The 144,179-nt window shown below is 44.7% G+C and overlaps 1 protein-coding gene across 11 annotated transcripts; it reads left to right on the top strand.

Annotated features, from left to right (window-relative positions):
• The first annotated feature begins 71,921 nt into the window (after positions 1 to 71,921).
• On the top strand, positions 71,922 to 124,091 carry Vdr (vitamin D receptor). 11 transcript variants are annotated; one of them, XM_063254634.1, is made up of 12 exons: positions 71,922 to 71,996; positions 77,161 to 77,264; positions 88,441 to 88,479; positions 89,345 to 89,380; positions 94,576 to 94,723; positions 103,721 to 103,851; positions 110,490 to 110,674; positions 110,850 to 110,952; positions 113,150 to 113,330; positions 118,932 to 119,083; positions 119,258 to 119,374; positions 120,826 to 124,091. In XM_063254634.1, exons 5-12 carry the CDS (start codon positions 94,578 to 94,580, stop codon positions 121,083 to 121,085), a joined length of 1,275 nt encoding a protein of 424 aa, XP_063110704.1. In that variant the 5' UTR covers positions 71,922 to 71,996; positions 77,161 to 77,264; positions 88,441 to 88,479; positions 89,345 to 89,380; positions 94,576 to 94,577; the 3' UTR covers positions 121,086 to 124,091. The 11 variants fall into 11 exon arrangements, with proteins under 11 accessions (XP_063110704.1, XP_063110705.1, XP_013014959.1 ...); XM_063254633.1 differs by having other exon boundaries at positions 71,943 to 72,050; XM_063254635.1 differs by lacking the exon at positions 88,441 to 88,479.
• The last annotated feature ends 20,088 nt before the right edge of the window (positions 124,092 to 144,179 follow it).

Here is a 144,179-nt window from a genome sequence, read left to right as displayed (position 1 = left end):
GTCTCATCATCCCGGTTATGAGCAGTGAGGTTACTGCAGACATGAGCTCACCGGGGCTCCCCAGGTGGGCCAGGGCAGAGTGGGGCCAAGTGGGCATCCCAGCACTCCATGGGCATTGTGTGCCCCGGCTGTGTGGACTGAAAATGGTGGTGGCCCTGAAGAGTGGCTAGTGCTGAAAGGCCCCGAGGAGCCAGATGAGGCTGGGAGGAGCTCTGCTCAGCACTGCATCCCTTCCCCACTCACACACAGGGACAGACCACGCTGGAGGGTGGTTAGGATGGCCTTAGCTCCCTGTGTACTGCCGGAAACTGAGAATTTGCACTTGGAAGTACTCTTCATGGTTTTCATTCTGCTCCCTTTGTTTATTCCATGATGAGAAACTTGCCTGTGGCAAAATGACAGCCAGTATGAGAAAACACCAGAACCACAACCAAGCCTGCTGTCTCCTTTTTTGCTGTCCTATGCATACAGATCGACAGCTTGGTGGCACCCAGAGCGCCTGGCCTTAGCCTCTCTGAGTCAGCTTCTGTGGAACGCAGGTAGATTTAAGGGGTGCATAAAGCTTTTTATTTAACAGAGCCTGCTTATTCTCATGTCCGTTGGAGGTATCAGAGCCAAAGTTCTGGCCTATGTGTTTCTAAATTAGAACAAAACTCCCCTCTCTGGAGGTCCAGGTACTTTTCCCTAAGGGAAAGCAGGTCCAGGAAAAAGGGGGAAAGGGAGTCCCTTGCACTTCAGAACACACACGCACAGTGCATCCTAGCGCTTACCTGGCATTGCTTTGTGGAAGATGCTATTGCATCTTTTTTGCTGTGGGGGAACAAAGAAGCCGATTTTTTCCCAGTTCTGATGATAGGGGCAAAACTGGACTGTGAATTTTCTGCCTTCAACTTCTGGTTCTTTTTTTCCTGATTTCACTGATTCCTATGGGAACAACCACAGGCTGGGGGTTCACAGGCCTTTTCTAGGAAAGGGATAGAGATAGTGTTTACAGATGGGAGCCACCCCTGAACAGAGAGGACGCTGCGTAGAGAGGCTGAACATGGTGGGGACCAGCGGGCTTATGCTTCAAGAAACTGACAGTCACACTCCTCATAAGCAAGGGGGTGCGTGATTGTGAATACAGCCTGAATGTCACAGTCAACCTATGCAGTCTGCAGAGCCAGTTTCTGCTCAGCTCCTTCTGGGTAAACTGCCTGTCGGGCTAGAAAGCGATCTCCCCTTCACTGTATTCACAGTGACCTGGCTTGGGGCTCACCTGTACAGTCCTCAGAGTGTCCAGTCAGCAGGAGGTGAGTCTTCCTTTGCACCTCCATGTAGACAAAAAGGGTCTTTGTTGTTGTTGTTGTTTAATTTTAAACCAACTTAAATCCAACTTGGAGCCCCTTCCTGAATGGCTGGCCGTGAATTTAATGTCCTCATATATCAAGGTCATTCTCTGTCCCCACGATCATGCAGGAGTCCTGAGTACTTGCTCCCTAGAGGCCAGAAGGCAGGGTAAGGAAGGACCACTCAAGTTTAGTCCATGTTTAGCCCCTCCTTGTCTAGCGCCCAAAGACCTCTGCTTCTGTGGGGCCCAGGAATCTCTCTGCCCAGATGGGCTGAGCTGGGGACAGGGCCTGGAGTGTCCTTTCAGGGCACAGTGTAGCCACTCCTCTAGGATGTCCAGTTCCTTCCCCAGTGGACACCAAGGCAGAGGTCCGCAACCTTCACAGCCCCCACTAGCAGACCTGCCACTGGCCTGAGACCCCTTCTCTGCTGGGGTGTACCCCACTTCTCCTGCTCTCTCTCAGTGATCCTTCTAATTCTCAACATGTCAGGAAACCATCTCTTCAGTAAGCTCAGGCATACAAGGAAGACTTGGCAAGGGGCTATGTTCATGCAGTTAAAAAGAAGTTTCTCCCCTGCCCTCACAAAAATCTAAGAAATACACAGAGTTAGCTCCTTAGAAGAGGGAACAGAAATGCAGGCAACCCCAGACGCACAGCACATCTGAACCAGACTTCGTGGTGAGGGCATCTGGAGACTAAGGATATGAATGTCTCCCCCCACAACAGTTTTCTCCTGTATGGCGAAGGCACCAAGAGGGCATCGACACCGTGTGGTGGCTTGGAGGCCCTGTCCTTTAATTATTGCCATCAGTCCCACCACTGCTGGTGACCGGAGGAGCACACATGCTCAGGAAGCCTGGCACGCAAGCTGTCTGTGTGTGTCTTAAGCTGCTAGCTCCTTCACTCCCACTTGGAGTTCTGGACCCCACCTCAACAGGAACTGTTAAGAGCTGGCAGCCCGGGGTGAGTGTGGGAGGAAGGCTGCCCGGGCTGGGGGTTTGGAGAGCTGTGCCTGAGGGGTGGCCCAAGGGAGGCTTGCAGGATTCTAACTTGCTCAGGAATGAGTGATGAATTGTGGGCGCTGGGCAGCCAGTCTTCAAGGGCCACCTCCCCACACTTCCTTCCATACTGCCTTTGCAGCTTCACAGCTAACCCTAGGAGCTGAACACACGTGAGTGTCTTCCAAAGCCTCCATCAATTCGTGTGGGCTGGAGCATTGGATGTGGAACAAGGAGCTTGGCCAGCATGGCCTTTACCCTGGCCCCCGGCAGCCTCTGCTTGAGGTGTGCCAGTCCAACTGCAGCAGGACAAGGTCAGAGCAAGTGGGTGTGCAATCACCGGGAGGCTGATGAGGAAGGAGGCAGTCAGGGCCATGCCAAGGACAGGAGGCAGAGCTGAGCTTCCAAGAGGTTTGTGGAAAGGCAGATCCCTACGCAGCTCCCTCCCGAGTCACACGGAATGGCTCACAGTGTCACCCGCCCTTTTCCTTCTAGTCAGTGGTTGCACATCTTTTTTGAGGTGATTGTAGTAGCCTTGTTGGTCAGCTCTCTAACATGAAATTGCAGTGTACTGAGCACTGTGTGGTACCCAGGAGATGCTTTCTACAGACTATCTCGCTTTATCTTTCCAACTCTAGGCTTTGTGTCATCACTCCTGCCTGACAGATGAGCATCCACTCAGAGAACTGACAAGGCCTATTCAGTGCTGCACACCTGGAATACCAGCCCACAGCATCTCCGGCCACTTGTCCTCCCAGTCCTCCCTCATGCTCCATGGGTCTAGCAGTCTACTCTAGTGGTCCTCTCCAAATGCAAGTGTGCTCATCTCTTTCTGTTTGTTACAGTCTTCTGTGGCTCCTCAGAGCTCTGGGGTACACCCCAGCCTTTTACACGGCTACAAGGCCCTTTCTTTATTCCAGTTGCCCTCTTCCTATGAACCCAACACCCTGGCCACAGAGGGCTATTTGTAGCTTGCTAAACATGCCCCTGCTGTCTGTGCCTGGTCTTTCATCCTCTACAGGCAGGACATTTTCTTCCTACTCACTCCATTCCACATCCCATTTCCTACACCCAGACTAACCTTACACAGCCGTCTAAGCTCAGTCCAGCCCAGAGGTTGCCCATCTCCCAATCAACCCACATATACACGTGCATTTGTATACACAGATACATGCAGAGACACACAGTGTTCACACAGCCCAAATACCTGTGCACACAGACACACACAAACCCACAGATTCACACAGAGACACATATGCACACACAGACGTGACATACATGCACACATGCAGATGCACACCACCTTCCCTGAGCTACCACAGCGTACTGCTCAGTTGAGGGTCAGCCTCTTCGGGTGGACCCTGTCTCACTAGCACCTCTGTCTACCCCATGGAATCATGGCTGTTTGTTGACAGGCTGTGTGTCCTGCTAGACGCTCTGGGTCCTTAAGAAGAGCCTAGCAGTGTAGGACCTCCATAAACATTTGTCAAATAAATGAGTCAGGGAATTGAATGAATGAATGAATAATTAAGGACAGTACTTTGTAACAGAGAAAGTGTCATGGTCACTTCCGTGTCCCCAATGCGGAGCAGGAATACAACCAAGGGTGAATTGTTAAAGATGAAAGAAAGATGGAGGACAGAATAGGGGGAAAAGGGAAGGCCTCAAGGAGAAACTCAGGACTGCTCTGCAGGCCAAGACACCATCTGTTCCTTCCGCCAGGGGGCGCAGAAGGACGGCAGCCGGAGTGTTTCGGCTCAGGGAGAGCCTTTTTCCTTTTTCCTTTTTCTTTTTCCTTATAACTTTTTCCTTAGAACTCACCAGAAGTCTGGAGCGCTTCCTCTCCTTAGAAGGGTTCAGGAGGCAGCTGGGATCGGAGGGAAGGAGCCCCCATCAAAGCTGGCTTACCTGCAGCAGCAGGCCCTGGTGGCACAGAAAAGGACTGGATGCCCTCAGGGCGAGGCCTATCTTGGAACAGGTAGATGCTTGTAGGCAGAGGCTATGGCTGGAGTACAGCTGGGTCCTGAGCTGGGAAAGGGCTCACATTCCTCCACTCCCTGCATCATGAGCATTAGAGGAGGTCACTGCACAGTTTCTTAGACATTAGCAACTCCAGAATGCACACTCTCCTCTCCTCACCCCTTGCCAGTCAAGGCCAACCCAATCTGCCAAGGAATTAGGAGGCTTGTGCTTCACTCCCAGTGCCGCCTGTGCCAGGCCTAAGACAGTGATGGGCGAGACGTGGTCCCTGCCCTCCAGGCAGTTCACTTTGATGGAAAGAGTGGGAACCCTGTTAGTGGCTACAACTGCAGGCTCTTGAGCCCAGAGGCTTGGATGTAGGTCCTGCCTCAGTCCCCCACTGGCTGTGTGACCTAGCACAGTCCTGTGCCTCAGTGTCCACATTGCTAGAGTTGTTAAAACCATTAGATAAATTAACCCACAAAGGCCTTTTAGAGTAGTGCCTGTAAGTAAACATTCAATACTATGGTATTCATCGGCTGTGGTCACCACATTGATTCTCTCATGGCAGGCTCTTACCAGCTTGCGTTGGGAAGTGGACATGAGACCAGCCACACCCGTGACCTAGCACTCTGCAGCCATTTTTGGGTTAGTCTCTGGCATCAGTCTGGCAGGTTACATGTGGGGCAAGTCTTCAGGGGCGAAGAAGAGTAGTGAACACCCTTAACTCATGAGGCTTTCAAGAGTGAAAGGGAGTGAAACAAACAGATTCAGAGAGAACAAAGCTCTGGGGTGCAAATGCCCAGGAAAGGTCATAGAGCCCAAGAGGTACAGGCAAGAAGAGAAAGATCCCAGTTTCCCACCCCACGACCCTATCTCCCAGGGGGCCCAGGACTGTGTAGCCTCCCTCCTGGGCCTAAGAGTCCCAAACAAGACAGCTAGGGGACTGTCTAAATTAGATGCCACCAAATATCTGTCCTTCCCTGGGAGTAGGTGTGCAAAGGGCCTGGGATCAACAGTGAGAGTGAGAGAACTGAGTGGGTTGCGGGCAGCGGGAGGTGGGAAGCATGCCCAGGCGACAGAGAGAGAGTGCAAGAGCGTGAGGTTCTGTTCCACTGTGGCCGGGCCTCCTTCTGGGGCCGGGGTCCCCTGGGCTGCTGTGAGGACAGCTTTTTGAGTGGTGGGCACTGTCACTGGAAGCAGGCCTCTTGGCACCTGAATCTTTCTATGCCATCTTAGGCTTAGGCTTAGGGGCTCAAAGCCTCACTGTCTGTTTGGATGCAGCTGCACATGGCTTTCTCTCTGGAGATGCTGGAAGAAGATGCTGAGCTCCACCAGGGGCCACCTCTCTGGACCCTCATGTTGCAAATATAGTCAGTCGGCCCTTGGTAATCACAAGGGCTTGGTCTACAGGTACCAACACCTGTGGATGCCAGGTCACCTAAGTGAAATGGCACCAAAATTATACTAGCTGCATATAACCTACACACATCCTCATGTATACATTTAAATCATTTCTAGATTACTCATAATGCTTAGTATAAGTACTACAAAAATAGTTGTTATACCGCATTGTTAAGGAAATAATGACAAGGAAAAAAGACTGCTCATAGTCAATACAGATGCATCTTTTTCAAATAAGGCAGTTAAAAAAATATGTTGGCCCTCTGTGTCTACAGGCTCTGTGTTCATGGATTCAGTCAACCACAGAGCAATTTTTTAAAAAAAATTTCACCTGAACTGAATTTGGACAGACGTTTTCCATCTCAATATTCCTTAAATAATACAGAATAACAACTGTTTCTACCATGTTTAGCCTATATTCACTATGCTAAGTAATAACAGAGAGAATTGGGGAGATATATGTAGATTATGTGCAGATTACATGGAGGTTAGGTGAGGTCACCGTATAAAGTGACTTGACCATCCTCTCAGTGGGGACCCTGATACATTACTAGGTCCTGCTTAGGGCAGATAAAGGGGCCAGGCCAAGACCTTGGCAGTAAACTTCTAGTAATGGGTACAGTTGTCCTGGGAGCGTTTCTGCCTGGCTCTCACCTCATTAAGCCCAAAACTCTTTTATTAAGCCAGTTTGTGCCTTGGGTAGGGCCTGGTGTCCAGTGTCCTCACTGACCGAGTGAGGAGGGATCATGTCCCCTCCTCTGGTCTGTGTGTCCCCTGCAAGCCCCAGCAGAGTGGCCTGTGTCTCTGTGGCCGAGAACCTCCCACCCACAGCCCTGCCTGAGTCCGGCAATTTTCTCTGGCAGCTCCCACGTCCCGGACTAACTTTAGGGTTGGTTTTCAGCTGTGGTTGGATTTTTCTGTTTGAAAATATTTTAAGCAGCTAGTGGGGAAGGGGTGGAGAGGTGGGGAAAGAATAATAAATAAGCTTGTGAAAGGAAGATTGTCCACATGGCTTGGAGTACTGCTGCCCGCAGCTTAGTCTCTGGGCCATGCCAAGAGCTGGGGCTCTATCAGGTGGCTGGGGGCAAGCAAGGGACGCTCTGGGGCTTCACAGGCCAAGGGAAGGATTCTGTGCCCGGTTTCACACATTGTGTTCTGCTCAAATTCTGACAGTGCCAGAAATAAATATATGGGACAGAGCTAGGTTTATAGCAGACAGATTGAGGTTAGACACTGGAAACAGCTTCCTAATATCAACACCTATTCAGTCAGCCACCTCAACATCACCCAAGACCTTCCTGGTCTTTCTCCAGAACTCAACTTCCTTCTCTGCTCTGATTATGTAAGGCCTCAGGCAGCCCCGCCCTGCCCAGGGGCGCTGCATTCACCTAACAAGTCTCACTTCCCCTCAGCCTCTTCCACTACTCCCTCCTCCTGCACCCCAGCTTTCGTCCATTTCCTCTTTCCCCTCAGCCCTGCTCTGCCTTGAGGCCCTCAGGCTGTGGGGCACTGAGGAAGTCTTCTCGTCAGCCACCTTCCTGGGTGAGACCTCCTGAGCAGGTCCCTTTGGTCACCCCACACGGAGAAGGAAGGTTTATGCTGCCCCCGGCTGGCTGGGAAGATTGTGGACACAGAGACTCACAGGAAATTCAGGACAGCAGAGAAGCTAAATCTCAGAGTCAAAACAGAAGCCGAGTCAGAGAGAGACAGGGAGCAAGTTAGATGTAGGAGGAGGGAGTGGACGGTCACCGGGCAGTGCCTGGGCTGGACTGACATGGACATTCCTGTGGCCTCTGATGGCAGGGCTGCCTGGTGCCAGTGGGGGAGCTCAGCATGGGGTCCCAGGCCTGGGGGGCAGAGAGGACCTGCCCTCATCATTCTGCTTTCTCCGGGGTGCTCCCTCCACTTTGCTGTGGGAAAACTACAGCCACAGTGGAAAACAGGGTGAGGTCACTGTGCAGACCTAACTCGGGAGTCTGGAAGATGGCAGGCAACAGAAAGTTCCTCGGAGTTTAGGGGAGCCCCAGCAGGTGATGAAAGGCAGAATGTGGGAGCAGAGGAAGCCTGGTCTTTACCCAGAGTCCCCTGTCAAGCAAAAGAATGTGTGAGCCTGAGGACCACAGGCTATGCTTCAGGAGAATATGGGATTGTGGAGGGTGTAGCAGGGGGCTGCTTGGGGTGCAGGTAGTTTGGTGAGTACGAGGGTGACTCCAGCCAGGAAGTCGGGGTGAAAAGATGGCCTGTTGTCCTCAGCAGTCCGAAGTGGCAAGGGCCTGAGAAGGTGGAGCTCTTTTGAGTGTATGGACAGCCCTCTTTAATAATGTCTCCAAGTGAGCCACACCCCACAGGCACCTCTGTCCTGCAAGGCACCCCCCCTCCCCAGCAAGGAAGACAACACTGGTCTGAGTTATAACTGAAATCTGTACCTAGTGGATTTTTGCCACCCGGCTAGTTCAGGCCTATTGTTCTCCACCCCCTTTCATTTGATACTAGGCAAAATTGAATATCCCGGAGGTACAGAAATGAGATTCTGTACTTCCTGATACTATTTTACATCTAAACCTAGCATGAAGTTTTCCAGGGTATGAGCCTCTTTTTCTCAAGCAGAACACACATGCATTAAATACATATACAGACAGTTTAATAAATACTTACAAATCAAATACTTATGTTTCCACCGCCCAAGTCAGCACCCCCAAAATCCTTAAGTACTCCCCTGATCCCAACCCCATCTCCCCATCTAGAGGAAGCAAGTATCCTGATTTTCATGATCTCATTCCTTATTTACCTTGCAAAACATGTGGAGTCTCTTCGATATTATCTCCCTTGAGTTTCACAATAGACTTATTATTCCCATCTCACAGATGAGATGACTGAGGCTTAGAAAGGTTAAAATAACCAGTTCAAGCCCAGGCAACAAATAAATGCCAGAACAGCATCATAGTTTGGGTTGGCTGATGTCCTAGGGTGGTTCCTTGGTTAAACCAGAGTTCACAGGAAATCCTGGGACAACCTCGGCCCTGGAGATAGGAACTGTAGTGCCCCGAAAAGGAAAGACCATCTTCATGGTTAGCCAGTGCTTCCCACCAGGAATTTTTGGCTCTCCTGACACTCATGGCCCTGTTTTGTAAGTACCTGGCAGAGAGGGCGGAGTCCCAGGGAAGAGAAGTTGGAAGTTGGGAAGTGAAGCTGGGCTCCTCCCCAGTGGACAAATGCCTGAGAGAGCTCAGAGCCCAAAGTTACACAAGCCAAGGAAGCGAGCCTGAGCCGAGGATTTCCCACGTTTTGTCAGCTTTAGCAGGTGTGCCTCCTCGAGGGACAGGACATGCATGGTGTGCGCATGCGTGTCCTCCACTGTGTCCACAGACCTGTTCTGAACCATTTCCCCGCCCTCATCTCTTGTTCTTGTTAACTATAAAACTATATAGTCTTGTAATAAAAAGTCATAGGGTAAATCTCAAGTTCAGGCCCAGTTTGGGCAACTTAGTGATTTAGGGAGACCCTGTCTCAAAATAAAGAATAACATGGGGGGTGGGTGTAGCTCATTGTGAAGGCTGGATGTTCAATCCCTTTCTTCGCCAATTTCCATCAATAGTTTGGTGTTTATCCTTCTATACCTCTTTCTGAGCATATTCAAATGCTACTGACATTATTTAGGCACACAAATTTGAATGTAGTAGTGTGTTTATTTTTAACAAAATGATATTGGAATCTACACACTACTCTTTAACTTGGTTTTTTTCTCCTCTTAATGTACCATGGTCTTCTTCCCCATCAGTACAGTGGATTAGTGGATTTATTTCACAGTGTGTGTGTGTGTGTGTGTGTGTGTGTGTGTGTGTGCGCATGCATATGTACACGTGCATGTGTGCATGTATGTGCCTCTGTATAGAAACCAGGACATGCGTGCTAGGCAAGTGCTCTACTGACTAACGTACCTAGCCTGATTTATTTCACTTTAAACAGCTGAAGAGCACTCTGTTACATGTGCACCAGCACTTGTAACATTACCTCCCTTAGTCTCCCAGAAGTACGGATAAGGGACGGGCAGGGAGGAGGATAAGGAGCCTGGCTCCAGAATGTCAGCCCTACCCTCCAAGCCACCTCGTCCAGCTATCCTTTGACCTCCTGCAAAAGAATTTCAGATCTCTGCTCCTCTCACCACCCCAAACAGCTCCACCCACCCAAAGTCCACATCTTATTCAGCTGTTCTACATCTTCTGTCCCTTTGTCACTCCTGGTTCTCGGATCGTGAACAGTACTGCAGCGTTCCTTCAAGTGCTTCTTGTCCTGCAGCTCCCGGCCTCTTTGGCTGCCTGATGTCAAAGCCAGGAGGAACTGGGGCTCAGAGGGCTTTGAGTTCAGGAGCTCTGCCCAGGCGACCCAGAGGGGCTGTGAGCAAATCTCCTGCCTGGTGGCCCAGGGGAGGCACCATGCTAATGGTGAGGCTGGCACTGCCCAGGCCTAGTGGCAAGTTTCCTGCTTCCCAGAGGGCACTGGCGATGGGGACTGTGCCAGATAGGGATGGTGCCCCCGCCCCTGCACCAGTGTCATGGAAAATCTGAAGCCTTGATCTTTGTTCTTGATTGTTGCTCCTCGATTTTTATAACTGGAAACTTTCGGTGTCTTTGTTCCCATCAACTCCAGCAGGAGGTGTTGTGGGTGGGGGCGGGGAGGAGCCTGAGTCAGCCGCTGGGGTAAGAATTCCTGTACTTCTTTGGATTTGCATGACCCCTTCTGCACATGGAGGCCTGGGCGAGGGATGGGGGCAACCTTGGCTGTCCTTCCTGGATGAGCTGTCTCCTCTTGCTCCAGGCTGACCCCCTGCTTGTCTGGGCACGTATCCTCTTACTATAGACACATCAGACTCCCTGAGTGTTCAGGGCGGTGAGCACCTCCCAGCCCCTGTCCTTCCTCAGGGTTGCCCTCCCACCTCACATCTGAGAAACTAGAAGTTTAGGTAGGAAAACCTCTTGGTGAGGTTTCCCCCTCTTCTTGCATGGCTATCCTCCAGTGCCCGCTCCCCTCCTTTCTTCCTCGTGGCCAGAGTTCATGGAAACTTCTCAGGTCAGTGGCTCTCACCTTCGTTTCCGGCTCAGGAGAGGCAGCCCAGCCCCCTTCCCTGCCCTGCCCCTCATAGCCCTGCTGTTCTTGGTGCAGGGGAGGAGGGCAGGCCAAGGGCTGAACCCACAGCAGGCCTGGCTGCCTGGCACCAAGCACTGCAGAGAGATTTGTGCTGCTGTTTGCAAACTTACAGACCTGAGAGCAGGAAGGGAAGTCAGAGCGGGTTACAGGAGCCGAGCCCCAAGTGTGGGAGGGTGGTGTCCCTGAAGCAAACAAGGAGAAGGGTTGATCTTCATGCTGCAGTTTTTACATCAAAAACCAACCAATCATTCAGTTGACTCAGAAGCACATTTATTGCTTGATTGACCACAGTAGCAGGGATTGAGCCCAGGGACTTCACACTGTGCTTCACCCCAGCCCCCAATTTTTTCTTTAATTTTAATTTTTAGACAGGGTCTTGCTAAGTTGCTGAACTGTGCAGGCTTGGCTCAAATTTGAGATCCTTCTGCCTCAGGATTCCAGAGTATTAGAATGACAAGCATATGCCACCATGCCCAAGTCTCATAGCATTTCCAGTGCAGAACTTGTGATCTGGTGTGTGTGTGTTGTGTGTGTGTGTGTGATGCCAGTGTGGCTTCTAGCCTTCAGTCCTCAGCAGAGGGAGACCTGGGAGACTGGCGTGGTTGAAGCCTGCTTCCTGGGATGGAGATGAGCTGAGGCTGGCAGGCAGGCGCAGGCAGAGAAGAGGGAGGGGACTGAGGAGTAGGGACACTACCCCTGGATTCCTGCGCACAGGCCTTCTCTGCATGGCTGGGCCTCAGAGCAACCCACTGTGTCCATGTGTCTTTCCGAGTGGTGGGTTTGGCTCTAATGTGGAGTGGACAGTGGCTGTGGGGCAGAGGCAGTGGAACTCGCCAGCGCAGTCTGGGCTGGTGACTTTTCCTCGGGGATGCTCTTCCCACAGGAACCATCCCTTCCAGTCTGTGGAAGCTGGGACTGAAAAGAGCCAGGCTGGGCCCTGCAGGCCAGGCTTCCACACCCCCACGTCCGATCCACCTCACTGCCCAAGCAAGACGGGGTACTTTTGTTCCCCCAGATACCGCTGATGCCTTTACCCCACTCTCCAGGAGTTACTCAGTGACCAGGGTTGGTTTTCTATTTCCAGAGCAAAAGCAGATCCTCCCTCCCTTTGCCCTTCCTCCACCCAAGAACTTGGTGCTTCCCTCCATTCTGCCCAGTGCAGGGTCCATCCAAGGCAGAGGTGAAGGGGGTCTAGGAGAGAAGGCTATACCCAGCTTCTCTGCACCTCCCCCTTCCTGCATTCCCCCACCCCCTTCCCATAAACGCCCGCCCAGCACCAGCACGCTTTACCTCTCAGCTTCCCGGGATCTCTCCCTGAGACCTACACCGTCTGCCTCCTCTGCTCCCTGCCCCAGCGCTTTCCTCTGCCCACCTGGCCTGGCTTCTGCTCCCACCTCCTGCACTGAAGCTGTCAGTACTGAATTCATCAAAACCTAGGACTGCTTCCGGGCCTCCTTGGTACCCTTCCATCCCAACGCCCTCTCCTCACTAGGCTCTGCGTGGTGCTCACTTGCTCGGCTCTTCTGGCCTTGCTGTATGCTCCCTTGGCTTCTGGCCAGGTGTTTCCTTCAAGTGATGCTATTGCTGTTGTTTCTCAGACTCAGTCCCGGGCCTTCTCTCTCTGAGTTCCCTGGCTTTAGACAATATTTGCGTGGTGCAAGCCCATGCTCCTGACTGCAGCCCCTCCCTCCCTGAGCAGCTCTGGCCCATAGAAGCAGCTTCAGTGGGATATTTCTGCTGTCAGTCTCCCTGAGGACCATCAATTCCCACCTGTTATACCTGTTTCAGTTCTATGACTTTCACCTTCCTCGTGCTAAAGACTATGGCCCTTCTTTCCTTCTTACCTGCATATGAAATACATCATCCAGTCCACAAATGCTATCACCGAATGTACTTGTATCCCCACCATTTCTCAGTTGTCACTGCCACTTTGATTTTAAACTACCCTCTTCTTTTACCTTTCAGAACCTTCAAAACTGATCTGCTTCCTTCCACCTCGAGGCTTTTCCATTTCAAGTTCCATGTAGCATTAAGAACAATTTTTAAGTGCCAGTCAAGTTGTGACACTGTTTCTCCCGAGCCTTTCAATGTGCCTGTGTGTTTGTTCAGAACATCGGCATAGTCTGAGGCCCTAGCTTTATCTGGACCCTCCCCACTTTCCCCGCTCCCTCTTATGCCCTTCCCACTGGCCAGGTGAATGGGTCTTTCATGTCCTGCCAGTTCAGTTCTCCTAGAACTGGACTCCAGCCTCCCCCGCCCCCCCAGCCCCATTCTCACCCTTCATTCTCATTGGGCTGAAGTTTCTTCACTCCTGTCCAAGCCAGCCACCTCCATTTCCACTTCATCCCTCTGTGTATTTTCATATTACCACTGATTACAACTCATCATAATTTTATCTTACTTCTCTTTTGCCATTCTCTCTGAATGTGAGCTTTATGCGGACAGAGACAACATTTGATGTTTGCACTGTTACACCGCAGATGTTGGCAGAGGGCTCCGCACTTGGCTGACTGAGAGTAAAAGTCTGTGCAGAGCCGCTAGAGACAGGCAGAGCAGAGCATGCTAAAGCTGTGCTCTGGTGTGCACCTCTGCGATGAGCCTGGCCCCAGAGGTAAGGCAAAGAGCAAGCTTTGAGTGACACAGGTCTGCAGGTGGGGAGGGGAACGGGTCCCTGCCCTTCTAAGGTCACACACAACCTGTCAGCTGCTTCCTCCTCTGTGAACTACTGACTTGTGCAGTGTAGCGCATTTCACTGATAGTTGAGCACCCCAAGACACACACGAGTGGGACATTGCCTTGTCCTGAAGTGCTCGGGACTTGAGCACAGGACCACATGATTCCATCCTGGCAGCAAACCCTCACCAGCACCCACTGTCTCCAGACACAAAGCTGAGTGCTTGTGGGATTTATCTCACTAAACTCCCAATGACAGCACCACAAGGTAGGAATTACCAATATCCTGATGATCCCGCAACTTAATAATCAGTCACACAGGAGGTGAGCGGTGGAGCTGGGATGAAGTCCCTCTCAGGACTGAAGCTGAAGCTGACCCAGCCAGGTCAGAGTGTGTTGGGGCTGGAGGAGGCATGTGTGGGAGGACCCTCCAGATACCCCAGGGCCACCCTGAATAAACTTCTTAACAGCCTCTTCACACCCAACCCGGCTGACCTGCCTAGACACATGACAAGACAAGCCATTAGCACGCATCTTGTCTGTGTCTCCTGGTGACAACAAATACATGCTCTAGGGACCTTAGTGCTGTGGAGGTTTGTAAGCCCTGGGGAATAGTATGAGAAAGGAGGCAGTGAAATGCCAGCCTCACCTTGCCATCCCTCCCACCCTAAGGGCCCTGTCCCATCTAACTCTGGCACCGTGACTGAGCTCACTCTGTTGCTTAGAAATCTCTCAAGTAAGGTTGAACTTCCAGAAGTTATCCTCACCCTTCTCCTCCCTCTGGGAAGGTCAGACCTTTCTCTTCCATTGACAGGTGAGCTATCCTGGGCCTCAGCAGTCTCTGGGGAAAGAAGGGCTGCACAATCCTTCTGTTCACTCTCCTCAGTTTTCCATTCCTAAGAAGAGAAACTCCTATCCAGCTCTGTCCTTCCTAGTGGCATTTGTGACAAGTAGCTGTTGCCTGAGTTTCTAAGAATGAAGGTGACTTTAGAAATTGCTGTTTGATTAATTTTTTTTCTGTCTTCTCAATTCCCCCTGGCGCTATCTCTTTGTTTTCCTTCCTGTGTCCATGTTGTCTCCCAACTAATCTCCAAGTAGATGCAGTTTGGGTATGGAGAATTCCTCCCATGGGCCACCATGAGATTGGCATGTGAAGAGCTCCACTTTGGATCCAACACTTAGTGAATTTAAACATATATTTTAGACTCATTTATACATTTTCCTAATCTCAAGAAATCCAGTTCTCAGAGCTACATGTGCATGCATGCACAGCATCACACAGTTACACAGTCACACACAAATACAACCCACTTATACATATATATGTTGTCTCCCGGACTAACACACACATCCACACACATAGAGCAGTACAAGGATCTGTTATTCACAGAAGCAGTAACTTGCATCCAGAATGACAGGGAGACACATAAGCCAAATTCCAGTCTCCCCCAAAACATTCCCAAGGACATTTTCAGGAATCTTGGATTTTCTACAATTTGGGAGCTGATGTGTGAGTCCACATTGTCTCATCTTAACAAAACTGAATCACAGGTACATACACATATTAAAGGGTGTGTTCATACTTACACAAGCATTTTTTCCCTTCATAGAACATGAATGAAACAGTGATTGGCAAGTATTAGGTTAACTTTATAAACAAAGATAGCCAAACCAGAATATTTAGATAAGAAAATCTGCCACTGGTCTGAGTCATCTGGTTTGGCCATCTATACTTAGCCAATTAACTAGCAAATTGTCAAGGTCATGCATGTGTGCTGGGCAGGCACACTTTCAGGGTGGCCACCCTTGCAGATATATAGATATTTTCCCACACCTCATTGTAAGTATATCTCCCTGTATATTATTATATGTAATGTATGTTTATGACCAACCAATTTGTAAGTGACCCAGCTTATCCAGGATTAATCTTCCATACTAGGCTGATTTTCTACAGTTATCTATCACCTGACTGAGCCTTGGGTATAGCAGCCTGAACAGGAAAGCATGCTTTCAAGGACATTCTGCATCTGTTCTTGTTGTTTTCAATCTTGATGAATGTGTGCTCAAATGATCTGATGATATTTATTATTAGCTTACATTGTACATAATTGGTGAAGAAACCCTGCTTTTAAATACTATCCCAAGCAGAAACCACCAAATAAACGGAACGACCTAAAGAAATAGCAAGAGAGCATGTGTAATTGAAGATTTTTGATTGAATTAAAAAAGAGATTTTTTTTCTCAGTTTTACTAGGGATTTGTCAGAATATTGTCCCTATCACTCATTGTGCTGTGACAGAGGACGTTTTGCACTTTCCAGAAGTTCCCTCTAGCTCTGAAATATTAGAACTTCCCACGAGCTTTACTGAACTAGATCAACAGGTGCTGAAGTGGCCTGATATAGTAGAAACAGGACTTCTCAACCTCAGTGTGCATGCGAAGTGTGAATCGTCTAAAACCTTGTTAAGGTTCAGATTCCAGCTCACTAGATCTGTGTTTCTAACAAGCTCTCAGAGGAAGCTGATATTGCTGATCCGTGGACCACACTTTGAGGAGCAAAAGAAGGCTGAAACAGGAGGACTGCAAGTTCAAGCGCAGGCTGCTAACTCAGCAAGAACCTCTCTCTAATGCAAAAAGAAAAGGCAAAGGAAAAAGGGCTCGGGACGTAGCCCAGTGTAAAGGCCCTGTGTTCAATCCTCAGTACTACCTTCAGCTGTGCACACACACGCACAAATCTTACTGGGCCTAGGGTTACAAATTCAGGTCGGTCCATAGTTTATCTTTGCTGAGCCTCAGTTTCCTCTTTTGCAAAATAAAAAGTTTTAAGTACTTACTCCTCAGAGGATGCTGTGAGACTCTTAGGAGATGACATATTTAAAAGTTCTCTCTACACTGCATTATTCCTCTCAAACATGTTTGTTAAGATTGCTTGGTTTTGCCTTCAAAGCCTCCAAGGCAGGCCTGCTGACCTGGCAGATGGGGCTGATGGAGCGATAGCAGCTTGCATCCTTGCATTTCTTCCATGGCTCACTTACTGCAGCAGTTTCCCTGGAAGCTGCTATTTGCAGAGCCAGATACTGCGTGTTTCTCCCTCTCTCCCTCCCTCTGATTGCTAGTCTGTGTGTGCCCTGGCCTTGACCCAGAAGGCCACAAGGCTCCCAGTTGTGCTGGGGCATCCAGGACGCATCCCTCCCTCTTTGAACTCATGTCCTCTGCCTTTAGCTCACCACACGCTCAGGGCTAACTTGGGCAGAACTCTGCACTGGGCAGTCTGCCCTTTCTGTTCTCCTCAGACAGCAAGTTCCCTCATACCCCCATCCTTCATGTGCCATGTGTTCAGCCGACTCAACTGCTCCCATCAAGTCCTACATCAAAACACTACATCAATACATGCTGAGTTAGCTGTGACTGATAAGCCTGGCCTCTCTTACGAAACAAAGTTAAGATGAGAATCAGAACCACAAAGGGCTGGTTCAGGTCGAGGAGTCTTGAGAGAGCTTGAAAAGCCTAGAACTTTAGGCTTCAGTGCCCCAGAGATTCAAACCTTGTCATGTTCCTGATCTTGCTTCTGATCATCTTAAATGTGTTTGTGAAAGCTAAATCAACTCCTTTGATTGTGTTAGACTGTTGTACAAATCTGTCAGGTCCAGCTTATTGGTTGTGCAGAAGCCTGAACACAGCCATCATTATATAAACCAGGGATTATCTTGTTCCTGCAACAGCTGAGGCAAGTGAGGCTCACATGCCGGTCAGTGTGGGGCATTTAGTATGTACTGGGCAAAGACTGCCCCACAGCACCCCACTGCAACTGTAGAAGGGGTGACTGAACTAATGCTTAAATTTACAAACATATGGCAGTAAAAGACACCCTCCCATTATTTTTCCTCAAAATAGTCCCCATGACTTCAAACCCATCTATCATATCGTTCTTGCCAATTTCTGTGTAAGTCCCTTGTGCTAATTAGCTGCAGCACTGGAACCCTTCGTGCCACTTTCTGAAGCGGTTCTGAGTGTTCTCTTTCATAAGTGTATTTAGGAGGTGCGATAACAAATACAGTGAATGCTGTGGCTGAGTGCCACCCTACAGAGAGGCAGAGAGGCAGGCTCACTGTAACATTAGATTCCTCACCACTTTATTCTTCAGATTTGGCACTGTGCAACCTCTGGCGTCCCTAAAGTCAAACTTGACTATGAAAGGGAAACATCTCAGGACACTGAGACAGTCATGAGGAGTCAACTGAAGACATGAAAGAAGACACCCAGGATGGCTTCAGGAAGTGGCAAGAACAACGGACTGTATCCTTTTGAAGCAAGCAGAAGTGTTTTGAGCGAAGCTGATGGCAACATGTCTTATTATTATAATAATTTTTTTTTTAAATTAAGTATCACTGTATTTTTTATCCCATCTTATAACTCTGCCATTTTCTCTTTTGCTCAGGGAATCTCATCCAAGAAAATAAAAAAGAAAGTTATGATCTTGATTTACTAAGATTATTATTTTTTAACTGTTCCTACGCTTCAGTCCTTTACTTACCATCAGTAACAAGTAGTGTCGTGTAATACACTGCTGAGAAACTTTCCAGATGCTGAGGTCAGGCCTAGATGACTTATATTTTTATTTCTAAAAAGAATGTATGGAAATATACCAATCAGTTGTTCATTGATTTCTCTTCATAAACCTGTTGGTTTTTTGTTGCACCTGTATTGAGTATATTGCTGAATGGATGCAATCTTCCTGGTATATGCATATCTTCCTGGCATGATATCTTTAAGTAATGACTATTTTTATCTCCATAATGCATGTGAGTTTTTTCTTGGGAAGGGATGTTGTTTTGTTTTAGTTTTTGTTTTTGCTTTAAATTCCTTTGGCCTTTCATTAGTATTCTTTTATTAGTATTGTTAATAATATCAACTTTTTAAATATTTTCTCTATCTATCTATCTATATCTGCTATCTTTTTTTTTTTTTTGTCTTTTTTCCTTTTTACTGGTGCTGAGGATCAAACTCATGACTGCCTGCTTGCAAGGCAGGTGCTTATGCCGCTGAGCTAAATCCCTAGCCCCCTATATCTGCTATCTTAAGGATGGATCCCAGGGCTTTTGCTCTGAGTTGTAGTCCTAGCCTGCCCCCCATTTTTAAAATTTTGAGATACAGTCTTGCTAGTTGCTGAGGCTAGTCTCAGACTTGAAATCCTCTTTCCTCAGCCTCTCAGAGCACTGAGATTACAGGTGTGCATGACCATAGCTGACTCACATTATTGCATTTCCAACACTGTTCTACTGCTCTGAATTGTGAATAGAATTAGATAGAATTTTGAAAAGTTTAATCTGAGAATCTCTGTCCTTTAGTAGATGTGCTGTGTCCGTCAACCATATATACATTAACTGATTTTGGTATTTCTGAGTTTTAAGCAGGCCACATCCAGAGAAGCTGAGGAGGTCATTGCCATTCCCACCATCCCTATAAAAATGCTCATAAATTATTCTCTCACAGGGCTCCTGAGTCTTGGCCTTACTTTCCATTTAAAATACAATCCTCTACTTGCTACTTGCATCTATCATCCCTGAATCTATTCCATTTACTTACATCTCCCACTTCTGGGATCATACAATCCACATAAGGGTACTACTTGCATATGCGTTTCCTTTAGCAAGTGAGAGGAATGCGTAAGGAATCAACTCAGTTCAGTCATCAACACAGTGAGCCCCACTGACATCTCCAAACCTGAATGAAACTCTGCTCTCTGAGGATTTGCCCACCTGAGTCTTTCTCTGACCTATGACCCTGTGATTTTTGTACTTCCTCCTGTCTCAAGGTTCCTTTACAAAACCTCCTCTTTGCATGCACAGGCAGACATATGTATATGTACACACATGTAACTGCATCCACACGTTGTTAGGCTGGCTCCAGGATAAACTGGCTATGGGGGAATTTGCTCTGAAGAGTCCTATTGGCAGGAATGTCTCTGCTTTTTCCTTAAAGTTTTGGAGTAAGAGTGGGAAAAGGGGAGGTATAGATAGATGCACCGACCAGGTGACCAGATAATGTTCCTGGGGAGAAGTGAAGAAGTACCTTCTGTAGTAACTCTGTTGTGAGTCCTATGTTTTCTGCCCACAACAAGGTTAACCTCGGAATCTCCACAAGGGTTATCTGGGCTTGACGGGGCAGGCAGAATCATTTCTGAAATGCCTAGCCTCATAGTTATAGGTTGGGCACCGTGGAGGCCTTCTAAGTGATCTGAGGAAGGCTGAGACATAAAGCTCTAGAGTGCAGGAGACAAAGGCTCAGCAATGCACATGCTATCAGGAGTCTGCAGGAGATAAAATGTGGGTACACTCTCAGAGAGGTCCCATGAGCCCAAGAGAGTGAAAGCACACTACCTGTTCTTAATGCTGATTTATCTTCCAGCCCTGCAAGAAGGAATAGTTTTAGGGATCACATAGGTCCCCAGTGAAGTACAAGGACCTGGGAAGAGGTAGGAGTGATCTAAGAGGTGAGATTAAAGCGACACTTTTCACTAGGGCCATCACCATTCCAACTTTCACTAAACTGGCAGCCACTACAGCTCACCAGAGACTGTCTTCAGGAGCAAGGTGGCTCATGTTTCTTGAAAACCTTCTGATTGATGGAAAATGACAGAAGTTACCAAGTTTTCACGGTAACAAAAGGGTTCCCAGAAATCATATTCTTTGTTCTAACTACCCCATTAAAAATGTATGTCCACATACTCCAATAAATTGGAGAAGTCAGAAGAAATGAGCAGATTCCAAGATACATATAAAATGCAAAACTAAACCAAAAAGTTCTAATACATGGGCTGCTGAAGTGACCACTAAACCAAAAAGATTTAAAAATCCTGAATAATCAAATAATAGGCAATGAAATTGAAGTAAAAATAAAAAATATATCAAGTAAGTCCAGGTCCCAGTGGATTTACTGCTAAATTCCACAAAAATTTCAGGGGAAAAGTCAGATATGATGGCACATATCTATAATCCCAACACTTGGCAGGTTGAGGCAAGAGAATTACCATGAGTTCAAGGCCAGCCTGGGCTATTATTAATGAGTTCAAAGCTGGCCTGAACTATGTAGCAAGACCCTGTGTCAAAAAAATTTTTTTCAAGGAAGATTTAGTGCTAATACTTGTCAAACTCTTTAATGAAGTTGAAAGGGAAGGGATACTTCCAAAGTCATTCCTGAAAGTTAGCATTACTTTGATTTTAAAACTAGGCAAAGATCCAACCAAGTAAGAGAACTTAAGGCCAATCACTTTAATGAACATAGATACAAAAATCCTCATCAAGACACAGACAAACAGAATAAAACAAATTATCAAAAAGATCATATATTATGACCAAATTGTCCTCATCCCAGGGATGCAAGATGGTTCAATATTTACAAATCAGTAAATAGAATACATTAGTAAATATAATACATAAACAGAAGCAAGGACAAACTCACAAATCATTTCTTTCTTTTTAAATTTTATTTTGAAGGTAGTAAAAATACAACAGAACAAGACAGAACAAAGCCAGTCAAGACAATGCAGTGAAATCAATACAGAACTTCACAGCAGGATACTGGGATGGTAGTAATAGGTACCATAGTATATCTTGTTATCTTCACAATAGTTGTCCAGTCAGTTAGGTATAGCAAAATCAAACCAAAAACAGAACATTATAAAGCCAATTGAGAGTACTGAATGGAGAAAAAACAAAAACAAAAACAAAAACAAAACAAAGCAGCAAAAACAAACTTTGCCTTCAAACAGAAGATAGAAGGAAATCCCCCATATTTTCTGTATTGCATATGGTCATCCTCCCAAGAGATGCTAAGTAGATATGAGGGAGGGGAGTGGAGGGTGTTTGAGTCTCAGCCTGCAAGCTGGTAGGCACATGGGAGCCGCTGGTTCTCCTCCTGGCCCACTCCGGGTGAGCACTTACCAAGAGGGCAGGTGAATAAGCTCCACACAATCATTTTAATAGATGGCACAAAAAAGTCTTTGATAAAATCTAACATCCATTCATAATAAAAACTCTGCTGTCGATGTTATATTAGGGAAAAACTGAAAGCTGAGGAACAAGACAAGGCTGTCCACTCTCAATCTCCTGTTCAACATAGGACTTGACAGGTTAGCTAGGGCAGTCAGGCAAGAGCAATAAATAAAAAGAATACGAATAGAAAAGGAAAAAGTCAAATTATTTTTTGTAGATGATATGATCCTCCACATTGGAAACCCAAAAAATTCGTCAAGACTTCTAAAATTAATAAATAAATTCAGCAATGTAGCAGGATACAAAATCAACACATAAAAATCAATAGCATTTCTGTATACTAATAATGAATCCACTGAGAAAAATTAGGAAAAAAGTACCAATCAAAAAAGCATCAAGAAAAATAAAAAACTTAGGAATTAACATAATCAAGTGTATGAAAGACCTATACAACAAAAACCATACTACTGTGAAAAGGAGATTAAAGAAAACTTTAGAAATGGAAAGAAATTACCTTTTTTTAGATAGAAAAGAACCAATGTAGTCAAAATGCCATACTTGCCAAGATGGTATGCAAACTGACACACAAAACAATCCTAAAAATCATATGGAACCAGAAGAGACCCCAAACAGCAAAAGCAATCCTGGGTAGCAGGAGCAAAGCAGGAGGTATCACAATCCCAGATTTCAAATTGTATTACAAAGCTACAGTGATGTTAAAAAAAAGGAAGAAGAAAACAACTGTGTAAGTACTCCATAAAACCAGACACATGAATCTATGAAACAGAGTAGAGGATGCAGAAATAAGCCTAGGTATTGAGCTGTCTGTTTCTTGACAAGAAGGCCAAAAATTTACACTGGAGGAAAGATAGCTTTTTTAATAAATGGTGCTGAGAAAGCTGGCTATCCACTTGCAGGGGATTGAATGTTGATCCATATATGTTTCCATGCACTAAAGTCAAAATGAATCAAATATCTAAATATTAAAACAGAAACACTCAATTTTTGGAAGATAATGTAGGTAAAACTTTTGAAGACAAAAGACAAGGACTTTCTGAACAGAGCCCCAGTGGTACAAGAAATAACATCAAGAATCTACAAATGGGATTATATCAAATTGCACAGCTCTGTACAGCAAAGGAAACTACTAACACAGTGAAGAGACAATTTACAGAATGGGAAGAAAGTTTTGCCATCCAATAGAGGACTAATAAGTAGCATATATAAAGAATTCAAAAAATTAAGCCCCCAAATAAACGACTCAATCAAAAATGGGCAATTGATATGAATAGACATTTCTAAGAAGTACAAATGGTCAATAAATACATGAAAAAAATACAGAAAATCTCTGACCATTAGAGAAATGCAAATAAAAACAACCCTGGGATTCTGTCTCATTCCAAAGTAGTCCCAAAGATCAACTACTGTCAAGAAATAAAATAATAAAATAAGTGCTGGAAAGGCTTTGTCGGGGGGAGGAATGCTTCTTCATTTGTTGTTGGAACTGTAAACTAGCACAATCATTATGGATTAGTATAGAGAGTCCTCAGAAAACTAAAACTAGAAATCTCATTTGTCGCAGATAGCCCCCCCTTCCAGGTATCTTCCTGAAAAAGTTAAAAGATATCATATTGTGGTAATATATGCATACTCATGTTTGCAGCAGCACAATTAGTAATAGCTAAATCTTGGAAATTTCCTATATGTCCAACAACAATTGAATGGATAAAGAAAATGTGGTATTTATACACAGCGGAATACTACCCTGTTGCAAAGAATAATAAACTTGAGTTGCATGTAGAAAAATGAATGCACCTTGAGACCATAATGCTACATGAAATAAATCACACAAGCTTAAATATTGCATGGTTCCTCTTCTATGAGAAACTCAAAACATAAATGAAGAGTAACATAAAAGACAGATAAAAAGAAATAGATCTTTTGCAAATGGGAAAGGGACCAAGAGATAGGAGGGAAGAGAAAGAGAAAAAAGAATTAAGATGTGTTGTGTACATGCATCAACTTTGCACAATTAATATAATCATTATGTACTAATAAAAAATCAAAATGGGGGAAAAATTTAAAATAAAAATGTATAAATCAGTGACCAAAATTGACACACTGAAACAATTTCTATACAGTGTCTTATAGATGTCTGCCACTGCTGACCCTGTGAGAACCACTTGTGCTAACACCCTGAGCATGGACCCTTTAGCCTTCTCATCTGAAAAGGAGTGAGAATCAGCTTGGTAACTTCCCCCCTTTACTTCTGCTCAACCCTGAGCATTCCCCGGACATTACCAAGCCAGGCGGGGTTAGTAGGTCATGACTGGCCTAGACAAAGGGAACTTGCTTAGCCCTGGAAACAAGGCAATAAGAATACTGGGCTGGGACAGCAGGTCACAGCACAGGACAGCATGTGTCCGAATTCCAGGGTGCTTTTACCCACTTAGATCTCAGGTTTTCTCCAAGCAGCTCAGAACACAAACCATATCTTTTGGCAGCTCTGCGTCATGTCACCCAGGTGCCCATGGTTTTCTGTAGCGCAGTGGAGAGTCAGAGGGTGCTCTCTCCCTCAGGTAGGGACAGAGGAGAAGTTATTGGGAGCACAGGGTGCAAGAGGTCTCTGAGGGTATCTAGGCAGCAGCACTGTAGAAGGCAGGCAAACAGTGCTGCGAGAAAGTCAGCAGTGATGTGTGGGTGGGTCCCTTCCTCCTAGCACCCGGCAGTTAAGAGTAATTGTCCCAGTACTGATTAACACCATGGCAGGTAGGATGTGTAATTGCACTAGGGTGGGGTGGGGGGCAGACCTGAACCTAACAAAGCAAGTTTAGGAAACAGGAAGTTTTCCTGCACTTGGTGTTTCCTGGAGAAAGAACCTGCTCTCCCTGGGGCATAAGGCAGCACCTAGGAGCCTAGCATTGGGATTTAGGTAAGAGCAAAGATATTGCCTTGGGCAGAGATCCTTGACTTTGGGTCATTTGCTTACGGTGGGTTTCTCTTGCTGACATTATCACTAATAAACCCTAAGTCATGCCTGCTCCCTGATTTGTCTGTGCTTATCAAACCTAAGAGAGTCTGATGATGGCGACCTGTCCCCACCATGTCCCATTCCCCACTTACCTCTCCTGTCTGCATGAATGGATGCAAAGGTCATGCTGAGGGCCTCAACCCAGGCTTGTCGGTTCCCACAGTCCTTGGGAAGCCATGGTAGAACTGGAGGGCTTAGTCTGTGACACTTCTGTGTATAGCAGGCTTCAAGGGCTGCAAGGCGTCATGGCCTTGAGTTCAGTTTTCCCCACTCACTGGCCACGTTGACCTGTGCTTCCTACACTGTCTTGGCCTGGTCTCCCTGTGTCTGGGGACACAGTGGGCCTGATTGTGCAATTCTGGGGTAAGACTTCTGTTGCATGGGTCTCTGAGTTCACAAGGGAGTTTAGGCCACAGGGTAGAGAAAACAAGCTGAGTCTCTTGGAAGAACATCCCTGGCCAGGGCTTGAGGTTGAAAGAGAGCCCACATCTGGGCCAGGTCACACAATGTCCTCTGGACGGAGGGAGACTACTTCAGGCAATAGATGTATCTGGGGGTTCAGTCTATCTTAGTTTTCTCCTAGTTGCTGAGCTGATCATTAATGTCCCATAAGGCTGGAAAAGTGTCGCCCCAATAAACCTGGAGCTGTGAAGTTAAATCAGAGATGTGAAGTAATATTTAACTTTTTTGAGCTGAAGTACTGAGAAGAGGCAGAGGGTTACCTATGCTGAGTGAGGAAGCCTGTGGAGCTTGTGGGAAGATCTGAATCACTCCAGGGCTCCAGTTGTCCGAACAGTGCTAATTGTAGCTCTTGCCCCAAATTCACTTGTGTTTCGTTGTTCTGAAGATGTTCTAGGATCCTTCTAAGACTAAGGAGAATATTTTGGGAAAGGAATGTTCTTATTTAAAGCTGAGAAACCTAGTGTGATTCTTGCTGTTCTAGTAAACGTATCAGTCCCCTATAATTTGCTTGACCCAAAAGATAACAAGCTCTGCTCTTAGAGAAGGGCTCAACCACATCCTTCCCCTATGTGATATCTTTGCTACCCCCCTCCCACCAAATGTAGCCTCAGAGCCCTGGCAGAATGGTCAGTCAGCCCACAATTCCAGACATGGTTTCCCACTCCTCTGAGTATGTAGACCCTAAAGTTCAGGCTTCACAGCATTCATAGAGGGTTTCTGAAAAAAAAAGAAAGAAAAGAAAGATTTGTTTAAAAAAAACTATATGAAGGGCTGAGGACATAAACTCAATGGTAGAGTGCTTTCCTAGCTTGTTCAAGGCCTGAAGTTCAATCACTGGGAATAGAGAGAGACAGAGGCAAAGAGAGAGAGAGAGAGAGAGAGAGAGAGAGAGAGAGAGAGAGAGAGAGAAAGAGAAAGAGACAGACAGACAGATAGACAGAAACAGAGAGAGACAGAGACAGAGAGATAGAGAACTGGAGAGAGAGAGAAGCAGGGGGTAAATAACAAAAAACAAAGAACTATATAGATATCCCAGACATTAGTCAAATAAAAGAAATATTCTCGCTGTTCTGGGCAGGAGGATGTAGCTGCTAGGGAAAAAGAGGACCAGAGAACATGGCACTAAAAAGTAAAGGCCTTGAGCTGGGCGTGGTGGTGCATGTCTGTAATTCCAGCTTCTATGGAGCATGAGGCAAGAGGATACCAAATCTGAGCAGCCAGCCTGGACAACTTAGTGAGGCTCTGTCTCGAAAATAAAATAGGGCTACAAACATAGTTTGGTGTTCTCTAAGTTAAATTCTCAAAATTAGAGAGAGAGAGAAAGAGAGAGAGAGATGTAGTCAGACAGATAGATAGAGAGGCAGGTAAAACAAAGGCCAAAGTTTTGGCATACATGAAAATCAGTGACTCTCCCAATCTGGTTCCAACTCAGCTTTGTAGACTTCCTGCTCATTTACCGTGAAATCCCTGCTTCCTGCTGTTGTCCCCCAAGTACCCATGTCGTTTTGCTCAAGCTTTTTCATTTGCATAGAAACCCCTTCTCCCTTGGTTTGTCATATCCATGTAGTAAATGCCACACATTAAGTGGCCTAGAACAATGCCCAGCTGTTATTTCATGGCTCTATAGGTCAGAAGTCCAGGCAGGTAAAATGCTTTGCTTAGAAAGGACGCACGTGATTAGATTAATATAAAGCCTTGAAGAAGAGGGGTAACTCCAGAAGCTGGAGGTTATGGAGGCCATAGTCAAATCCCACTCACCATCCCTTCTTGGCTCTTTGGGGATAAGAACTGTGTCCTACTCATCTTTGTATCTTTCACTCCATCAATGTCTTTGACTTAGTAGGTACCCAATAAATACTTGTTAAAAGACAGGAAGGAAGAAAAGAAGGAGGGAAGGAAAGAAAAGAAAAAAAAGGGGGAAAAAGGAGAGAGAAAAGGAAGAAGAAAGGAAAAGGAAGAAAAATAGACAGGAAATAATGACAAGAAAAAGTCATCTGGTTAGAAGGATGCTATTTCTATAAAATACTGAGGGTACTAGGGACACTTAATTTTTTAATTTCTCCTCCTTTTCTTCTCTTTCTTTCTCCTCGTTGTTCATCAAACTATATTTGGAAAAATTTTCAGATTCAGCACTTGTTTACTATCTCTGGAAGTCAAAAGGTAATGTTTTATGCCTTTGTTTCTGAGCAAAGCTTGTGACCTATGCGTCAGAAGGTCAGACCAGCCCGGGAGGTCTGCCCTCAGTAGCCTAAGCCCAATGCTCGTTCTTTCCTGCAGAAAGAACAGACCAGAGAAGACATATTTTGTAAGGCATAGGAATGTTTCAAGTTTTAGACAGAGCCAAACCCAGCAAGGTTTTGAAGGGCATGAAACACATTTAATCCTTTTCTATTTGGAATAACATACATGCCAATAAATTACCAGATCTTTTCCCCCCCTATATTCCTTCACTTAACGTGGGGGGCAATAACTCAATTCCTAACCTTCCCTGTCTTTAGAAATAAGGCCTGGCTGACTGTGCCTTTCAGGGAAGGCAGGTGGCCTGGCCAGGGCCCTCCTGAGGGTTGTCTGAGCTGCCTCTGCTTAGTCTCCATCGTTTCGTTTTCATTTATTCTCTTCCTGCCCCAGGTCCAGTTACCAAATGGAGGCAGATGACCTAGTTAAGGAAGTACATCTTTTTGGTTGTGTTAACATTTTTTTTAAAAAAAATTAAGTGTTTATGATAAAAACCCAAAGTAAACAGAAAGAAGATGAAAAGTAAAAGTCTCCCTCTATACCTCACCCAACCCAAGTTCTTCTCTCCAAAAGCTCACCAGTGACAGGTTCTAAACAAAAAATTTATAGTGCCTGAATTTTAAAGTTAATCACAGTACTTCTGCATCTAGTACACAGGTTTTTAAAAAAATACTTTATTTCCATAAAATCGTTTTCCTTTCTTCTGAACTGTTAAGCCAATTTAGAATCATTTAACAAAACTATTTTTCAAGTAAATTAAAGTACTGAACTTGTTTGCAGTTCATCCAAGACAAAGATGAGGTGTCATTTTAATTCCCCCAGGCAACAGCTCTTTCTCTCCCCCCTCCCCCAACCAGGCCCATTTTCATTTCCAAGCTCATCTTTCTCCTGCCCAAATGAAAGCAGTCAAGGGGTTCAGAAATTCATTTGCAAAAAATGTATCAGTATTGGCCCCAGGAAGAGTGAGTAAACAAACAACCTCCTTTGCACTTTCCTCCCTGCCCTGGCTTTGGCCTTTAAAGGATGCAGAAAGAAAGAAATGACTGAGATGCCCTAGTGGAGAACAGTCAACCATGGTAGACTAAAGCAGGAGGATCTTCAGTCTAAGCCTAACCTGGGCAATTTATGGTTTAGTGAAACCCATCTCAAAATAAAAAGTAAAAGAGAGCTGAGGAAGTATGAAGGGAATGAGTAGTCCATTCCCGAGTAACACACACACACACACACACACACACACACACACACACACACACGCACACGCGCACACGCGCACACACACACACACACACACACACACACACGCTGAAAAATAGCCAGAATGTCACAGGCACAGGGAAACTTGCTAGTGAGAGAACAACATCCTTGCTAGTTACATTCTAATTTGCCTGCTAGGATGTAATTTGGAGTACTTATTGCAGTTGTATATGGAGAGCGTGTATGTGTGTGTGTTTGTGTGGGTGTGTGTCTGTGTGTTTATTGAGGGTGGAAACTTTTCTCAGCAGAAGCAAACAAGTCCACTAGGAACAAATGGACAAGAAAAAGCTAATACAAAGACATATCCCTGGGGGAATCCATTAACTAGACTTTGAGACAAATTTGGCCAAACATCTCCATCTACTTATTACTGTTTACTGCTAGGATCATTTCCATCCCTGCTTCCACTAACTATGCACCTTCATTTGTAGTCTCATGGAACTTCTCAACTGTCTGATTCACTATATTGACTTTCACACAGAATCTAAAATTCATTTAAGAGTAATTATTTGTGAAACCTAAAGTAGCATCTCCAAAAGTATTAGCAGTATAAAAGATTTTCAATAGGTTTGGGAAACTCTGCATACATTGTCTCTTGCTTGAAGAGTTTTAATATAGATTTGCATATGAAAAGATCTGAGAAATAATATATTAAAGAAATCTGTTTAATGTTATTTCATTCATGCAAACATTGACTGAGTTCTTGCCATGTGCCAGACGTTAATTCTTTTTTTTTTTTTTTTTTTTTTTTTTTTTGTCTTTTTCCTTTTTACCGGTACCAGGGATCGAACTCACGACTGCCTGCTTGCAAGGCAGGTGCTCATGCCGCTGAGCTAAATCCCCAGCCCGCCAGACCTTAATTCTAAGTATTAGAGCAGGATAGGTATAGATTTCAATTTTAATTTTCATCAGAAGAGCAGATAACACAGTAGGAAGACTTGTAATTTCAGACAGCTTTAAAGATCATCATAAATGGGTGTTTCTAACTTTAGTTTGGGTACATAGAGGAGACTTTCTGGGAACAAGTTGTGCAACCTGAGATCTGAATAACAAGAATCCAGCTTCATGAGGATCTGGAGAAGGGCATCCCAGGCAGAGGGACTAGAAAATCCCAAGATGTTGAGGTTGAGGTGAACTGTTACGTGTTTGGTGAGATGCGAAAAGTAGCAAGGGGCCAGGTCATCTAAGACCTTATTAGCTGGTATAAAAATAAATACATGGGGCTAGGGATTTAGCTCAGCGGCATAAGCGCCTGCCTGGCAAGCTGGCAGTCGTGGGTTCAATCCCCGGTACCAATAAAAAGGAAAAAGACAAAAAAAGAAAAAAAACAAAAAACAAAAAAAAACCTAGATTGCAATGTTCTCTTTCAGTATGGGTGCGTCTCCTTGGAGAAATTCACATTCTAATGAGGTCAAACATAAACCTCTAATGTAGAACCTCAGGCTTCAGCTAGCACATGAGAGAGAATTACCTCTCCTATCCTCTTTTGACTTTTATTTTGCACCATAAAACATTTCCTTATGATCATAAGTCATTTTTTAAGTTTATAAAGGTTATTCATGTAGATTTTTTGTAAGTTTTAAATATTTTATTGCCATCTGCTCTTGACTGTTAGCTTTTTTATTACTGCCTAAACCTTTCAAAGCCAGTAGGATTGAGTGGCAGGGAAGGGCAAACAAATTGAGGTTCTTTGGTGGATATGAGCAAGAAAGGGATTTCAGCCAGTATCCCAGAGTTAAAGATAAGTTGTTTTTTTTTAGCTGCTCTAAAGAATTAAAAGTGAGCAGGTATGAGCCTTGTAAAAGAATTGAAATCTAAAAGCAGAAAAACCTCAAAACTAGCAAAAGAACACAAGTCTGATAGAAATTGCTGATAAATGGTATAAAATGCTCTTGAGGACATGGAGAAGCCTCTCATCTATCTGGGGAGATTTTTATCAAGGGTATATGCCATTGGTAATTACTTATTGCTGACAGTGTTGTCTTGATTACCTGGCTAAGGGAGTGTCTGTCAGATTTCTCCACTGTAAAGTTCTATTTCCCACCCCTTTTTATGATGTGCTTGTTCTGAGACAGTCATAACGCACCAACTGTACTTAAAGAGCAAGGTGTTAGGCTCCATTTCATTGAGTAGTAGCTACACAAATTATTTGGAATTCTTCAGGATAGGAGATTTGTCTCCTCTCTCCTACTTACTTATTCTGTCACTAATATTTATTTGTTTATCATGGATTTTTTTTTTTTGGTACAGGATCAAACTCATGACCTTTTGCTTGCCAGGCAGGTGCTTATGTCACTGAGCTAAATCCCTAGGCCCCTTTTCACGGATATTTACTTACAAAATGTGGAAGGCATTAACCAGATAACTCATTATTAGACAGCAAGGTTACAAATAAGCAGAAAACAAGATTGGAATGAATTTTGTGACTCTGGATGAGAGTTAGAGAATTTAATGTTTAAATTAATGTTTAGCTTAATACAGATACTAGGGGCTAGAAACAGAAATATAATTATCTATATGTGCCTATGCACATGTATGATATGCATACATATTTCTTAGTTTTGTTTGCTGACAGGGTCTAGAAGCAAAAATACTCAAGAACAACAAGTACACCTGGTATCCATCAACTTAATTCTTAATATCATTCTCTAATAAAAGGAATTAGAACTTCCAGGAGAAATAGCTGATTCTAGAGGTAGGGAATATTCAAGACTAGCCCAGAACTTTTTTCAAGGTGGGCACCCTATGGCCAGAGTTGAACTGATCTTAGTCTCAAAATAAATGATGGAATATTAGATTACAACTGCAAATAGAAAAGAAATCTCTTTTTAATGTCAAAGTCCTATCAGTGCTTTCATACTTTATCATCTTCTAAGAGTTTTTCTAGTTTGCATTTTTTTTGTTTAAGTCTTTCAGCAACCTGTGATTGGTTTGCTTTTGAAGTAAGCCTCTAAATCCATCTTCTTCCATATGTATAGCAAGCTTTTCAGCTTCAATTACTAGATGTTGTAACCCACCCAAAAATTAAGGCCCCATGATAAAAAACGGGGCAAGACCCCCGAGATGATAAACAGGGCAACATGTCTTTTTTAAAGAAGCACTTTTAAAAGCGTCTGGGCCAGCGACACAGTGCAGATGGAATTTGCAAAGCTGTGCAACTAAGTTAGAATTTTTTTTTGTCTTTTTCCTTTTTATCAGTACCGGGGATCAAACTCACGACTGCCTGCTTGCAAGGCAGGCACTTATGCCGCTGAGCTAAATCTCCAGCCCCCTGAGTTAGAATTTTGACTGATTTTTATAGTTCACTTATGATTAGCTCATTGATCATTAAGTACATAGTGATGAAAAACAGAAACAAGGTGGGCCTTTCTTCCCCTTTGCTTGAGGTCAGAGGCATTTCACAGTGGGTGGTTAGCCAATTTATAACTCTTGGTCTGCCAACTCTAGGAACATCTGTCTCATAAAGGGAACAATGGTTGACACAGCATCATTTGTCTCTTACAAGGGGAACAAAAGTTGACACAGCAAACAGGCTACTGGGGTGGGAGGGGGAAATGACACATTACAGAACAGCATGACGATGGGGTCAGTCAATTTATAACAAATTTATAACAATGTGGTTGGTACTCCAGGTACATGGTTACTAGGGCAATAAGCATAAAGCATAACATTTCCCACTGATTTTTGTCAGTGATCCAAATCATTGGCTCATGGAGTTTTTAAGCAGAGTTATCTGTTTATAAACTTGTGTCTTTTTCTTTTTTATCAGTACCGGGGATCGAACTCACTACTGCCTGCTTGCAAGGCAGGTTCTTATGCCACTGAGCTAAATCCCCAGCCCCATAAACTTGTGTCTTTAAACTCATGAGTTTTATAGTTTGAACCCAATCATTGACATAATTTACCAATTTGTTTATAATGCAAGGTTCAATTGTTAAACAAGTAAGTAAGATTATTAGAGGTCCAGAGGCTGCTATGATTAACATTGTCAACCAGAGAGATAGACAAAACCATCATTTAAGTCAAATTTGTTCAGCTTGTCTGGCTTGTTCTCATTTCTGTTTAAGGCTGGCTATACTTTGTCGGATAACCTAGAATAATTGGCATACAAGCAACAAGTTTTTCCTAATGCCAGACATAGGCCATTTTTCTTTAAGAACAGGAGATCTAGACCCTGCCAGTTTTGTAAAACCATCTCAGCCAGTGAACTTAAAGAATTGTCTAATTTGAAGACAGAGTCACTAAGGGCTGCTTAGTCTTGGTCAATGAGTGTACTTAAGTGTCTATAATTTTGGTCTCTAACTACTAGCCTGGACACTCTTAAACCTATGGACTCTGCCATCCCAATTTTCAGTAATATAGGTAAGAATACAGGATTTTTCTTTGCTGGGACCAGACTCTTTAAGTCAAAGCTAGGGAACAAGTGGCTCCTACCATTATCTCTAGAGTACCAATACACTTGGGGAAAGATATGGACTAATATGCAAAGCTCAGGGTGCTGGATGAACAAGTGATGCATGGAACAAGGAGTTATACCAGAAGTACAGGCAAACCAGGTCCACTGGGAGCCACAAGGTGCCAATTAGCAGCATAAGAAAAAGTAAAAGCTGAAGAGGTAAGATTACAGAGTACAGCATAAGGGGAAGTATGCAAGGGATAGGAGGTAGAGTAAACACAGGTTCCTGGAGTACCCTGTGTATTGTCCAGTGTGAGCAGGGGCCTAGCATCCCACCAACAAGAGGTGTCATTTGTACAGGAATTTAAAAGTTGACCTGCTATAAGCAATGTCCAGAGGCAAGAAGGGGTCTAGAAATGGTGCAGAAATCACAGAGGGCAAAAAGGTCTCAGGAGCAGGATGTCTAGTGGAGGAGAATGGAAGATGGGATCTCCCGAGTGAGGAAAAGGTAATGACCCACTTTATTTTTCTGCCAAGGAGATATAGATTTACAACCCCAATGTCTACAAAAATATTTTGTCTTTACAGACTGTGAACACCTGTGATCATAGGCTGGCTGTTGCTTTTGGGGGCAAAGATACCAGCCAGCAACTGTAATTTCTTTTGACTACACAGGTCCCTACAAGTTTCTATTAGCAACCAATTATGCAACATGGCATGTGGACTGAAAAACATTTTTTTGGTCTAATTTTTGCTGGGATATTATGTAATAGGGCACATAAATCTATCTTAATTATCTCATAGACAGTAGTGTTGGCTATCAATAATTTACCAGTGAAATAATAATTCTCAAGTTCCAAACAGTGGATTATGAGGTATCTCCTTAAGAACAAGATTATTACATATATTTGGCAATTTTAAGCTTTAAAGAATCCTTGTAGGGAACAACAGTCCACTTATCTGTAGGTTGATCACTGTTGGAGGCCAGAACTGGCTTGAAATGGCAATGATGAATCCAGGCAGGCTTTTCAGCGACTTTGACAGCAGTCAGAATGCTGAGGACCATGGTGCAGAGGTCTTTCACCATGGTTTGAGAGACTCATGGTGATGTCTCTTGATGACTAATGTCCTAGGTTTCACTGCAGGACGTTTATCCTCAGGATGGGCTGCAGGCAGAGGCTGTTGTTCTCGGAATAACCGGTGGATAGAAGTCAGAGCTAGCTGAAGGGCCTGGAGGAACTTAACAAGATCTTGATTAGCCAGATCAGCTAGTTTTTTTTTCTCAGAAATCTTAGGAATAAGAGGAGGAGGTCTTCCATATAGAACTTTAAAAGGGGAAACCCCTGCAACATGGGTACATCACATGCGCCAGGGGACAAAAGGAAGGAGACTCACCCAGTTTTCACCGTTTCCAATGCCATCTTAGTTACTACCATTTTTAAAGTCTGGGCTATCCTTTTTACTTGTCCTGAACTTTAAAGTCAATAAGCACAATGGAGTTTCCAATCAATCTGCAAAGCTTGGGTTAGTTTTTTGAGTTATCTGGGCTATAAAAGCCAGGCCATTGTCAGACCCCATGGATAAAGGGAGGCCAAATCAGGGAAAGTGCTATCAGAGCTGACTCAAGACTTAGTAGGAAAAGTTATCTATCATTACTAATAAGTACTCAGTTTCTTAAAGTCAGGCTTTTTTATTTTTGTGAACTCTATTTCCCAATATTTTCTAGGCATAGTCCCATGATAACGAGTGGTTTCCATTTGTTGCGGTTGCTTCGGGTTCACCAACTGGCACTGAGTGCATCTAAAACTCACAGTCTGAGTAAGCTTTAATAACTGAGGGATAAAGAAACGATCTCAAAAAGAGCAGTGAGTTGTTGGGAGCCACACCAGCGCTAGTTCACCATGCGCGGTGGTCATGCGGCCTGTAGGAAAAGGCAAAGCCTGAGCTAAATTACCCCTCCCATCGAGTGAGCCAAGTTGGCGCCTGCTTCCTGCCCCCTGATTGCCCTGGCGACTTAAACAACCCGCTCTGTAAGATAGTCTGCCTAGCAACAACTGATGTTAGCCAATCAGCCCGCATCGCGCGCTTTGAACTGATTGGCCACTGTTACCCTATAAAAGTGAGTGCCTCTCCCGCCACGAGAGAGAAGCACAGGAGAGATAGAGGAAGTCCACCGGTAAGAAAAGACTGGTGGCAGAGCAGAGGCCTTGCGCGGCCCACGCGGAGACAAATAAAGACAAGGTTGCACACCGTCAGAATTTGTCGTGTGTTCTTCCTGCCGGCCGGGAGCGACACCGACATCTGGTGGCCCGTACGGGGAACTGATCACTCCCCTCGGTGGTGTGCAACGCTCCAGCGCGGTGCTGCCGGACAGGTGAGTAGGGGATAAACCTGGGCTCTGGGTGGCGCGCACCTACAGGGCTTTTAGACTCCCCTCAGGCTCACGCGTAGGTGACGGGTTCTCTAAGTCACACGCGGTGAGTAACAGCCCTCAGAGGTTGAGGATGGGTAATTTACCGAGCACGGAGGCACGGCCCTTGGTAAAGGCCCTTAGGAAGCTTTTAAAATCTAGAGACCTCAGGGTAGGTCAAAAAACACTGGAACTATTCATAGCGGAGGTAGATAGGGTGGCTCCCTGGTTTTTACCCACAGGGCATTTAAACCTGCCGTCATGGGAGAAGTTAGGCGGGGACCTCGCCTCGGCGGAATTGGGAGGCGATATTTCGCCGGCTATTCACCCCCTGTGGGAAATGATACATGAGTGTCTTGAAGGGGAGGGGAAGGGGTTCCCGTCAGCAGTTAGAGACGCGGAAATCATGGACGCACGCAAGGCTTTTGAGCAGACAAAATCGGAATGCTCTCGGGAGGGGTCTATCCAGGGGGAGAAGATCCAGGGAAAGATAGAGAACACCCAAGCTCTGGAGTCCTCCGACTCAGATAGCGAGGAGGAACTAAAAGGTGGGGCAGAAAGCCAAGAGGCCCAAAACCCCTATGCCGAGTTGCGCCGCAAATTGTGTGCGTGCGCCGCCCGAGAAAAGCAAAGAGAGGAGAAAGGACCCCCGAGCGCCCCCTGGCGGGGAGGAGATAGAGAGCCATCCGCTCCGCCCTGGAGTTCATTTCCAAAAGTGGTTCCCCACCGAGAGGCCGCTACAGGGGACCCCCCCCTTCTCTCAGCTGGCACAGGAAGTGACGCCCCGTTCCACTCTGTCGCGACCGCCATCCTATGACGTCGCGCCGCGGGGCGGACGGTATTTTCATGGGCGGCTATGGAGGGGTGAACGATGGTTCGGAGGGGATCCACCGATGCAAGGAATAGATTACGGTCCTTATGGAGTATATCCTGTGCAAATGGCCCCAGGCCAAGGGCACAATGTTTGGGAACCCTTTGAGATAAAACAGATCAGAGAGCTTAAGAGTGCTGTCACTTCCTTCGGTCCTACTGCACCCTATACCATAGCTATGCTAGAAAACTTGTCTTCTGGGCCGCTCACCCCAGCGGACTGGACCCAGTTGGCAAAAGCATGTCTACCCTCAGGCAGCTACTTAGACTGGCGAGCATGGTACGCAGAGTTCTCTGCCGAGCAGGCTGAGAGAAACGCCGGTCGAGGAAACAGGGGCTGGGGATTTAGCTCAGCGGCATAAGCGCCTGCCTTGTAAGCAGGCAATCGCGAGTTCGATCCCTGGTACCGATAAAAAAAAAAAAAAAAAAAAAAAACAACGAAAAAGACCAAAAAAAAAAAAAAAAATAAAATAAAATAAAAAACAAAAAGGGGGAGTAAGCCAAGGCCTGCCTCCAAAGGCGCGGTTATCTATGGCATTATTCACATACAATTTTTTAAACTTAAACAGTGAAAATTGCTCCCCAGCTATGGCACATTGTACCCCATCCCCCCAAAATAAAGGATGGGTTAGATGGAAAGATGTCCTGACGGGACAATGGATGGGCCCGGATCCGGTGGTTAGCTGGAACCGAGGCGCGGTTTGTGTCTTTCCGCAGGGACTGTGACGAGAACCACGGGGGTCCCAGAGAGGTTGACGCGTGCGACAAGTCCCTCGACTGAAGATCAGGCCTGTTCCACCAGAGGCCAACCGCAGACCCAACAACAAGATGAGCCCTAAAAGAACTGCAGGACAATCCCTTTTTGGGGGCCTGGAACGGCTTGCTCCCCTATGTGCTACCCTTGTTAGGCCCTCTATGCTCCTTGTTCTTGCTCCTGCTTATAGGACCATGCTTGCTCCGATGGGTTACATCATTTATTAATGGGCGCCTTGCGGCGGCCCGGCGTCAAGTACGCCTGGTTGCCCATGCAGCCCTGGCAGCAGCCCGTGATGGGCACAATGACCCCCAGGCTTATGCTTGGCTCGCTCGACTGGCCTACGACCGGGTCTAGATGTGGCGGGTCTTCCGCACTCCTTCCCTATTGACACCACACAGCAGGGTAGGTGAGTCAATGACGGGTAAGAACGTGCCTCCCCAGCACGACTCGACCTAAGCCAGGCCCTACCCCATACTGCATGAAAGCCGCCGGATTACTAGAATCTGCCCAGATCTAGATGTCTCTCCGAGGGGATCGCACGGAGGGGCATGGTGCATGCCTATGTGCATCCAGGTTCCGTCCAGTTCACTCCTGGCCCTGGAAAAAGGACGAGGGTCTCAAGGCCTTGGCGGACCCAGGGACGGCCGACCAGGGTCCAAGCCAAGGGCCTACGGTGGGCCTCAACACAGGGCATAAGCCTCTGCACTCAATCCAGGGCGGGCTGCGATGCGTACATTCATTCAAAATAAATAAAATAGGGGGAGATGTTGGGAGCCGCACCAGCGCTAGTTCACCATGCGCGGCGGTCATGCGGCCTGTAGGAAAAGGCAAAGCCTGAGCTAAATTACTCCTCCCATCGAGTGAGCCAAGTTGGCGCCTGCTTCCTGCCCCCTGATTGCCCTGGCGACTTAAACAGCCCGCGCAATAGATTGGTCTACCTAGCAACCAATGACGATGACCAATCAGCTTGCATTGCTTGCTGTTGCCCTATTGGATGATGAGTCCATATATATATATATATATATATATGTGACCCTCCCTGCGAAGGAGATAGAGGAAGTCCACCGGTGAGAAAGGACTGGTGGCAGAGCAGAGGCCTCGCGCAGCCCACGCGGAGACAAATAAAGACAAGGTTGTACACCGTCAGAATCTGTCGTGTGTTCTTCCTGCCGGCCGGGAGCGACACCGACAGTGAGTTTTGATCCTCCCATGTGAGTGGACTGATGAGCTTGTTGGATGAGTTCTTGTCCCAAGGCCACGGGGAGGAGGACTTGCTTATCAGGCAGTTGGTACCAGCCCCTGGGGATATTAGGCTTTGCTTGGAGTTGAGCTGTCAAATGTAAGTCTTTTTGAGTACAAAAGGGCTCTGACAGAGTAGATGGAATCAGCAGCAATGCCGGGGCTGTCTCAATCCCCACTGATTTTGTGGCTGCTTTTTGGGCAGCAGAATCTGCTAGATTATTTAATAGCCACCTCCCTTGACATCCAAATGGCAGCTAACAAATCCAAAAATTGGGCAGCATTTTTGATCTTTTGGCCCCCTTAAGTCAATAAACCTCATTCCTGATAAATGGCCCCATGAACATGGGCAGAAGCAAATGCATATCTGCTATCAGTCTGACAACTTGAGGGCCTCAGTGAGAGCAATGAGTTCAGCCCATTGGGCCGATGTTCCTGGCTCCAAGGTTTGTTTCCATAGAATCTGAGAGTCCATGACAGCGGCTCCCACGACCTGCTTACCTTAATAGATGTGACTGCTTCCATTGGAGAAATAAATGGAACTCCAGACAGTGGCTCATCCATCAAGTCTGGTCAAAGCCCCATGAGATGATCAGAGGGGCAAGGAGGGGTCATCATCAGGCAGCAGAGTAGCTGGGTTTAAAGTCACTGTCTCCTTGAAACTGATGGTAGCTGGATCCAGAAGTAGCGCTTGATAGTGCATGAGTTGAGAGTTAGGCAGCCATTGGTCCTGGGGAGCTTTGATGAGAGTCTCCAGTGAATGAGAGGAGATAATTAAAAGTTTTTGTCCAAATGTCACCTTTTGGGCCACTTTCACCGGGAGGGCCACCGAGGCAATCATCTGCAGGCAAGGCAGCCATCCAACTGCCACATTATCAAGCGTCTTGGAAAGATAGGCAACAGGCCTTTGTCATGGTCCTAAACTCTGGGTCAGTACTCTTTTTGCTATCCCTCACTTTTCATCAACATAGAGGGAATGAGGTTTTTGCAACTTTGGCAGAGTCAGAACTGGGGCTTTTATTAAGGCTGATTTCAGTTGCTTAAAAGCCTGGTCTTGTGATCTAAAGCAGGCAATATCCTATGGCTTCTAGAAATTCTCACACTTGCTTTCTAGTCACAGGAACTGGAATCTGTTGAGTGGCTTGCACCAGCTGGGAGGAAAGAGTCAGTTTTAAGCAAACTCTAATAACTAACTGAGGGGCATTTTTTTAAATCCCTCAAGCCTCTGCAATTTTCACTTAATATCAGGAGCCGACAGTTACAAAGGCATTATTAATGGCCCTTGCGTTTTCAGGTGCCCCCGGATCTATGGGTGTATAAATGTGATAGGCCTTTAGAAATCTTTCCAAAAACCCCAAGGGAGACTCATCATCCAATTGTCTCACCTCTGCTACCTTGGACAAATTGGTGGGTTTTCTGGCAGCCCTTAAAGGCTTCCAAGAACAACTGGCAATACCAAACGAGAGGAGAGCCTTTTTATCTCTGGTTGTCCAATTGGGGCGGGACAAAGGGAAAACATAGTTCTGGCATTCAGGATCAGAGGACAGGTTTTCATCTGGAATGCACACTGCTTTTTATCCCACAGCATGTATGTCTTCTCTTTCTTCTACTGTAAACAAAACCTGCAAAATCTGCTGGCAGTCGTCCCAGGTGGGGTGATGAATGGAGAAGACAGATTCTCCCCCTTTTTAGAATACAATCTTATTTTAATGGAAACATTTTGTAGTAAAGGTTTACTGATCCAATTCTGTCAAATTCTGAACACATTTGTTTTTCTCTGTTTCTTACTTATTACCAGTCAATTACCTTTTGTCTAGTTTTTTAGACAACATTAAAACTTTTAACAAAATCCTTGAAGTGACTTTCTTAGTAGTCTAAAACATATTAAATCATTTTATGTCTTTTTACCACCTTAAAATGTTACACTTTAAAAACTGTAACTTTTAAAACTGGCTCAATAATAGTGTGACCTGGCTTTACTTGGTAAACCAATATGATTTTTAAAACCGTGAACATATATATGTGTGTAAATATACATACATTTTAACCAGAAAGAAAAATACTTTTAAAGGCATGCCAAGGTTGTACATAATCAGTTGAGGACTAAAACACTAAACAAGGTACCACAAAAGACAAGACCAACATTAAAGACACAAACAAAGGTTTTTCTGTCCGCAGTTTGGTGACCTAAAGGGAAATAAATTTTCATTATGACCTGTAAGTCCAATAAGCTGCATGGAACCTGCAACAGTATTTAAGAGGAAAAAGAAATCTGAATGTTAGTACTGAAGTAACAGATTCAAACGAACAAATGGCTCCACAATAAAAATATACCAAGCACAAAACCAAATGGATAAAAAAATCTCAAATCACAAATGGGCTAGAAGCCCTTTCCCGGAGGGTGTCCAGCTCCGGTACAGAAGGAGCCAGCCAAGCTCATCTGCAACTTTAAATGTGCACATTCAAATTATAAAGAACAAAAGATCCAAATACTTACAGATGGTTCAAGCTGATCGATCATTGAAAAAATGTGGGGAGGGGTCCCCATGTAATCCCGGAGAGCCCTCAAATGTTGTAACCCACCCAAAAAACAAGGCCCCATTATGAAAAATGGGGCAAGACCCTCGAGATGATAAACGGGGCAAGATGTCTTTTTTAAACGAAGCGCTTTTAAAAGCATCTGGGCCAGTGACACAGTGCAGATGGAATTTGCAAAGCTGTGCAACTGAGTTAGAATTTTGACTGACTTTTATAGTTCATTTATGATTAGCTCATTGACCATTAAGTACATAGTGATGAAATACAAACAAGATGGGCCTTTCTTCCCCTTTGCTTGAGGTCAGAGGCATTTCACAGTGGGTAGTTAGCCAATTTATAGCCCTTGGTCTGCCAACTCTAGGAACATTTGTCTCTCATAAAGGGAACAATGGTTGACACGGCATCATTTGTCTCTTACAAGGGGAACAAAAGTTGACACAGCAAACAGGTTACTGGGGTCGGAGGGGGAACTGACCATTACAGAATAGCATGACAATGGGGTCAGTTAATTTATAACAAATTTATAACGATGTGGTTGGTGCTCCAGGTACATGGTTACTAGGGCAGTAAGCCTAGAGCATAACACTAGATAGTCCCCCTTTTCTGCATTAACTGTCTTGATTATGTTTTTCTCTTGCTGAGACAAAATACTCAACAGTCCAAATTAAGGGATGACAGGTTTATTTAGCTCACAGTTTGTGAAGGTTTCAGTCTGTATTACATTGGCTCCAAGGCAGGGTGGCATGTGGCAGAAGGCAACAATTCATGGTGGCTGAGGACAGCAAAAGCAGTAAGAACAAAAGGCAAAGGAGCACTGGAGAAGACTCTGATCCTTATACTGCATGCAGGCTACCCACTCTAAAGTGTATGAGGCAGCCATACCCATAATCCCAGCTTTGGATCACGAATCAATCACAAACTCTAGAAGCCTACCCCCATGGTGCATGAGGTTTTGAGGAGGGGGACATCCAGACACAAACTGTAACACTCACTTTGTTACAATTAAGTCCACACAAATGTGCCTATGTCTCAATTATGGTTTATTGGTCTATTAGCTTTTGGTTGCTCTTATATCCCATGTAACAAATTATTATAACTTTATACTATGACTTAATGATTGAGTGGAAGAGTAATCCATATTGTTTCTTTTGAGAAAATAAGGAATTTTTATAAGAAATGTTTTATCTATCTTTGACACTTGATTTTTCAAAAAACTTAGAAATAGCTTATCCATTTCCAAGAAAAACTCTGCTAGGATTTTTATTCTAATTGCATTGATTTTATAACTAAACTTTATAAATAACTGATATTTTTATTATATTGAGTCACCTTAGCCCAAAACATGGTATATTTTTCCATCTACATAATCATCTGTAAGAAGTTTGCATGGAATTTTATCCATGAAAAGCTTGAAAACACTTTGTTATATTTTACTTCTAGGAACTTTTTAAATTTTATTTCTTTTCTTTCTTTAAATTTTCCATCAGATAGCTAATGATACATAGAAATGCACTGACTTTACATATTGATTTTGTATCCAGCACTCTTGCTAAATTCTTCTTAATTACATCAATTTATTTGTAAATGATTTTAGGTTTCCTGTATACATGATCACATCACCTAAAAATAATGAGTTTAGTTTCTTTCTAGTCTTCATGCTTTTCATTTCTTTTTGTTAATCAGCATGTTAGTACTTCAGGTATAATGTTAAATAAAGCCAGTAATAAGGAATACTCTCACCTTACTCTAGATGTTGATAGAATTATTGCTGAATTTCATTGTTCAAATATTCTTCCTTCTCTGCTTTCATCAGACTAGGAAGTTCCCATCCATTCCAAGTTGGTAAATATTTCTTTTAATCAAGAACTAATATTGCTCATTATTGAATACTTTTTCAATGTACCTTTTTAGACAATCATGTCATTGTCTCACTTCTGAATCTGTTAATGCTTTATGTGTTGCTAGTTTTGATTTCCTAATGTTTTTTCTCTTCTGTCTATATTAATAAGTAAAATTTGTTCACTATTTTCCTTTCTTGTCTGGCTTTTTTTGTTTGTTTGTTTGTTTTGTTTTGTTTTGTTTGTGCCAGGGTGAGGTCCTGAACTCACATTTGCCAAGCAGGCACTTACACCGCTGAGCTAAAGACCCGGCCTCCTTGTCTGGGTTTTGTACCAGGGTTCTACTAGCCTTATAAAATGAGTTAAAGATGGTCCTTTATATATTGTCAGTAGGGACTGGTATAAGATTGAAATAATGGATCCCTCCAGTCTCATTAAAACTTACTATGTGTCTCAGGCTTGTATCTTGCCTCACCTGCTGATACCCTTATTACTGGAGCACACCATCCAGCCATGCTGAACCCTATTGGTGTCAGCTGTTCTGTCTTTCCTTCTTTCCCACTTCCCTAAATAAAACACTTTTCTTCCCCCACGCAACTCTTCTGCCTCAAGCCCTTGACTCAGGTTCTGCTTTCTGGAGGGCACCAGGCTATGATTCTTACCTATTATTAAACTATTTACTCTAGTACTCTACTTGTAGTGCTGATGGTGGGATTAAACTTAGGGGTTCACACTCGCTAGACAAGCACTCTACCACTGACCTACATCTTCTTCCCTTTTTATTTTAAGATGGGGTCTCACTAAGTTACCAAGGCTGGCTCTGAACTTGAAATTCTACTGCCTTGACTTTCCAAGAAGCTGGAATTACAAGTATGCACCACTATACCTGGCTTCTTTGTGGGAACGTTGGGTTGGGTACTGAGAATTAAACCTAAGGTCTTTGTGCTGAGATACATCCCAGTCGTTTATTTACTTTTGAGACAAGATCTTGCTGGGTTTGAACTTGTAATTCTCTTGCCTTAGTTTGGGGACACTTTTAACTACTAAACCAATTATTTTTTTCTACCATTTTTAAAATTATTTCTTCTTTAGTTAATTTCGGCAATTTTTTTCTAGAAAATTAACCACTTCTAAAACTAAATTTATTGACATAAATTTATTTATAATTTTTCTCAATTTTATTGACATAGGTTATTTATAATTTTCTCAATCATTTAATTTCCATAGATCTTTAGTTAGACCCTTTAATTTCCTAATTTTTTCGTTCCTTTTTTCTTTTTGTTTGGATTAATCTTGCTATAGGTTTGCATATATTATTAGTTGTTTCAAAGCTCCAACCTGTGCATTTATGCCTTCTATTCCCTATTTGTTTTTGAGACAGCATCTCACTGTACAGTTCAGGCTGACCTCAAAGTCATGATTCTCTTGCCTGAGCCTCCCAAATGCAGGAAACTGAGCCACTGCACCCAGTTAATTTTTCTGTCATATATTTAAGTTAATTTCTTATTGAATTTGAATTCAATTACTATTCTATGTTTATTTTCCTTTGCTTATACTATCTTGAGCTCACTTTGATTTTTTCTAATTTCTTAAATAGTATAGTTAGAACAATAATTTTGAGCTTTGAAAATACTTAATGTAAGCATTTGCAACTATAACACTCACACTGTAGAGTTATAGTCTTGTTCTAAAGCAAGATGCCCTAGTCCAGTTCCTGGCTGTGCTACTCCTACCTGTGTGACTTCAGTCTCTGTGCTTAAGCTTGCTTTTTTATACCTGCTTTGCCAGTTGTCATGAAAATAAAATGAATGAAATATGTAGGGTGCATAAAATATTGCCTGCCACACAGCACATGCTAGGCAAATTTTAGCACTTTTACATTTCTATGCAAGCGCCATTTCAGCTGCATTCATGAGTCTCAGTAGGCATTTTCTTTCTTTCTTCTAAGCATTTTCTCTCTGATGATGGTTTATTTTTTTAATGCATATTTTAAAATTTCTCATTGTAAAGACTGCTGTGGTGTTATCAGAACTTCTACTTCTTTCCTGTCCCTGGACGCGAATCATCCTTCACCCATTCCTGAAGTTAGTGGTAACCAAGTGACTTGCTTTGCCCAGTGAGATGCAGTGGAAGGGCCTGAGAAAGCAGCCTTCCTGTCTGTCCTTTGCCACAGGGACTGGGTCAGAGCAGGTTGTAGTACACTAGATCAGAGCAGTCTTAATCCTGTTAGTGGCTGCCCTGGAGGATTGTCTGCAACCTGAACCCAAGAAAGTGAGCTTTTGTCATGTCAAGCCACTCAAGTTTTGATGTTGCTACCACAGCAGAATCTGGTCTCTCCTGTTTGATATTGTTTCTTTTTAGTTGAACCATGCTCAAAGAATGCAACTAATATAAAAACAACCCTTGAGACTAGCTTTACAGCCTAACACATGGCAAATTTCATGTAGAGCTCAAAATACACTTACTCTGCAATTGTTGTGTGGAATGATCTGTACATGAATATTAAATCAAGCCTTCTTCATTTTCATCTTTTTGTTATTTATTTAATCTGTCACTTCTTTAGAACTATGTGTTAAAATTTTTCACTGTGTCAGTAAGTTTCTCTTCTTATTGCCTTGTCATTTTGCTTTTTCTTTTTGAGGCTATGCTATTAAATGCATACAAGGTTAAAGTTATTTTAGCTTCTGCTTGACTTTTATAGTGCATCTGAGTTTTAAAAATTCAATCTATCGTCATCCTTTACTAGAACATTTGTTTCATTACAACTTATGGTGGTTACTGTCATATTTTGATTTATTGCTACCACCTCATCAAGTGCTTTACCTTGATTGTGTATGTTTCTGATTGCTATTGATAAGTCAGCCACAAGTTTAACTGTTGTTGTGTTGTAGGTTTTGGTTTTCCTCAGCAGCTTTCATAGTTCCCTCTCTCTGTCTCTCTCTCTCTGGTTAGTTTCTTAGATATGAATTTAAAAACTGAATTCCCAGGAAGTTAAATATCACACAGCTTCTCTTATATGAGAAAAATATAAATGATTTAAAGAATAAAATAATGGAGAGGCAGTAGGAAATAGGGAGGCAAACTTTTATGAAGATTGAGAAATGGATCAGTAGGGTAGGAACAGAGAGTAAAGAGATCAAAAATGGTCAAGATATGATTTAAACATATACCAATGCTCCTAAACAGATGTATGAATTATGTGTTGCAAACACACACTAATAAAAAATATAAAAAAATATTTCTTCTAGATATTCATTGGGCTTCCTAAAGTTAAACATTCATGTGTTCTATGGTTCTGGAAACATCAAACATCTCAAGCACTGTCTTTGAACGTTACCTCTTTTTTTCCTTCTAGTGTCTTTTAGAACCTTAATTAGGCATAATTTGTTTTCTTATTTTCCCTGTTATATACTTCACCTTTCGTATCTTCGTGTCCCTGATGGTTAGTGCTACACCCTATAGGTACATAATTTTTTCAGCTCTGACCTCCAGCTAATGAAGTTTTTCTTCAGCTATTTCCAATCTGCTACTTAATCTATCCACTGAGTTTTAAGATTCAACACAATTATTTTTATTTTTAGAAATTCTTTTTGGTTCTCTGAAAGTCTTCTTAATGATTTATGCTCTTTTGTTATCTGGTTATTTTTCTAAGCTCTCTTATTTCCCAAAGCCTATTAGGTTTTTTAAATATTGTTGTTTGAAAATTGAAATTTTGCTTTATTTACTTTTTTCTCTTTGGAATAAAATGGATTTAAAACAAATTTTAAAATATATTTTTATATATTTCATGTCCTGCTAAATCTGAAAATTCTAGAACCTGAAAAAAAAAAAGAAAATTTTAGTGTATGAAACGTTTTGTGAGTGTTCTGCTAATTCTTTCAATGTGTTATATTTCCATGTGTATTTTGCAACTGTGACTGTGAGCTGTAATTATCCTTGAAATTGCATTGATGGTAACTCTTTGAGAAGTGAGATATGGGTGGGAATACCAGCAGAGAAGAGATACATTTGATTCTGGCAGTCACCTAAACAGAGCAAGCATAACATCACCTTAGATAAATTTCGTACTTGAAGTTTTTTGGATTGCATGCCATATGAATTTTTTTCTTTCTTTTTAAAAAAATATTATTAAAGAAAGACTAAACAAAACAGAAAATAGGTAGAAGTAACACATACATTCAGAGAAAAAATAAACAGTAAGAAATCACCAGTTGATATTACACATTGTTGTTTTACAAATAGTTGTTCAAGATACAAAAATGGAACATGTAAAGTGGGAATTCAAACAGCAAGACTGCAAACAGTTCTGTTCAACTGTCCAACAAAAACTTAGTAACATGGTTGTCAATCCTATACACTTAAACATACATGCAGACATCTTGTATGTTTAGATATGATGTCTAAACATCATGTTTAGACATGATGTTAGACAAACATCTTCATTTATGTTTACATTAAGCAAACTAAGGTTAAAATCATTCTGAACAAAGATAATAGTATTGCTGGATTTCACATCATGAATCAGCATGTATCAGCACTGGGTACTGTAGTGTCTTTTTTAAAAATTTTATTTAAAGAAAGACTAAACAAAACAGGTAGAAATAATACATAATTTCAAAGAAAAAAAAATAAACAGTAAGAAATCACTAGTTGATGAGTACAGAATGTCTTCTTACGAATAGTTATTCAAGGCTGGGGATTTAGCTCAGCGGCATAAGCACCTGCCTTGGAAGCAGGCAGTCATGAGTTCGATCCCCAGTACCAATGATTAAAAAAAAAATTGCTGAAACAAATAGTTATTCAAGATACTAAAGTGGAGCATATAAAGTGGGGATTCAAACAGTGAGATTGCAACCAGGTCTGTTCAACTATCCAACAAAACTTAGAAATATGGTTATCAATCTTATACACTTAAACATACACGCTGTTATCCATATCTTCAATTATGTTGAGATTGAATAAACCCAAGCAAGCTAATATCACTCTGAACAAAGAATAATACTACTGCTGGGTTTCACATTATGACACTCCAGGATCAGCACTGGGTATTTTAGTGTCTCTTTTTCTTCAATGTATCTGTTCATTTCATCATGTGTCATAAGATTAGTTCTCATAAATTGTTTATAGATTCTATACATGCATGACTCTTAACATGTGTTTCTATCCTTTCTATGTTAGAAGGAGAAACAAAACAAAACATATTCCTATAAACACATGAAATGAAATAAACATATAAGACCATTGTACAAAGAGTTCTACCATGGTTCCTGTGTTGTCTCTTGTTATCTCCAATAGAACTGGCTATATCATAAGACATAGTATAATTGAATATATCAGTACATAACAGTATTAATAAAAATACAACTTTGTATATAGTACAGAACTTCAAAAACTGGCAGTTATCAAACCAGAATGTGTATCATAGAGTCTTATCATCTTCAGTGTAGTTGCCTATACTCTCAGACTTGATACTATCAATCATATCAGTTTTGAATAAAATCTTCTCTGCCTCATTTCTGTTATGCTCTTTTTTTGCCATCAGTTGTCTACTTATCTTCTTAATTCTGTTTTCTGCTCCATTCATTGAGACCTCTCTGCCACTGTTCCTGGAATCCTAGTACTTTTCTCTCTTTCTAGAATTCCCTGCAGTATTCTCTGTAGTGTTGGATTAGTGATTGTAAATTTCACAAGTTCCTCTTTGTCTTGGAAGCATCTTCTTTCTCCATTAATTTCTAAAGACAGTTTAGCAGGGTATATCAATCTAGGATGGAGGTTATTTTCTTTCAGGGCTTGGAATATTTCACTCCAGGCTCTTCTTGACTTGATGGTTTGTGTCAAGAAGTCTGTGTTATTCTGATTGGTGGAGTGAGCTAGGCCTGAGCTAGGCCTTCCTCTATAGATTATCTGTTTTTTGTCTCTAACAGCTTTTAATATTCTGTTCTTATATTGAATTTCGGGGATCTTGATTATTATATGCCTGGGTATAGCTCTGTTTTGGTTGTAGGTGGTTGGAGTTCTGTATGCCTCATTTATCAGAATATCATTTCCTTTTCCTATGTTTGGGAAGTTTTCCTTAATTATTTCTGTGAATAACCTTTGTACTTCCATTGTTTGTACCCCAGCTTCTTCATTCACATTTTTATTCTCAAATTATAGATCCTTTTCATTTTCTAGCCTTTATATTGTTACTGCTTGTTTCCTTGTTATTTTTAAAAAGTTTTCCCTTTCATACTCCCACATTGCAAAATTGTCCTCCAGTTTGGATAATCTATCCTTAGTTTCTTTCAAGCTGGTTTGCCATCTTTCCATAGAGTTTTTAATTTTCTGGTTATCTCTTTGAATTTGCTTCATTTGTTCTACATTTTTTTTATATTCTTCACCAAATGGTTCTCTCCTGTGTTTGAGTTCCTCTCTTCTTCCATCTGTGTCTGCTTGAGGGGTGCTTAGTATCTCTTTTATTAATCTTCTTATATCTTGCTTTATTTGGCTAAATATTTCACTTTTGAACTTGTCTATGAGGTCTATGAATATATCTCTTTATGTCCACTGGCACTGTGTCTGATATTGCATGTTTGCTGTTCTCATTCTCCTTTGTATTTACCTATCCTGGGTCAATGTTCTCAGGGTTGGGACCTGGAAACTTTTGTTGTTGCTTTCTCTTCACATCTTTTTTGTTCTTCCAGGAGACCCCAGTTTTTTTCTTTGTTGGTTACAATTCTTCTGAAGCGTGCTGGCTTGATGACCCTTCACACTGCTGTGTGCTGGTGAGTTGCAGACAGGGACAGCGTATGCTGGTCCCTCCCCTCAGGATAAGTCAAGCTGCTGTGGTCTGCATTGTATTACTTTGTGCTGCCTCCCCTCCAGATGAGTCAAACTTCTGAGGCTTCACTGGGTTAGTGTGGTTAGTGTGCACCACCGCGATTTCGGATAACCTATTGGGTCTCAGCCAGGTCACATGAACCAGGCCTAACTCACTCCACCAATCCTGTTCAGGAAGCGAACAATTGACTGAAGTCATTGCTGCCCCTTGTACTTGCCAGTCCTGCCCGGTCCCAGAATGTCATCTGCTGGAGCCCCCCTATTTATGGAATGGCACCACTCTCATCACTCACTGCAGGTCAATGTAGACACCCTACCAATTCAGCTTTCCATTTGGCTCACTGACCCCTGAACTCAATGTAACTATGCCTCCAGAGAGTCAAAGCGGCTGGACCTCGGATGGTTCGGCAAGTTGCAGTAGGACCTTGGCAAATCGCGGCGGGACCTCGGATGGTTGGCAAGTCACCTTAATTCTTGGGATGAGAGAATTCATCTCTCTCTGTTTGGGGCCCCCCACTCTGTGTTATGTTGAATTCTAAGTTGACTATCTCAGGGAGCCTCTATAGCCAGTTGTTATCTATCTGCTGTCTTTGCTCCTCCTCATACTACATGAATTTGGACTGTACACCTAGAGAAGTACAGGCAAGTGGCTCTCAATTTAAAAGAATATAAATTCTTATTGCCACCAGATAGAATAACTCAAATCTGTTTCATTGATGTACCTACCTATACAGGCTTTTATTTCTCATGTTCCTTACACAGTGTTCTGGACAGTTTGAGGGTTCAGCTTAATGTAGGGTGAGCCCTTGGCTTTGTCTTCCATCTCCATTCCCTTCAGCATCATCAAAGTGAAAGTTCAGGGTCTTCAGGGTCCTACAGAAGCTCTCCGGTTAAAGGGAGCTTTGGTCCTGACCTATTAATCTGCATGCCCACTTCCACTTCATTTTGAATTCTGCAGATTTATTTCTTCACTATAAGTTTCATGATAAAGTTAAAAGTTTAGAAGGTTGTTTCACTTGGGAGTATCCTTCAGGTATCTACTCCTTTATTCTGATAGAAATGAAGCATCCATTTCAAGGTTGGGCTTATAATGAAGGCAATGCAGCTGTAACACATATAACCCTTTGTCCATTCTGCTCCAATATCACTTACTCTCAAATGCCCTCTCCTTAAAAGGTGTGTACTACTTGGGAGAAAGAAACAACATGGCAATAAATCCTGAATTATCAGGTATCAAATGTCAATCGATCACCTAATGAAGGAAGATAACAAGTGAATAAAGGGAGACTATTATTATCAAAAAGCAGGTATTGTATCTCCTTATCCCAAGGATTTTGATAAGGAAGTCACCTGCTGTAGGCACCAGAGGAGCTTCTCTATTGGACCAGAATGCAGTGGTACAACCGCCAGGATGGACTGAGTCAGTCCAAAGATAGAGACTCCAGCAATCAAGGAGAAGATAGGGAGAGTCAGTGATACATAGATACTCAGTTCTGAGAGTTTCTGTTCCCAACATGGTGGGAATGGCTGAGTTGCTCCAATTATCTCCACAAGGCAACAGTGGAGATTTTGACATTTGTTTCCAAGAGTCACTTCTAATTTTATTAAGGTTAAGCATAAAGCCTCCTCAACCCCTGGATCTAGGAGGGTGATGAGTCTTTGGCCAACTTCCCCCCTTGATCCCTGGACTGAGGAGGGCAGTGGATCTTTGGCCACCCTTCCCCTTGAACCCCTGGACTTAGGACAACAGTGGATCTTCAGCTGCTCCTACTCCTCCTTACCCTGGAACCTTGGACTGCAGTGGATTAACCTTAGTGGACTGATGGGAGACTCAGTAACCCTTCACCCAAACAGAGGACCTCAGTAGGCTTGCATCAGTGTGATGAGTTTCCTCCTAAAATAGAGTACCTCAGTGTGTAAACAGAAGCAGTGCTAAGTCTCTTCCAGCTGTAGGACCTTGGCAAGCCTGGCAAGAGTGTGGGTGAGTCCTTCCTTCATATAGAGGACACCAGGTGGGTTGAGGAGAGTGCCAATAAGGCCTCTCCCAACCTGAAGGAAATGACACAGTAGGATCCTAGCTGAGGCAAATACTATAGCCAGGTAGATATGGCGGCCTGGAACAGCCTGAAGACATGGTAACAGCAGGAACTAAGGGCTGACTTACATCAATACTCCTAGGCTAGTGAGCCTAGTAAGAATATAGGACTCATCCAACAGGCTTTGCAGGAGGAATTCAGGTGACTGGCCCTCCTCTTCATTGTGGTACCCAGAAATTAGACAAATATAAACCACACAGTAGGACCCTAAGATATGCATTACTGACAGTTAAAACTAGTGGCATTGAAAGACCAAATATTAGCCCAAAGGTGAAAATGACAAAACAAAAAAGTAAAATGCAATCTCAAACATCTAGCCCATCTGGAAGAAGCACAGGAGACATCAAAATAGAGGCAATTGAAAGTCATACATCTGAAATTTATGAAAAGGTATCAAGTGAGATAAAAAAACAAATCTATGAGGCTATAGAGAAAATAAGATTAGAAAATCTCTCATGTAAAGACAGAAATGATAACCTTAGTAAAGGAGTTGCTCAGCATAGCTAAAGAAGACATAGATAAAAATGTACAGGAGCATGGTAAAATGAAGGAAACTTTGAATGAACAATATGGAAAAGAAGTAGAATGCATGAAACCATTCAAAGAGATATCCAAGAAATTAAAAATTCTATTGAAAGCTGGTGAACCATTTGAATGAAACTGAGGATAGAATTTCAGACCTTGAGGACAGGATCACAGCTAGTGATCATGAAAGGAAAGAACTTTTAAAAATAATGAGGCAGCATGAAATGACAATTCAGCTTCAAGATGATGTGAAGAGAAAAATATAAGACTAATAGGCATCAATGATGATGCAGGAGTCAACGCAAATGACATCAGTAAACTATTCACAGAAGTAATAGCAGAAAATTTCCCAAACAGAAAGAATCTGATATGCAGATAAGTTAGGCATATAGAACACCGAACAGCATAACCAAAATAAACCTATTCCCAGACATATAATAATTAAGATCTTTTTACAGTATAAAAAGAGAATACTAAAAGCTGTTAGAGAAAAGACACAACTCACCTATCAAGAAAAGCCCATTAGAATCATGGCAGACTTTTCAGCACAAACTCACAAATTAAGATGAGCTTAGAGTGAAGTATTTCTTTTTTTTATTTTGAAAGTAGTAAAATACAACAGAACAAGACAGAATAAAGCCAATTGAGACCGTGTAGTAAAACTGGTACAGAACTTCACAGCAGGTTACCAGGATAACAGTAACAGGTATCACAGTACATTTCATTATCTTTACAATAGTTGTTCTTTCAATCATGTATATCAAAGTAAAATGAAATACCGAACATTATAGAACTTATCAAAACAGAATATTGAATAGAGCAGTACCATTAATCAGAATAGAGCAAAACCATAATAAAAATATTTGCCTTCAGAGAGACAGTAGAAGGAAATCCCTCTTATATGGGTCAACCTCCCAAGAGATGCTCAGATTTCTGGTTCTCATTTGCTAATGGGGGGACAGTGGGAGGGGGGTAGGGGAAATGGGATATTTGACTCTAGGCTGTGCACCAGTAGGTTCACTATTGCTTAGCAGGGAGGCAGGCTGATTGCTTGGTTTCCCAGCGTCCTAAGTTCCAACATGGTGTGGATCTCAGAAGACACTAGTGGTTCTCCCCTTGGAGGGGCCATAGTCTACCACACCGCAGCCACTTACCAGGGAGGTGAGGTGCTTACTTGGTTTCCCAGGGTCCTAAGTTCCAACATGGTGCAAATCTCAGGAGACACTGGTGGTGAGTGAAATATTTCAAGCCCTGAAAAACAACAAATTTCAACCTAGATTGGTGTCCCCTGCAAAAATTTCTTTGAAATTTAATGGAGCAATAAGATACTTCCATGACAAAGAACAAGTGAAGATATTCATGTCCACCAATCCAACCCTAGAAAGAGTACTGAAAGACATACTAGAAATAAGAATGACTATAATTTCCAGAACAACAGAAAGAAACCACCAGTCTGGGCAAGCAATTAAACAAGGGAGAAAAGCAGAAAACCAACAGCAGGAAAATAACATGACAAAGTTGAGCCAATAAATGTGAGTTAAATTCATCAATGTAAAAGGCCTCAATTCACCTATTAAAAGAAATAGGTTGACAGAATGGATCAAGAAGCAGGATCCAACAATATGCTGTATACAAGAAACACATCTGACTCAAAAGGAGACTCATAGATTAAAAGTCAAAGGATGGAAAACAATATTCCATGTGACAGGAACCCAGAAAAAAGGAGGGATAGCTATTCTATTTGCAGACAATGTGAATGTCAAACCAAAAATGATCAAAAGAGATAAATAAGTTCATTACATACTTGTCAGGAGAATAATGCAAGAAGAAGAGCTAACAATCATAAACATATATGCATCAAATACATGAGTACCCCACTATATCAGACAAATGCTAATAGATATGAAAAACCAAATAAGCAACAACACAATTATAATAAGGAACCTTAATACCCAATTGTCACAAAGAGATAGATCAACTAGCCAAAAAGTCAGCAAAGAAATAACAGAATTGAATCAAACCTGTGAGCAAATGGACTTAGTAGACATTTACAGAGTGTTACACCCAACCACATCAGAATACATATTCTTCTGAGCTGTGCATGGGATATTCTCCAAAATAGACCATATTTTTTTTTGTCTTTTTCTTTTTATCGGTACTGGGGATCGAACTCATGACCACACATTTGCAAGGCAGGCGTTTATGCCACTGAGCTAAATCCCCAGCCCCCAAAATAGACCATATATTAGTCCATAGAATATTTTTAAGTAAATGTAAAGGGGTTGAAATTATCCCATACATATTATATGGCCATAGTGCACTGAAATTGGAAATTAATGGCAAAACATTGCAAAACCTGCCTAAATACATGGAAATTAAATAATAACCTCTTGAACAATCAATGGGTTACAGATTGAAATTAAAGAAGAAATTAAACAGTACCTACAATTCAATGAAAATGCATATACAACATACTGAAACCTTGAGAAGCAATGAAAGCGGTCCTACGAGGGAAATACATAGCAATAAATTGTCACATCAAGAAAACAGAATGAGCACAAATAAACAGCCCAATGCTACACCTCAAGCTTCAGGAAAAAGAAGAACAAGTAAAACCCAAAGCTCATAGAAAAGAGGAAATTATAAAGATCAGAGCAGAAATTAAAGCAATTGAGACTAAAAAATAAATAAATAAATAATGAGCCAAAGAGCTTTTTTTGAGAGAACTAACAAAATTTATAAGCCTGTGGCCAACCTTATCAAGAAAAAAGGAGGAAAAACTCAAATTTATGCAATAAGGACTGAAGAAGAAATTACTACAGATCCCATGTAAATTTAAACGATCATGAATACCTACTTTGAAAATCTTTACTCACATAGGGTGGAAAACACAGAGGAAAGGGACAGATTTCTTTTTTTCTTTTTATTCAATTGTATTTGTCCTTTTTTATTTGTTTAAATTTTATTTTAAAGAGATTAAGACAGAAGAGTACATAACAAAGCAGATCAGAGCAAACAAAACTAAGCAACAGAGTATTTCCACCACAAGACAACCCCATACAACGTACCATAATGTCTCTTTCCTTGAAATAATTGACCATACTTTCATACATAATAGTATCAAACAAAACAAAATAATATAAAACTATTCAAGAGAATGAAAGTATTGCAGGGCATTACAGAACCAAATAACAGAAAACAAACAATGATTGCTATATTATCTCATTGTCCATAAAAAATTTGTTTATACTACCACACATAATAAAGTCCAATAAGATACTACATGATAGAACCAATGGAAACAGAAGTACAAAAGTATGGTAGGACTTCAAAACAAGATGATATTAAATCAGCACTGGCTATTATAATGTCTTATTTTCTTCAAAACAGCTGTTCACACCATCACAAATAATAAAATAAAACAACCCAGGATAAAACCTTTCCAACTAATGAATAGAAACATTATAAGGCTTCAAAGCAATGTAATGGATCATGATTGTCATAAACTTTTATGTACTCATCATTTCTTACACTAGGGAGACTGTATGGTATTTATACATGTGAGTTTGATTTATTTCGCTTATGAGTATGGTCTCAAGTTGCATCCATTTATTTATAAATATCTCAATGTAACCATTCTTTACAGCTGAGTAGAACTCCATTGTATAAAAATACCACAACTTTTTAAATCCATTCCTTAGTTGTTGGACACTTAGGTTGTTTCCAAGATCTGGCTTTTACAAATTGTGCTGCTATAAACATGGGTGCAAATATGTCACTGTGGTATGATGTTTTCAGTTCTTCTGGGAATATGCTTTGAAGCAGAATAGCCAGATCAAATGGGGCTTCCAATCCCAGCTTTTTGAGAAATTTCCAGGCTGAACTCCACAGTGGTTGCACCAGTCTACATGCTCACCAACAGTGCAGGAGAGTTCTTTTTCCCTCACAGCCTCTCCAGCATTTGTTGCTGGTAGTTTTCTTGATCCTGGCCATTCTTTCTGGAATGAGATGGAATCTTAGTGTGGTTTTAATTTGCATTTCTCTAATGAATAATGATGATAAACATTTTTTCATGTATTTATTTGCCATTTGTATTTCTTCATCTGAGAACTGTGTATTCATCTCCGATGCCCATTTTTGGATTGGGTCTTTAAATTTCAGGGCTTTGACTTTTTAAAATTCTTTATACGTTTTAGACAGAAGTCCTTTGTCTGAGGGACAGTTCACTAATATTTTTTCCTAGTTTGTGGGTTTTCACTATGCTGGAGATTTCTTTGACATGCAGAAGCTTTTTAATAAGATGTGATAGCAGTTATTGATTCCAGGAAGTATTTTCCGTGCGATTTGATTCCTATTCATGAATTCTCTACCTACTCCTATGTCTTCAAGATTTTTACCCAATTTGTCTTCCAACAGATTTAGTCTCTGTTTTAATATTCAGATCTTTGGTCCATTTAGATTTTAGTTTAGTACATGGTGATAGGCATGGGTCTAGCTTTAGTTTTCGGCATATGGAGAGCCAGTTTTTCCAGCACTATTTATTAAAGAGACTGTCGTTCTTCCAAGGAACATGTTTGGCCCCTTTATCAAAAATAAGGTGGTTGGTGTGTTGGTAGTTGTGGTTGTATCTTCTAATCTATTCCCTTGATATTCAGATCTGTTTTTATTCCAGTACCATTTTGATTTTATTACAATAGCTTTGTATATAACTTCAAGTCAGGAATTGTGATGCTTCCTGCCTTGCCTTTGCTGCTTAGAATTGCCTTTGCCATTCTAGGTCTCTTCTGGTTCCAGATGAATTTTAGGAGTAATTTCTCTAGATCTATGAGGTATGTTGATGGCATTTTCATTGGGATTGCATTGAATCTGTATAACAGTTTTGGGAGAATGGCCATTTTCACAGTATTTATTCTTCCTATTCATGAAGAAGGGATGTCTTTCCATTTTCTAAGATCCTCTTTGATTTTTTTCTTCAGGGTATTATAATTTTTCCTGTATAGATCTTTTACTTCTTTCATGAGATTAATTCCTAAGTATTTCATTTTCTTGGATGCTAGTGTGAAGGATGTGGCTTCTCTTATTTCTCTCTGCATGATCTTGTTGTTGGTGTATAGGAATGCTATTGATTTTTGAGTACTGATTTTGTATCCAGCTATATTGCTGAATTTTTCATATCTAGGAGTCTTTGAATGAAGTTTTGGGGGTCTTCTATGTAGAGTACCATGTCATCTGCAAATAATGTTAATTTAGCTTCCTCTTTTCCTATCTTTACCCCTTTTCTCTTTTGTATCTAATTGCTCTGGCTAGTATTTCCAGTACTATATTGGATAGGAGCAGTGATAAGGGACATCCTTGTCTTGTACTGATTTTAAGGTAAAGGCATTCATTTTTAGGCATTTAATATGATGCTGGCTGTTGGTTTGTCATAGATGTCCTTTATTATATTGACATAAAGACCATCTATTCCAATTTTCTGTAAGGTTCTTATCATGAATTAATGTTGGACCTTATCTTTTTCTGCATCTATAGAAATGATCATGTGATTCTTACTTTTGGCTTTATTGATATAGTGGATTACATTTACTGATTTACATATGCTGAACCATCCCTGCATGCCTGGGATGAATCCCACTTGGTCGTGGTGTATAATCTTCTTAATGATGTAATGCATCCCATTTGCCAATATTTTATTGAGGATTTTTGTGTCTGTGTTCATTAGGGAGACTGGCCTGTAGTTCTCTTTTTTAGTTGGGTCTTTCTCTGGTTTTGGTACTAGAGTAATACTTGCTTCCAGGAATGACTTAGGAAGAATTGCTTTCCTCTCAATTTCATTGAAGAGTTTGAGGAGTGTCAGCATTAAGTCTTCTTTGTATTTCTTGTAGAATTCTGCAGGGAATCCATCTGTGCCTGGGCTCTTCTTTGTAAGTATTTAATTATATTTTCAATCTCAATAGAAATGGGGTTATTCAGCAGTTTTATATCTCCTTGACCCAGTTTTTGTACTTCATATGCTTCTAGGAATCTGTGGAAATGAACAGATTTCTAGAAATATATGAACTACCAAAGCAAAATTAAGAAGATATAATAATTTTGAATAACCCAATATTAGCTACTGAAATAAAAAACATGATTAAAAACTTATCAACAAACAAAAGCCCAATCCTGATGGATTCCCAGCTCTTTAAAATCAGGAGCAAAACAAGGATATCCACTCTCAGCATTCCTATTCAATATAGTTCTGGAAACATTATTCCAGAGCAATCAGACAAGAGATAGAAATAAAAGGAATAAGATTAGGAAAGAAAGAAGTTAAACTATCACTAGTTGCAGATGACATGATACTCTACCTAGAAGACTTCAAAAAGTCTATCACAAGACTACTAGAGTTAATAAACAAATTTAGCAGTGTAGCTGGATACAAAATCAACACTCAAAAATCAGTAGCATTCCTGTACCCAAATAACAAACTCACTGAGAGAGAAATTATGGAAATAATGCCTTTCACAATAGCATCCAAAAGAATGAAATACTTCAGAATTTAACCAAGAATGTAAAAGACTTATATGATAAAAATTATACTACTCTAAAAAAGGAGATTAAAGAGCATATTAGAAAATGAAAAAGATATCTATTGCTCTTATTTAGGAGCATTGAGAAAATGACCATACTCCCAAAACTGTTATGTAGATTTAATGCAAGCCAAATCAAAATACCACTGACATACCTTACAGATCTAAAGAAAACACTCCTAAAATTCACTTGGAAACAGAATAAACCTAGAATAACAAAGGCAATTCTGGGCAACAAAGGGAAGGCAAAAGACATTTCAATTCCTGGCTTCAAATTATACTACAAAACTACAATGATAAAATCAGCATAGTACTGGCAAGGAAATAGATGTAAGGATCAATGAAACAGATTAGAAGATACAGCTACAACTACAAAAACACTCAGCCACCTTATCTTTAACAAAGAGGCTAAACTTGTTCACTGAAAGCACAGTCTTTTTAATAAATGGTACTGGAAAAACGGGCTCTCCAGAAGGATAGCCTCTTTAATAAATGGTGTTGGAAAAATTGGCTTTCCACATGCCGAAGATTAAAACTAGACCCATGTGTATCACATACATTAAACCACAGCCAAAATGGGTTAAAGATCTAAATATTAAAACAGAAACACTAAATCTACTGGAAGACAAGGTAGGTATAAATCTTAGAGACATAGGAGTAGACAAAGAGTTCATGAACAAAGCACAAATCGCACAGGAAATACTTCAAAGAATCAACAACTGGGACCTCATCTTATTAAAAGTTTTTGTACTTCAAAAGAAATCATCAACAAAGTGAAAAGAAAAGCCACACAATGGGAAAGAATTTTGGCCGGCAGTCCCTCAGACAAAGGACTTATATCCAGCACATACAAAGAATTGAAAAACATCAAGCCCCTCAAATTCAAAGACCCACTCCAAAAATGGGCATTTGACATGAATACACATTCCACACATGAAGATATACAAATGGCAAATAAATACATGAATAAATGTTCACCATCACTGGTCATTCAAGAAATGCAAATTAAAACAGCGCTGAGATTTCATCTCACTCCAGAAAGAATAGCTGCCATCAAGAAGTCAACCAATAACAAATGCTGGCTGGGCTGCAGGAAAAAAAATGGTGAGACTGTAGACTGTGCAGCCACTGTGGAAATCAGTTAGAGATTCATCAAAAAACTAGGATTGGAAGTCCCATTCAATCCAGTTATTCCCCTGCTGGGTATTTTCCCAGAAAAACTAAAAAAGGTCATGTCACAGTGATAGATGCGCACCCATGTTTATAGGCACAAAGTTTGTATAGCTAATTTTTGGAAACAACCAAAATGCCCATCAACCGCAGAATGAATAAAAAGATGTGGTATTTTTAAACAATGGAATATTACTCAGCTATAAAAAGGATGATCTTGAGGCTCTTATAGGTAAATGGAGGCAACTTGAGACTATACTCATAAGTGAAATAAATCAGACTCACATTTGTAAATATTATATTGTCTCTCTAGTGTAAAAAATAAATAACAATAAACTGAAAGAGTAATAAGATTCAAAATGTACAATAGACATTTTAACAATGAAAGGGAAAGGAAGCACTTGGAAGGAAAAAACAACTTAAAGATATACACATATAATTGTAGGTATGTTTGAGTGTACAATAGATAACCATACTACTAAGTCTTTGTTGGATCATTGAAAAGATTGGTTTGTGCTGTCATTATCTGATTGTTCATTTTTTATGCTTTGATTTTGTAATTTGCACAGCTTCTGAGGTAGTAATATGTAATATATTAACTAATGATGATTTCTTACTGTTATCTTTTTAAAATTCTCTATTTTTCCTACTCTTTTCTGTTATGCTTTTTTAAAAATAAATTTTAAAAAATTTTAAAAAGCTCCTGGGAATAGAAATAGAAGGCAGGGAACTGGGAGGCCAAGATTATGTTGATGTTATAGAGAAGCGTCAACACTGTTAAATTCATGGTTTTGGTCCAGCGTCAGAACATCCATGCTGGCTCTGTGAGGAAGCCACAGCCTAGGCTCCCATGCCTGGGTGCCTGAACTGCTCGCTTCAGTGTTCTATGTCACTGTCTTCACCATGTCTTAGATTTGTTCATTTGTTGTTTTTTTTCTTTCAAACTGAATTTTTTCTTTCAAATTTTTATTAGTACATGTATGCAGTACACAATGATTTCATCCAACGTTATGTGTACTACACATCTCAATTCTTTTTTTTTCCTCCTTCCTTCCCTTTCTCTCTCCCCTTTGAACATTTTCTTCCTACTTCTCAATATCTATCATCTTTTTTGGCCCTTATTTGTATTTTGGTTTCTCACAAAAGTAAAACAATGTGGTATATACACATGTGTATCTAATCTATGTCACTTAAAAGTATGGTCTTAAAGTGTATCCACTTACCTAAAAATGCCTCAGGTTTATTCTTCTTTATGGCAGAGATAAAAACAGATGAATGGATAAATAAAATGTGAGTTGGTTGGGTTTTTGTGTTTTGGTAATAGCACTCAAACTCAGGACCTTGCATTAGCCAGGCAGGCACTGTGCCACTGAGCTATATCCTTGGCTTGAAAATGTGGTTTTTATACATAATGGAGCACTACACATGCCTTAGGTTTTAGTGAAAGGCAAGAACAGAGCATACGGCGGAAGTACTATTCTGGGACATTATTCCCCTCCCTGAAAAGGTCCAAATCTCACACATTTTAATCATCAGCTCTGACAGCAAGTAAGCTCCCCACCACTCACTGGTGGGCAATATGGTGATAAGGAACAGAGGTACGCGTCAAGCCAAGGATCTCCAAATTAGCCAAAGTCTTTCTTGGTTTTGGTTTTGGTTTTTGTTGTTTTTGTTTGTTTGTTTGTTTGTTTTCAGTACTGGAATTGAACCTAGGACTTTCACACTGAGCTTTTATCTACATATCTGCCCTTTATTTGTTTGTTTGTTTGTTTATGTGTTTATTTATTTAGAGACAGGAGCTCACATGTCACTAAGTTACCAGGCTGCATTCAAACTTGCAGTCCTCTTGCCTCAGCCTCCCACAGTGTTGGGATTATGGATGTGTATCACCACGCCTGGCCAATACATTCTTTCTTCTTCCACATTTTTTTACCAGTGCATACTAGTTATACAGATTAGTGGGTTTCATTCTGGCAGATATACTTTAATTATTCCTTTTCAATATGCTCCTTTGACCCACCCTGCTCCAATTTCACACTGGAGTTTTTCAGTATGTACGATATACTTTGATCACAGTCATCCCCTATTTTTCCTTTTTACCGTACTCTTCCCCTTATTCACTTCCTATTGTCTAATAATAGTCTCCCATCTATTTTTTTGTTTTCTTTTTTAGATTCCACATATTAGGGAAAATATGCAGTATTTGTCTGTAAGAGTCTAGCTTATTTCATTCAACATGATGTTTTTAGAAACCTTCATTTTTCTGCTGACAAACCTTCATTCTTTTTATGGCTGAATAATATTCCATTTGGTGTATATATCACATTTTTTATCTGCTTATGTGTTCACTGGTACCCAGGCTGATTCTACATCTTGGATATGGTATATTGTGCCACAATAAATATGGTATGTGGGTGTCCCAATATGCTAACTTTAATTCCTTCAGGTATATATCAAGGAATGGTAGAGCTGAATTGAATGGTAGCTCTATTTTCATTTTTGAGGAACCTCCACAGTGAATGGTACTAACTTACATTCACACCAGCAGTGTAGAAAAGTTCTTTCATCCTTTTTGTATTCTTGATGATAGCCATTCTGACTGGGGTGAGATGCAGTCTTGGTGTAGCTGTGATTTCCGTTTCTCTAATGGTTGAAGATGTTGAACGTTTTTTATATACTTCTTGGCAATTTATACTTCTCTTGAGAAGTGTTTATTCAATTCAATTCTTTTGCCCATTTGTTGATTAGGTTATTTTATTTTTTTGGTGCTAACATTTTTGAAGTGTCTTTTTTTAATATCTTGGATATTAATCCTCTGTGAGAAGAGTAGCTGGCAAAGATTTTCTCCCATTCTGTAGGCTATTCTTTCACTCTGTTGGTTAATTCTCTTGCTGTACAGAAACTTTTTTTTTTTATCTTTTCAGGACAGGGTCTCACTCTGTAGTTCAGGGTTGGGGCTTGAGCTCCCTCTGTAACCCAGGCTGGTCTTGAAACACACGACGATCCTCCTGCCTCAGCTTCCTAAGTACTGGGATTATAGGCATGCACCATTATATCAGGTTGTGCAGAAACTTTTTAATAAGCTGTTGTCCCATTACTGATTTTTGCTATTCCTTCTTTTTGTGCTGTTGGAGTCCTAGTCAAAAAGTCTCTCCCTGTGCCTGTGGCTTGAAGTATTTCCTTTATGCTTTCTTTTAGTAGTTTCAAAGTTTCAGGTCTTATATCCCGGTCATCACCCATTTTAAATTAATTAGCAAATACAAACAATTGAAAGAGATCATGATAGAATGAAAAGAAAAATTAATAATAAAGGAAACTACATGAAGACATAGAGCCTGAATAATTCACTTTGGATGATCAGTGGATCATTGAAGAAATCAGTGAGGAAATTTAAAATTTCCTATAGTCAAAAGAAAATACAACATACCAGGATTTCTGGAATATAGCAAAGACAATTCTAAGAAGGAAGTCTATAGCTATGAGTACCTGCATCAAAAAAATTAGATCCTCGTTAGTATAGTGGTGAAAAAAAATTAGAGATCTCAAGTAAGTAGACTAATGATGCATCTCAAAGTGCTGGAAAAACAAAAACAAATAAATGGAAACCAAACCCAACAGAAGGAAAGAAATAATATAAATCACTACATAAATTAATAAGATATACACTAAAATAACAATGCAGAGGATCAATGAAATGTAAAATTGGTTCTGTGAAAGATAAATAAGATTGACGAACCCTTAGTTTAAACTAATAGACCTAAATTAATACAATTATAGATAAAAGGAAAATGTTAGAACAGATGTCCCTGAAATCCAGAGGATTACTGGATATTACTTTGAAAACTTATATTCTAGTAAATTTCAGATTCTATGGATACATTTCTAGATATATACAACCTGCCAAAACTGAACTGAAGGTATAAAAAAACTTAAGCAGATCAATAACAAGCAGTGAGACTGAAGCAATGATTAAGTCCCTCAACAAAGAAAAGTCCAGGATCCAATGGGTTCATCCCAAAATTTCACCATTAAAAAAAAGAACACCAGTGTTCTCAAACTGTTTCAGGAAAAAGGTCTACATTCTACAAGGTCAGCATCATTGTGATACTAAAAATGGACAAGGATACAGCAACAAAAAAGAAAAGTATAGACCCACATCCTTGATAAACGGCCATTAATACTTGCAAACTGAATTCAACAACACATTAAAAAGATCATACACCAAGATCAAGATGCTTTCATTCCAGGGATGTAAGAATGTTTTAACATACACATACCAAGAAACACAATACACCACATTAAGAGAATCAAGGATAAAAATGACATCATCAGCTCAATTGATGCAGAAAATGCCTTTGACAAAATTCAGCATCACTGTGTGATTTAAAAACCTTGAAGAAATGAAGTGTTGAATAATCGTTACCCAATACAATAAAGGCCATATATGACAAGTGTAGAGCAGTCATCATTGTGACACTAGAAAATGGAAGGCCTCCCTGTCTATATCCATAGACATGGCATAATTAACATGGTTAAAATGGTCATCTTACCAAAAGCCATCTACAGATTCAATGCAATCTCCAGAGAGACACCTGTGACATTCTTCACAGAAGTACAAAAAGTAATCCTAAAGTTCAGATGAAAACACAAAGACGGGGCCGGGGATTTAGTTCAGTGGTGTAAGTTCCTGCCTGGTAAGCACAAGGTCATGAGTTTGATCCCCAGTACCAAAAAGAAAAAAGAGGGAATGCTGCTAATGAAAACACACAGACCTAGAATAGCCAAAGAACTCCTAAGCAGCAAGAGCAAGGCTAGAGGCATCACAATATCCAATTTCAGTTATACTATAAAGCCACAGTAAGAAAAGCAGGATGCTGCTGAGATAAAAATAAAAGCAGACCAATGAAACAGAGTAAAGGACACAGAAACAACCTACACAACTACAACCATCTGAATCTGGACCAAGAAACTAAAAATACACGTTAGTAAAGAGACAGCATCTTGTTTTGATTAGGTTTATACTATTTTGCTTTGTTTGAATTTATTGTGTGTGAAGGTATGAACAACTATTTTGAAGAAACCAAGAGACATTATGGTAGCCACTGTTGATTTCCTGTTGTCTTGTTTTGAAGTTCCGTCTTGTTTTGAAGTCCTGTGTTGTTTGCATTTTTCTATGCTGATCTGTTTTGTTCTGTTCTGTTTTGTTTTAGTCTCTCTCTCTCTCTTTTTTTTTTTTAAAGACAGCATCTTTAACAAATGGTGCTGGGAAACCTGGATTCCACTTGTAGAAGACTGAAACCCCTATCTCTCACCCTGTACAAAAACCAATTCAAAATGGATCAATACATTTTTCAGTGATGGGCTACACCATCATTTCAAGAATAGTCAACAGTATTACTAATAAACCTATAGGTTTCTTAAAAATCACACTAAGGCTAAGTATTCCTTTTCACTCTCACATCCTTCCCTTCCTTCGACTCAGTGATGTAAGAATTAAAGATCAAGGAAAAGGACAATATCCTGCTGAGACTCCGGGAACTATGACAATTTAAACTGACTGCAACAACCAATAGCAATGAATAGGCACTAGTTGGTGAGTTAACACTCACTGAATACTTAATAAGTGCCAGTCAAAGCACTATAGGTTTCTCATGGGTGATTTCACTTCATTTTGTTTGTTTGTTTGGGTTTTTTTGGTACTGAGGATCAAACTCATGACCTCGCACTTCACACAGTCACTAGGCCACTGAGTGAAATTCCCAGCCCAATTTTACTTAATCTTAACCACCCTACGAAGTCAGCAACCTATGAGTATTTTAACCTCCATTCTGCTAGTGGTAAAACTGTTGCTCAGGTTAAGTCATTTGCCCTGATTCACTTAGCCAGTATGAAATAGTGCAAATCTGAGCTCTGCTTCCCCACTCTCTGAGTCTGGGTAGAAATGTGCCAGGAACACAGAGGCACATACTAATTCAAATTCTTTTATATTTCAAAGGTAGAACTATTCAAAACCCAAGTTCACAGAGGCCCAGGCTAAAAACAAGGTCCCCTGCAAGACTAACCTCAGTACAGACGCAGCAGCACAAAGGAGCATTCAGAGATGGAGACTGTGAGTGGTGGCAGCTGTGAAGCAGTCTGCCTTCTTCCCTTTCCTCAGATGAGCGGCTACCATTTCTCCAAAAAGCAGAGGGAAGGGGAGAGGGGCTACAAGTTGGAAAAAGCAAGACCTCTCTTTGAAGCCAGTAGCTCTGGCCCTAAGCCCCTGCTTAGCAGCTCATCAACTCTCACCTTGGATGAGCCACGTAAACCTGCTGGACTTTCTGAGCCTGACTTCTTTGCTGTTCTCTTGAGCAGTGGCTTCCACAAGAGGATGTGCTCCCTAACCTCCTGGAGACAGGGAGGCAATACTATGGCTACCTCCTTATTTGGTTTTTATCTTTGAAACATTAAGCTTTAGTATGTTGAATAACAGAGGAACATGGGCACCACACATAGTCTTCTTGTCACACGGCTGTCTGGCAGGTACACTGGAGAAAGCACCTGAACTTAAAAAAGAAAAATCAGAGAAGTCAGGGAAATTTTTCAGAAAGTCTAAGAATACCACTTGAACCAAATATATAGAGGCCCACTAACAAATTTATATTCATTACTGTTGATGAATCTCACCCAAGGTAGAGTATAACCTGAGCTATTAGCTAATGATATACTTTACTATTTGTATGTGGGAATGGTAGTTTTCTTTTTTGCCAATAGACTTTTACAGTCAAATACTATTTTAGGTTGTAGGACATGCAGGTGACACAAAGTGACGCCCTACCACTGTCATTCAGTCCAGAGTGACTCCCAGTGGAAGTGGGAGTGGACACCAGAAACAAAAACATTAATAACTTTAATGACATGGAACAATGAGGCAAATGCTACAGAAAGGGGCAGCTGTGTCTTGCAATGTGCTTGTCCCAGGCCAGAGGCCAAAGGTGAAGGAGAAGAACTGTCAACAGCCACATGTTTCTGGAGTCGGGCCCTAGAGGAAAGATGCTGAATGCATTCCTGGGCCGCTGACGGAATGTCCTTCCTGTTCTTCTGGAGAAGCAAACAGGCGTGCCCAGGACAAGGCTTGTGGGGCTTTGCTTATTAGTATGAAGAAAAAGAGATTATTGCCCAATCATCTTTTCTAGAGATGTACCTCTATGAAAAAGAGGCTTCTTTTGTCGGTGGCTTTTTCCTTTGGCAGTAACATGACATTAACTCTCTTCTTATCTGCTCCTGAGTTGCTTATTCCCATCCCACAGAGCCTTTCCACTTCCCTCCATCACTAGGCTCTTCCACAAGGCACTCTTCCCTAGGAGACCAAACTGGGAGTCCTCAACCTGCCGTCAGTTATCATGGTCACTGCAGAACCCACAGTCATAGATTAGCTGTAAGGGGAAAAGAGCCCTGTACACTCACAGCCCACTAGCCTCAATGGACAGGCTTAAGGCTTGGCGGAGAGTCATCACCATCTGCTAGAGTTCGGACAGGAGCCCAGCAAATGCCTGGGAGAGCTCTGAGCTGCCTCTGCTTGGAGGTGCAGGTGGTAGTCTGCTCCTTCCTTCCTCTGGCCCCCAGGCTCTGCATTATCCTGCCAGCAGACGCTGTGTGTGGGCAGCAGGCTGGCAACCTGGGGCTTGAGAATGTGGGAGCAGGTGAGAAAGACAAGCATCAAGGCCCTGAGGATGGAGACATGAGCTGGGCTACTGAGAATGGAACCCTGGGGTCAAATGGATTAGTAGCAAATACCTGGCAGTGCACAGTTCTGTCTAGAGCAGGCTGAATTTGCAATCGCTCACTTCCCATGGCATGGTAGATGACTGACGCCCCAGGGCAGCTCTGTTCTGGAGAGGTCAGGACTTCTGAAACATCATAAGGCTTGCCGAGGCAAAAGAGCCTCCCAAAGATGGAAAATGCAAGTGCTGAGTTAAGGTTAAACATTGGGTTAAAATCAGATATTGGGTGACACAGGCTATCTTGGTAACCTCACCCTAACCATGTGATTTTGGAGGTAGAATCCGCCAAAGCCCTGGAGCCAGCATGGAGCCACTATGGAATCCTGAAGGGGCCCCTTGTAAGTCATTCTGGGCTCTGAAATGCCTTTCTGGGACTCTTATTTTGTAGGTTCTAAGTAAGAGGACAAGAGGACACCATGCTGAGAACAACCTGCTCATGTTATTTGGAATCAAAGTCTAGGATGGAACCTTCTTTCCATTGGTTGCTTGAACAATCTATTCAGTATGACCAAGGGAAAGATTTTTAAAACATAGTCATAACCAAGAAATCAATGTTGTAGACCCCAAAATAAAGGAGAGAGAGAGGAAGAAATGAGGAATGAAGAGAGGGAGAGATAATAGAGAAAATAATATAAAATATTACAGGGTATATCTTGTTTGTTAAAACTCATCTATTTTCATGAGTATACTATGTCATGGTAAAAATTCTTATTTTAGGCTGGTCCGATAGCAGTGGGTTATCAGAACGTATTAACATTAGTGTCACTAAAGTTGGTATACCACCCCCCCCCCACTGCTAAATTTGACTGGTTTAAAAAAAATCCATATTTTACTGTGGGCTACAGTTAAGAATCTGAAAAACACTATCCTAGGAAGATTCTTTTGTTTGACTTTTTTCCTTTTTTACTGTGTCTTCCATTCATTCCACTTCCGCGATCTAGAATATAAAAAAAGAATAGTCCTAGGCCCTTTTTGTCCTAAGAATAAATGAGCTAATCTTTGTGAGTTTAATCTTTCTTTAAAAAGTATCTAAAACAGGGGAACTAAGTGTGAAAAGATGTCTTGGCCCCTTCCTTCTCTATGAGTGTACAACTCTGTCTCTTAGAATGTTCTTTGGGCGTTTGTTGAATGAAAGCCTTTCCTTCAATATTCCTAGACCTATAATCATAAAATATTTAAAGGGGAAAAGGTCCTAAGAAAGGAAAGCAAACAGTAGGCTGGGAGTGTTCCACAAAAAGCTCAAAGGGCACACTTTCACATGGAGAGCAGCCTCTGGATAGCTTGAACCTACCCACAGGGACAGGGACTCTGGGAACCTCCAAAGGACAAAGAAATTCCCTCCAGCTCGGGCACCATGGTGAGGGGTTCAAAGCATGTCAGCCAGCTGGGCAGAAAATTGCCAGGCTGCAGAAAAGGGAGGTTCATGGGCTGAGATAGGCTACAGCCTATTGTACAAATGCAGCCACACCTGCCCCAGCCACTTACAGGCACACAGAACTAGGCAGAGGCCAAGAAACTGGGCTCTGATCCCCACCCCAATTATGTGATACAAAGTGCAAAGGCATGGCCTAAAATTGGCACCTGTAAGCTTTCCTTTCAGATAGGATGTTCCTAGCAGGACCCTTTAATTTCTTATCATTGAGTCAATAACACTACAAGGCAGTGCCTTGTATATAGAAAGCAAGCACTTAATAGGTGCACCCTGATGCAACAGATCAGAGATGAGTGCTACCACAAACCAATCTGAACATCCCCAAATGACCACTACTGCCCAGGGACAAGTGAGGCTGGAAACATTAACTTTAGGAAAAGAAAGAAAACTCACTTTTCCACAGATGTAGTGCCTAGTTCACAGAGCAGTCTATCGAGAGGTAGTTAAAGCTTAGGAATGCTGCCTGTCATGAAGGTGTGGAAAGAAGAGAGAATGGATAGGTAGTACCTGGCTAGTACCTGGCTAGTAAGAATCAGGAAACATTCAGTGAGTATAGCAGAACAGAGGAGGAATTGAATCGCACGCAATTTCATTTTTTGTTTTACAAAGTAATCTCCCTCCTAAGGATAAAGTCAAGGTGGAAAAAAAGTCTATCAAGATAAACACAAGGTGGTTTGCTATCAGGTAATCAACCATGCACTGTAGTAATACGTACTCTAAAGATCAAAATGATGGGTTATTTTGGCTTGAAGATGCTGGGAAAGATTTGATGAGACAGACAAGACCTGAAGTAAGTAAAGATCAAGAGAGACAAGAGAAAAGATAGCAATTTAGGTAGAAAAAGATGAGAAGAATATGGCTAGGACATAGTGAGGGAGCTAGGACAGGATGTGTTGATCACAGTCATGATACATTCAATCTTATAAACTTGCCAAAGCTGGAACCTCTGGGTTCTCCAAGGCTGGTATATCTAGAGTGTAATCCAACAGGTGAAAAGTACATGGAAGAAGAACTTTTTAAGGCAGCATGGAATAGCCAGGATGTTCAGGGAGAAAACCTAGGTTCAAGCAGCTCTGTCATTCTCCAGCTATAAAACTGATGACAGTTCTGGACATCCATTATACAGTGGGGAAAGTATTTTCTACCCTGCTTGTCTCAAAAGTTTAGGATGAAGCTGGGTGTGGTGGCCTGTAATCCCAGCAGGTTGAGGCAGGAGGCCCATTGCAAGTTCGAGACCAGCATCGACTACATAAAGTGAGCTCAAGGCCAGCCTGAACTGCATACCGAGACCCAGCCTCAAAAAGACAACAACAAAAAAGCTTAGGATGAAGACTGAACAAGATATTCCAAAGATTTCTTTTTATACTTGAAAACTTTGTGTACATAACAATTACTAGTTTCATTGTTACAGCTAACAGCTATGAAGAAAAGAATCTTATATTTGTCTTCTATGATGAAGGTGTATCTTACACAAGATGCCAGGCCAATTAAGCAACACAAAAGTGAGTTCTGAGTTTAATCAACCAGTTCCAGAGGCTCATGAGACTTCCTGAGAACATCCCAAGGAGTTGGTTATTAGAAATTTCCTCTTAAATTTCACACCATGAAAATCACTCATGGCTTTTGGCAAGGGATTCATTTTCTTACTCTCCTTACAACACAGACTCCATCCATCAGACTAGACTGGCAGGGCCTGCAAAGGGCACTTGTACTTATTTGTTTCTCAGGATAGATGGTCCCTTCCCAAGCTCAATGTGTGTCTTTTCTGTTTTTTGTTTTTGTAAGGCTTCTCCGGGAGAAAACTGCCCAGATATCCTCTTAACCGCCTGCTTCAGTGCTTCACTTCAGAACCTGACTGTTCGACGTTTCCTCCTTCTGTTTAGTCTCAGTGCTTTTCTCAGGCTCTATCAACTGAGTTGAGGAAGGCCGGTTACCATACAGCCTGCCACAGCTGTCTCAGAATAGTCCCTGGACCAGGGAACTTGCCGAGATTTGGCACTCACCATCTTCATGGAATGGTTGGGTCATGCTGGCCATATCTCTTAATCTCTCTATGCCTCAGTTTCTCACCTGTTCAGCCTGGCCCCTTCAAACCACAGCTACTCAGTTAAATGCAAATGCAAATTTTCACTGCCTGAAGGTCACCAAATGCGGAATGACCTTGTGCACATCTTTACTCTGGAACATTCTCCCACTGGACAGTGAACTCAAAGAAAGAGGGAATGCTGTCTTCTGTACTCTCTTCTAGCACCTATTGTGTATACAGGCAAGCAGAATAGTCATTTTTAGCCGATTTTTCTATAGCGAATTTTACGCAGCAGTCCTCAATTCCACATCTCAGGACACACTTTTGATCTCCCCTTACACCAAAGTCATGGCGGGGAGGAGGAACTGGGGACCAGGGATCTCGGAAGTCAAGTCCACTTGATTGAGAGTCACGATGGGCCAGGGCACGTCGGTTGGGAGCCACGCAGCAACTCCAGGCTCCATTCTGCTCCGCGCGCGCCTTTATCTTACTCGTGGGCACGGACCTAGCTCCCTGGCGTTCTGCATAACACGTCGCGAGCGACACCCGGGACTCCCACGAGCGCGGACCTGACCGCCCGGGCCAGCGGACCCCCTGCAGCGCCACACTTGCTGGAGGCCAGGCCGCGGCCCAGGTAGGGGCGAAACACCCGGCAAAGGCGTCTCCGCAGGCTGGGTAGAACCACGGCTGCGGGGGAGGAGGGGAGGCCACGCCGATCACGGGTCGTGGCAGGCAGAAGCCTCGCTCTGCACACAAGAAGTCATCGCAACCTGAGCGCCCCGGGGGAGGACGCACGCCTTGCCCTGCGGTCGGCAGCAGTGGGAAGTTTCACAAATCTGTCTCGAGGGACACAGCGCAGTGGTTGGTCCCGAGTCAAGATGGTTGCGGCGCCGGTGCAAAGCTCCGCAGGAGAGGACCGGCCTGTGGGCGTGGCCATCGGGAAGGGCGGGCGCGGGGCGGGGTGGGCGGGGCCAGGTGCTGGGCTGTCCCTGCTTGTCAAAAAGCAGCAGCTCTGCCAGAGGCGCGGGGAGCGCCAAGCAGCGTGTTCACCCACCGGACCAGGTGCGGACCCGGGAGCAGTGGGCAAGCAGACCGTAGGACAGGGACTAGCCCGGGGTAAGGGCGTCGGGGGTCCCGAGATGTGATTGTCCGAGGGCAAGCACGGGAATCTAAGTCTTGGGAGCAAACTTGTTGGCTGAGAGTCCGGCTGTCGTACCATGAGGTTGGGACACTGAGGAGGCACCGCGGTCTGGGAAAGCTAAAGTTGGCGCTAGGCTGGTGAGGAGAGATCAAGGAGCAAGAGTTCCGCTAGCACTGTGCTCAGCACTTGGGCAGCAGAAGAAGCATTCGTTTCCTTTCTCTGTCCAGCGCCGTGGATTGGAGTGGAGGAGTAAGAAAAGGAGCCATTGACTGTCGAGGGTGCCAAGGTCTTCTGGAGGTGGAGCGTATGTAGCCTTGTTTATCATCTTCTAGGCGCTTCATATGGTCACTTGTAATTGCGGACCTCCAATGATTTGACACCTGATTGGTTCTAGTCACCGGATTTATTTTTTCAGAAGTTCTTGCTATAAGATGTCCAAAGGAACTCAGGGGCAAGCATGTAATTGAAGACGGGGCTTAGGGAATAGCTTCCATTAGGAGAGGAAGAGGTCCTGAGTCTGTGGGTGGTAGATGAGCATTCAGAATTACTATCTAGGTGAGAATTGAGGGTGGTTTCCAGGCTACTGGACGGCTGCACCCCATCTCATAGACCAGAGGCTGGGAACCAGTTGGTTTGTGCTGGGAAAACCTTGGATCTCTGACACTAGACCATTCTCCCTCCTCCTCCTCCTCTTCCTCCTCCTCCTCCTCCCCTTTCTCTTCTGTGCGGTGAGTGAGTCAGCCAGCCTCCTGTCTGGGCTCAGTTACAGCCAGAGGGGCCAGAGCCCAGGCAAGCAGTTGGGCAGGCATTTTCTGAGCGCTGCACAAGTTGTTCTGGGCAGAGTTCAGCTCTGCTGCAGTTCCCTTCTGAAAGGTGTTCTTCCTCAGTGCTGGGGGTTAGAGGCAGGGGTTCAGACCCAGAGTAATGAATATTGGGATGATTGGAATAATGCTATAGGGTGATTCCAGAAGGAGGTTAAGTGTAAAGGGAGTTGTGGCTTTGTGGTAAATACACTTCTTTTATCCCTTTTTCAGACTGAGAGGTGCATCTTGGTATTGCAGACTTTCCCCTTCCCTCATCCTATTTCCATCCAGTGATCTCATTAGGTGTCCTTCTTTACTAGTTTGTTGAGCATGGAGAAGAAATTGGAAAGATTCTGGGGCCAGAAAATGAAGAGAATGCTTTACCCCAGACCGCAGAATTGGGGAACTTTGCTGAGGTGGGAATGGGTTGTCTGTAACATAAACCGAAAGTGTTGTATGTTGAGGGACCTTCACCCATCCCTTCCCTGTTCAGGGACTGAAGAAAATCATGGGTCTCTCTGATACTGTTTCAGGATTGGCATGCAGCCAGATCAGGAGGTGGTAAGAGTGAAAATTTCTTTCTGGGTTTTCCTTTGCATTCTAGAGATCCATAAACAAAATGAGTAATCCAGCACACGTGCCTCTCTGGATTTGTTTGAGAATCCAAGGAGGCCGACTTGACTGTGGAGTTGACTCAGATTGCAAGAAGTTGAAGGATTCACAGTCTGTTCTCTGCCAGGGTCCTATAGTTGTGGGTTTGGGTGGTCCTTAGCAGCTATGATCTGATACTTTACCAAGAAGGAAGGCCCAGAAAATAGAGTAAGAAAGGAGGGAAAGGAAGAGAGTAGGAAGGTTTCCTGACCCCCTTGCTCCTCTTCAGCCAACCCTATCAGATTTTGTATTATGGAAAGTCGGGGTGCTATTAGGGGTGGCATGGTTATTTGTGTTTACAGTTTCTCAATTTCTTTCCCTTATTTGGTTTCCTAACTGATCTCTTTTGGAGACAGAGTCTCAAAGGAGCTTCCAGAGCTCCAATAGATTTCCTAGGCTCCTACCCTCTTGTTCCAGAAGAGATAACAGGTGTGCAAAGCCCAGACCGTCAATGGTGGAAGGCTTGAGTCCTGGTTGCCTAGATCAAGTGGTGACTCAAGACAGGAGGGGCGTTCCACATCCAATGGAGACAGTGATCAAGGTCAGCCTTTGGACCTCTGCTAGACACCTGCTGCTGCCTGTACAGTAGTGGAGGTCTTGTGCCTGCATGAACAGGAGCACCTAGATGACAACTAGGTGTGTGGGTGGGTAGAGGTTTATAGGGCAGCAGCTTTCACTTGTCACTGCCTCAAGTCCATTTGAGATGCAAGTAGAGAGAAATAAGGAAATGACCAGATTGCTTAAGAGACTCTTGTGTGCCCAGCATAATGCTAGGCTCTCTGAAGGGTATCACGATGCAAATTCCAGCAAACCAGGCCTTTGCTTCTAAAATGTGGAGCCTCAGGAGGGCCAGCAGCTGCCAGGCTTTCTCTGTACCACTGTCCACACAAGAAGACTCAGCTAGGCTGAACCCAGCCTGGCTGTTATTCCTAATCAGCATGGCCTCACTTCTAATTATGCTTCTCTCTGTTTTCTCTTTAATGTTTCCTGTGTCAATCTCCTGCTCAATACTCTAGAATGACTTATGATATATCATTCACACAGATTCTCTTGAGAGTAAACAGGGAGGCTCTGCCAGGACAGGGAGGTTATGCCAAGACAGTGGGCATAAACCAAAGTTGTTCAGGGCAAACTGGAACATTTAATCAGAGTGAACACCACTCCGAAGCAGCAGTAGTCAGACACGGTAATGGTTCACTGTGTTGCAGGGGGAGGCTAAATGTGAAGGGGAAATGGGGGTAACTATGTTCTAAGAGCAGTCCCAGCATTCTGACCTGTTCCCTGGGATTATCATCCGTTCGTTTCCCGGAGGGTAGCATCTCTCCCAGCCACTTTGTCCTGGGACCTGGCCTACTCATGTGTGACTTCCCTTCACCCTTGACTTGTAACTGGCCTCACCTTTGATTTTCCTGCCCCACCCCTGCCTCAGACTGGGACAGGAAGGCCTGCCAACTCTTCTTCAGCTTCCACCAGGGGACCTGGGATTCACAGGCATACCAAGACTCATACTCATGCTTCCTCTTCTCTCTTCCCTCCACCTGCTCCCTCTTCATTTGTCTGTTTGGGTTCCCAGACCTCCATACCTCCCATGGGAAACTCTGACTCTAAAGTAGGTAAACACCAGAAGGAGAAATGTAGTCAAACTTTGCCCATGTAGATAAAGGGCATAGGTCGTTTGTAATCAAGAGCTAGAAAAGCTGAGTGTGATGGTGCACATCTATAATCCCAGCACAAGGAGGCTGAGGCAGGAAGACCACAGTGCGTTCGAGGCCAGCCTGGGCTACATAGTGAGACCCTGTCTCAAAAAACAAAAACGAACAAACAAAAAGATCCAGGGAAACAGCAGCCAACGTGGAGACCAGAGCCGGAGAAAAGCTGCTTAGGACGACACAGAGTCTGTCCTCTGCGACACTAGAATTTGTTTCTCTGGTGTGGTCTGGCTGTTGGGGAAATGGTCCAGGGTGGGGACAGACAGTTCTTGCTCAATCCAAGCTAGAAGCGTTGGTGGCAGCAACAGCATCCTGCGGTGGTGATATGTGGAAGAGAAACTGCCCCTTCCGAGTCCGGGCCTTGTAGTCCATCAGATGCTCAGGTAGACTCCTTGGACAGTCCCCAGAGGTCCAGTGTGAGTAGGGCGTGGGACACCAGGGAAGTGGAGTCTCCCTTATGACTATGTAGTGACTCCTCTACTCTTCAGGAAGGAAGTTGTTTTCATCAAGACAAATGAGAGAGCAAGTGAAGGCTTCTTGGGAAATCCCACCTTTCAAACACCTTATAGGGATGGTGAGGTGGCAAGACTCCCTGGGCAGGCTGGAGATGGGTAGGAGTGGCTGGTGGATAAAAGGGAGAGGCAGAAGCACTAGGAGCTCTGTGAGTCTGAGTGTGTGTCATGCATTTACAAACTTGCCCTGCAAGTCTCGTGCCAAGGAATAGACTATGCAGTGTTCCCAGAACCAGATGCCACACAAAGTCCTCATTCTGCACAGGGGAGAGTCCTGGTCCTGCACAGGGTGTGGGTAGCTATACCAGCGGGAAAGTGGAGTCTGGGCAGGACAAGCACCTGGTTCCTGGGAAGCGGCTGCCTCTCACTGGCCTGCAGATGACAAGTTGAAGTTCTGAGATGTTTTGTAATTCCTCATATTCCAGGCACCAGAGCGCCCAGGAGGCGCTGGCTTTGTGTGTGTTGCCTGCTGGCACCAGCATTAGAGCTTCAGGAACTGAAGCTCAACACTCACTTGGTTCTGGTTGCCATGCTACACACATTACTGTCTCCTGGGCCTCTCACTACCTTGTGAGACAGGAACCACTATTCTGTTCATCTTATAAATGGGGAAACTGAGGCTCAGTGAGGTTAAGCCACATGCCAAGGTGAGACCCTGAGGAAGAGTCAGAACTTGCACCCAGGTGTACAGGATGTCAAAATCCATGAGATCTTTCTCACTCATTTTATTTTTTTTTTTCCAGCACTGGGGATTGAACCCAAAGAGCACTGAGCTACATCCCCAGTTAGTTATTTAATTGATTTACTTTTGAGACGAGGTCTCAGTAAGATGCCCAGGCTGGCCTTGACCTTGCAATCCTCTTGCTTCAGCCTCCCAGGCAGAGTCCCTGCTCTTCAGTCTCCACAGAACCCTGTCACCTCTTTACTCATGGCACAGCCACAGGGCACTTAGGGCAATGTCTTATGTGTTAAGCCTGCAGTAAGCATTTGTGACCAACAAGGTTGGATTGACTAACTAGTTTGAACAAGTTGACCTGAAAGCAAGCTCAGTTTGCCCGAAGGTCTGGGGACTGGTGGCATCTCTGAAGGCTCCGTCTGCCAGCACCTTTCAACCATGTTGGCTCTCTAGCAGTCTTACATATATTATTCAGGTTCAAAATTGCAATAAATAAATAAATTAATTAATTAAGGAACTTGAGAGACATAATATTGTGCAGAAAGATTGTGTGGAATCAAGTAAGATTTGAATATCTGGAAGGCAAAAAAGAAACACTCTCAATTTTAAACAGTCACTTGATTGATAACTTACTGTGTTATGATGTAAAAAAAATTAGGCCATTGTCTCACTGGCCAGTGGGGAGCTATTCTCACCTTGTCTATCTTTCCTCCCATGGATGCTGCCCCTTAAAGACTGCTGGACTTAGCCCACTGGGAAGGAGAAATGGACTCTGGCCTCCTCTAACAGCCTTCTGCCCATCTGCTGTCTCCTTTAATCTGCGCAGCTTTTCTTGAAGGTAGGTGCTATGATTGTCTCCAGTGAGTACAAGGAGAAAAGTTTAGTTGGCATTGTTAGAAGCTCTGCCAGCAGCCTGGAAGAACAGGAGAAACAGAGTTAGACTTTTAGGTTCAAATGTTTGTTTCATTTTTTTCTAGTCAGTGACCTTGGGCAAGGTTCTTAATCTCAGTGAATCTCAATTTCCTTATCTGCAAATTGGGGATTACCCCAGTCACTCCCTCATTGCACTGTGTGAGAGTTAACGTGGTAAATCAAGAGCTCGCTACAGTGAACCCCTGAAAGGCCCAGGCAGACAGACATGCGATCAGCAGATGTGGGCTGAAGATCTACCATGTGCCCTGCATTCTTCGAGACATTTGAAATTTAACAGTGGGAAAAAAGAGTTTTGCAATTATTTTTGCATTGATTCACCCAGAAACCTGCTTGTTAGAGACCCCATGAGAACTCAGAAATGGCTATCCCAGCACCTGACTAAATTCAGATTGGGGAAATTGATTTCTCTTTTTTCCATTTTTAGACAATGAGCTCAGGAAAGTTCCTGAACTTCTCTGGGACTTCTAGTCTTCAAGATTTTTCATCTGTTACTTTTTAAAACTGTAAATAAATGTATCATACACAAAGAGTATACAATATGCTAACATAGCAATTAAAGAATAATATTATATAATGCACTCATCACTTATGTTAGGAATGGAGGATTTACAGTATCTTAAAAACTCCTCTGCCCCTGCCCATCTATATGCCCCCCTACACCTCATTTATATGCCTCCCCACTCCAAGGTGGATATTAGTTATTTCCTTGCCTTTTTTGTAAATTATCATTTGTATATGGTTTACAAAACAACACATTGTTTTGTTCTACCTAGCTTTGAAGTTGACACACATGTACTCTCTGCAATCACTTCTTTCACTCAGTACCATGTTCTGAGATTCTTTCATATTGACGTCCATCTACAGTTCATTAATTTACACAGCTGTGTAGTATTCTGCTGTAAAAATATCAAACTACACATGCACTCTCTCCAGTTTGGGACTACTACAGTGTGATAGTGCTGCTAGGAACACAGCATGCTTGACTCCTGATGCACATGGAAGAGTCCACGGCACACATCTGGGAGTAGAATTACTGGCTCACATGGAGTTCCATGTTTAATATTGTTATACAGTGCCAAACTGTTTCTCACAGTGGTCATACCAACAAGCACAGCTTTCAGCAGTGGATGAACAGTTCCATCCTTCCCCATCCTTTGCAACTGGATATGGATTTCATTTCTAAAATGAAAAAGTATTAGATGAGTTTCTATTGCCATTTGAAGCTGTGAAGGTATTGCCCATGATCCAGGGATCTGGCGTCTGGCTTAAAATGTACCTGTCTCATGCACATAGGTGCATAGGTGATCCTGTGATGCAGCAGCCTGACTCTGAGACTTCTATACAGGACCCCTGGGTGCAGCTGAAGCCCCACCTATCTGAGCTTCTCCCAGCAGTGCCTGAGGGTTCCAGTGGTTTTATATCTTCCCCATGGCTTGGTGCTCTCTACAGTTCAGCCAAGAGCCTGGTGTCTGCACTGAGCACATACTAGTTTTCTGATTAACTGAATTACATTTCTGTCCAGTGGATTGGGAGAGACATCCTCCCAACCAATTCTGAGGAAAGGATAAAAAGTATCAAAACCACAGATGTGCTAGCTAATCAAAGCAGATGGAGTTGGGGCTAGATGGGATTCATAGCTCTTCAGGGGTTCTTGATTATTTTAAGGTTGGTTGAAGTTTGCTGGTCTCCACTGCCAATTGTTGAGAGTCTAGCCTTTAGACTTGTCATATTTGAGAACCAGGGAGCCAGTAGAGAGAGATGAAGAGACAGAGGAGGTACCATGCAGAATGCCTGCAAAGAATCCCTTTCCCTCTCAAGGCTGAATACCCTGCCTGAGAGTGCTGGAGAAAAGACTTGCTGGATGCACCCAGAATCCTGCTAGCCACATAAACAGCCAGCTGCCCACCCACTCAGCTGCCCTCAAGACAAAAGAATGTGGCTGGCCAGGCAGTTGCATGGGCCACCCCAGCCCTTAGCTCTGTAATTACCCAGCCAGTCTGTGCCTGTCAGCTCCAGAGGCAGGTGAGTGCCTCTGCCTTGTGCCTGACTTGGGCTATCAGGCCTGTGCAGTGCCCTGCCTGTCCTGCCTTCACCACCTCCCCCAACTCCACCCCATGTCTGTCTCTTTCTACAACAACCTTTGACCTCTATTAGGTTGCCACATTATATAATGGCTGAAAATTGTGTTTATCAATGTGTTTATAACATACTGTGTTCCAGTGCTATATGAAGTACTTTCCATGCATTTTCTCATTTATACCTTTCAAAAATCCTATGAAGTAGGTAACCTTATTTCTGTTTTAGGAAGAGGAAACTGAAATTCAGAGAAGTTAAGAAGTGCCCAGATCATCAACAGTCTGAGTCAGACCCAGAACTTCAATTCAGGTTTTTTTCAGGCTAGCGTGGAAGCCCCCTTCCTTGTCCACTTCCTTTTCCTGTAGTATCCCAGTTCCTCGGCTTTGCCTCCCCTCCCCTGTGGTCTGAGCAGGGCTGGAGGAGAAGCAGCAGGTAGCTTTTGCCCAGGGTGAACAGGGCAGTTCCAAGCTGGCCGGGTAGATTCTGGAAAATACCTTCAGGGCAGAGTTCTTTGTTCCAAACTGCTCTGAATTTCCGGACTTCTGCCAGAGGTGGGAAGTTGCCTCTGCCTGGCCTGTTTGGCATGTACACCCACATCTCAGGTGCCATGATGTTAAGAAGTGGAGGATAGGCTGCCCCAGGTAAAATTCCATTATAATGAACTACATTTGAGATCTGATCAGCTTTGTCGAAATCCAGTGTACAGCCTGGGAAACTGGAGGTGAAGTGGAGCCTGTTCACTGTTGGCAATCTCCCGGGGAAGCCCCTGAAAGTGTGGAGGCTAGGAGTAGGAGCACACAGTTAGACCCACCCAGCTCTTCTTTGAATGCCAAGTGCCTGCATGGTTCCTGGCAAGGCTGAGTGGGGAGGGCTCTGGCTGACAGTGCTGGGATGGTCCACCAGCGCTGCTCTGCTGTGAGCCCTCGGAGCAGATGCGGTGTCTTCATGGCTCAACACCTAACACGTCACAGATTCACTCAAAAGGTGTTTATTGGACAAAAATATGTTTGTATGTAGACTGGGCCCCCTGAACTAAAACAGAGAGCTGAAGAACGATTGCTCTGTGTGGTTAAATCGTCTTAAGGAGCTACATGGCGGATAAACTCCTGCTGGTGATTATAGCATTGGCGTACAGTAGGAAACCTTAGCATTTATTGTGCAGTTGCTGGGCAAGTGCTAAAGACTTAATACGCAGTAGCTCACTGAATCCTTGCAGTCCAAGAAAGTTGGAGTTATTATTTTTCTCATTTTATAAGAGAGGAAACAGAAGCTTAAAGAGCTCATGTAATTGGTTCATGAGAGCCAGGGTTTGGCCCCAGCCAGGCAGGCTGCCTCCAGAGCCTGTCCTCTGACTGTATCCTCCTGACCACAGCGCTCTGCTGTCCCTATGTGCTGGAGCAGGGGTCCGGGGCCAGAGTAGTAAGTAGGGCTGCAGGGGTACAAACCCTGACATGATGACTGGAGGGCACAAGCCTGGTCTGGAGGGATGGCCCTCCTTAAGTCAGCAAGATTGTCCCTGGCACTGAGACCCAGAGTGACAACATGATCCGATTTCTTCATAGGAAAAGTGAAATCTCTTGATTTTCAAAACATTAAAAATGAACTTCACAAGTTTGTAATCACTGTTAGTGATGAGGAGGAGCAAACAGAACCCATCTGAGGCAGGTTGAGCCTATTGGCTTCCAGTGTCCTCTGCTAATTTCTTTTAGCACAGAATAGGAATCCTCTGTAAGAATTCCTTACTGGAGGAATGAATGATTGCTTTACATGCAGCTTGTCAAAGCTTTGTACTCAGTGTTTCTTTCTGGTATGGTGTCATGAAGCCTTTTAGAATCATGATTTCCCAAGAGTGAGTCACCCTTTCCTCTTTTCCTCACTCCCTCTCGTTCTTTTTCTTACACTCAGTCTTCTGAGTCAAGGCTTTCCAAAAAAAATATTAGAATGAAAACAAACAAACAAACAAGGAAACTAACAATTAAGAAAAAGCATCCAAAACAGCAACAAAGATAACCAACCAGCAGAGAGTTTCAGACAGGCTTGGTGTCCAGCAGGCACGCTCAGAAAATCCTCTGCACTGAGTTTCACTGTGGTACTGGGAATTAGACCTAGAAGCTCCCACACACTGGGCAAGCCCCACGGAGTCCTCACCCAGCCCCTGGACTATATTCCTAACTCTCCCAGGCTGCAGGGACTTCATGGCAAAGGCACAGTCGTGCTCTGGAAAGTCATGCTCCATAAAAAGATGCTTTCAAAAAAATTAAAGAAAAAGACACCTTCAAGTTATCTTTGCACAGCTTCGATTTTATACCTGAATTGATTTCCCCCATTATTCTTGACTATCTGGGAGAATAGCAACATAATAACTAATGTTTTATGGTTAACAATTTTTAAAATGCATTTTAAATATTTTGTCTCAGCAGAAACAACAGTCTTGTGAGGTAGCCCATAGGTATAGCGTCCTTTTTGGTTAAAACTTGGTTAAGTAGCAGCGATTTCTTCCTCTTCCTTTTCCTTCTGTTCTATGAGAAAAGGAGCCATGGAGCCTGCCATGGGCCCACCCTACTGTGCCCTCCTTCCCACCTCGAGTCCACAGTTACTTTGAGAGCCCTTGATTATGGTGCTCACTTCTCTAAAAAACCCAGCTCCAGGGGAGTAGGGAGTGGGCACGGGAAGGGCCCTAAGCAGATGCCGCCATGGCTAGCCCCCTCCCCAGCCCACCCCCACTGTCTGTCACCCTGAGCTCTTATTCTGCAAACTGGCAAGAAAATTGCTCACTCAAGGGAATTATTTTGTCTCTGTCAAGCTTCATTCCAGAGCTCCTGAAGAACCTGGCTGCAGAGCTAGTTTTCAGGTCAGGGAGAGATCTAGGGAAAGAAGGGAAAGTAGGGGTGGAGGGGCACCACGCGGGCCTCCTCCTCTAGAACCCGCCCGGCTGGCAGCAACCGCAGCTGACCCAGTGGAGCCCAGCCTAGCATTGCAGCTGGCTTTCACACATGAGTCCTTCACCTGACACAGTGCTGAGCTGCTCTATCAAACACTTTCTCTGCAATGTTTGCCACTGCCGGGAAAAGTTTGAGTGAGCAGAATGGCAGTTCTGTTTCTGGCACAGAGGCCCAGGTGGGCCGCAGGCCCGGGACAGAAGTTGTTTCTCTAGACACCTGAGGCTGAACTCCTCCCCTGCCTTGAGGCAGCTTCAGTGAAAACCACCCTGTGAATTTAATCTGGCCATCTTCACTGCTGGGTACCAAGGAAAAACAAGAAAGAGGAGGAGAGACAAAGGATATGGCCAAGGGAGACGGGTTGTGGTTTGGAGAACGTTGGTGGCAGACACAACCTTGCTAGAGTAAGGAAAGATGTATCTTTGGGTTGATGGATTAGAAATCTATAGCTCTTTCCTATCACTTTGTGGCCCTATGGAAGAACCTCCAGACCAGAGAAATGATATTTGGCCTGATATGTTGAAATAAGAGCATTATCTTCATTTGTAACATGAGGCTTGGATAGTGCTGGCCAGCAGCAAGTCTGGACACCCGGTCTCAGAGTTTGGATTGACCTGTGCCTATATGTATAAAGGATTTTCCACCTGTGGCCACAGCACACGCTGTTTGTGGACGTATCTTTGTGCCTGATGCACCCTTCTATGAACATTTTTCTGGCAATGAGGAAGTGACTTTGTTGGCCAGGACAGCAGTGAGTGAGTGGCATGGTGGAGGCAGATTTGGGCACCCAGAGGCTATATGGAATCAATTCTCCCTGTGCCCAGCAAGCATATCTGGCCATCCTGGACAAGTTGATGAATAAAGAAGGATTGACTGGTGATATGGTAGCTGTGTGGTTCTCCAACTCTGTCTGTCCTCATTTAGCCATTTGTTCTTTTGATTTTCTTTCATGGAACACCCTTTCTTTCTTTCTTTCTTTCTTTCTTTCTTTCTTTCTTTCTTTCTTTCTTTCTTTTTCCTATCAAGGTAGGCTGACTTTTCCAGAGCTCTATTCCCTACCTCCTCCTTCCAGCTCAATTACCAATGGTCCTATTTCCAAAACTAAGGTCCTCCTCCTGCAAGGGCTTTGAGTATAAACCCACAGGGCCCTCAGCTGTGCTGCAGGAAAGGCCTGCTGCTTAGCTGTCCTCAGAAGTCTTTTCTCAATGAACTGATGAGAGAGAAGCCCCATTTTTATCTTCTCCATAAAAATGGGACTGAAACAGGAATCTGAAAGTCTTCTGTTCCAAATTTTCATTATATCATTTTAAATTCCTGGTATCCATGACTCAGTGGGTTCACTAGAAGTACATGGTAAAGGAAAGAATGGAATATATTGCTTGCATACTTTCAAAATGAATGTTCTCTAGCCATATGGTGGTGCCTATCTATAACTCTGAGAGGCTGAGGTGGGATGATCAAAAGTTCAAGCCCAGCCCAGACAATTTGATAACTTGGTGACTTAATGAGACCCTGTCTCAAAATTTAAAAACAAAACTAACAAACAAAAAATGTTACAAAGCGTGCGGGGGCAGGAATGTAGCTCAGTGCAAAGACCCTAAGGTCTGTCCCCAGTGCCAAAGAAAGTGGTTCTTCTCCTCCTGGTGCCCTCCCACTCACTCCAGTCATTTCTCTTTTGCCTTTGCACATGTAGCACCCACCCCCTACCTGGGACCTTACCACACCACACTCAACTCTCCTGTTCCTTCCTGCCTCTGTTGACAGGTGGAGAAGTGACCTGCCCCAAAAAGCCTTCTCTTGTCTCTTCTCAGAAATACAAGGCAAGGGCTCTGCTACACCCCAGTTCCTCCTTGTGCCTACCTTCATCACAGCATGTATCTAACAAATTGGAGGGTCCTACTGGTCCCTCCTCGGTCTTTTCTGATACCATAAATCTCAAGTCTACGTCCTGCTCTCCATTTTGACACCAGTGTCTAGTTCAGGCCTTGCCATGTAGCCCGTGTTTAAAAACAGGCAGAGGTCACCACCAAAGACAGGGCAACCAAGGCCCAAAACAGTACCCTCCACAGAAAGAGGGCAAGAAGAAATACTACAGCCTCCTCAGCAAATATACATGGCTCATGATAAGTTTCACCAAATAGAAACTCTAAAAAGCTTTTTAAGGAAAATTATTCTAATCAAAAACTGGGAGGCAGCTGGTATTACACTGGGGTGAATGAGAACCTCCCACTTGGCCTTGGCCCAGAGAAAGCTCCATGAACATACCAGGAGTATCTACCCATCCCTGATAACCCAGAGGATGGAGAGGATGTCTTCAGGTAGATCAGTCCTCAGTGGGACAGAAGATCCCGCTCCAGCTCTGCCTATCCCAGAGGAACCTGAAATCCCTCCGTTGATTCTGACACAGGCCTTAGAATCTACCCTGGGATGAGCGAATGACCTTCCTAGGCCTCTAGGAGCTGGGCAGCCAGCAATCCAGCTTCGCTGAGCCGGAGTCATCTTGGCATCTAGAGGAGGGACCCCAGCAGAACCACCCAGCTGGCAGGGTGCCAAAGCTCTCACTGCCACCCCAGCTCCAGCCCCTTGGCACCACCCTCAGTCTCTCCCTTCTCTGCCTTCTGCTGCACCAGTGAGGGGAAGGGGTCAGCTGAGGGTTGCTGCTGCCCTACCAAGGAGCATCTCAGCGGTAAACATCCTTCACGTCCTGCGAGAGTGGTAACAGATGTGTGATAAGGGACAGGCACAAGATGCTGGGAAGGAAGCAGAGAGACAGAGGGAAAGGAAGAGTGATGGGCAGAAGGGGTTAGGGCTTGGTGATCAGGGACAATTTGGGAGCTTCTGGCCTTATCTCCCCTGTGGAGGAAAAATTCAGATTTGTAGCTCAGCTTCCTTGCTCAGTGGGGGAGAAATTAAAACAATTCAATCCAGCTAGCCAGAGTTTCAGTAACTAACAGCAGATTGAGTGGTCATTCACTTTCCAATTCAGCAAAAATGTGACTTTCTGGGCAATGTTTGTTTGAGGTGGAGTTTCCTGCCCGTCGCAACACCTCTCTAAGGCTGTAGTTCTTCTCCTTAATATCTTGGGCTCTCCAAGGATTGTTCTAACACAGAGTACAGTTCTCACAATCATAGCTAAGCTTCATTAGCATGCGACATGCTAGCGTCCATTCTGAGTGCTCCTCCGAAGCAGTTTGTTTGGTCCCCATGGCAGCCCTGAGACTCAGGTACTACCATGTTCCTATTTGGAGGTTAAGAAACTGGAGGGGACTCTAGAAGAAGCTGGTGAGTGGCTGTGTAGCCAAGGTCACCTGAATGATCAGAGTGGCTGAATGGAAACAGGGGACCTGTTACCAGTGTATTAAAGCTGGCAAGACTTGTGGTTGGGGGACTGATCTGCCACACAATGCAGGGAGAGGAAAATAAGGGAATAGAGTCCTGGCCAGGGTGAATTGGGAAGGAGAGGGGCGGACTTCAAAGTAGCCCACCTGAGCCAGCGCTGACTCAGGCCTAAAAGGACTTGGACCAACAGTCCCCACAAGAGTTCTTATTGTGGAGAGAGGTACACAAGGGAATGTCTTCAAAGAAAGAAGCAGCCCTCTTACGTTGTCCTGATTGTTTTTTTTTTTTTATAAGAGCAAATAAAAATCTCATTTTTCATCTACTGTGCCAGAAATAGCAGTGCTAGATTTCAGGCAGAGGTGGGATATCTTTGCTCTATATACTTGTTCTGCTCACTCTCTATTTTTTGTTTTCCAACTCCTTGGACAAATAATTTCGTTGTCCCACTGATTTTTCCTGTAGCATACATCCTTAGAAAATACTACTATAATGGCTGTATCAAAATGTCCCCACAAAGCCTCATGCAGTCACAGGTGGGGCTTTTTCACAAGTGGTTGATTGATTTGGAGTGTATGATTGATTGATGGTGCAATATACGCTCAAGGGCACTAGGATCAAGGCTGTGAGTGCTATTTTGCCCTGGGTTCTAGATAAGATAAAAGGAGCAGAAAGACACTGTTAAGTTGTTTTGCCATGAACTGTTTCTTCTCTCTGACACCTATCTGCCATGTGTCATTTCATTCTGCCTTGGTGCCAGACAATTATGAACTGAAACTTCTACAAACTGTGAGCTAAATAAACCTTTCCTTCCTTAACTTGTGGGTACCAGGTATTTTGTCTCAGCAACCAGAGAGAAATAACTAAACCAGTTACCATTCTAGTATCCTAAAACAACCATCCAGAGGAGGCGTCAGGCCAGGTATATCTTACTTCCTTCTAAAATATTTCCTGGTTGTCTTGAGTCCTGGTGCATGTCTTTGGCCATGAAGCTTGGAACCAGGAGCTGAACTTGGTCAGTCAGGAGCAAGTGAATGACTGCCCACCTTTCTGGTGATCACATGTAGGTTCTCTTCTCTTCCACATTAACTCCCTGGGAACTACTTAGGTTAGCATTTAGATTTTACAGGATTTGAGCAGGGTGGAGGCAGGGAAGAACACTTCCTTGTTATGTGGCCTTGGGTGAGTCTCTTTTCCTCTGAGTGCCTCCATTTCCTTAGCTGTAAGCCCAGAGAAATTGGTTTTTACAATTTAGCTGATTCCCTACATTTTATTGGCCACCACGGCAGCCCACGCTTTCCAGCAGTGACAAGGCATAGGCTGCCTGTTACCTGGAGAACAGTAATCAGCTCAGAAATCTTGTTGACAAAGCTGAGGGCAGATTTTCCCCTGGAAAGCAAGCAGCTTGCAGGAATAATTCTCGATAAGGACTGGATATCAACTAACTAAGCCATATGTCTCCTGCCACACTGCCTGGCGCCTCCTACTTCTGCATTCTGTTCAGCTCCAACTTGGCCTTAGCCCTGAGAAGCTTTGTGAAAAGTGTACACCCCTCACTGATAACCCAGAGCATGGGGATGGCTGTTTGTGAACCTGAGGAAAGATGGGACAATCTATGAGTGAGTTTGTGGCTTGGTTTCCATGCAGTGACTCTCTAGCTACGGACACTGTGCAGGCTGTATGTGACTTTTATAGATTCTCAAAGACAATCTATATTCCCCAAAGGAAATTCAAAGGCACTCAGGGGTGACCTCCTTCCTGCCACTGCTGGACCATTAGCCACTTACTCTCTGATTGTGGTCATTAACTCCATTCAGTAAACCTTATAAATGCTTAGTGGTGCTGTGCTGAAGGTCACCTGCCCAGGAACCACAGAGCTGCAGACAGAGGTGTGAGCAGCCTTATGGGAGAGCACAAGCAGCCACTCACTCACCACCCCGGGGCCTCTCCCTGGCTGAGAACTGTGCTTGCCAGTAAAGCCTACAAGGCAGGCACATCAGAATGTACCACTTTCCTTCCTACTCCTTCAGGATCTACGATTGTGTCTGAGAAATTTATGAAATCTCAATCAAAATCAAATGTAGCCCAGTCCCCCTTCCCTCCTCTGCTTCCCCATTCACAATATAAAAATTGTAGATTTTTATATTTGTGTAACAATTTTATAAATGATGGAAGTGTAGTATTTTGAGAAATGAATGGTACATTTTTAAATCTGCACAGTGACACTATGTGGTGGCCCATCCAAGCCCTCCTCTAGAAACCCTATGTGAATGGCTCAGTAGGTTTATCTTATATGGCTAGAGTTGGCCTAAGACTAGCAGCTCCCTGACAGCTACAGGGACCATTTCATCTGTGCATTATGAAGAACTTGCCAATCATGGAACCGTCCAAACATAGTAGATTGCCATGGGAGCTATTTCTCTATCAAGAAAAATATTCAAACAAAAGCTGCAGAAACCATTTGGCTGGAATATTCTAGATGAGATTTGAGATCAGTGGACTTGGTAATGCTAAGTTACCTTCCAATTTTGAGACTTGCAAAGATGACTGTTGGATTTTCCTTTGGACATTGTAGTCAATAGAAAATAATTTCTAACTATTTTTACCCATGTTTAAAAAACACATGTATAGAAGAGCTGAGGAGACAGCAGGGCAAGCAGTAGCCTAGAGTAGTTCTATTTATAGAGTTAGTCTTCTCCTCTTTTCCTAATTTTCACCGTCTTCTCTCAGCTTCTAGAAGGCGATGCTGGGATTGCTCTGGACAAGAAAGTGAGTGTACAGTGGGGATGTTGGACAAGAAAGAAAGAGTGTCATCTTAGATGGCCACTATACCACTTTGCTTACCATATACGAGAAGAAAGAGATGACAAATGCAAAGTTAAGTAAATTCTACAATGCTCAGTGCTTCCTTGATAGAGCCAAAAAAATGATGAAATAAAAAACAGCAAGAAAAAGGCATGAGCATTCAAGCACATAGCACATGTGGCTGGGGATCCATACGCCTGGATCCATACGTCCCAGAGAACACACTGTGTAGTCCACTCTGTGTGTACCAGTTTTTTTCTCTGCAAGGAAATTGCTTATGTTTCATTTCTTTCTAGAAAGAGTGGAAGCTTTGAGCTAATGCCAATATTTAGAAAAGCTAGTTGTAATCACTTCAGCCCTCGGCTAACTAAGGACTCCTCTCCTCGGTGCCCACCATTGGGGTACATTAGGATATGTCTCTCACACCCTCCCTGCTCTTTAACATCTGTAAATGAGAGATTCTCACTTGTTTAGCATGTGTGTTGGGGTTAAACTGAAAAATGGATTTCACTGAAGGTCTTGCTCTGATGGGAATTTTGGTCTTAGAGTTGTACACTTTAGGAGCTGGAAATAACTTTCCCACTTTTTTTTTTTTTTCTTTTTATCGGTACCGGGGATTGAACTCAGGACCGCCACCTGCTTGCAAGGCAGGCACTTATGCCACTGAGCTAAATCCCCAGCCCAGGAGCTGGAAATAACTTTAATGGTCAGCCTGGGTCTCATCAGAGTACAGCTATAGAACCTTAGACTTCTGAGGAGGGTTCCATCAGTGTGGTAGAGGCAAACTGAACCCAAAGAGGAACAAAGACTTTGATCTTTATCTTTCCAGAAATCTGCCCAAGATCTTCCTACAGGACTGTCCCAGGTAAGGCTCTCCCCAGGGTTGCTGGTTTAACTGAAACTGCTGGAAGGTGGGGTGTCCTACTGTGTGAGTTGGCAGGTAGACATATGGAGAGGCTGTAGTTGTGGTCTCAGTGACTGGAATGAACTAGGTGACCTTATTTCTCTGTAAAGGAAGGTTGGGATTGGGGTCAAGCTTGGGCAGATGTTTGATGTGTGATACAAGCCCTGGAGGAATGGAAACCAGGGCTTTCTACAAAGTTGACCCCTTCCTTCCTCTTCTTCAAGTCTAAGTACTGGGGCTCTACTATTTTTAAAGCAGAGTCGTGAATGCGTGGCTCTGAGGACAGCACTAGAGAAAGCAATAGTTCTTCCGAGGTATTCAGAACATGATTGTTGATGGGTATGGAGGATGTGTGCGGTGAGTAGGTAGTGTTTTCCCCATTTGTCTTTTTCACTCTGTATTTTTGCTCCACTTCTTACCAACTTTCATTTGTACCAGAGGCCAAATCGAGGATAATTTCTCCTAAAGAATCATCTAGGAGTGAAAAACTGCGTTGGAAGGAATGGACCATTTTATGAATGGACTTTCCTCAGACATGAGGTTGTCTAACTGATAGCAGATCCTGGCTGAGGGCTGTCATCCCAAGGCCACACGGTCCTTGAAAGGAAAAAGATTACAGTGTTCTCCCCTCACAAGCAAAATATGTCCAGGACTTAGGATTGGGGAAATGGCTGAAATATTTCTCTCAGGAAATGCAGTAGAGTGGAGACTCAGCTAACTGCCTTGATCCAAATCTTGGCTCTGAAGACGATCAATTTCCCTTGCCTGTGTCTCATTCCTAAGATAGAGATAATAACTGTGCCCACCTGACAGTGCTGTGGTGAGGGTTAAATGAAGAGCTTGGAGGAGGACCTAGCACAGAGGAGTATGTCTGCTCTGACAACTGTCAATGGAAATGGGAGGAGTTAGCAAGGAGCAAAAAGAGCAATGAGGTGTTGCAATCAGCCTGTCCTCCTCAGTTGCTCAGTACCACCACTTCCCTGGCTGTGGGGCTTTGGACAGACCAGACTGCTCTGAGCATATGGTTTGGGCCTCTGTGAAACAGGTCTCCTCCACACACCTCACAGAACTGTAGTGAGAATTAAATGGAATAAATCAGTTAGCATTTATCAGGCCCGGCATGCAATAGATATAACTTTTTTAATTCAAGGGTAGTGATCTACTTAGATGTCACCTCTAACCTTGAAAAGCCTTAGGAGGCAAGGAAAGGAAAGTGTTGATCCCTCCTGTACCCATTTTACTATTCCTCAGCCTTCCTGAGGAGCAAGAAGGTAGCCTAAGAAATCCATGAGGCCTGAGCAGAACCAAGAAGAGCATGACATCTGCGGGGCATGGGCTGTCTGAGTAGAGGGAGCACAGGAGAGCCTGGCTGGAGTGAACGCACATTTGTCCACTACAGGTGCACCCCACCTCCCATGGCCAGAGAGCAGGCCAGCCTCCCTCAGCTCAGCTGCACTTCCACCAGGGTCTCCTGGTATGTTCTCTAGGGCTGGCAGCACCTGACAGGTGACAAGCTAAGGGGCCACACCTTCCCCACCTGGTGTCTGGCCTATCGGCCTTTGGCTGGTGTGAGCTCCAGTACCTGCATGTCTGTGTATCTCCCCAATCATCAGGAAAGGGCAGCCACTCTGTATGTGTGTGTGTGCACACGTGTGTGTGTGTGTGTGTGTGTGTGTGTGTGTGTGTGTGTGTCTGTCACATAGGTAGAAGTGGAAAGGCTGAAATTTTGCCAGCCTCACCTTAGTGACCCTGTCATGCCCCAAAAACCCAGATCCTAGGCACAGGATCAACCCTACACCAGCCTTCCCCAAGGCCAGGGGTGTGGAGCATGTCTGGGAAAGAGCTAAAAATGGCAGAAAACATCCTGTTTCAAAGCCCTGTCTTGCTGTATTTAACCTGTGCAGCACTGCCCCACCTACACCAGTCTCTGCAGACAGGAGAGCCCAGACATGGAGGCCAGTGCTCTGGGCTCCAGGGAACCTGCTCCTTCCCAGCTCCTCAGCAGCCCTGCTTGGGGCCGCTGTCTTCTCTCTGCTCTCAGTGGCATGTCAGACTACTCTATGACTCTTCTTCCCAGAGCACCCCAAAATCTGGGAGCAGAGCTGTGGGAGGGGCACATCTCTGGCTGGGAGAGGAAGAAAAACATTTACAGAAGGAGGCTCTTCCCACTTGCCCAGCGCTGATGATTTCCTCACCCGTTCCTACAGCTCCATGAAATCCCTGCCTCAGAGAATGACCATACAGCTACTGCCATGGACAACATAGCTTGCCTGTTCTCAGTCAGGCACTTCTGTCAAGTTTTAAGTCTTGGATTTGGGGACTAAGGTTCCTGGAAAAGGGCTTTTTACACGCTTGTTGGGCTCCTCAGAAGACTGGCTAGGTTGGGTCAGTGCTTTAAGTAACATGCCTCCCTTTGCTCATTTCAGAGTCCTTGTGGTTGGCACGTGTGCACCACCTCAGAGAGAAGCACTGCTGGCCTCCTTGTACCTGGCCTCTGCTTCTTCAGGTGGATGCTTCTGCACCAGCCACAACTTCCCCTGGCTCGTTTTCTGTTTTTGAGGGGCAGGGACAGGTGATAGGAAAGTGATAGGTAGAGGAAGGAGGGAAGTACTATCTGGGCCTTTGCATATGTGAGTCTCTTGTCAGAAGACTCTTTAGCTGGACCCACAGGCATCCAGGGTGGGGTAGGAGTTCAGAGAGCTCAAGCAGGAGGGGCTTGCTGGCTCCCGGAAAGGACCCCTGAAGCCTTGACATTTCTTTTCCAGCTCCCGTTTCCTCTTCCTCCTGCTCTCTGTAGTCTTTGCCTGTCTTTCCTGGGACTTTCAGCATCAGGCTATAGAGTCCTGGGCCTCTTCTCCACATTGGACTCTAATTCTAGGAATTTACATCCCGTATCACCAAATAACCCCAAGCAGGGAAGGGTCTCCTATCAGCTCCCCTGTAATAAGCCTGCCCACTGTAAACCTCTGGCTGCTGGACTTACCTCTCTGTCCAGCCCAGCCCAGTGTCTGGGTCTCAACCCCAACTAGGAGACTTGCTGACACCAAGGCAGTATCTTACCCCACAGCAGGACCACATTTTGCCATTCGATGGCCTGAATTATTTTGCATCATAATGTCCCCAAATGAGGCCATGTGAGGCTTAGCTCTTGTTAAACTGATTGACTGATATTCCTTCCCACTCCCATTTGTGTTCTCTGTTCTTCACCAAGTCCATGGGAGCTTGGAAGGCTGCATCCAGACAGTGTAGCAACATCATGATGGCCCTGAGTTACAACAGCTCAGTCAGCCGAGGGTTAAGCCACAAGCATCCCAGACAGCTTCTCCTATTACTGCACAGTGATGCTGGACTCTGAGATTGCTGCCCATATCTTGGATGCCTTCTGTGTTCATAATAATTTGGAGGGGTCAGTTTAGACTCGGGCTCATCTATAGGCATGTTAACAGATACAGAAGCATTTTACTTGCATTTTTAATTCATCTTAAATGAAGAGTCTCATATATGTAAAGAAGGGCATGTAAAATGTGGATATATTTTAATAAAATATTTTGATAAGAAATAGAATATTACTACTATATATTGCTTCTGAATACCCATTCTAATCTAACCTCCTCAAAGGTTTCTGTTAATCATTTTTCTTGTTTTGCAGTGGTTAGGATAACCAGGGTCTTACAAATGCTAGGAAAGCACACTACTGCCCTTTTTACTGTTCTTTTAAAAAATCAGGATGATATGAATGTGCCACCATGCCTGGTTTTCTCTGTCTCTCTGTGTCTTTCTCCCTGTCTCGCTATCTGTGTCTGTCTCTGCCTCTTTCTCACTCTGTCTTTCTGTCTCTCTCTCTCCTTTAACAAGTATAAGCCTAGCCAGTGAAAGGTAATAATGTTACCCTTATTACCTTAAATTTTCCAGAAAAAGAAATACTCAAACATTAGGGAGTCCAGGTCTGCCTGACTATGATTATCTCTGTAGATTTGGAGCTGACAATGCCATATCTTTACCTATCTACCATATTTCCTTCACTTGGTGCTGGGCTCTTTGTAAACATTGTTTTAAATTAAGTATTTGTGCATTTGACAATAGCAGTTGCTAGGATGCCGCCAAATCTGTGTGCTCTGGTATCACTGCTGAGGGGAATGTGATGACACAATGGACTCAGACTCTGATGAGCTTTGATATCCTAAACTTTGACTCAGAGATGATGAGCTACCCAGCACTTCCCAAAGGTGCCACAGTCCACTTTATTCCCCTAGGAGGGGAGGAAATGGTACCCTGAAGTGAGAGAAGGGGCAGGTGCTTGACCCCTTTGTCCTGGCTTTCTCTCTGTGTTGCGATACAGTGGAGCCCCGGGAGCAGCGGGGTCTGAAGGCGCCTCCGGGAGCCTGACGTGTCCTGCAGTTAGCTAGGCCAGAGATAGCAGAGAAAGCCAAGACCAATTTGCCTAATGGAAGAGTAGAGTTCCTGAGCAAGGCTTCCCAGAACAGCTACATGTTGTTCCTTCCCTCCCTTACCTTTAAGTGTGACACCCATCTCTAGATGATAAGCCTGTTTATAGACACTGTCTCTGAAAACAGAATTAGTTAATTGTATATGACTCATATTGCTCAAATGGATGTTCAAAATAATGTCAAAGGTAATTGTAAAAATGTAAGAGGGAAAGACTTGGTACCAGGATACCAAGGACACTAGGCCAGTAAGTCAGTCCTGAGCTGTGTGGCTTCAGGAGCAAGACCCAGAATGACAGGACTTGGGTTTGGGCTTACAAGATGTCCTAGTTTTCTCTTGGAGGGCACAGCAGGCCAGATAGACTTGTGACCTTGTCACCTATCACGGAGGTGGACAGGCACCCACAGCATTAAGATCGCCTTTCACTGCACGCCCTGTGGGTAAATGCCTCTTCAGATGAGGATGGGGAGGGCACACAGGAGTGGGATGTCCTGCCCCACGAGCCCTGGAAATGCAGCATCTGAGCCCAGGCACTTAGCTTTCAGCTTTGCTCTGTGCTGCTCTGGCTGGGGAGGGAAAGCCATACCGTGCAAGGTCTGGCTTGGGCACCAAGGAGCTCTCCGGCATGGTTGTAGGTGGTGATACAAGGATGCCAGCTGGCCCTGGCACTGACTCTGGCCCTGGCTGTGGCCTATCTGATGTTCTTCCAGGGATGGAGGCGATGGCATCCAGTACTTCCCTACCCGACCCTGGTGACTTTGACCGCAATGTGCCACGGATCTGTGGCGTATGTGGGGACCGAGCCACGGGCTTCCACTTCAACGCTATGACCTGTGAAGGCTGCAAAGGCTTCTTCAGGTAGGTTTCCTGTCAAGCTGCCCCGAGGGCAAAGGAGGGACAAGAGCAAGAAGGATCTGGAAGAGGACCTTTGTGTTTTTCATGTCCCCTTCCTGACCATGTCCTTGGAACATGTCGACTCTCACATCCATCTTGCTGAAGAGTTTCTTGTTCCTCCTCCTCTCGGCCCAGCTGTGTCCTTGGTCCCTTTAGAAGTCACCTTCCTGAAGTCGTGTTTCTTTCCATTATCCCTAATGCCAACTCCCTGCAGAGACCCATGTCTGTGCTTCTGAATGGGCCTCGTACCTGATGATGGCAGCTTCTACTCCAATGGCCCAGTCAGGCACACTTTTGGGAAAGCCCTGGAACCTGGGCTCTGTACTTGCCTTTCCATCCAGCCCAAAATGGTCCTTGGAACAAAAGAGGCTGTACCCCTAGATAGGCCACAGTGCCAGATCTGTGCCCAACTCCTCACGTGTGGCTAGCTTGTCCCCCTTTTGAATCCCAACAGTAGATGCCCAGGAAGTTCTGAGAAAGTACACACACTCTTGTCCTGTCAGTCACATCTGGTGTTTCCTCCAGCAACTCTGCTTTTCTCCTGTGTATCTGAGATTCCATGAGCAAACAGTAGAGAAAACTTCTTGAAAGGCCAAAGGATGTTTACATCTAAAGCTGGAGAGGGAGGACAGAAACAGGGCAGACTGAGAGGAGAAGAGGAGCTCATGAGAAACTGGCACTGGGCATGTGTTGGAGGGAGTGGGTGGCCTGGAAGAGGGTATCCAGAAAAGGGCTTTAACAGTCTGGACTGGAGGTGGGGAAAGAGGAGGACACAGCTCTAACCATCAAGACGGGCAGGAGTAAATTCAGACCAGAGAGAGGAAGCTGCAGTCAGCTGGCTCCTGTCTGAACTGATGAGCTTGCCTGGCTTTGAGAGCAAAGTGACTCTGAGTGCAGACCCCTGTGGGATTTGCTCCATCCCAGGGATCCCAATTCACCTGCCCTCTGCCCAGGTGCCAGCAGGCCTTATGAGGCCTTGAGCAGTTGCTGGGCAGTGGAGTTGCTGTGGGTGCTAATTGCCTGTTTGGCCTGGTGCGGTCTGCCTGCTTGGTTTCCCAGAAGCCTACTCCCCAGCTGGAGGAACCAGACCAGCAGCATCGCTGCTTCTAGGTCTTGTTGCTGCATCTGTCAATCCTCTGGGATGAAGCCCGCACTTCCTATAGGGTGGGCCCTCCAGAGTCTGGGCCCTGCATGCGAGGTGCCACCTGGATCCTTTCCTGCAGAGCCTGGGAATGAGAGCTGCCGTCAGAGAGGTAATGGAGGTGTTTAGCTATACACATCAGGCCTGCTTCCCATCATAAACCCAGCTGGAAACACGTAGGCTGGTACCAGCCATGCCATTAATTAATTATATGCTGTTGCTCAAATTCCTTGACTTGCCTGTGTTCAGGTTAACTAATCGTTTGTGTGTATGGTATCTGACCCCTCTTCTGTACATAGATAATCTGAGGATTAATGAAGTACCGTGCATAAAAGGACTTTGAAAAGCATAATTTTCCATGTATGAGTACTATTTTTGAGCCTGACAGACCAACACTGATACTGAAACTTAAACAAGTCTCTCATTAGAGCAGCACTAACTCCTCTGGACCTGCAGTTGCCATCCTCCAACAGACCACTAGGCACATAATGTTCTGGACAGGACTTGGAGGCACTTGCGTGGAGGGGACAGGCCCTATCATGCCCAGGTGGAGTGTTGGAGGTGGCAGAGTGAACAATGATGGCACATTTGCATGTGTGTGTCTTTGCAGACCCAGTGCTGCTTGTGAGCACGTGGTACTATTACTCACTCCCAGCCCCTCTCTACAGAGAATCAGTTATTAGCTGACAGCCACTACCGTGTCTGAATGGGCCATTGTTATGGGCAGCCAGTCTTCTGCAAGTATCAAAACTTGCAGTGAACTTTTTTTCTTTTTTATTCATTACAGTAAAAGACACATTGCCATGAATCCTCCTCAAAATATTTCCCCTTAATTTGAACACTCATATCCCATCATTCTTGCCACTTTCTGAAGCAGTTCTGGAAGTCCTCTTTCTATGCAAGGTATAATACAAAATACAGTGAATAATGCGGCTAGGTGCCACCCAGTGGAAAGGCAGGCCCTTGCAAACATTATGATGTGTCCTCATTTACCGTATGAACTGGGTCTTTTGGCACCGTGTGACTTCTGACTCTTCCCCAAAGTGAAAATGACCATGAAAGGTAAATGTTTTGATGGACTCAGAACACAGAGGCACCCTGTGAAACTTTTGAAGACACTTGTCAAAGAGGACTTCTAGAAATAGTTCAGAAAATTACAAAAATGATGGGATACATGTGTTTGAAGCAAGGCAGCATGTTTTGAGTGAAATTAGTGGTATTTGTCACTTATTGTAATAAACCTTTTTTGTTTGGTTTTTTGGTTTATTTGCGTTCTTTGTTTTGTTTTTGTCTTTTTTTTTGAGGTAAAGTCTTGCTGTATAGTTCAAGCTGGCCTGGAGCTCACTATGTAGCACAGGCTGACCTTGAACTCATGGAAAGCTTCTTATCTCAGCCTCCCAGCTACTGTAATAAACTTTTCAGTTAAGCATTCACCATTTGGTTTGATCACAACTCATATCTAGCTTCTCTCATTACTCTCCTTGTCTAGTTGACTGAACCAGGCTTGACTTTTCTAAAAGAGCCAACATCTTCGCAGTTTGACTTGAATTTTGTTTGTCTATAAATAAAATTAGGTAAACACACATACACCTATAGTGCATCCTGATTTTTTGGAGTGTGTCTATTTGCAAGTTTACCAACTTGCTAAAATTTACCTAAATAAATACTTGTAGCACTTTTGCGGTCATTTTCTGAACATGCACAAGGCCATGAAGAGTGAAGTCTCCCAATGCATGTGTCCCCCACAGAGCTGGAACCTGTCTGTAGAAGTTGCACAAGGTGACAGCTCTGCTTTCCATTCCAGCTGTCGCGCTTTAACAAGCATCATTTCAACAATACATGTTTTTTGTATTTTTGTGATTTTTTTTGGTGATTTCACTATTGAAACCAGTTCCCATGCATTGTGCCAGTGTGCTATCTAGTGTTCTCAAGCACAAGAAAGCCATGGTATACTTTATGGAGAAGCACATGTAATTAGATAAGCTTAATTCAGACATGAGCTGTTGGTTCAGTATTAATAAATCAGGAAAATATATTGCAGCTCTATATTAAATAAGGTATCTTTAGACGCAAATGCATACATTCCAAGGTTATGTGTTCATCAGTTGATGAAAATGTTGTCACCAGAGGCTCACAAGAACCTAACCTCATGTTTTCACAGGAGTGTATTCACTAATTCATGTGCACAGTGACTGTGTAGATCATAACTGCTGTTACTAACAAGACTGACTGTATCTACATGATTTCTCTTCTTTTTTACCCACCCCCTGTTATTCCTCTTTTGTTTTATCTAAATCTTATTTACAGTTTTTCCATTTTATCCCAGTACAAATAGTTGCTTAAGAATTTTGTCATCACTTACATTTGCTTGTTCATGTACTTCTGACCCCAGGAAGTGGTTGGTGTCTTCTTCGTGTCAGGCAAACCTAGAGATAAATGTGGCCAAGTCCTTGCCCTTAAAGAGCTCCCTCACCCCATCATGCTATCATCTCTCAGGAGAGAGTATTGCTTTAGTGTGAGGTCACTGGCCATTTTCCAAGCTCTGGATACTGGTCATTTAATGCTTGGTTTGGCTCCCGATGGTCAAACTAAAGTGCTCCAAGGGCTGGTTATGGCATATTTGCAAGTCCAAGACTTGTAATCACATCAGAGGGTGAATGTGAAGATTGAAAGGTTGGAGTCCAGTTCTCTTAAAGTTTGTTCAGTAATTGGTGGCCATTACTCTTCAATTCCTTGTTCAATTACTTCATGTTAAATTAACTTCCTGTGGTCCTGGAACATATAGACATGGTCTAAGAAAGACTGAGTATGAATTGAAGATCTGTACAGGTAGGCTTGTAGCTGGTCAGAACTTCTTGGCTATATGTTAACCAGAACAAAATTAAGGACCAGGGGTTTGGGTGGCAAGAATAATGGAATAGATAGATTGGATTAGATAGATAGATAGATAGATAGATAGATATGAATGGATCTTTCTGATCATGAATGGGTTTGTCTAAGTTTCAATATAAAGGGAAGGGTGTATACTTATAATCCTAGCACTCTGAGACCTGAGGCAGAAAGATCACAAGTTTGAGCTCAGCCTGAGAACTTAGTGACTTGGTGAGATCCTGTCTCAAAATTAAAAAATAAAGAAGGCCAGAGATATGGTTTGATGCAAATATCCTGGGTTCAATCCCCAGGTCTGCCAAAAGGAAAAACTAAATGAAGGTTCAATGGTGAAACCTAAGAGATGGTCTTGGAAGGTGGGTTGAGGAGCAGTTCATTACTTCTCTCTTTCTACTTTCCCTCCTGTTGGTACCTTCTTAAATGTGTTTTTCTTTGCTAATCCCCAAGGTCCTTGGGGACTGTGTTAATTACAGGTTTTGAGGAGTACAGTGGGTAAAAGGCAGGCTGGTAAGGATCCAGGAACATGAGGAATGTTCTGGCTTTCCAGAAAACCAACTAGCTGATATTTGTAGCTCTTCTAAGAATTTTAATGTGAAAAGAATCAGAGAAATGGGGCAAATGGCCAAGGAACTAAAACTCAGTGTGCTAAAAGACAGTTGAGTAAATAGAAAAAAAGGGAGGAGTAGCCATATAGGGCATCTTGTGGACACCGGTGAGTGTGACAAGGAAGTCACTGCTGCTGGAAAGAACTTTGGCCAGGTTAGCTGGTTTCCCTCCAGTGATGCTCAAGCATGCTGAGAAAAGAGGGTAGTATCGTTTTCTATAGATGTTCTCGCCTAACATGTGAACGCTTGAGGAGAGGAGGCCAGAGCATTTCCTGGGAAAAGGAAGATCGCAAAAGTTGACAGAAAGACAGATACAAAAAGATGAAGAGTATCTTACATTTCCCTTTGTTCATTATTTTATGTCTTCAGGAATTTAGCTCTCTAATCTGGGCTCATTTACATGAAATCACTCTCAGCATATCCAGGGATACTGTCTATGCTTAGACTACACGGGGGCATTGGGACATGCAGCCAGATGTTATTCCACACTTCTAAGCTTCCATCTAGGGACTGCCTGTATCACAGTGGCTTCTCTGCCCCCAAAGAGCTCTTAGACTCTTTGCTTTCTCTTCTTGGCTTTAGGAAGGTAGGATTTTGATTGTTACTATAGTTTTGATTGACAGATTCTTGTGAAGACCTCTTATTAAAAAGAGCAAAGGTTTTGACGTCAAAAAGATCTTGATTGTAATCTCAGCTTTCACATCTGTTAACTGTGAGAAGGACATTAAGCAAGTTATTTAACTTTCCTGTATTTTTTTATATCCCTTTAAAATAGGAACACCTAACCCCAAAGTTTGCTCTTCTCCAATATACGCCAAGTGGTAATCTCTTACTGTGCCCACTTCCACTTCCAGCAGGGTCTCAGTGGCATTCAGCAACAGACAGAACCCACAGGGAGCACTTGACTCCCACTCTGCTGGCAGAGGCCACCCAGTTGAGTAGGGGCCTTTCCTGTCCATGCCTCAGGCCCCAGCCCATGGTGCTTGTTGCTTTTCTAAGCATCTTGTCTCTTTCATGTTTTGATGAATTGCTGTCTGGCAGGAGAATCATCAGTGTCCTCTCTCACCCCTGACTTTCTAGAAACTATGTCTATATTTAGCTGGTTGCCGCACCCCTGTTCCCCTTCCTGAACTGAGACATAATTGCCAACCATCCAGAGGATGACAGGGTTGAGGCTCAGCAAGCAGCTGAGACATCGTGCTCCAATGGAACCCCAAGGCTCTTGTTTCTCAAAACCAAACCAGCTCATAAGCAATTAGCATTGGGAGGAAAGAGGGGCAGGGTGTGGATCTGATCTGGTTGCCCTGACTCCTTGTGGGCAGACACCAGATGACAATCACAAGTGTGGAAGTACTCTCAGAAGGCAGCAGGACAGGGAATAAGTCAGCCTGTAAGCCAACAGGACCCACTTGTAGCCCAGTAAACCTTCTTACTGTGCCACAAACACCTAGAAGGCCAGTCCAGAGACCTGGGTCTAGTTCCAGAAAGAACATAAGACTGGCTGTTGGAGCTAGAGAGTGAGCTTCTGTGCTTGGAACACTGACCCCGCTCTCAGAGCAGGACATCCAACCTCCATCTTCCCCACCACCTTCTTTTGCTCTGGTACTGTTTTGAGAGTAGTAAGTAAGAGCTGGTTGCTATATTTTAAAATATAAAAGTTTTAAAACTCCATAAGCCCATAGGCTATATTTGTATTGTTCCAGGAATGTGAAGACACATGACAGGGTCAGGGGGCTGCAGGATGAGGCATGCAAAGGCCAAGGGCACAGGCTGCAATCTTCCTCAGCTCCGGTCCCCACTGTGAGTCCTGTCCTGGGCTCCAGAAAGAACTCAAGTTTTTATATTCTCCTCCTCTTCTTTCTCCACCTCAGTACCCTCCTCTCCTTTGTTATACTCTCAGGCTTCATAGTACAACTCATGAACTGGAAGCAGAAAACTGGGGTGTTTCCCCCAAGTATTTTCTTTTAGTCCACCTCTGCATTTCTGGTCTTCCAACCCTCAGCCTCATTAAGGGCTCACTCCTGCTCTCAGATGGAGTTGAGCTGAGTGGTTCTTTTCAACATATGGTATGTGGAAGCCTGAGAGCTGGCTTCAGAGTTAAAACATGACAAAGATTTAGAAAACAAATAAAAGCTAGTGAAGCACTAAAATTTTTTCCTGGCAGCCTTGAGGTTGGAGGACTTTCCCTCTGCCATGAGGATCAGAGGCAGGACCTCTAAAGCCCCAGGAAAGACAAGTGAGTCCCTGAAAGTCCCAGGCCCCCTCCTGGGGTCTCAGGAAGCCCTCAGACCCAGCAGGAACCACTTGAAGGTTTGGCCAGTGTCCCTGGCTGTGTTCCTCTCAGTGTCATAGCCTGGATACTTCACAGGAGAAGTCAGAGCCAGACAGGACAGTAGGTGGGTCTGAGGATAGAGCATCCCCTCAGATGTGGGCAAGATGCCTGGTTATTTAAAGAAAGCAAGCAAGAAAGAAAGAAAAAAAATGAGAGTTGGCTCTGAATTAAAAACTTCTGGTCTTGAGTAGGTATAGAGAGCTGTGGGCATGAGTGGTAGCAGGTGAAGCCTTTAGAACCACAGAGAAGAAGGAAACGGTGTCGGGGTACACCCAGTGACAATATCATTGCTAAGTAACAGTTCCCAAGGCCTTTCCTGGTCTCCTGTCCCTCTGAGAAGGACTTCCCTGCAGTGGAGGTGCTGAGGCGAAAGTGAAAAGCTTGCTGCTCCCTCCGGCTTTCCCCAGGCGGGGCTAACCTTGCCCTAATGGTCCGACCCTGCTGCTTCACCCCACAGCTGCAGGTTTGCTGCTGTCCCCTTGAGTAATGAGGGTCATCGCAGGAGGGTACCAAAACCAAGGCTCAAAACTAACACTGGCTCCTTGCTCTAGCACTGGGCCCCTCTTGGCTTTGAGCTGCCTGAAACTATTTGCCTCCAGCCTCAAGTTCATTGAGGTTCTGGGGTTGAAAACCATCCAGGAAGCTGAGGCTGGGACTCCTAGGGCTTCCAGACCTAAGGGCCTATGCTTCTTGCTGATAGCCTGATTGCGTTTCTTAAACGGGGTACCATCTGTTCAACAAGGGGCTCACACTAAGCATCTCTTGGGGTCACTGTGAGTATAAGTGTCTGTGATTGCCTGAAGCTATTCAGAGCCTCATTCTAGTCTCTGGTCCCCATCTGAGCTTGTCCACTATTGTTCTAAACCCCACATGTGTCCCACTGATCAAGAGTCATAGCTCAGATCCAGCATCCAGATAGGATGCCATCACTTGCTCATCTCTGGAAGGAGAAGCAGGGCGCAGGGCCTTTTGCCCTTGAGGCTTGGGCAGCTGTCTTCTTAGCAGCTCCTTAGAAGATGCTACCACTCAAGCCACAGGGGACTTTGCCACAGTCTTATGCTGTCATCTTTCCCAGCTAACTCCTGCCATCTGCCCAAGAACAAAAGGGGGTCCTACCCTTGCTGGGGCTGAGAGGAGTATCAGGAGCCTAGAGGAAAAGGGTGGTGAAAAGCTATGAAGGAGCCATCCTTCATGCAGCCTTCTGAAGTCCACAGCAAGTGGAAGAGAATGAGCGGTTGAGGAAATGAGCCCTCATGCTTATACATGCATGCAATGGCATGCACTTGCACACTAAACACACTGCACATGTGCACGTGCATATACACACAATTTTACACAGAATGGAGCAGCTTGGAGGGGGGTCTTCCTACACTAAGCTTTTTTATAGTTTTATCTTTTGATTAGTGTGTATGTACAGTAATTCAGTTTACAATCATCTTGGCAGAAAACCAAGGTCCAACCTCAGGGCTCCCACCTGCTCCCTGGGCTCTTCTCTCTCTGGACGGGCTGTCTGGATGTTCAGAGACAGTTTGGGTTGTGAGCCTTTTTTTCCCCTTCCCCTTCTCTGTGTACCTGTGCATTTTTGCATGCTTGAATCACAAGGATTCTAGTCAGACCTCTCTGAATTCTGGAGCACTAAAAGTTGAGACTAGTATGTTTGCTTCTAATTAACTATGAGAGTTACTCTGCAGATTTCAGGTTTTTTGAAGTTTTACAAGGAAAATTCACTTGCATTTTTTCTGTGTAATAAAAAAAGGGGGGAAGGGAATAGACATCTGTAAAAGTCAGTAAAAGCAAGAGTGGGAGCTAAGTAGGCTCTAAAGGAAGAAGGAGGGGCGGCTGGAGCACACGGCCTAGAGCCGGGCTCTGGCTTCACTCTGAGTAGTTCAGGGGCTGGGATGAGTCCCACATCCTCTGGGGGAGAAGTGGAGATCTGTGACCTATTCACAGCCAAAAGGTCAGTGACCCAGTGCAGGGTGTGTTCTCTCTTGCAGGCGGAGCATGAAGCGGAAGGCATTATTCACTTGTCCCTTCAACGGAGATTGTCGCATCACCAAAGACAACAGGCGCCACTGCCAGGCCTGCAGGCTCAAACGCTGTGTGGAAATCGGCATGATGAAGGAGTGTGAGTGACCGGGCAGGGGCCTGCAGGGGTTGGGGCTGGACTGGGGCCACTGGAAGGCTTTGACCACTGTCGCACAAGTGTCTCCAGAAAGGTGTCCCTCCTCTGTGGCTGTGGATATCCTGCACCAGGAGCTGGGGTAGGAGTCCCGGCAGCCAGGGACAAGGCTGCTGAACTGCTGAGTTAAATACACCCAGGAGCCCTGTTAACCTCTCTTGTGCTTGTGCCTCAGACTCAGGGAAGACCCCCCAGGGTGAAGCCTCAGCAGAGGGAGGACGAGATGGGCCCTCAGGTTCTGTTTGGAAAAGAAAAGAGCGATGTAGCAGATTTGCAGCAATATTCTGAGCCAACATTAAAGACAGGCTCTGGCCTTTGCATCTGAGTCCTAGTACAGCTATTTGGTGACCAGAGTATCCACTGAATCCAGCAAATGCTGGAAGGGGCTCACCAGCCCTCCCTGGGCAGGAGCAAAGGTACTAGGTCAGGCCCCCACAAAGGAGCCCACTGAGGCTCATCCTTGCCCAGCCCCAGTATGCACCCTTGTCTGCAGTGGGCATCTGAACATAGCCCAGCTTGAGGACAGAGTCATGTTCTGCCAAGCTGTGAAGCTGAGGAGTCTCAGGAGGGGATCAGAGACAGCCCCTGGAAGCCCTCCTCACTATGGAACTGGCTTAGGAAAGCAGGGTAAAAACAAGTGTTCAAAAAATATGTCAGGAACAGAGGGGAAGTTGTAGGAAAGGGTTGAGGAGCTAGGAAATTTCTTCCTTAATGGGAATCAAATTTACTACTGCTGGGCAACAGAGACAGGGCCCTCAACTTGGCTACCTCTTGGCCTTAACCAAGGCTCCCCAATCCAGCTCCCCAGTGAGCATGGCAGCCCTGGGAGGAGTTCCCAGGCCTTTACTCCTCCCCATTCCCACTGAGTCCTGGACATGCTGCTTGATTCCACCCAGGCTCTGCCCCCACCCCAGCTCCTGTGTTTGTGCTGGAGAGAGTGAGACTGAGGAGGCCCCAAATCTGGGTATCTTGTGAGCTGTGCACACATTCTTAGCAGGCCTGCTCTGTGTGGTGCACTGGGTGGGCACAAAGGAGACAGAGCTGACCATGTACCCTGCCTCTGCTTCACATGGGGCCTCCTCTGAGCAGAGAGCCTGGGCCTCCAGCCAGCCAAGAATGGCCAGGGGTTCCATGTTTGGGTCAGTAAGCACTGAGTTAGGGTCACGCTTGTTGAGGCCCCAGATGCTTCTGGCCTGTGTCTTGGGAGGAGAGGGTATCCTATTAACCAAAAAGAGAACAAACAGAGATCGTCTGAGGCCCAGAGAAGGAAAACATCAGAACTGTGATCAGAGAGCAATTTGGTAGCCACGCTGGGACCAGAGTCCAACTCATGTTCCCCTCTTAGGCCCCTCTGGGTTCCTATGAGGAGTAAGATATCCATGATGAGGGCACCAGCAGGCCCCAGGTGCTGAATCAGGGGCCCCTGTCCCAAGAATACCACACCACGTGGAGCTATCATCATCCAAAATGAGCTCAATGCCTCAGATTAGTCCTGCTCCCGTGGAATCCCCCAACCCCATCTTACCCACCTGCTCTCGTGACATCATTACAGAGAGCTGTGGTGAGCTGAGGATGGGCTGGCGGCACTGGGCCCAGAGCTCCAATTTACAATAATAAATCATGTGGCCAGCACAAAGCCCCTCCTTTCTACCACCCTGAAGGTGGATTGTTCCAGAAGAGACGAAGCTCCTGCCTGAGGTAGCCCAGTCTTTTGTGTCCGGGTCTTGAAGAGCTGCTCAGGATCCCCTGTGCTGGCTTTCATACCCGAGGCCTAGCCATCTCTGAGAGGGTCAAGTGCCTCAACATTTGTACAACTTTAGGAAGGAACCAAAAACCCAGGGCTGTGGGAGAAGAAGGGAAAGGAGAGGAGCCATAACTGCTGACCATCTGCTATGTGCCAGTAGGCTTGTTCTTCTTAAACGCTTACAACAACCCCTAAATCTGTAAATACTTCTATGTTTTTAGTAGCTAAGGAAAGCTGAAAGAAATTAAAGCATGATGCCTCTGAGCTGATAAGACAGGTCTGTCTGCTCCCAAAGGCCAGGCTTGTGGCTTCATCCAGGATGACCTCCCAGAGCTCCCTAGGGCTCAGACTCACTTCCTTGTTCATCTCCAGGCACTGCCTGGAGCCCTATGGGATAAACTAAAGAGAATCCCCACAAAGACCCTTTTTTCCAATTCAAGACACTCATGGTGGAGTTCTCGAATCTTGCTTACACTGTACCCATCCTGCACAGAGTCACCTATGATGTAAGCATTAATGTTTTTACATACATATGTCTTTTCTCTCCAGTATTAGCACAGCACCTGGAATGTAGTAGGTGCTCATAAATACATGCTGAATGAATGAATATTAGCTCCCCACTATGCTCCTTCTATCTCTATATCATCACTGGTCTCTAGAGATCAGTAAGATTATCCCAAACCAGATATTGTCTATGCTATTCATTTGGAAAAAATGTTATAGCCTCTTCCTAGTTGTCCTTAGGCTACCACTGGCATCTTGCAATGTTTTTAAATTACTCATGTCCATAGATCTTCACTTCCCAATTTGATTCTAGACTTCATTAAACTGGGAACACATCTTGCTTGCGAATAACTTGGGCAAAACTGTTTTCCACCCAACAAGGAGCTTAGAAGGGAGCTGGGAAAGCTTTTGAGCAGTGAATAGCTTTTACAGTCTCCAGGCACCAAAGCTCACACACTTCATTCAGTTGAGAGCTAATTGAACCCTTAGCTCTTACTGGGTGCAAAGGGTTATGTGCACCTGTAGTCCACCTACTCGGGAGGCCGAGGCAGGAAGATCAAGAAAGTTTGAGGCCACCCTGTGTAATGTAGCAACTCAGTGAGACCGTGTCTCAAAATAAAAAATAAAAAGGGCTGGGATAGCTCAATGCTGGCTTCAATCCCCAGTACTCAAAAAACAAAACAGTAAATCCTCTTAGCTTATTCTAGGTCAGTGGTTTTTCACTTCAAAACGTGTATCTTCCTATAAGGCATCAGTTATTTGAGAAAATAATTTTTAAAAAGTTCCCATGAAATTAATACCTTTACACACAAATTATTTCATAAAATCACAGCAGTGTCTGCCTATTCATGAGACCAATGGCTTACTGAGTCCCTACACAATGTGCAATGCAGTCTGAGGGGGGCTTTCAGTTTCTACTTGTAGTGTGGCCCCCACCTCCCCACAGGACCAAAACTGCTACTGGGGACAAGCAATTGGGAAAAGGGTGTTGTAACTTTAACTGTGAAACTTCTTTGTCTTCTTAAAGTGAATCATTTTCAAGTCTTCCTGCTTTATTTAGTTCTCACACTCCTCGGATGGACTGGAACACCCCGAGTGTCAGGTCCCATGGCTGAGAGCCAGAGTCCTAGGCGCAGTCACAACTAGTTTATTAATCAGATGCAAATTGAGCTTGTGGTTACAGCCACTGACTCCAGAACCAGACTGCCAGGTCTGAATACCAGCTCTATCGTTCATTAGCTGTGTGACTTTGAGCACAATATGTGGTTTCACGAGACCTCAGTTCATCATCTGCAAAATTGAAATAATAATAACCCCTACCTTAAAAGATTATTATAAAGACCAAATATATGTGAGTTGATGTACACAAAGCATTTAGAAATGTATCTGGAACATTTTTTAAAAGACTGTACGTTATCCATTGTTGTTATGTTTTTGTTCCACCAAGCTTGATCACCAGGATCTCTGTCTCCTAACAAATCAGAGGTCCCTCTTCAGGCAAGGAAGGCACACTTCAGAGCCAGGCACCTGTGGAAGAGATAACGTGGCAGCATACCAGGGGGGCGGAGCCTGAAGGCTGTGAAAAGTAGCAGAGGGACTGCAAAGCTATGACTCTGAGCTCGTAATCTGGTCCCGCAAGGTTCAATGCTTATTCAAAATGATGCCTCTGACTCATGGAGAAAAGATCATGGAATATTACTGGTGTCGTGCTACGTGATAGTCTGTCTTGCAAATATTTCATTCACAATTATTTAAGTAAAAGAAGTAAGCTTCTCGCAGGGAATTTAGCTTAGTGGCGCAAGTACCTGCACGGCAGGCACAAGGTCATGAGTTCAATCCCCAGTACCAAAAACAACACCAAAAAAAAAAAAAAAAAGTAAGCTTCTCTCAGCTCTGCTGTGGTCTGGCATACTGTGTGTGTCATACCGGACATTTCAAGGTACAAGTGGCTTAGGGTACTACTCACTATCCTTCCCTGAACCCAAGAAAATGATTTGCACAGTAAGTGCAAGCTGTGTTGCTGTGTTTCTCGGTTGGTACAGACCACCCAGCAAACAGCTTCACCAGGAAGCCTCCTGAATGCTTTTGTAGGTAAAACACAAAACTCTAAAGGCAGGGCCCCTGCCCTTAAGTACTCTGCAGTACAATGAAGGTGATCTTGAAACTTCTTAGGTTCTCTCTGTGAACACTTACTAAAACCTGTTCTAACCATGAGTCTTGGAGACCAGAGGACAATTAGGTGCCACAAGGCAGAAGAAAGGCTATGGCAGGCACAGAAAATAAGAGTTTGGTGTGGATCAGGGCAATCAAGAAAGGCTTTGTGGCAGAAGGTGATGAACTGGGTGCTGAGGGAGCGATGGAGCTGTCACAGCCATTGGGGAGAGATGCCCCAGATATTCAGGCACCCAGCACAGGTGGAAAGGCAGTAGCAAGTGTGAGCAGGTCATGCTCACAGGCCAGCCCATGCCCAACAAGTCTGGAGCAGAATCTGTGTCTGGAGGTGTAGGGAATGAGACTAGAAAGTCAGGAAGAAGCCAAATCACAGATAATCTTGACTTTTGGCTTGGATGTGGTAAGCAGTACAGGGCCCACAAAAGAGCCTCAGCAGAGGGGTAACATCATAGAGCACAGAAGGACGTTGAAGCCCAGTAGCTGAGCACCAGATCTATGGATGCCCATGGTGCAACTAGCAGGGACTGGCCTCCCTAGCTCTCCATCCCTAGAAGAACAGGTCAGGGCCTTCACCCCTTCCCTTTCCCACCTTGCCTGTCCTCTTAGGGGTGAGCAGACACTCTTTGTGGGAGGAGGCATGGCAGCTCTTTAGGCAGGTGATTCATTCATCTGGGCGTGGCCTCCTCCCAGCTCTCCTCTTGGTCTGCCTTAACTCAACAACATAGGAAACGCTCCATTTTCACTGTTTCTTCTTCCTGCCATGCCTGTGGCTCCACCCCCACCACCTCACACACATTTTAGACCCTTCTCCACTAACACCAACTTCTCAAGGCTCCTTCTACCAAGGGGCCTGAGCCAACCCACCTTTCTCAAAGCCTGGAACCTACCCACTCTGGGGTTCTGGTGCCTTTCCCTGCTCTTGTGAAATGCCCCAGTTCTGTGGGCAGATGCCCTGGCAGCTCCAACATACAGCAAGTAGCTACAGGCAGAGGGCCTCAGTGCCCACTGCTTCCGTCAGCGCTCTGCAAGCCCTGGCCAGGAGGTCTGTTTGCCCAGTTGCTGTGCCAGGCATCCCTGTTCCATTCTCCACCCAAGGCAGCTACCCCAGAGCAGTACAGCAGAAGCCCCTACACAAACCCATGGGTGGCAGAGGGTTTCCCATAATGGGACACCAGCTAGCAATGTGGAGAGGGCTTCCTAGATTAGAACTGTAGGTGTCAGACTTTAGGCACTCCACAAGACGGCTCAAAGCTTCTCAGAGCAGAAATTTCAAGACTGGACAGGCCAGAGGAGGGGTTGTTGTGCAGAGAACCAAAGAGACAAATTCTTTCTATGTTGGCCAGAGATACCTGGGTTCCATGTTGGGAAACACATCCCATACCTTCCAGGACACAAGTGACACACAGTTCCCCTTTCACTCCTGCTTTACCCTGCTATCTTCTGCAAGATCGTGGACCATGGTGGGGCCCAAGGGAAAGGAAGGGCCCACAGTTTAGTGAGCATCCATGCTTTGCCAAACACCATCCAGCTCTCAAAGCAATCTGTCCTTAGAAGGAGATGTTATCATGCTCCCCTTACACATACACACACATGTATGTGAGCACAAATATTTTATGGCAGAAATAAGAAATGTACCTTAGAGGATATTATTCAAATTTCTCATTTTATTAAAGAAACAACAAACACCCAGAGAGAGGCTTGAACAGCTAGGCCCATGTCCCACAACTTGTTTATTTTTGTAGAATTGGGGATTGAAGCCTGGGTCTTGCACAAGCTAGCCAAACACTCTATATCCCCAGTCTCTTTTACTTCATCTTGAGACAGGGTCTAAATTGACCACACCGGGCTGAAACTTGGGATTCTCCTGCCTTGGGCTCCTAGTAGCTAGTATTACAGACGTCTGCTACCACACGTGGCCCCAAAGCTTACACTCTTGAAAATACAGACTCTTAATGTCAGACCATCCGGCCTTCCGAAGCCACTTTCTTCCTCTCCCAGGCAGTTTCCTCTATCTAGATATGAAGTTGCCCACAGAAGCAGGGCCTCCAGGAAGACCCAACGGCAAGACAGCCAGCCCCTTCCATGCAAGTCTGGGCTCACTGGAGTTAGGTGTCCTGGAGGTGCTGCAGGCAGCCCTCCTAACTCCTCTTCCTCCATGTGGCAGTCATCCTGACAGATGAAGAGGTGCAGCGCAAGCGGGAGATGATCCTGAAGCGGAAGGAAGAGGAGGCTTTGAAGGACAGCCTGAGGCCCAAGCTGTCTGAGGAGCAGCAGCACATCATCACCATCCTGCTAGAGGCCCACCACAAGACCTATGACCCCAGCTACACTGACTTCAGAGACTTCCGGGTATGCAGCCTGTTGGCAGCTAGTTGGGGAGAGGAGCAGCAGGGACACCAGGGGCGCGGTGAGAAGTCTCCTTCCCCACTGACCTCCCTCCAAACTATTCCCATTAGAAGTCAAATCCACAACAGGAAGGTAGCCTAAAAAATGGGGGGTCTGAGACCCTGTCTTTCCCTCCCAGCCTCCAGTCCGAGACAGTGAGAAGACCCATTGTCCATGGCGCACACCCAGCTTCTCCAGGAACTCCTCCTCCTCTGGCTCAGATCTCTACGCCTCCTCTCTAGGTAAGCCGGGGTCCTGCCACCACTGTGTCAGGGAACCACCCCACCGCCCTCACTCAGGGTGCCCTGCCTGTGGGAGGAGGCAGGGAACTCCCTAACATGAGTGGCAGCACTATGCTCAGAAAATCTGCTCTTTTCCAGAACAGGGACCACTTGCACAGGGCTGGCTGAGGACAAAGCCTCTCAGGGATTCCAGTGGCAGGCCCAACCTCCTGAGCACAGGCTCCTTCTGCTAAACCAGGCTCTGGTTCCCTTACTGGGGGCTCCTTATTTCTTTCAATGACCCTAGACACTTCGAGAGGTGGAACTAGCGCAGAAAGGAGAATGTTTAGGCCCATTGCCCAACCCGGGGGCACTGCCATGGGCCTGGAGGATCTGTCCCCTCTGGTTCACCAAGAATCTAGGATGCATAGCATTTTTCTCCCTATGGCCCTTTTATATCTTCCTCATCATCATCCTGTCTCACCCTCCTTCTGTGCTGGCCTTTCTCCTTGTGCCTCTCTTCCAACCCTGGGGTCCGCCCCACAGAACCTGCCTTAAAGCACAGGATGGAAAGCCCCCCTCCCCTCTGAGCACCTGTGACCCTCTACTTCCAGATTCAGTGACAGATCTGTGCCTGGATCTGGAGAGGTAGGAGTGGACGCAGTGCCAGCTGGATGGAGATAGCAGTGGGAGCAAGTGTGGCTACCCATCCAGAAGGGACAGGAGGGGCAGGCAGCAGGGGCTGAGAAGCACTGACCACTGCGTGGACTGACACACCCTGCCAGGCCTGTACCTTGCAGGGATTGTGCCACCTTTTAAATTCTGCTTTTTTTTACTAAATAGCATATACATCTGTGTCAGTAAGGGTCAATTTGTATGACACACATTGGTCTCTACTTCAGCTTTTAATAATCATCATAGGTTAATTGATCATCAATTAACTTCCCATAGGTGAATTGCCTTGAGGTGCTCACCCCCCACCAATGATACATTCAGTATAGCATATATTTATATAAAATTTCAAACAAGTTCAAACTTATAATTTAAAAAATAGTATGCAAAGGTAATACATATTTATCATGAAAAATTTATATACCAATGAATTTTATCATATAATCTTTAATCTTGCTGCCTAAAGAAAATTACTATTAGCACTATGCTATTAACTCATCTTTTTATACTAACATATTCAGATTGCTATGTAGTGACTTACCCTCTTTCTCTTACAGATATATTGTATCATATTTCCATGGCATTTGGTATGCACCTAGAACAGTTTTTGAAGGCTGCCGAGTACTCTGAGATATAATAAAACAAATGAATCCCCCACCATTGACTATCTAGCTTGTTTTTCAGCTTTTTAGCAAGATAATACTTTTCTTACAGATAAATACATAAACTTTTTCCAAATTTTTTCTTTATGTTGAATTAGTGGAAATGGTCAAAGTTTACACATAACTATAGGGTTTTTTTGGGATTTTTTTTTTTTTTTTTGGTCTTTTTCCTTTTTATCACTACCAGGGATCAAACTCACAACTGCCTGCTTACAAGGCAGGCGCTTATGCCGCTGAGCTAAATCCCCAGCCTCAACTATAGGTTTTTGACCCCTCAATCAAATAGCTTTTTAGATTACCTGCCCAGGTTTACTGCTGCGGTACCTGACCACTGTGTGAGTATTATTGCCTAATTCCCTGTATCTTTACAAATGCCAGCGTCAGCATTTAACCACATTTGTTTTCAGCTATAGGTGAAGCATGTAGATGTTCTCCTTTGTAATTCTTGGATCATAAAGGAGGTCCCAAGTTCATGTTTTATTAAGATCATTAGGAACGGGGCTGGGGATTTAGCTCAGCGGCATAAGTACCAGCCTTGCAAGCAGGCGGTCGTGAGTTCGATCCCCGGTACTGATAAAAAATGAAAAAGACAAAAAAAAAAAGATCATTAGGAACAACACATGGACTACAAAAGCATAGTTCAGAAGCCTTATTTCCTTTAGTATCTCTGGCTGTCTGATTTTGACTGTTTCACACTGCTGAAACAAGAGAAAGGGCAAGACCTGGGAAGCCGGGGTCTACAAAGTGAGCTTTCGAGGGATCTGTCACTGTGGGATCTGCAGCTGGCTCTGCAGCTAGGACACACTCAGTCCTCACCTGGACAGGGAGCAGAGACCTGGCCTGCATTTCTTAACCAGTTCTTTCTCTGTCCTCATCCTCCCCAGACATGATGGAACCTTCCAACTTCTCCAACCTGGACTTGAATGAAGAAGAAGAAGAAGACGTGGATGACTCTTCTGTGACAGTGGACCTGTCCCAGCTCTCCATGCTGCCCCACTTGGCTGACCTGGTCAGTTACAGCATCCAAAAGGTCATCGGCTTTGCCAAAATGATACCAGGATTCAGGTAAGACTCTTCTGCAAGGCTTCGGACAATGGGGACCCTATCCTGAGCTAGAAAAGGGCTTAGAAAAGTAGCCCAGTGCTTCCCCTGGAGACTCAGGCCCTAGCTCAGCTGGGATCTGTGTTTCATGGAGTGTAGCCCATCCAGCATCACCCTGTGAGCCAGCCTTGGAGAAGCGTTCCATCTCAAGTGTCCATGACTCTAATCCTCTAATTGGCTTTTTAATTTCAATCTACAGTACTGTATTTTCCTTTCTTTCAGGTCTGTGCCCAGAAGGAACCTATAGAAAGGGGAAAGCAGGGGCTGGGGATTTAGCTCAGCGGCATAAGTGCCTGCCTTGCAAGCACATGGTCGTGAGTTTGATCCCTGGTACCGATTAAAAAAAAAGAGAGAAAGAAAGAAAGAAAGGAAGAAAGAAAGAAAGAAAGAAAGAAAGAAAGAAAGAAAGGAGAAAGCACAGAGCATGTAGACTTGTGAAATATTTAGAAATCTTAGAGGGAGGCAGGCTTACTGGTATATCTGACCTGGTCATACTACATCCAAATTTATATTAAAAGAGCATTTCTTAATCATACTAGATTCTTTTGCAAAAAATACTGTAAATAGATAGGAGTTCTAGTAGGATAAGGATCTTCCTTGATAGATGATTCATATAAATTTATTCATTCACTCCTATGTTTTATTGCTTTAATGATTAACACATACTTTAACTCATATAAAATATTAAAACAATAGAGTTTTTATCACTTTTAGTAGATATATTGAGAGAGATATACATATATATTAGTATATATTTTTTATCCTCATTCTTTCCAAAAGTTCATTGGGGGCATTGCCATAAAATATACACACAGTGTGATTGAGAATGAGAAGAAATACATCAGTACAGGTACCAGGCAATGTTATCATCACTTCAAGCAATAGCAGTTGCTGGAACCGTATCAGAAATGGCAGGATAGTTTGTAGAAATGCTCAGGCTCAGTGCTAGGATTCTGGGAGCTGGAAAATTATTTAATGTTTGCCAGGTCTGGATAAAAACTGACGTGAGCAGCCATCTAGTGTTTTGTGGACCCCTCTGCTGTGGGGAGCCATCATTATTGTCTAAACAGCCGCTTTTGCCAGGCAGAGGACAGCAATTCACAGCATCACTCTGTGAGTGAGCCCTGGAAAGCTGTTCCAGCCCCACACTTTGGATGACGGAATGAAAGCACTTCCCGGTTTGATTCTACCCCGTGTGTAAAACAACTGGGTGTTGTTTTATATCCGAAACTCTCTAAAGCTTTTCTGTGAAATTAATATGAAAATTATGGTGAAGAGAGAAACCGCAACATATTTCAGTCACAGGAATGGAGTAGGGGGCCAGCATGGCAATCAGACAAAGGCTAGGGCCTGAGTTTCCGGCGTTGCACCCAGCTGGTTTTACCCTCTGGAGTCTTCCCTTGGAACTGACACACATTCCACCTCTGTCCTCCTCCACACTTTGCGTTACTGTTTGTAGATGCTTTGTCTTCCAAAATCTTGTTTTGTGTAAATAGCTAGAGAAATAACACCTCAAGGTGCCAAAGTCTACACTGCAGCACCTGGCTTCAGGTTGATCCCAAGGAGCAATCCCTGTCTGTGCAGGAGTTCTTTTCTTGCTCTGGTGGGGTACAGTACAATTGGCCTGGGGCCTTTCCAAATGCTGAGATCTGGGGGTTCTAAGGAATGGCTAGGATGGCACGTGAGGGCAAATGGTCCTGAGGAGAAGGAGTCTCATTAAACCAGACCTCAGCAACAGTGACCCCTTCACAAAGACCCCTGATCTCCATCTTTCTCCCTTGCCCTTGACCCCTGTCTCGTACCTTACATTCAGTTTCTCTTCCCAAGCCTGAGAGAAAGTCTGCATCCTTCATTTCCTTTCCAGCCTCACTTCCCCGAGAGTTTACCAGCCTTGCTCTGAGGTAGTGGGCACGTATTGCTGTACAGTGGAGCTGCCCTGCTACTGGTGCGAATGGGTTACAATGATCACAAACACCTCTGGATTGGTTTCTTTCTCTCTCTCTCTCTCTCTCTCTCTCTCTCTCTCTCTCTCTCTCTCTCTGGCTTGACATGAAAAATCTCAGAGCAGATAAAAGGAAGCAGATCTTAATAAGAGCAGTTGGGGGACATTGATGTAGACACTCCCCAAATGGAGAGGATACTGATCCTGGACGGGAGCCAGGGCCAGGGGCCAGGAGGGGCCGGCCCAGCAGCTCTCTGGTTCTGCTGGTTTCCATTCAGAGGGATTATTTTTCCAAGAAATGGAACAGTGGCTGTGTCCTGGGTGGCTTTGATCTTGCTGCCTGGTGGCGGGGGCGGCGTGCGAGGGAAGGCGGGCCGAGACTTCTGTGTGGGTGCCAGGCTGGATGGGCTGTTCTGGGTGTGGACTGCACCGCAGATCAGCCTTGGCCCCACTCCCTCCTCCCACTACCTGTCCTTCACCCTCTCAGCTCACCTTGCCAGCCTCCCTCCTTTCCAGACAAATGTGTGAGGATATGGTGTCAGGAGCAAGTGGGGGAATGGCACAGAGCAGGCTTGGACAAGAAAGCCAAGAGCCCCTAGGACTCACTGCCAACTGAGGCACACAGAGGACCAGACCACCCCAGCCCAGCTCTGTGGGCTGCCTCTGTCACTTGGCTAGTGACCCTTCCAGAGTCACAGCCTTTCAGGGTCACAGAGCTTCCTTTGTCTGGTTCTCTATTCCTCTACATTCATTTGTTTATTTCTCCATCCAACCAATGAGTTTTTTAATGCAAATTGTGAAGGATAAAAATTGACTAGGATATAGTCCGTAGCCTGCAGGAATTCTGTGTCTGATGGGAGAGATAAATGTGGGCACGAAGCCTCAAAGAGAGGAGATATGCCAGGCTATGTGGGAACCCCAACCAGGAGGGATGCAATTCTGCCTACTGGGTGGAAAAGATGAGACAGGGACATATCCACCCAGGGCGTCTTAGGTAGCCATGGGTATGATGACTGGCAAAGGCCTGATTGGCTCATGGGTCAGGCACCAAGCACCAGATGGTCCCTGTCATCGCAGAACAAGCTTTCTCACTTCTCACCACAGAATTAGCCTGTAGCTCCATGCCTACTTCCGCCCACAGCAATCCCTGGTTCCGGTTGTGAGCATCACTTAGAAAGTCCCTGTGTTTCCCAGCTCTGGGTAGGAACGTGAGATTGCCTTAGGTTTGCCTCATAGAGCAATGTGTCTGGGTCACAGTAACAAGTGATCTCACTGAACCCTGTCTGGGCACCATGGACCCAGGGGATATTTGTTCATATCCATCTTGAGTCAGACACTGCACAAAGGTTCTATGTGCAAAGATATTCCTCACAGAGTTATCTATGAGAAGAAAAATTAAAACTTGCCTGCAATTCCAGCACTCAGTAGGCCAAGGCAGGAAGATGGTTGCAAGTTTGAGGCCATCCTGAACTATGTAAGGAACTCAAAGACAGCCTGAACTGTATAGATCTACATGAGATTCTGTTTCAAATCTCCCTCCAAAACAAGAGCAAACATTAGAAATAATCAAAAAGTCCTAAAATAGGTAAATGGGAGACTGATTCAATAATTTATAATTCACTGTTATAACATTATACATATTTAGAACCAAGGAAAAGAATTATTAGTGTACCAGGCATATGTCATGTGCTAGAAATCCTAGTGAGTTGGAAAGCTGAGGCAAAAGGATCACAAGTTCGAGGCCAGCCAGGCCAACTCTGTGAGATTCTGTCTCAACATTTAAAAAAAGTAAACAAGAGGCTGAGGTAGCTCAGTGGTAGAGTGCTGTGAGTTCAATTCCCAGTGCAAAAAAAAAAAAAAAAAAAAAAAACCTTAATGCTATAAGAAAGATGTAAAGTGTGATACAGAATTAGTATAAACTCAATTCTGTTTTTTGAAAGTTTCTATTTGTATAGAAAAAAGAAAGAAATACACCAAAATGTTAACTGTGGCTATAAGCAACTTTTATTGTTTTGATGTTTTCCAAAGATTTAATTTTGTTGCACTTACTGAATTTGAACCAAAATGGAAGTGGTGTTAGTTTTTATTTTTTAATTGTGGACTGAGCACAAAGATAGGGATGGTGAGAAGTTTCAGTCCCAAGTTGGACTATCCATCCTGAAGAAAATGAGAAGAAGGCATAGTAGTTCTGTTTTAAAAACTCAAAACCCATTAGCCATGATTAAAGGGAAGCCTCATGGCTAGTGGAGAAGTCTGCTTCTGTGTGCCTTCAGAGTACAAAACTACAATAGTGGGTGAGCATAGCAGCAAGAGGCTGTTAGCACAGAGCTTTCTAACAACCTCCTGGCTGGCTCTAGAGACCCAGTGTGCCCTGGGACCAAGGTGAGCCTGCAGAGGCCACCCCAGAGCCCTCTCTGAGTCAGGCTGAAGGAGGAGGCTGCCTGAATGGTCTCTAGAGGGGCCTTCCACCCCTAGCACTGTGTGACTTCTCAGCCCACATCTTTTACTGGTCACCCCAATCATGCCACTTTTCAGCTCCATCATCTGTAACCAGGGGCACAGAAGGTTCCTATCAGTTCCTGTCTGCTTCCTGTAGCTGCATCCCAAAGCACAACCATGAAGAGGATGACAGTCTGCATGCAGGACATTCAGGAAGAGCCAGTGAGGCGGACCAAGGAGAGAAAAGCTAGAAGCGAGTAATCCGTAGGCCCTCCTTGTTTCACGCTATTGTACAGACACCCAGCACATAACTCAGAATAGCCATTGGTCTCTCGTCACATTGGCACATACTTGCTGATTCTCTTATTCACCACTCAGCCTCATATGGGCAACACTAAGGTAACTAAGAGTTTTCCCCTTAAGTAACTTACAAATAAGAGTCCAAGACAAGCATATGAAGAACAAAGCTGAGGAGGAAATGATGAAGCAAGAGCACAAGTGATATGCAGTGGGTCTTAAAGAAATCCAGTGAAGTTCTCAATGGGAAAGACAGTTTGGAGTTGTACAGACGATTTAGCTTGACCCTGAACTGTTCAAATCAGTGAGGATTTCTAGGCCCAAGAGTGACATCTACCTGTAGCAGAAGGAAAGATGAAAGACAGACTTGAAAAACCTGAGTCCAGATTCCAGGAGGGAGCTATTGTAAGACCAAGGAGCTCTGGCCCAGAGTAGTCCTGATGGTAACAGGAATGAGGGCAAGGGCTGCAGAGAGCTTCTGGAGACAGAGTTTGCTGAGAGTCACTGGAGACAAGAAGAAGGGAGTTAAAGGAAACAGGAGGGAGCTGAAGATGAGTGGGGCCATACCATTCACGGAGTACCCTGTCCGTGCTACAGCATGGGAACTTCCCATCCCCGGAGGCTCTGGCTGCTTAATCGCTGGGTTTTCTTGTCTTTATAACTGAGCTACTTCACGTCTTACCTTGACACACGACTAGTCTTGATTTGTTATCCGTTAAAGAAACATTCTTGTCCATTCCTACCAGGCTGCAGACTCCTAAGTGAAGGACCCAGACACAGGCTGGTCACCTGGCAGGTGTATATTTCCAAACACAAACTTCATTTGTGTGACTTCAGGGTCTCAAGTTACAATAACCTGACCTCTCCCCAACCTCTGTCCCTGGCAGAGATCTCACCTCTGAGGACCAGATTGTGCTGCTTAAATCAAGTGCCATTGAGGTCATTATGCTGCGCTCCAATGAGTCCTTCACCATGGATGACATGGCTTGGAACTGTGGCGCCCAAGACTACAAATACAACGTCAGTGATGTGGTCAGAGGTTTGTCTGGACTCCGCCTCCACTTTATCCAGCTCCCTCTCGGGGTCTTAGGTCCCAGTCAGGCATGTGGGAGGGGGCTAGGCAACAACAGGGATTGCAGGGCCAGCTGGGGTTGGAGGTGGGGTAGATGGCTCCTCAGGTTTTCTCATGGTACCTGACCATTCTCTCTCATAGCTGGACACACCCTGGAGCTGATTGAGCCTCTCATCAAGTTCCAGATTGGGCTGAAGAAGCTGAACTTGCATGAAGAGGAACACGTCCTGCTCATGGCTATCTGCATTGTCTCCCCAGGTATGGAGCCTGGCAGTGAGGAACTCAGAGGCCTGGAAAGTGGGGAGTGTGGAGAAAAAAGGCCTCCTGAGGTTGGCAGGGTATCTGGAGGGAACAGTGAGGAAAAGGAGAGGCAAACGAGGAGACACTCACTTTGCTGCATTTGTATGACCCTTACGCAGTGTGCATGTTGAGGGATTCTCAGTGCTCTTGGTTTTGCTTTGCCAAGATGTCAGGTGATGCATAGGGTTCTGTGAAACCAGATAAACAGGGTCCCCAGACCACCACAAAGTTCCCTAGGTCACCGACAGGCCTGGGTGTTCCTAATGCTCAGGCTCTGCTGTTGCATGAGCCAGACTCAACTTTCCTATCACTTAAGCTCCGTGGGATTCTGCCAAGGGATTCTGGGATTCTGCCTGGACGGTCTGATCAATTTTTGAGGCAATGTGCTTTGACCATGGACCTTGTCTGCTTGTTAGTGGTGTGAAGAGGGAGAAAAGACTGAGACACAATTATGTAGCCTTGGGGATGTTACATGGGTGATGATGAAGCCCAAAGGGGCAGCCTTGCCCAGGTGTGGACCATGTTCAGGGAACAAGCTAATGGATGTTTTCCTGGACTGAGGGCCCAAGAAATAGATATAGGCTCCCCAGACCCACTCTGAGCCAGCATCGACTTCCTTATTTGTTCATGGAATCTACAGTGACCTCCTGAGCACCTGCTAGGTACCAGGTGCTGTGCTAGGCACAGGGAGTCAGAATCAAACAGGACACAGACTTCTCTCCCTTGAAGCTTAGGAAGCAAGGTTAAATGCCATTTAACAACTAATCCTAATATGGTGAGCGGTTCCAAAACAAAGCTGTATGTGACACTATGGGAAAGTAAAACTGCAGGAAGGAGGTAATAAAATCCAGGAGGTAGAGGGTTTCAAGACTGGCCTTCGTGAAGAATGTCTTTTATTTTTTGGTCCTGAGTATTGAACCTAGGGCTTTTGCACTGAGATACATCCCTAGACCTTTCTTAAATTTTTTTTCTTTTATTCTTGAGCCAGCATCTGCCTAAATCACTAAGTTGCCCAAGGTAGGCTTGAACTTGCAATCTTTCTGTCTCAGCTTCCCAGAGTGCTGGGATGACATGCTGGCTCGAGGAAGGCCTTTTAACCTGCTACCCAAAGGATTACTCAGGCAAGCAAAGAATAGAGTTCAAGAGACATAATACCAAAGTGACTCCTACAGGCCAGAGAGTGGGTACATCAGGGTCCTGGAGCAAGGACAGTGCAGAGACAGAGGGAGTGAGGGGAGATGGGGCAGGTCCCCATGGGCCCACAAAGGGACTTGATCCTAGATGCAGTGGGAAGTGCAGGTCAACAGTCATGAGGGCAGCCCGGGTTGCTGAGCTGGGTGACCCTGGTAGGTAGGTATAGTGACACTGAGCAGCAGGAGACACTGCTCAGAGGCCCTGTGTCTTCTCAGACCGACCTGGAGTGCAGGATGCCAAGCTGGTCGAGGCCATCCAGGACCGCCTGTCCAACACACTTCAGACCTATATCCGCTGTCGCCACCCACCCCCAGGCAACCACCAGCTCTACGCCAAGATGATCCAGAAGCTGGCTGACCTGCGCAGCCTCAATGAGGAGCACTCCAAACAATACCGCAGCCTCTCCTTCCAGCCAGAGAACAGCATGAAGCTCACACCCCTCGTGCTCGAGGTGTTTGGCAGTGAGATCTCCTAACTAGCTCAGTGCAGTGGCACCTGGGCGAGGCTACTCCTCCAGGGCCTGGTGCCCAGGTCTGGGGCTGATGGTGGCCCAGCAGCTCCTCCCATCCCTCCTGGAGCTCAGCTCTTCCTCTGCCATCTCCCTTCTCCACCTGGCCTAATACCAGGTCCCCCTTTCCTGCGAGCCACAGGCTGCCCTCAGTCCCTTGAGGTGTCAGTCATGAGAGAAAGAAACTCAAGTAGGAGCAGAGGGCAGTGGCTGGAGGTAAGATTTTTCCCAGGGATGCCCCTGCACTCCTGGCAAGGCTGCTGCTGGTGCTCAGGGAAAGCAGGCAGGAGAAAGGCACCATTCCTCAGGGACAGGGTTGCTCACACTTCCCTCATACTAGGTCCACATGTCCAGAGCCCAGAGGGCATTCCCTTCCCCTTCCCACCCAGGATCCAAACCAGCCCACTCCTCTCATCTTATCCTGCAACCAATCCATGCTGTTCTGTCCCAGGCAAGTGAGCACCACGGGGCCTCCTCCCACTCCTGGTTGGCCTGGGACACTCAAAGGATGACCAAATCTAAAATAGCTAAGGTCATGACTCCCTACACCTACCCTGCAGTCCCCACCTTCATCCCTTTGTCATGATAACTCTTTCACTGGTGGGCAGCAGCTCTGGTATGGTGGGCATCCTTTACATCACTCGAGCTACTGGCTGGGAACCCATCTTCTGAGAAGCCCCAAGAAGGTAGATCACAGGGCCTGGGCAGTGGAGAACAGACAAAGCCAGCTTCCCCAAAGGGCTGTGGATAGTGGCCCCAAGCTATACATTTCACAAAGCCCAGGGACTGAATCTAGGGAGGTGGTCAAAGGGTTGTGGTCTCTCCAGCTTCCATATAGCAGCCCATATGAATTATCATCAGGTTTCAGAGAGTCCTTGTCACTCTCTCATTCCTCACTCTGCCAGCACCTTACCTCTCACCAAGGACAGTAGGCCTTCCTACTTTGCCCCAGAAGGGGACTTCATTCTCCCCTCACCAACAGTGCCCCAGAAGTCGGCCCATCCTGGACCAGCAGACCCCGTCTGTGACTCACCAATGGGTAGCAGCCACATCTCCACCTGGTGGGATGATGTGAAGGAGCAGGGCTCTAGCTGCCCGGCTATAATCATAATACTGCTATGCAGATGTGGAAGCAGGCACCAGCACTTGCTTCAGGGTGTATGTACAGGAGGGCTGGCCAGAGCACGTGGTGGTGGAGTGTTGCGGGGCTGGTTCCCTTCCTGTTCTCACCCCATCACCTATAAGTGAAATGCAACCTATGAGCAAGGCAGGTGGGGTGCATCACTCAGACATTATTTCTCCTTTCTAGCTAGTCCAGCCCAGGAGACAGGAGCCTTCGGGCCACCTCTCCCAGGGTGAATTCCTTGCCATAGGTATATGGGACCAGCACAGAGGGACTTCATCCCCAGGGACTCAGAGAGGGACCTTGAGATGACCTTGCTGAACCCCCGAAGATGTCCTTCCATTGACACCTGTTTTTCCCTGAAAACCCCAAAAGGCATCAGATTCAAAAATCCCAAAGCGGGGCTGGGGATTTAGCTCAGCAGCATAAGCACCTGCCTTGCAAGCAGGCGGTTGTGAGTTCAATCCCCGGTACCGATAAAAATGAAAAAGAAAAAAGAAAAAAAAAATGCCAAAGCTGTCGGTGTGCACCCAGCCCTGCCAGCATTTCTCAGGATTCTTCAGATGAAAAAAATGTTAGGGCCACATTGTGGTGTAGAATAGTGCACATATGGCTTCATAGTAAACGTGTTAGATATGAGCTGTTTCAGAATCAGACTCCGTTTGTACTATCCTCAGATATCAAGAGTAGCAGGCACCACTGATTTAGACCTGTTTATGGGGGGTTACATCGTGAAAATGCTATATATTAATGATTATTACTGTTTTGATTGTTATACAAGGGAAACACCTTCGATTTTAGCTGCACAACACCTTGATCTAGCTTACTGTTCCATGGAAAGTAGAGCTTGAAAATTGCTGAACTAGTCCAGTGTCCTTGTAAAAGGAAACTGACCTTTAAGAGAAGAGCATGATTTAGCCAAACGATGACATCTAACTAGTTAGAAGTCAAGGCGGGACTCCAAGAAATTGGAGTCAGGGTCCAGTGCCCTTTTTCACTAGACCACCCTATTTTCCATGCCCTGGGCAGCTGACTCAGTCCCCTGGGGAAGGCCTGGATTTTGCAGCATGTCTAGATCTGGGACGCCTTCCTCCTTTCCCTGGGATGCAGCTCCATGGAGTCCTCAGGAGGGGCTCTCTGCCTCTGCCTCAGTGTGAATCTGATACCTGCCCCTCCACGTAGCTCTGGCCTTTGGGCTCCGCCTTAGCCCTGTATGTTCTTGTTGCGTTGTTAATAAAGCGCATTGGTCTTTGTAATGTGTCTACCTTCCCAGATCTCCCCCTGGCCCTGCCCTCCCCAGGGAACTCCACTGGACCCCTGAGAACATCAGGGACTCAGTCCAAGGACCCATAACCACCAGGCCACTTCCAAAGAAAAAGTCTGGGAGCTGAGAAAAAAAAACAAAGGGATGAGGAACATTTGCGGGGGGTGGGGGGGCAGCCTCTGAACTGGAAGAAAATGGTATCATCTAGTCTATTTTAGACTAAGAGCATGAAGGTAGGCATTGATAAATTTACAATTTTACAAATGCATACTGCAAATGAAGGAAAGTGTCCACCAAGATGGGAAATCAACAAAAATTCCCAGACAGGGAAGCCTTCAAGCTGGAGAGCAGCAGGAGCAGGAGGTGAGGACAGCAGAAAAAGTCAAGATGTGCAACAAATGTGGTGAGCACTGGACATCAAGCAGCAGCGGAAGGCCCCCTGAGTGATTTCCAGAGTAAAAGAGTGTTTTCCAGCAGTTTATCAAGTAAACCAATAAAAAAATTTTCACTTATGGTAATAAAAATGGCTTATATAGCACTTACTTCGTGCAAGTACTGCTGTAAATAAATGCTTCGTGAAAACCAACTTGCTTTATCCTTATAAGGACCCTAAAAGTGGTGGGCTATTATTACTCTCATTTGACAGAGGAGATGACTTGTCTCAAGCTCCACTGGTGGTGAGAGCGATGGGACTTGGATCCTGAGCAGCTGACTCCAGAGGCCGTTCATTAACTGCTACCTTATACTGTGTCCTATTGAGCTGAGGAGCCTGACAAATGACTTGTTGGAGGATTTAAGGGAGGTATCCATTCCTATAGTGGGCCCCAAGAAGAGGAACTGGATGTGCTACATCAAAGTGTGCTCTGTCTGCCCTAAGGTAGTCTTTGCTCAAATGCATCAGGCCCAATTAAGTGTGGCACCTCCCTGAGAACCTCAACATGAAAGCGAGATGGCTATTGACAGAGATGTACCCTGCATAGAGATGGCTGCCGTGCCAGTGACTTAGAGGGTTGCAGATGACTTTTTTTTTTTTTTTTTTTTTTTGTCTTTTTCCTTTTTATCAGTACCGGGGATCGAACTCACAACTGCCTGCTTTACAAGGCAGGCGCTTATGCCGCTGAGCTAAATCCCCAGCCCCTGCAGATGACTCTTAAGCATATGTAGGACTCCCAAGGGCCCAGAGAAGCAACGATCCATACAGCCCCCTCTGCAAAGATGTGAGGTTCATGATGAAAGCTAGCATGACTAAACACAAATGAGAGCTACCAACCCAGGACACAGCCTTGTGATCTATAAATGGGGTAAGCAGGCCCAGCCAGTATACATGTTTCAGATAAATTAGCCTGGAAACCTGATGGGTTAATTTTCAGAAGCATCCGAAAAGATATCAAACCATGGGCTAAAATGTGCCGTTAGAAGGGCTAGGCTATTTTTGAGAGAGAGAGAGAGAGAGAGAGAGAGAGAGAGAGAGAGAGAGAGAGAGAGAGAGAGACAAGATCCTGACTCACAGTTCTTAAAATTAGGCTAAAATGATTTGAAGTTTTCACTTTCTAACTTTTGGTCCTGTATCTGTGCTGTTCAATGGAGTAGCTATTAGCCACAAGTAACTATTAAATTTAAAATAATTGATATGGGGCTGGGGATTTAGCTCAGCGGCATAAGCACCTGCCTTGCAAGCAGGCGGTCGTGAGTTTGATTCCTGGTACCGATAAAAAAAGAGACAAAAAAAAATAAAAATAAAAATTGATATTAAATTACAACGATCTTTTAGCTTCACTACACAAGCTTCAGTTTCAGTGGTTAGTGTTCATTAGCCTCAGGGACAGTGAAGAAAAATAGTTTTGTCATCTCAGAAATTTAGTTGGACTGCACCGGTATCAGCTTTGGATGACTTGCTGAAGATGCTGGCCCAGTGTGCTTCTGTTGACCTCATGTGGAGAACCTCGCATGGAAAAAATGTGTATATAAAAATCCTCCTCTTTAGCAGGCTATGCTGCATTTGGACTGCTGTGAATAGTTCTGCCCCTCAAAAGAAACATAAAAGAAAACACTTCACATCCCTGAGGTTCATAGACCCAGCGCATCAGATAGCATAATTAGGTCATTGGTGTGTGGAGAATATTGACTCCTTCAATGTGGGGATCAAGCCACCAGGACCCTGCTAGTTGGCTAGAGCCTCTATGTCTGTGCCTCTGGCTTCTGCAGGGACTTCTTGGAAGCTGCCTATGTATGCAGTGTGGGGTTGTCTACCAGCCCCTGGGCCCCTGCAGGCTCAAGGAAGCTAAATGCCATCTGGCATTCTTAGCAGGGCCAAGGAGGTGTGTCATAATTCTAACATCCTAGCAGTGAATGGTTCTCACTGTGTGCAAGGAGCCAGAGTGGATACGGAGAATATGCTCTGAATCACCAAGAAAGGAGGTATGGAGCTGGCAACTGGTGAGGGGACTCTGGACACTCACTGCTCCAGACAGGTACTCTCAGGTCCATATGGACACCAAGCATACAGATTTCACTGGACCATGCTGCATGGAGTTTGCTGGGGAAAAAATGTTTCAGGATCATCCGCTTTGGTGGAAGGGAAGGAGGTTGGATCAGGCAGAGGGAAAAGTTGTGCTGAAATGCGGTCTCAGAGGTCTCAACCTCAACCTGCTCCGACGTTGAGACAGGTCTCTGGCTTTCCTGGAGTTGAGCTGAGACAGATGAGATTTTCTGTTTCTGTATCAGTGAGTCACTGGATGCAGGCTGTCCCTACCAGAGCATGGCTTGAGCTAGGTCATTCTTTCCTGAGTAGGGTCAACAGGATTAGGGTATGTCTCTTCACATTTTATGTAACCAGGCAAGTTGTTTTTCGGTAAGCTACTGTGACTTTGGAAGAGGCCAGAAAAGTTCGAGGCCCATCTTTCTGATTCTGGGGAAGGAGACAGCAAAGAGTTCAGGAACTACCTTCCAAGGAGGGTATTTCCAGGCTCCTCTACCATGATGTTTTTTTCTGAAATCATCGTGGGCTTTACCACTAGGGGGTGCTGCTGCCCTAAGGAATATGCTTGAGTTAATGGGCCCCTACTCTTTCCTCTTCACAGTCATTTCTCTAGCTCTGTGATGTTGACAGGGCTAGCAAGACCTAAGTCCCTGCTATTGAGGGGACCTGGTAGAATTCACCTTTGCTCACACCAGCAACATGAACAAGGGACCGGCTGTCTGGCTTCCTAGGCCACCTCTGGGTTCACAGCAATGGAGACCACACCTGGGCCTGGAGTCCTGAACACCACCTACACTGCAAACGAAACGCTGCGATCCCCTCTGTGCCCCAGTGTGATTGTATAGAGCTTCCAGTGTTGCTAAGCTCAGATCCACACCACTGGCTCAGTGCTGGGACAGAACGATGAATATGACAGTCACTGCTCCACACAGTCTGGTGGGAGAAGATTATAAGATGATTATAAGGCAATACCAGTGGAAGCCAGAGTGCACCATTTAACTGTTTGGTTCCACTCCTGGCTCTGCCACTTGCTGCTCATATGATCTTTTAGTTCCACTGAAAGTTCTGGAGCCTCAGTTTCTTTCTCTGTAAAATGGCAATAAACTGGATGTGGTGGTGGACACCTGTAACCTCAGAAGAGGCAGGAGGATTGAAAGTTTGAGCCAGCCTGGGCAATTTAGCAATTTAGCGAGACCCTGTCTCAAAATTTAAAGCGGGGAGGGCAGATATAGCTCAGTGCAAAGGCCGTGGGTTAAATTCCCAGTTTAAAAAAAAAAATTCCACAACAAAGGAAAAAGAAAAAGGCAACAGTGGTAGCCACTCGGTAGATCTGATGTTGAACTGTGATCTGTGAAAAGCGTTTCTCACAGTACAAGGCATGTAGTCATCAATCGTAATGGCCAGCTGCATTGTTATTGGACAGCCAAGCAAGGATGGACAGTCAAAGAAGTCTCCTCAAGGAGGTAGCATTCTCTTCGTGCTCTGAACACTGATCTTTGCTGGACCCCGAGTTAATCTCAGAGTTAATGCTCTGTTTGGCTCCTCCTCCAGATCTGGGCCTCTGTTACTAGAGGCTTCTGTTTAGGAATACTGGAGTTAGGGGAAGATGCCACTGGACCATACGGCCACAAGGGGGCAGGTGTGCTACTTAAGAGACCCATCTGGCCACTTTTGAACCTGCCTGAGAAAGAGGGTAAGTGTGGGAAAAAGGAAGATGGGAAGATGACCTTGAAACTCATGCACCTGCAGCTACTGTACTATCCTCAAAGTCTTTCGATTATGTCCTTTGCCAACTTCATCCTCCAGCGTCCCACTAAATAAATAAAGAATACTTTCCCCAACCTGGACTTCACCCCACGTGTTACTGACCTGTCATTAATGTTGGTGTTCTCTAGTAAGGACTGGCTGGAGCCCACAGAAGGGAGAATCAGTACAAAATTCAAGGTCAGGTTTGATCTGTATATCTGTTGTGTCATCATTTCTCATTCATTTAAACTCAGCATTTCGTACAAGCCTACTTTTATGGGTCAGCAGAAATCCCATCAGGATCTCTCCAGGGTTCTAGGTCCTTTTAGGTGTTGAAACTCAAACCACTGTGGCTTCCAATTGTCCCCACCTTTGAGCATGCATCTCCCAGCCTACCCGTTTTCCAGTTCTCAAATGTCTTAGAACCTCTTTCTCTTTGTGCATCTGTCTGTCTCTGTCGGCCTGTCTGTCTGTTACTGGGGATTGAACCCAGGACTTTCTCACTGACCTGCATCTCCAACACTTTTTGTTTTGAGACAGGGTTAAACCTAATCACTTAGTTACTCAGACTGGTCTCAACTGTATGATCCTCTTGCCTCAGGCCTGGCCTGGGATTATAGGCAGGGGCCACTGCGTCCAGCCCCTTTACTGTTTTAAAAGTAAGGACCCCAGTGTCAGGCATGCTGGATCACACCACCAATCTGAGCAACTCTGGGAGGTTGAAGCAAGAGGATTACAAATTTAAACCCAGGCTGGGAAATTTAGTGACATAGACTCAAAATTTAAAGAGGTCTGAGTAGGGGCTGGGGATTTAGCTCAGCGGCATAAGTGCCTGCCTTGCAAGCAGGCAGTCGTGAGTTTGATCCCTAGTACCGATAAAAATGAAAAAGACAAAAATAAAAAAAAATAGAGGCCTGGGAATATATTTTAATGCAAAGGCCCTGGTTCAAACTCCAGTATCACAAAAAAACAAAAATAATAAAAATTAAGGATCCAAAGAACTTGAATTTAAATAAGTAATATCTGTCAATATTTACCATATTAAAACAAAAACAGACATTTATGAAACATATTTATTAAGGAGAATGAGGAAGGAGGAAGGGGAAAAGAAGGGGAAAGAAAAATAGAGAATAGAAGGGAAAAGTGGAAATGAAGCTTCTGTAAATAAGGAAGGGAAGAGGGATTGAAAGGGAGGGGAATGAGGAAGAAAAAAAGAGTCAAGGCATATCACGTACAAGCACCAAGTCCCACTGGGGATATAGCTCAGTGGCGTAAGTGCCTGTGGGGCAAGCACAAAGGCCTGAGTTTGATTCCTGGTACAAAAAAAAAAGTACAAACTCCCTGTGATCAATCATTATATATATGCAAAATGTGCCAATAAAATTGATTTAAATAAAATTTTTTAAAAAATAAATTTTAAAGAATCATAAAAAATAAAATAAAATAATGATAACCTATTTGAAGCAAACAGTAACATGATTTTTACTAACATGACTGTTCTCCAAAGCAGAATTTATTTAATGAGAGAGGGTATTGTTTTGTAAATGTCTTTATTGCCTGATGTACTAGAAACTGTTATATTCTCATGTTGCCTTCTGCATCCAATCTGGTGTGATACCACGTGTCATCAAGGAGCCTCTGGAAATCTCCACTGTAAACTTGTGAGAGAATAAGAATAATACAGGAAAATAAACAGGGCAGGAAGTGTAGCTCAGTGGTAGAGGGCTCCCCTAGCATAGGTGAAGCCCTGAGTTCAGTCCCTACCCTCAAACACACACTCACACACAAACACACACACATAGAGGCAGAAAATATCTCAGCAATATTATGAAAAGAGTTGGAAATATTTTGACCTTGCAGACTCCACTCTGAAACTCATGCTTTATAGCTTTCTACACATTGTTTCCTTGGCCTGAAACACCCCCACCTGTGCCTTTGCCTTTAGTTTTCCCAATAACACAAGCTTTTACTGCTCCTAATTTTTCCAACTCAGTCTCATTTTTTCAACTCAGTCTCAGAGGAGAATTTTCACAAATTCTCCTCTGGTCCTGTACCTCCCTCCTCCGTATTTGGATAGAGTAATGTTCTCACTCTAATACAGCAATGTAAGTTGTGTTTTAAATCTCTGTTTACCAGACTGGAACAAAGTAGGCATTCCATAGATGAAACTGAATACGTGGATGGATGAATGAATGTGACACAATGTGCACCCACTTCTGTAAGCATCTAGATCCGGCTTCACAATAAACATTAAGTTAAAAAAAAAAAAAAAAAAAAAAGATTGTCCCGGAGCTGAGCACAGCCGTGCCTACCTGTAATTCCAACACTCTGGAAAGCTGAGGCAGGAGGTTCACAGGTTTTAGCTCAGCCTGGGAAATTTGGTAACTTAGTGAAACTCTGTCTCAAAAAATAAGATAAAATAAAATAAAATAAAGGCTACAAGTGTAGCTCAGTGTGAAAAGCCTGGGTTCAATTCCCTGTGCTGCAAAAATGAAATGAAATAAAATAAAAATACTTCTGTTGCACTTTGGAAACTGAGAAGTTAAGTCCATGAGGTCTTAGAACACGCATGCCAATCCCTTTTTCCTAAAATATTTGCCTCATCTCTACCGTTCTGTTCTTGGCCAATTAGTTTTTTGAACCAACATGCAGAACTTAGCATTTGTCTCTATTCACACTGAATTCAGCTTGATTTATTCCTCACTAACCTGCTCAAATTTTTTGAATCCTCATTTTAATATCCAGTGTTCCTGGCCTTGGCACCTTCCAAACTGGTTCAAAGTTGATGCAGATGGAGCCAAAGACCTACACTTTTGCAGTCTGACTTTAGTGCATTTGCCAGGAAGTCTTCAGTTCGGAGTTAGAGACTCCACTGGTATATAAGGGAAGCAGTGGGTAGTGAGAGGTTGGGTCTCACACGAAGAAAATAACTAGGAAGACTCCGTTACCCCCAGGAGTGTCAGGAACTTGTCTGTGCTTCTCAAAATCAGTCTCATCCCAAGTCTGGACAAATTCCTGTAGAATTAGACGAGATCAGAGCCCAGAGCCAGGGATCTAAGATTATCTGATCTAGGGAATGCAGGTAGGGGTAGATGGAGTATCAAATTCCAAGCTACATTGTTCTGCAAGTTCCATCTGAGCTGGACTGGGGAAGAAAGGCACTGCCTCTAGATGCTGCAGAAAGAATGAAGACAAAGAGGAGTCCTGATCAGACCTTAGGAATCCAGATCTTGGCAGGGAATGAAGAAATCCAACATAGCCAGCATCGTGGGGTCTCGTCTCTGCCCCCCTCACTTGCACTCAGAATATCCCCATGCCCCATGCAAAGGCCAGTGCTATCCTAACCAAATCATTCTAAGTGAGCCACCTGAAGACATCTGTGAACATCCGTGGCAGCTGGTTGAGGACAAGTGCTCCAGCTTAGTTCCTGGTTCCCATTTCTCCCACTACCTACCGGGGCAGCCATACTCCAAGCTATCTTTGCCACAGACTGTGAGAAAAGGTTTTGGTCTGGCAAGGATTGTAAGCTGCAGGGAAGAGTGCCTACCGTCCTCGATGCTCCCTTCACTTCCCTCGTCCACTCCCACTGATTTAATTTTTGCTTACCCTCTCCTACCCAGGAGCCCTAGGGGTCTAGGAGGATAAATTCTAAAGCAGCCTTGGGTGATAAAAAGAGGACAGGGGAGAAATGATAAAGGGGATGGGGAGAAGCTTGCTCCACTTCCGCCCTGATAGGGACCCCACCCCAAGAAGCTCCCTGTCTTCTGCTGTGTTGACAGGAAGGACTTGAGGTGGTGGAGTGGATGGGGAGGGCGGTGGGCAGGATATTGGTGGCTTCTGCAGTCCTTTACCCTGGAAGATGACCGTTCATCGTTTATTTCGTTGTTTGTTCCTTCACTCAGCAAAGACCAACCACAGCTCCTCCTACCACGGGCTCAGCATACTGCTAGGCTGTGCTCGCAGACCAAGTGCCATCACTCCTACCTCCCTTGCCACCCCCTCGCTAGCCTTGAGCTGACCAAACCTGCTGGTGAATAACGATGTACCCAAGAGCAGGCCACTCCAAACCCTGGTAGTGTCACTAGCTGGGCAACCTTGTGGGGAAAGGCTTGAGGTCCCCGGACCTATTTCCTCATCTATTCATGGCAATGCAGAGTCTTTATAAAGATGACAGGATGGAGGCTTCTAGCACAGTAACTGACAGGGCCATGTTGAGGGTGGCAGTTATAAGCAGCAGAAGTAGCACCAGGCAGAAGTGGGAAGTGAAGCTGGGCTCTCACCTATAATTCATGTGCGTGCGCCCTCTCTGTGTCTCTTCTATAAGCCAAAAGAAGAATGGCATTTCTTCAGAGGTACTGAGAAGGCTGAACAACCTAATATGCAGCATTTAGAATTGTGCCTGGCCTATCTTGAGGTAGTCAATAAATACCAGCCTTTATCATTATATTTTCACTATCCTCCAATGATCCTTACCTCTACCCAGATGTGCTCTTCCTTACGACCAGATCTGACCACACACACACACACACACACACACACACACGCACACGCACACGCACACATGCACATTCCGAGTCAGGTTGGAGGAAGTAGGAGCTGGAACTTATATGTGGGCTGATCTTTCTTGTTCAGGGCCAAGTTGGCCTCATCTGTGGTATCCGCAGTCCTGCTCACCCTGACCCCCAGCTTTGGGGCTGGGCAAGGGCAGATTCTGTGGATGCGGGAGGACCTAATGGTGGAGGGTGGGCTGAGGGATGTCTAGCCCTGGGGCACATTATCTCAATTCCATTATCACCTCCTGCAAAGCCTCCTCCACCCATCAACCTCCAACCGAGATTAGAGACCCACAACTGTCTCCAACTGCTCTGATTCTGGGATAAGCCTGGGCCATGCTCCCACTGCCACAGGTCTGTAGCCAGCTCTCCCTTTGCTGGGTGGGTTAAGAGGAGATTGCCTGCCTCTCTTGGAGGGTGGAGTGGGGCTGGGACGTAGAGGACCAAGGAGCCAGGAGGCCTGTGGTCCCATGAGCCCCTGATGGGAGACCAGTGGTGGGAAGGGCCATCTTCTCTCCCACTTTTGTAGATCTTCTAACCTCTGCCTCACCCTGGTTTCCAGGCAGCTCTACAGTGTCTTTTCTTTTAGGCTGTTCTTCCCCCACTGTGGAGCCCCAGAGCCAGAGACAGCAAGAACCGAAGCACACACCTGGCTTCCACATCAGATAACCCAACCACAGAGCTCCCCTCACCCCGACCCACTCCCAGCAGCCCCTCCTGTCCCCTTGTCGTCTTCCTCTTCTGCTGCCCCCTCCTTCTAACTCCCTGACACAGGCCCTGGGGAGGAGCAGAGGGGACCCAAAGGAGTCCTACTGGAGAAGAAGGGGTGAGAGACGACCCTTCCTACTCCAGGACACGTGCACACATGTGATGGAGACTTTGGGCCTCAGGACATAGTCAGAAACAGTGAAGGGGGAAGACCTGGGACTAGGCCTCAAGGTATGAGAAAAATCCAGCCTGGTGAAGTGTGTGTGTGTGTGGAAGGGGGGTCTTAGGAAGGTACAATCCCTGTGGCTGGGAGTCCACAGGTTCTTCCCTTTTCTGGGGCTTTCTGCATTTGTGAGGTCACCTTAGGACTGAAGGTTGGAGGCCATCACAGCACATCACCTTGGCCAAGGTCCGGGCTGGGGGATGGGTGAGGCCAGTGAGGTCACTGAGGGAGGGGCTAGTGGTGGGAGCTGTCACAGAAGGTGATGGGCAGAGATAGGGCAATTGGGACCCGGGCAAGGTATCATAGGAAAGGAGCCTAGAACATAGGAAGAGGGTGACAAGGACTGGTGGGGGTCTGAGATCCGAAGTAAAAGGTTTTAATGACTCTTGATAATAAATGAATCATAGGCAAATGATGTGAAAATGATGGTATAAATAAAGATGTGTCATTTTGATGCCCTGGTATGTTTTGTAGGAAGAGAGGGAGGAGCTGGAGGTTGCCCAGGCCGGATGGCGCACGTAGGTGGGGGCCCAGGTAGAGTTCCTGTGGGGGGCAGTGGAGGTGATGGCCCGCTCACATCTCGTGTCACCTTTAGGGTGATATGAAACAGCAGGTGGCCGACCACAACCTAGCAGCCTTCCCCCCCAGAGCCACAAGCCCCTCACATCCCTCAGCTCCTCGGTGAATCCCCCTGCCCTCCCCCAGCCTTGCTGTGGCCACAATATAGATACATACCCTGCTCTCAACTTCCTCACCCTGTTCCTCCAGGTTCAGGCCATCAGCTTCTCCTCAGCAGAGTTCCAGGAGTCTCCTGTGGACAGAGTACCCTGAACCCTATGTAGAGATGTCCCATGGGCTGACAGCCTGGCCATTGCCCCTCACCACAGACTCTCTTCTATCAGGAAAGTGTTGTGTTAATAACCAGAACAACATGGCACGCATGCTGAGCTCAGGGAATAGACCTGTTGGTAAAAGAACTTATGATCTCTGCAAGGTAGTCAGGGACCTCCTCCTGGCCAAATAGAGGCTTCAGGTCTGCCCTGTCCCTGCTATCACTGCTCCACACAATGTTGACAGCCACTAAACGATAAAAAAAGAAACATGCATACACACAAAAAGTCATGCATAAACATGCGTGTACATTTCCCCTCAATTTTTCCTTCTTTTCACAGCAGTTTTTAACACAGGCACCATTCTAGGGCATGTGCAGATTATCCTGTGATGCTAGGCCACACTAACGAATATCGTTTTTACAGGTTGGTGTTTTTCTATTAAGTGGAAATACCATCATTTACAATTTTCCAGTTGTAGGTGTTCACGTTGTTTCTAATTTTCCATATTACAAATAGTGTGCCGGTGAATATCTTTATGCAGATAGTCTGCCATTCCGGACTTTGAAACACAGAAATCTAGCTCAGGGTACACTGGGTGGGGTTCCTGAGCAAAAAAGGTCAAAATAGTTTGTAGCAGTTATTTTATGTGGCCAAGGTGACCTCAGAAGTGGCTCTACCACCACTGACAGCACACACCACCACATACTTGCTAATGTTTGAAAACAGCGTCTATCTTCACTTTGGTGTTTTGCTTATTTTATTTCATTTCATTTTATTTTAGTAATGGGGACTGGACCCAAGGGCACTAGACCACTGAGCTGCATTTCCAACCCTTTTTATTTTTGTTTTGAGGGAGGCTCTGGCTAGCTTGCCCACACTGCCCTCAAATCTGCCATACTCCTGCTTCAGCGCTCCTAGCAGCTGGATTCTAGGCCCTGGGGCACTGCACCCGACTCGCTTTCGGTGGCAAGGCTTTGCTTACTTGCAGGTGCAGCATCCCTCTAACTTTTCTTACTAGCAGCATTTCCTCTTTCCCTGAAGAGTCTTTTTTGTGCTTTGAACTTGAGTCTATCAGTGCTTTAGTGCTTCACATTTGTGTGCATTCCCTACAAGAATGGCCTTAAGGCTTTATCAGTTCCAGTGAGTATAGCCTCTCCTTGAGGTTCTCTTCCACTCTGGGTTCTGATCCAGTCTTTTTTCTCTTTTTCTTTTTTTCTTTTTTTGGGTCTTTTTCCTTTTTATCGGTACCGGGGATCGAACTCACGACTGCCTGCTTGCAAGGCAGGCGCTTATGCCGCTGAGCTAAATCCCCAGCCCCGATCCAGTCTTATTTCACTAAAGCTCTGACTGCTCGCTCCCAGCCCCTTTCTCCAGCTACCACTCCCCATCCACCTGAAACCCTTGCTCTCTCAGGTTCCTGTATGCAGTGATCTTCCCTTCCCTCTCCTCTCTTCGTCTGTCCTCTCTTCTGCCTGCTCTTGTATTCTTGTTCACTGACAATCTCAATCACTACTCACTGCCAAGCTTCAGATCTTGATTTGCTCTTCCCTCTTCTTCAGAACTCCAGAGAACAACTGCCCACTTTACATCTTCTGATTGTCCAGCCGGCCCCTCAGATGTCACCTGTCCTTAGCTTGATTCTGCATTTCCCTCTAAGTCTGCTTCTCCTCCCATATCCCCTAACTCTGCTATCTGAATGCCTTTGGGTTTGTTTGGAGGAGGAGATGGAGGCAAGTAGAGGCCAGCACATGTGAAGGGGAAAACAGGATTCCATTAACCTTCAGCTCAGAGGCAGAGGCCCGGGAAGAAGAGGAGGCCAGCTATGAGACAAGGTGTCCTCTGTAACTCAGTTTCTTTGCTTGCCTATATATTAGAACTGATTCCAAACCAGGCTTGGTACTTCACGCCTGTAATCCCACCACTTGGGAGACAGAGACATGAGGATTGCCACAGGCTCAAAGCCAGCCTGAGCTGCATAGTGCAACCTTATCTTGAAAAGAAAGAAAAAAAGCAAAGCAAAGGAATAAAAGAAGGAAGTGATTCCAGGTCTAGGGGTAGATGCTTGAAAGCCAAATGGGTAACAAACTTACCCTTGACAGTGACTTCACTGCCTTCTCCACTATCTCTGGAGCCACTTCAGTCATCAAGAAGGGGAGAGGGGGGAAAAGGGGATAAAACTAGAAATCCAATTCCGTACATGTCCTCAAGCCATGTGCAGGTACTGACCACATGAAAATGTGGCTAATCAGAATTGAAATGGGCTGTTAGTATAAAAACAAATAAAACACACTGGATTTCAAAGAAAAAGATCTTAACACTTTTTTATTTTGAGTTCCTACCCCTACTGTAGATGCATTAGGTTAGTATACTATTAAAATTAACCTTATATATCTATTTTCACTTTTTTGGCATGGATACTAGAATACTTGAGGTTGCACATGTGTCTCATATGTTTCTAGTGAACAGTGCTAGTGTTCGCTGGCAGGTGAAATACTGAGTTGCAGGCTGTGGAGGCAATGACAGGTGAGGCAGATGCAGACGCACCAGACCCCCTGGAGATGGGGGCCAATGACCACACTGCCAACAAGATGTCTTCAGACCCTGAGTGGCCAGTCTCATCCAGGCAAAACAGAGCAACACATGCTTCTCTGCCCCTCTGAGCTGGGGCTTATCTCTCTGGAGCTTGTCCTACAGATGCCCCACTCATTTGGGAAAATAGTCACTGAGGACCAGTCTTTTGAATGATTTTACATTAACAGCTGGTAGGAGATTCTCCAATATTTCCGTTGGGCTGGCCAGGGACCCACCAGAAGGCTAGAGGCATCCTTCCTCATGTCTAAAGTCCCTCGTCCCATTCTCTAGGGCTTACACTCAACCTGTCTGCAGGATGGTGATGGGCTCACTTTGACCCTGGGCCTGCAGACACAATACGTGGGCTCAGGCGCATTTTGTGCTCCATTTCTAACTCATGACCTCCTGTTGTCCCACTGATGAACAGAAAGAAAATAAAGCAGGACTGGGGACAGCATGCAGAATATCCCATTGGGCCTCTATGTCTAATTTTCCTTTTCCTGCACCCCAGCTGAGTCCTAGGAGGGCACCAGAACAGAGTTTGGGCCCAGTCTGCATGGGCCTGCTCCTCCCTCTCCATGCCTAGCTGACTCCACCTCTCCCAGGTCCTGGCTGAAATCCGAAGGCCCCAGGCAAGTGGGGGAAGGAGAGCCACTCCTACTTTCCCAGCAGCTGCCACTGCCTCTTCCTGTTTTGTTAAAACTCTGGCTAGGGACCCAAGCGGGGAGGGAGAAGTCTCCTGTAGCTTCCGTCCCCCAAAGGTCAACCCTATCCCCCTGGTCCACTTTGCTAGTTATTTATAACCCCCCAAGCTTTGCTGAAGAGCTGGCTCTCTCCTCCCTCAAATGTCAGCAGCTGTGGTCATTGCCCCAGGGATGCAGCCAGATGTACAGATCACTCCAGATGTGCAGTGCCAGGATTTAGGATAGGAGGCTAGGCCCTTTCTGAAGTTCCTATGGTACTGCCTGCAGCCTCCCCTCACCTCCAAGCCAACATGAGTATCTCAGGAAGTGACCGGAAGTTGTACCTATTTTCTATTTCCACACCCTTGTCAACTCCCCTGCATGCTGTAAAAGGGTCCGTTTAGATTATAGCTCCCACTGGATTCACTTACATAAGTTAGGTCAGTGCTTGTTCTGAATCTTACAGTAATTCATAGAGAAATACAGACTTAGAGAGATAGAAGAGGCTGGATTCTTTTTTCTTCTGTTCCTGAGCTGGCATCAGAACTGCATCCTTGACAGAACTCAGCGTGCGTCAGGCACTGGGCTAAGCACTGCATGTCCTGATCCCTGCAACTCCCTCAACAGCCTAATATGGCTGACAGGCACTTCATGCCCTTCTTGGCAGATGAGGAAACCAGGCCTCCTCCACGTTAAATAATGTGCTTAAATTCTCCCGGTGGGGACATAATAAACTTCACCCCAGGCAGCCTGACTCTTGTTGCTGTAGACATAGGGCGGCATCACCTCCCCTTGTCCGTTCTTTTATAGATCTTTCTTTTCTTCTTCATTTATTTTGTGGTACTGGGGATCAAATCTTAGGGTTATCTATACTCCAAGTCCTTTTTATTTTTCTATTTTGAGACCACGTCTCCCCAAATTACTCAGGTTAGGTTTGAACTTTCCATCCCCTTGTCTCAGTCTTCTCCCTAACTAAAGTTACAGCTGTGCACTATCACATCTGTCTACATCTTTAAATGATCTCAAGCCCAGACCTCAGGGCTGCCAGAAGGGACAGGCTTGGCATGTACCTGGCCTCCCAACCCTGGCCACTCAGACCAAGCTGGAGAGAGAGATCTGGTTGGGCAAGTTTTTAGAATCACTGTTCCAGGTTCCCCAGATACCCAGGACATAGTGAGCAGTGATTGCAAACACTTGCCCCATCCCGTAATGGCCTGATGACTTGTCAGGCCCTTTCCAATGGGACTGTGTGTGACTCTAGGAGCCACCATCTCCTCTGCAGTTACATTGCTGGCATCTCATGTCAGTCTCTGTGTCCAAGCCTTTTCCTCAGACTGTGCCCCAGGAAATCACAAATATGGAAGTGACTGTGCTAATTTTGCTTTTGTGCTCAAGGCCCTGGCCTAGTGAGTGGTGTGGAGTAGGTGCTCAATAAATGCAAGCAGATGAAGAGAGTGGCAGGATCTTGAATACATGGGGTATCTAAAGGTATTAGCAAAGACACACCTTCCTAGATTAGGCACCCTCAATTCCTACCCTGCCCCTTTATTCCTCTCTAGAGGCTTCCACTCCCTGGAAAATGAGGCATAACTCAAATGCACCCTAAGAGACTTTCCTTTTAAGGAAGAGGGGCAAGGGCTAGGGATTTAGCTCAGCAGCATAAGCGCCTGCCTGGCAAGCGCTAGGTTGGGAGTTCAATCTCTGGTACCAAAAAGAAAGAAAGAAAGAAAGAAAGAGAGGTAAGTATGCTCAGGCTGGGATCTTCCCCATGTTCTTTCTTCAAGATTCCTGAGCTAGATGTACCTGCTGCTAAAGAGGAACCATAGCGATTTATAGCAAAGTGGGATCCCACCCTCCAAATATAGCCATGAAGGCAACAACAGGTACCATGCTGGGGGATTTAGCAAGATTGATCCTCAAGCTAGCCAGGGAGTGGACCATAGCATCCCTTCAGGGGCCTACTGGAGCGACTAATTGTAAACTGCCTGCGGAAAGGCATTTTGCAACTCAGACGAATTTCTTCTCACTCATGATTATAGCATGGGCTAGTGGCTGCCTCCCTGACCATAATCTCAGCTGGCACAGGTATCTCTGGCTGGGCTGCCTGACTGGGGAAGGAGTACTGACCTAGAAGCGAGGAGGCGTGAGTTCTCTGCCTGCCCTGGGGTTCATTAACTATGTCATCTCTGGCAAGATATTTCCCCCTCACATCCTCAGTTTCCTTTATCAGTAAGAGGAGTGGTGTGCATTAAATTAGGGAGCCCTCCACTTGCAGAATCTGACTGAGGCTCTTCAGCTGAGATATGGTGTCAGCCGTATAATCTGATAAATCACTTGCAATGCTCAGAAGCAGATTCTAGTAAACAGAGTGGTCACAGACTAAGGATGTGCTTTGATGAAGTTTTATCGGAGGGTATGTGATGGATAGTATACATTGTCTTCATTATTTTTGTTATATTATTATTTTGCTGCAACACTGTTGTCATAGGGGGTTGTGGGATGCCTCTATCCATCTGTTTGGCCATAAACAAGGCCCTGGCTGGAGGGGGTCCTGGATTTCCTAGGGTTAGGGATGGGGATAGGTTGGGAAAGGAGGGAGAGAGGGTGGGAAGGGCCTCCCCTGGTGGGTGGGGCCTCTTGGCAAGGGGAGCTCGCTTTCTCTTCTGGGTGGAGTTTGGCTAGAAGGGCTTTGGCACAGCCTCTGGGGCTGAGTCTCTTCCCACCCATATTCCTCTCCCACTTTCCCAGCCTGGCGACTCAGCCCTGAGGACTGTCCCTTCTCCCCTTCCTTTTCTGACTTCCTCCCTTCATCTCCAGCCCTCACCAACCTCATTCTTGAGGCCTGCTAATCTGTTTGCCACCCCTCTGCTTCCTGGCCTCGCCTGTGCACATGCCATTCTCCCTATCTGGAATGTCACCCCCCTGCTTTCTCTGCACTGATTCACGTTTCTGGGCTCCTTCAAAAGCTTTCTGACACTGCTTCATCCCGGCTATGTTCTGCCTCAATCTGCTCAAGTCCCTCCTTTTTGCCAAGTACTCCTCTACTCCTGGAATAACAGAACCAGAAAGCAGTTTTAGACTCAGAAGGAGTAAGTAGCAATGATCTAAACTAGCCTCCCTGTGTAGAACATGAAAAAACTGAAGCTTTTAGAGAGGCTCTGACTTGATTAATATCACACAGATTGTGAGGCTTTTCTTAAATAATTGGCTTTGTACAAGGCTTTCGTTTCCTCCACACATTATGGTCAGTTTGAGGGCAAGAGCCATATTTTTGTTTTTATCTTTAGCATTCACATACATGTGTATGTGTGGTGTGTGTGTGTGTGTGTGTGTGTGTGTGTGTGTGTATGTGTGTGTGTATGTGTTGCCTGTTTAGGATTAAGAGTGAGAAATGATATTTCATATGCTATCAGGACAATGATTGTAAAACTCACAGTGATACTTTTAAAGAGATAAAGGGATGTTAAAAACAAAACAAAGTAAAACAAAACAAAACAAAACTTTTGCATATTTCATTTGTATGACTTCAGAACAGCCAAAATATTTCTATTATAAAATGGAGACCTAGAAAACTACGATCCCGAGTCAGGCATGGTGGTGCACACCTGCAACCCCAACACACCGGAAGCTGAGGACAGAGGATCAAGAGTTTAAGCATAGCCTGAGCAACTTAGGGAGACCCTATCTCAAAATGAAGAAGGGGCTGGAGATGTACTTTAGTCACGAAGACCCTGGATTTAACGCCTAGCTTTGGCAAAAAGGAAAAGAAAAAGGTGAAGTCCATGAAATTTGGCAGGACGGGCCTAGAACTCAAGTTCTTTGACTTTAGGCCCAGTACCCACAATGCTTCTCTTCCACCTCTCTTTTTATGTTCCTCATATGTGATGGAGTTGTGAAGGTGGGATCCTTTGCCATCTTTTCTCATTTGTTGTACCTTCTCCATCTTGGGGTGAGGGGACTCTATCTTTGGCTTCATGCCCCTCCTCATCCTGTCCCAGTCCTCTCTCCTTGTGTCCCCACACCACACTGTTGGCATATAGATACATATACATCTACTGAGAACTGCAGGTGTCTAGGGCAACAGACCACAGGGGAAACCGCATCACCTTTGTTGACTCTGGAGGGAGGTGAGGGGACGGGGGGAAGGGACCTGCTTAGTTCTCCAACTGCCTCAGTCCTCACGGTCATCTCCCCGGCCAACCTGTGTCATCTGGACTGGTAGCCATGCATCAGCATTTTCTTGGAGTATCCATTCAATTATGGCCCAGAAGCATGTGCAACCCTTGTCTCAGACCCTTGAAATACTGAAAGGGGGTCCGCCTTATGCACCCCAAAGCCACATCCCCAAGCATACACAGAACACTTATACAGCTCCTTGATCCTATCTATGCAAGGCAACAGAAGCACGATGATGAGGCCACATGGCTGGGGTCAACAAAGCAGGAAACTTGGCGTCTATGATGACAAGCATAGAACAACAGGGACTTCAAGAAACCAGGCTACACTTGAGCAGGAGATCCTGGCACAGCTTCTCCATTGTTTTATTCTGGTAGGAGAAATTATATGGGCCCTGAGTCAGACACACTTGGGATCAAGTCACTTACTGGCTCTGTGACCTTGAGCAAATCATTTTGTCTTTCTGAACTTTAGTTTGCTCACTAAAACAATTGGGATAATAACAACATATAAGTGAAAAGGCCTTGAACAGCACATGATATATAAGAGACACTCAACAAATTCTAAATTATTTTTCCTTCCTCTCCCCACCCCTCCCTTTCTCCTCCACTTCCTTCCTTCTACTTCTTATGTCTGGATCCATGAAACTCTTTATTTGCAGTTGGAGACCTGACCTTATCTACTAATATGTGAGTCCAAAACTCTATGTATTGGGATTTGATCCCAGGTCCAGAACTGGAGAACAAGGCCTGACTCAATCCTATGCAACAGCTGTCTACTCTGACCTCGCAGAGGCCTTGGGGAACAACACATTCTGAGACTTCAAATGGAGTGTGTTAGAAGAAGCACAGCCTTCAAGAGGGCTTGTGGGACTGCAGCCATCACATCTAAAAGGTTAGAACAGGAGTGGTCGCAGAGTTCTGAGCTTTAGACCTGATGACTTTCTGGAACTTTGAATCCTGGCACAAAGTAGGCAGTGAGATCAGCAAGAATAAATATTCATTGAATGAATGAATTTAATGAACCAATGATATTCAAGGACTGAATGAATGGCCCTTGTAAGTTGCTCATTGTGCAACTTTGATCAGGTTTCTTCATCTTTATGGGCTATACTTTATTCATGAGGATAACAAAGATTATTGTTAAGAAAAAATGATCTAATGTTTGTCCAGGAGCTAGCATAAGCTGTTACATGGTAAACAATTGGCAAAAGACTAAGGAAAGAAAGATAAGGTCAAGGAGGCTCAGAGCCCTAAAGAGAAAATTTTCATTGGTTAGAGACTTCCAGGAGACTAGAGGAAGCCTAGGTATGCTCTCTTGGCCCAGTCCGTATGCCAGATGTTTAGCTAAAAAGACCAAGAGATCCAGACTTTGGAAACTTTCTTAAGTTTCCCTTGGTAACCAGGGGAGAAGGGAAACAGGTTGCTTGCATTTTTCTGTCTCATGTCTCTAAGGGTTCCTGGAGGTTCTCTAACATATTCCCACAAGGAACATATGATTTAGAAACTGGCTTAGGACTCCACCATAGGGCAGGAGCTGGTAGAGTGATAAGTCAAACTGGCAGGCAATGGATGGGCATGATCCAGCATCCCAGATGCAGGTCATATGTGCTGTCTTCCCCTATGCCTATATTTTGAGGACGGTGCGTCCTGATGTGTGTAGTAAGGCACATGTTGGGTACTATGGGGATAGACAGACAGTCAGACATCTCTGTTTGGATTATTTAGAAGTTAATAATCAGGTTAAGAAGAAAAGGCAAACAAATATGTGCATGATGCACAGTTAGACATGAGCAAAGGCCTACTTTGGAACACAAATAACTACAAGCAAAGCTGGAAGTGGGGCTGGGGAGTGGGGGTGAATTGTGGGGCTACAGGATGGAGACAGCAGGAGGACTGGAGTGTGCAGTAACAGTAATTTTTTTAGAGCCTCGGGAGGGATTTGGAAGGAGGACGAGTTTGGCTTGAAAGTGAGGGCTAAGGACAAGACATCCGGGCTGGAAGAGTAGGTGTTTTGCAGAGTCACACGAGTAGTCATGGGGCAGAAGGGTATACTGAGGTGTCCAGCTGGAGGGTAGTCCTTGAAGGCCATGCACTCTATCCCAACTGAACTCAGTCTGAATTTTATGCAATACACTGCAAGAAATTTAACCATGATTAAGGCAGTAGCTAGATAGCAGCTGGAACCTTCAGGCTGGGCATTCATTCTTGAATGCTGCAGAGGACAAAGGAAGAGAGCAAGACGAATAGACCAGGTGGGTGAAAGTCAATAAAGAGAAAAGCACAGCATAGTCCTTTACAGGAAAGAAAGAATCCCTCTAGCTGTGGGAAGGAACTTGGAGGGTGTTCATTTTGAAGGGAACAAGATGAGCCAGGCAAAGGGGTAGGAAAGTACGGGACAGGACGTGATGGGAAACAGCTAGCAGTCCAGTTTGGCTGAAGTAACAGTAGTAACAAAAGCAACAAGCATCACTGAGCAGTAAGTACCAAGAGGCATTGGGCAGGGATGTGTGTGTGTGTGTGTGTGTGTGTGTGTGTGTGTGTGTGTAGGGCTTGGAGATTAGAAGAGGAGTTTGGAGGATAAACTAACATATACAAAGTGGCTTCATCTACCTGCCAAATGAGATCTGGCACAGGAAAGGAATAAAATAGGAAACCACATGCTAAGTACTACAGGTAGCAATGGACAGTGAGGCGTGAGCT

Source organism: Cavia porcellus, unplaced genomic scaffold, assembly GCF_034190915.1.
Source record: "Cavia porcellus strain 051 isolate PalLab524CR breed Dunkin Hartley unplaced genomic scaffold, mCavPor4.1 scaffold_8, whole genome shotgun sequence".
NCBI classification, from domain to species: domain Eukaryota; kingdom Metazoa; phylum Chordata; class Mammalia; order Rodentia; family Caviidae; genus Cavia; species Cavia porcellus.
This window is presented reverse-complemented; position numbering and strand designations above follow the sequence as displayed.

Excerpts from the sequence above, each read along its gene's own strand:
- Vdr (XM_063254635.1), top strand. The coding sequence starts at position 94,578 with ATGGAGGCGATGGCATCCAGTACTTCCCTACCCGACCCTGGTGACTTT. Across the intron at positions 110,675-110,849 it reads CTGACTTCAGAGACTTCCGG|CCTCCAGTCCGAGACAGTGA; the intron begins GTATGCAGCCTG and ends TTTCCCTCCCAG. Across the intron at positions 113,331-118,931 it reads AAAATGATACCAGGATTCAG|AGATCTCACCTCTGAGGACC; the intron begins GTAAGACTCTTC and ends TGTCCCTGGCAG.